General features: G+C 41.5%; 4 protein-coding genes across 6 annotated transcripts; all 4 read left to right on the top strand.

Moving 5' to 3' along the window:
- The first annotated feature begins 19,997 nt into the window (after window positions 1-19,997).
- irx6a (iroquois homeobox 6a) lies at window positions 19,998-25,198 on the top strand. Of its 2 annotated transcripts, XM_031848686.1 has the most exons (7): window positions 19,998-20,332; window positions 21,492-21,729; window positions 22,490-22,599; window positions 22,857-23,149; window positions 23,338-24,000; window positions 24,209-24,320; window positions 24,663-25,198. In XM_031848686.1, the coding sequence occupies exons 1-6, from the start codon at window positions 20,319-20,321 to the stop codon at window positions 24,313-24,315; spliced, it is 1,425 nt and encodes a 474-aa protein (XP_031704546.1). In that variant the 5' UTR covers window positions 19,998-20,318; the 3' UTR covers window positions 24,316-24,320; window positions 24,663-25,198. The 2 variants fall into 2 exon arrangements, with proteins under 2 accessions (XP_031704546.1, XP_031704545.1); XM_031848685.1 differs by lacking the exon at window positions 19,998-20,332 and having other exon boundaries at window positions 21,423-21,729.
- Window positions 25,199-71,095: 45,897 nt separating this feature from the next.
- On the top strand, window positions 71,096-85,825 carry mmp2 (matrix metallopeptidase 2). Its single transcript, XM_031848657.1, has 13 exons — window positions 71,096-71,425; window positions 71,621-71,847; window positions 72,877-73,025; window positions 73,897-74,025; window positions 74,778-74,951; window positions 75,688-75,861; window positions 77,424-77,597; window positions 77,895-78,050; window positions 78,211-78,337; window positions 81,914-82,050; window positions 82,622-82,781; window positions 83,107-83,216; window positions 85,077-85,825. The coding sequence occupies exons 1-13, from the start codon at window positions 71,270-71,272 to the stop codon at window positions 85,178-85,180; spliced, it is 1,977 nt and encodes a 658-aa protein (XP_031704517.1). The 5' UTR covers window positions 71,096-71,269; the 3' UTR covers window positions 85,181-85,825.
- A 1,367-nt stretch (window positions 85,826-87,192) lies between these two features.
- lpcat2 (lysophosphatidylcholine acyltransferase 2) lies at window positions 87,193-99,086 on the top strand. The gene is made up of 14 exons (XM_031848745.1): window positions 87,193-87,450; window positions 87,860-88,002; window positions 89,835-90,052; window positions 90,477-90,589; window positions 90,942-91,002; window positions 91,313-91,371; window positions 91,778-91,812; window positions 92,013-92,067; window positions 92,687-92,769; window positions 93,126-93,251; window positions 93,457-93,610; window positions 94,447-94,545; window positions 95,308-95,449; window positions 95,613-99,086. Exons 1-14 carry the CDS (start codon window positions 87,340-87,342, stop codon window positions 95,789-95,791), a joined length of 1,578 nt encoding a protein of 525 aa, XP_031704605.1. The 5' UTR covers window positions 87,193-87,339; the 3' UTR covers window positions 95,792-99,086.
- A 5,501-nt stretch (window positions 99,087-104,587) lies between these two features.
- Window positions 104,588-130,095, top strand: slc6a2 (solute carrier family 6 member 2). Of its 2 annotated transcripts, XR_004212796.1 has the most exons (16): window positions 104,588-104,679; window positions 105,055-105,508; window positions 107,769-107,900; window positions 111,941-112,178; window positions 118,733-118,871; window positions 119,164-119,298; window positions 120,509-120,612; window positions 122,080-122,204; window positions 122,372-122,484; window positions 123,719-123,847; window positions 124,676-124,775; window positions 124,894-124,994; window positions 125,569-125,736; window positions 127,813-127,884; window positions 128,151-128,907; window positions 128,950-130,095. XR_004212796.1 is itself a non-coding variant. In XM_031848667.1 (15 exons), exons 2-15 carry the CDS (start codon window positions 105,214-105,216, stop codon window positions 128,172-128,174), a joined length of 1,875 nt encoding a protein of 624 aa, XP_031704527.1. In that variant the 5' UTR covers window positions 104,588-104,679; window positions 105,055-105,213; the 3' UTR covers window positions 128,175-130,095. The 2 variants fall into 2 exon arrangements, 1 of the variants encoding a protein (XP_031704527.1); XM_031848667.1 differs by having other exon boundaries at window positions 128,151-130,095.
- Window positions 130,096-144,179: the final 14,084 nt, after the last annotated feature.

Below are 144,179 nucleotides of genomic sequence, written 5' to 3'. Positions count from 1 at the left end.
TTACACCATGGATTTAGATTCAGCTCCGGTTGGATTTGTATTAACAAATGTTATATTGTTTTTTTCTATAACCACATGTGTATGTAGGGATGCTCCCTCTTAGTGGATTTGTTGACTTATCGGTTGTTTTGGTCTTCGTCGACTAAGATTTCTTCAGTAGATTAGTCATTTATGTTTTCTTAATGCTGAATTACTTATTTCTAAGGAACTTAAGAGCACATCTTTGGTAAACACAAGTGGTGCTTTTGGATGATTCTCTGGGTAGAAACTCAGTTTTACAGATCTGTCGCCCTAATAGTGAGCACAGCAAAACTACTAACTGCATTTGTGTACAAAAGGGTCCAAAGCTGCAAGTTCAGGTGCAGCAGACAGCCTCCCGGCCCATATGTCGAGGTGGTGAGGCACAGTGGTCATTCCCAGAGGTAAACTCTCAACTGGCTACTTCGATCCTGTAATGGTGTCATTACTGGGGACAAGTGCTGCTGGCCCAACATGTTATGGGAGGGCCAACATCTAGAGATTACTTATTAATGCTGGGACTCCTTATTCCACACACACACACACACACACACACACACACACACACACACACATAGAGAAAACAAATATGCTATCCCCCTCTGTCTATTACTGTGATCAAACAGATGCACCTGGACACAGAAACATAGCTGGACACACACACACACACACACACACACATGCTTCAAGGTGAATCAGTGTTGCCGGTGACATTATGAATGCTAGAGGATATGAGTCTGCATATTCAGCCAAACAACGCAGGTTTAGTTGTAGTGGCATTATGTTGAACTGCCAATTGTTAACACTGTGTTAGACACTCACGCATATTATGCTTGTCTGACACACATGAGACATATTCTCGCTATCTCTCACACACACAGCGCAGGAAAAATTCACATTAAATACATCACAGTTGCTCCCATGTTGTGAGGTCTGTAATACCACCGTGTCGGCCAAGCACACTAGCACCATGAGTCTGTTATCATGTGATCAGACCTTGCATCTGAAAATGTAGGAAAGGCTTCATCTTTCTATGCTCCCTTGCCCCTCTCCCTGAAGGATTTAAATATATATATATATATATATATATAGAATAATTTCATCAACCAAGCCGTGTCCCGGTGGACCCCTTCCACTTTAAACACTTAACGGGTTAAATAAATAATGATGACTTCCACACAGTGTGTGTGTGTGTGTTAACGTTAACAGCACCAGCCACTAGCCCCAGGTCCCACAGCAGCAGGAGTCCTTAAAACGAATAATTTGCTTCCGCTCAGGCCGCCACACTGTAGCCATTCGGCAAGCAGATTATGGGCCTTTAAGTAGCAGTCAGGCCTGAAATGTGACTCTAGGGCTCACTGCTGTCTGGGAGGAGGCGAGCCTCCTATGAGAGAAACGGTGGGACGGGGACAGAGAGGGATGGGGACTGACGGGAGAAAGGCGTAATCTACATTAACGTAAAGAGAAAGAGGTAGCGGGTGCGCTTACATAAAGTCAGCTACATATAGTAGAGCAAGCTCCGTGTCTAGATCAATAGAACAAGTACAGGTAGTTGTATGCACAATGAAAATACCTTCTGAGAATTTAAGGGAAACAACTGCTAATTGTGAAAGGTGCTTAAAACAGTAGTGCGGCAATAGACACAGTTTTAAATAATGGGAGGCTATTTCCTCGGTAGCAAGGCAAATAACAGCTCTCTGTCACCTGTTGCTAGGTAAAATATAAAAAGACAATCAACACATATATCAAGCAGCAGGTTTGATAATGGACATCAGTCTTACATCCGTTCCATACTTGTAGATGTGTTAAGCAGCTCTCAAATGTCCATTAAATTGGGATTAGTGTGCAGTTTGTACCACAAGCAACCATGATCAGAATACGTGACGGGGGCCCAGCGTGATGACAGGAATGACACAGTGAGAGATGTTGCTTACCTGGATGCCATGTTGCAGGTTTGAGTTCACCCAAACTGAAGTAAGCACCGGACACCTTTTCATCCACCCGGCTCACTGTGGCTCCTTCCTCTTTTACCGTTCAATCCTTAACAAGACAACACAAACAGGAATTTCACAAACTTAATGAATTCAATTCAATGGGACAAAGTTGGTCTTCAAAATGATTCATATTAAAATGAATATGAAAAATGTGGTCTTCTTTATGGTGCATCTATGCAAATATAAATAAATAAAAGCCTATATGAAGAAGACAATACAACTTAATATTTATCCAGAATAGATATCTCTCTCTCTCTCTCTCTCTCTCTCTCTCTCTCTCTCTCTCTCTCTCCCATACCTTTATTGTTGACTACATGTAGCTATCTGCTGCTGGTTTATGCATAACCTCCCATGACCCTAACTCCATCCTATGCACTGTGGTTTAAACATAACTCCCTGTTCACCCACATTAACATTCTTACCTCTCCCTCACTCTGTGTATTTATAACCTCATAAAGCCAACTCCATCCAGAGCTACTGTAATACTACACCACTATTTTATTTCACTTATACAGTAGCGTCCCATCACTCCCATTACTTTTGAATAATGAATCAGTGTAAAAGATGGAAAACATATTGACAGCATTACAGTAGAATGAGACCAAATGAATCCTACAAGCTACTCGGAGCAGAACCAGTGTATTGAGACACACAAGACAGTGCTGATCAATTGATTGATAAAACGCGTAAGTATGTGTGCCATCATCTGCGTGTGATAATGTCTGTTCGGAGCCCTCGCCCTGGGTTTGGAGCTTACGATGGTAACCCCATTAAGATATCAGGCTTTAATTCAAACAGCTTTCCTGATAAAAAAAATAAATAAAAATCAATAGCAGCTTTCCCTAAACCTTTTCTTCTGTTTTTTTCTTTGTAAGCTCAGCACGTTCTGACTCAACTTTACATCTATGATTTTAGTCCAAACAACGCCAGGCTGCAGTAACACCCTGGAGAAGGCAAGCAGACACCATCAGTTGATCTATCCGGCCATCTACTCACGGAAGAGGGGACAGAAGCATCAAATCCCCCTGAAATGACATCTGAACATCAATACATGGTCCCCGCCCCTCCAATGTGACAGTAGAAGCCATATTGATTTCCACCCAGATCAAGGATACTACTGGGAGCAATTTAAACATACAAGCTGAAGTGTCCCGGCCCAATCGTGAGTGATGTCTTTCACCATGTATAATCACGCACTGTGCATTTAGGAGGAGCATGAGTCTGGATCATGGAAATTTAAAGGATTGGAAAGACCTCATACAGATAGATAGATATACAGGGACGGGGGGGGAGAGAGAGAGAGAGAGAGAGAGAGAGAGAGAGATACTTATCAAATGCAAAATGCAAAATTTGCATTAAAGCCTCTCAGATGCAACATTTTCTTTCTCAAAACATTGAGAATTGAATTTGACTTTTAATGCATTTAACAGGTAATAAGCTAAATTACAATGATACTCGTTTTTAAAAAGCATTAGTTGTGTAAATGGAGGTTTCAGGTCAACATTACAGATGATAATAGTTAGCATGAGTGTTTACTGTGTGCAAGTTAGCTTGCAAAACCTAGCAAGCCTGGCTAAAGTAATAAGCTATCAAAGCCTAGTTAGTAGTTAGCTTTGTTGGTTAGGTAGTGAGCTAGCCGAGTAAATAAAGTAACCCATGAAAATAACGTTTAGAGCGCAAAAGTTGAAAATTAATATTGTAAAAATTGTATCTTCCTGAAGTTAGTCACCACAGCCAGCAGTGCAGTTTCACATTCAAATTTGCAGCAACAAACTGCGTGCGTTCATCACGTCATGCATCCGTCCTTTGTGTGTGTCACGTGATCCACGTTTCCAATGGCAGGTTGATAAAAACATTACGGTTAAGACGCATTAGGGCCACTGCTACCTGCTGGAGCGGGGACAGCTCTTATTTTGTCAAGGAACTGAATAAACAGGCATGAGTTGGTAATACATGTAAAGAACCAAAATAATGTCAACCTGGTAGAAAAAACAAAAAAAAAGACTTACCGTTGTCATCTTTTAGAAGTTATTCCTAAAGACTATACGTTGCATCAATAGCCGGTATCAGCGCATACTAATTATGTGTGAAGATGTTCAACATACTCACACTTTCTGTTCTAGCCAGCTTGTGTCTCCTTCTGCCTTTGAGGTTATTGCTAGCAACATTTGAACCATCATTCATGACCCTCATATTTACACTACCGAAACAGATGCACCCAGGCACCTACAGATGTGCAACATACACACCTATTCAGTTCATCCAGATTTTCTTTCCCCCAGCTGCGCCGCAGCACTGAGGCCATGTATCCTGATGGCACTGATGATGCTTCATGCAGCCCTCGGGCCGCTGAAGGTTAACTTCCCGACCTCTGTGTTCTCCTGGCTGAGGGATGCTCTGATAGATAGGCCTGCTCGCAGATAGAGAGGCTGAGCAGCAGTATATAACTCAACAGAGAGAGTGCACAGCAATCCACCTATTGTTTCACTTTTCGCACACACACATTTTGCTTTATATTTCCAGCAGAGGAGCTCTCCAGTCTAGCTGCATTTAGCTCCATGCTGGCCGTGTCACTCACCCTCATTAGCGATTCAGCTGTCTCTTGAGATATGTCCACCCTCGGCTTGTAAAACCTGTCCGATATAATCCAAGGTGATGTTCAGTGCAGAGATATTGCATGGTTTTATTTTCTCTGGCACATATTACATGTGCAGTTCTGTGTATGTTTGATATTAATGATATACAGAATATATATATATTTTATAAAAGTTCCATTCACAGCTCCATAGTTGTACACAATGTGTACACAATATGTTTACCTTTAGTCATTGTACTGTACATGAAAGCATCTCTCTTCATGGGCATTCTACTGTATCTGGCCTTGACAGAAAGAAGTGTATAAATGCCTTTGTAACCTTTGTAACCTATCAGGTCATTTTGGTTTGTGCTTCCCTGCCCTTCAATCTGCAGTGTTTCCTTCTGTTCCCCTCAGTACACACTGCCTGCCAGGCATCTTTACACAATATCCCACCTGGGGAAACCAACTAGGTGAGTTAGTTAAGGTGGGGGGAGGGGGAGGCAGAGGAAAAACAGTGCGAGGGATAAAAAAAAAGGGGGCACAAAGCTAGAGAGAGGAATGAAAGTTAAGAGGCGCTTGAAAGACTGTGAGGAAAACAGAGACAAACAATGTTTTTGGTCGAAACTGGAAAACATCACTTCCAGTGTTGGAGAACAATCAAAGCCCTAGGTGAGACCTGAACGTGTGTGCACTTGAACCTGGCTAAATGTTGCACTTGAACATGCTAGGTGCTGCGAAAAACAAGCCATTAGAGTCGGCTCAGGTAAACAAAATAGGACTCCGGCAAGAACAAGCAACATTGAAGGGTTGTGGGGGTGGGTGGGCGTCTTTGAAGTGGCTCGGAGTATTCCCCTGACACTTCTGAGATATTTATTTGAATAATGTGCAGATTCACACCCGAGTGAGCAGAGATCTGTACGGTGGGTGGGGAGATGACAGGGTTTAATTTCCCAGCTATACTGAGAGGGGTAGTGAGAGCGAGGGAGGGAGAGAGGGGAAAGAGAGACAAGGGAATTATAAAGAGAGAGTAGATCTGAAAAAGAGCTAGTTATGAGATGAGGAAGGAAGATGGAGGTATATCGGCTTCCCTAAAAACATTTTGACATTTTAAACCTAAGGCAGTTTGTAGGCAGTAAATAAAGAGAAAGGAATCGATAGCAGTCAGTGATAAGGGGATAAAGCAGCTAAATATGAAATACAGCCTAACAAAATGGTATGGATTTCCAATGGGGCCACGTGACAGCTGCTTTGAAATGCAAATAGCAACTTATGCACATTGTCCTTCTCGGGCCCTGCCACCTATTGATCGGCTAAAACAAATTCTATTGATCATTGAATATTTAATGGCGATAATTAAATCTCTCATGGAGGTACTTACACCCCATTTCCAGTTTTCATCGTCTTTCTCAGGAGACCTGCCTTTGACTTACTGAAGCTTCAGAGCTGCACTGTGAAGAATAGCACCCAGCTAATTGCAATGAGTTTGTTTTGAGAATATTGAGCAGGCTGCTTCCTGTCGACCTGCGTGATCCTGGCACGGGAGGAGACATGTCTGCTGAAAATGAGAGGTGAAAATCACCTTGTACCATTCTAATTGAGGTAGCCAATTATCAGCAAATGTTACAAAATGTCTTAAGTAACCTTTCAGAACATGTATGGACAGAGAAGGACACAATTTTGATTCAATTATGTGTTGCTAGAATACCTTAAATGAGAAAGGGTTAGAGCACACATATAGTGACTAAAGAAGTGAAAGGAGTGCTTTGACTTGCACAGATAAGGTAAAATTAAATTACATTCAGTCATGCAAATTAGTTGTACCTTTTTTTAAGCATATGTGTGTAGCATTTGTCTTTTCAATTAATGGACTCAAAGTGACCAAAAAGTAATGGTGCAAAATCACATTTAACATTATGTCACTTGAGGCAATCCTGAAAAAAATCTCCTGAGGGTCCCTTATGTGCCTGTTATGGTTCATCTGAGCCAGTTTACTTACTTTAATACACTGCTCCTGTGTTTTCTTGTGTGTATTGTGATTTAGGAAGCAGCTAAAGGGGCTGCACTATTTCTTGAAGAACAAACTCTGGTCTTAAAATTCTTATTGAAGATATTAAACAGTGAGTTAAACAAACATGTGATGTGTTAAAAAATCCGGCTTTTATCGACATGTGTGTATTGATTTCAATCTTTTCATCTGACTGTGGGTTTTACAGCAAACAAGCCTAATACCCAGGATGCCAGGTTGTTGCTCTCAGGAGCCACTTGTCCTCTCTCTTTGGGAGCCGCAATCTAAAAATGTCCTTACACTGATGGGGCGAAAACGTGAGAGAAGAAATATCTCCTTAATCGACTGACATAATTTATGACATTAAGAGACTGGCAAACAGGAAAAGGTTGCTGTCAGGATGGTATTAGAGGGCAGCTCTCACTGCATGGGCCAGTGTTAAACAAAGTGCCAATCAATAGCCCTTTTATTAGTGACCGCAATCAATGTACCGGTGACTGAGTGAGCCAATTAACGCTATCGACCGCCTGGGCAGAAGAAAGAGAAGGGGACGGGGGCGTAGGAGAGAGATAGCAAAGACAATATATGGGAGACGATAGCACAGGATGAGCAAATGTCTTTCTCAGGTCTTGTTTTCCTTCTCATCTGTAGGGAGGGGGGCATCTGTGGAGTGGGAAGACCAGATTCCCACCAAGCGAGGGGCCCCAGGGGTCCGCGGCTGAGGACACCCTGACAGAAAGCAGAGGGCGCCTATCTCCCCGGAGGAAGTGAGTGTGTGTGTGTGTGTTGCAGTTTTGGTGGTCGGGCGGGGGTGGAATTCAAGGGAAGCTGCTACCTACCCACCCCACAACGCCCCCATCCGTGCACATCATCCATAGCGCTGGGGCTGAGCTGTACTGGGAACGTAGCGCCACCCGTCTTCTCACCGCTGGTTCTGAATAGTAATGAGGTCACAGGGCTGTAAGGTCTCTGTGCATCCCAAGAGGCTGACCAGGTTTGTGTGTGTGTCTGTGTATGCGAGATAACCTAGGCTTGGGGACAAACATTACATAATATCCTAGGGTGTCTGTATAATACAAAAACTGCATGTGACTTTAAACGTCAGGACTGCTGGATTTGTCTGAGCTTTCTCCAAAACATTAGCTTTTCAGGAGCTAAGAAAAACAGATCTGTTATCAGCAAGAGAACTTTGATCATTTATTATACTGGAAAAATGTGGAGATACATGGTGTCGATTTGTTTAGGTCACATTTCACTGTGAATAATTTTTTTCTCATTCCACTTTTGTTTTTTATGTATATAAATCATGCATATTTTATATGTATTTGCCATGGACAATGTACCAATTGAAAACAACTTTAAATGAGCTAGAGTCAGTACAAAAAAGTAATTTTCATCTGGTGACCTGCTTAAATAATATATATAGAATGATTGCTGTGCACTACCTAAGCTCAAATGTTATCAAAACAAATTCTGCAGCGCATAAGGTCTGAAGCATCACGCCACACCTTCTCAGTAGCAGAGGGGCTCTGCCGACATTCAAGCCCCGGAGTGTTTGGGTGTCCTGTTCCCAAAGAGAAAGGGGTCAGGAGGACATCTGCTTCATGTCAGCTGGCAGTGTAGCACTTGGCTCAGGGGTTATCAGGCTCCCTCTATCAGCCCGTGGTCGGAACATGGACCTCTCCTTCCTGAAGGATGCCCTCCGAACCAGCGTGCCGACAGCTTGAGGAGGTGCTACGGAGAGAGACGAGAGGGAGGACCGGCGGGAGGTGGAAGGAAGAGGACGGGGAGAGGGATGAACAGGGGAGAGGCTATAGGAAATGACAACGTGTGTGAAGCGATAAGCCTCTGGCTAGGCCCCCTACACCCTGGGGGAGGACTGGGGGCTACAAGACTTCAGCCTCAGTGCTCGGTCCTACCACTGTCCCTGATGACCCTGTCCAGCCGCCTCATGTGCTGAGACAACACTAACTTACAGTATCTCGATAAAGTGTCCTCTATATAGGTTTGCTTCCATTTTGAATAAAACTTGACAAGAAGAGGGGCAATTACTGATCTGAAAATGCACCAAAAAAAAGAATATTCTTAATACTGGTGCATTACTTAGAGATGTTCAGTAATTCAAACAAGTTTAATTATCTATGTGACTGTATTATGTTTAAATACAGTATATATATATATAACCAATATGCAATATTGATTTCTTTCTTGTGTTTTAAGCATTCTGTATCTATATGATGTTGGTGGAACATCTCGTCTGATAAATGTACCATATATATATATAGACTAATCCAAAACATATGTAAAAGTGAAAAATACTTGCTTCCAACAATTCTAAAAGATAAGGAAGAGTACACATCATCTTAATAACCTTATAAATATAGTAAATGTTATTTGTTATATCCACAAATGCTCCTGACTTTGAGGAGTTGTTGAAATGCAATGCTTTTTAATGCTGCTGTAATGAGAATGAAACCCATTATACCCCAGTACATAAGAATCATAAAAATATGTGAAATTGTGCTGGTCAATGTTGTGCCATTGAGTTGGAACAATACCCACATTTATTTTTATGTTGTATCCTCTTATCACTTGACACAGGCAAGTACATAAGACTTTGTGAGCACAGGTGAGCACACAAAGAGAGTCTCCTGTATGGGAGTCAGGAAGGGTGCCCATCTCAGGATATACACTTCACCTGGACTGCTGTAATGCTTCTACCGATTGTAAGTACGCAAAGGTCAAGACAGGCTAAGCACAGAGAGCTGAGCGAAAGAGGAAGAGAGAGAGAGAACTGGATGTAAATGCGGTCCGTCTTATCCCACAGATATGCACTTTACCTTGAGTGTAATAGTGGGATGCAACAGTGCTTACCAAGATTAAACTCACACAAGGTCGCTCAGGTGAAGCTGAGGGCCAAAAGAGCCGAACATAAAAGAAGAGTGACAGAGAGAAAGAGGGAGACTGAGAAATGGAGGGACAGACGTAGAGAAGTGTATGTGAAGGCAGCCGGGCTCCAGTCTGCAAGGATACTGCCAGCAGTTTGGGATGAGGGAGCTTCAGATGAAGTGAAGCGAAGTGAGCCCCAAAGCCTTGGCTAAGTGAGCAGATTAAAGGACTGCACAGTGGTATCACTCTTCCACTGTATTTGCTCTCCCACTGGCAAAGGTCAAGCGCGTGCAACATCCACACGGTCTGCAGCGTGTGCACACGCACACACAGATACAACAACACAGTCCCCATAGAGCCTTACAAGACACAGACAAAGTTAATGAAGTTAACAGCGACATCAATTTGGGCCTGGTGAAAAAGCTCACGGTTTGATGTGATGGAGCACAAAGGTGATGTGTAGACACCTTTCAAGCTTTTTGCCCCTGTAGCTGTAAAGAAGTGTAATTCCTTTGCTCATGTTTTTTTTTTTAGTAGGAATATTGTCAGGGTAGTATTATCTGACCTGTTTCAGGGTTTGGGTGTTTTATTGCGACACTGATCCCTTTAAAACATAACATGTTCCATCACCACAACCTCCCTGTCTCCATAAAATCATGAGCAGGATCAATGCTATTGATGCTTCCCATTTTCAGATTTTATAGGCTGTGTCAACATCTATTTGTTGTGTTGGCCACACTACTGAACAAAACTGTTATCTGGTAACCATGCATCGCAAGTTGGTGTCAGTCTGTACCCTCTATTTAAAGAGGGAGTGAAATGCCACTAGGTCTCGCATTACCGGGAGGGTCATTTTCCAGCCAGTACGTGTTTACTGCACATAGTAGTGGAGCGTCATTGTTTGACTTGCTGGGCTACCCAGTGCGTTCGAAAGTGACGCCAAGGGGTCTGACCAAGCGTCACCATGTGATGAGTTGGGATGAGAAACGTGTTGGATGTGTTCAGCAGGTCATTGATTATTGTTTCCCTTGGATGGAGCAGTTACCCCCTGGAAAAGTAGGCTACTAATGGCCCCTCTATCTACACCTATCTTCATTATATCGATATTTTTAGAAGATGTGAGCTTTGAGGATCATTTTTACTCTTTGCTGCAATGCAAATGCACTGAGGTGCAAGTGTTTCCTTTTGTTACATCTAATGTGTTCACTTTATTATTATTAAACAACTAGGAATCATAAATGTTATTACTTGTTCTCACTTTTGCTGCTCCTAGGTAACACACTCACTCTACTTTGTCACTGACACTCACTTCAATCTGTGTATGCTTTTCCCCCCTATTTAGCCTAAAGGTAACACCATATATTTACTCTCAACACCTTGGGGTGACACTGCTGTGCTTGCCGCTTGGAATTTAAGCCGTGCTAAAGAGCTGTTTTACAGCCCCCTCAGACGCCGCCTGTGTCAATTTGTTTTCCCACAAGCAATGTAAACACAACACTTGTTGAAGGACCCTCATTCACCATATATTTAAAAGGAATGCTGTTACACCCCCACCCTCTCCCACGCTCCCCCCGGGCACCACTTTTATGTCCATATTTCTCCCCTTATCGTTCTCAGGATAAATATCCTTGAGATAAATAGAAGGCACGTCTCTGTTCTAGTTATCTCAACCTCAAAATGAAAAAACATCTCGAACAGAGCAGAGAAAGAGGATACGGGAAAGAGCCAAGTTGTATTTCAAGGTTAATGCCCCCTTATTTAGAGGCGTCCATGTTGCCCCAGAGCTGGGGGCCTCGTGGAGACCTGATCCAGTCCTCTTGCTTACTCCAAAGTAAGCTTGACAATCTGCAAATCAGAAATTAGCCTTAACAAGGCAAAGTTGTAACAAAAGTGTGTGTTTTTTCTGTAATCTGATGATGTATTGGCCATGAGGCGAAGGTCAGGGTTCACTCAGCAACCATGTACTAAGCTCGTTTACATTAACCAGTGAAAAGGCTAATCAAAGGTATATCATTTCACCCTCTCTACAGTTAACAGGGACTTCTGATGTTGCAAACATGTAACATCTGCTTGTAAATTGGATGGATTGAGGGAGCCCCATTCTTTTTTCTTTTTTTTTCTCTTCACTTCTTTTCTTGTCCCGAGGTAGATGTACATGGGGCAACGGAATAAGATGAAAAAGCTTTGCTCGGGCCTGCTGATAGAGCTCGAGTAGGGAAAACGAAAGGGAAATAAAAAACGAAAGGGAAATAAAAAAAACATGTTCAAGTTGAAATTCAGCTGATGAAGCGAAGATTTAAGGATGCAAAAAGTACAATAATATGTTGATTGACACCAGATTCTATTAGTGTGAGTCTGTGCTTTCCGCTGAGAATAAAAAAGACATCTTCTTTCTGTTCTTCTCACAGCATAAGAGTGAAACACACAAGGATATTTTCAGATGATTTCAGATGCAATAAAAGTCATATGACATATACAGAATATAAGCAGAAACATATATATGTAGTCACTGTTAGATAACAGTCTTGAGATAAGGGAAGTGGGTCCAGTGATATTGTATCACTGTTTGCTGAACTTGTCAAACCTGCGTGTGTAGAGACCAAACCCATCAATGGTTAAGGACAGAGCAGAAGTGTCAGGTTTTTGTCCACGGACAAGAAAATATACCATCATTAGCTCTGCACCCTGACACAATGTGGCTGCAGAGGATCTGAAGACAAAGACAAATGTTGAAGCAAAAAAATATTTTTAGCCGCATCTGGATCCAGTTGGGAGTCGACCATGGACGGACCTCCACTGGCTAAGCAGCAAATGAGGAACAGAGGGCCCGAACGATTGAACTGTCATTGGTAGAATTGCGATTTCCATCCTATCGAGGGCTCTGCCTGTGACTCTGGGGTATGACAGCAAAACTAGAGCTAAGGTTTGATGACTACCAATTGGTTGCTGTCTTTTTTTTTCTTTTTTTTTTTACCAGGATGTACAATCAAAACAAAAACAAAAATGTCCCAACTTTAATGGAAAAGAGACTTTCGCTTACTTTTTTTCATCAGTGTAATACAAGCCTAATTCCCCTCACTACATAACTTTGCTTTTTCCTTCCTTTGCCTTGACATGTGGAGGAAAAATCAAAGTGGGTATGCGAGGGATTTAGGAAGAGAGACATTTCCCCCACATTGCATTGGGCCTCTGAACTTTCAACTGAACTTTTAGCATGTGTTTAACACAACATTGATGTGATCGAAATTGACACTGCTATGCTACGAGAGAAGAGAGAGCTGCTCGGCATTCTCCATCATCATACACCCGCATTCTATACACACACTTTACACACACTTTACACACACACACACTCGCACACACACACACAACACACTGAAAAGTTCACAGTCCAAGCTCACTGCCAGGAACCGAGAAGAAAAATCCAAAACAATCTTTTTTTTTATTCCTAAAGAAGAGCAAATCTAACTGTCAGCTCAGTGAGGATTATTCCACCACGTTTGGCTCCCCAACTTCCCCACCGTAATCCACCCAAAAAACTCTTGGTGAAGCCTTTCAAAACAATTTATGCAAACAAACATCAAGCACAGCTATTTGTATTGGCACCACTTTGCAGTAAACCAGACTGAACCAAGACCAGATGGGGCTGGGCCTTCTCTGTTGCCATGCGGTGCAACACTAGAGGCAGCTCAGCAGACACGCTCGACGCAGAGCACTGTCTTCTGTAATGGAGAGTGTTTCAATATTTAGACCACTTCTCATGACATTCCCCACTTCTGGGTGTATATGTGTATATGCGTGGTGGATTTCCACACGGGCACATAAAACCACAGGGGATGTATTGCAAACATTTCTGCATTGTTGTTGACTGTGTTGTCATTTTGGTCACAAATCTACAGTGTGTATCCCTAAAGCAGGCTATCCTCCGTGTAAACCCGGTTGTAGGGGTCCTTCACATCTCATAATGAACAAGCTCTTTGATGACTTCCTACTCTGCTCAACTCTTGACCTCATATAATGGCTAATTTATAAGAGTAGATGATGTTGATAACCAGTTGCTTGCAGCTCAAAGCTGCGCTGCATAACATAGAAGTTCTCCTGCCCAAATTTGGCCAAACATGAGAGAAAAGATGCCGATGCATACCATGACCCGTCTGGTGTTGACAGCAGTGGCTGTGCTGTGGCCGGTAATTGGACTGACAGTAATAGGAACTGTCTTTCGGCCTCTGCGGGCCCTAGAGATGGGCCACAATGCTGCTGTGAATTTAGCAGCTGCAGTCAGATGGAAACCATGTAACTGCAATTTTCCTCGTCTTCCTTTTTCTTCCTCCGTTTGAACGCTGACATGATCATTTATGAGTTGAGTGAATTTCATGACCCTCGGGCACTTGAAACCTGGTCAACCGCCAACATGCGATTTCAGAAATACATGGTTGTCAATGAGAAAATGAGCCCTCCATTCGTCATTCCAGAGGAACTTGTTTTTTTGCAGATACATGTATTTACCCGACAGCAGCGTTTTGCTGCTGCTGGCCCTCCGCCTTGAGGGAAAAGTTCGGTTTGAAGTCGGCATCCATCTCGGCGAAGACCACACAAACGCAAACACGGGCAAAGTAGCAATGAGGTAGCTTGCACCTCATTACTGCCGGTGACTGAAAATACATATTTGATCATATTCGAGTCCAAATGTGAATGTTAATTCACAGGGAGACGTGGATCCACGCAATTCCACCGCAGGAGCTTTGACACACCCAGAATAGACATGTACACACACCACTTGCCGGCAAGAACACACATAGACAAAGAGCCTAAGGCCCCGAGATGAAAGACGGCACATGGATCCACACATCATATGATAGACCCACAACCTACCCCTCCACACACACACACACACACACACACACACGTCTCCAGACACCCCGGGGAGAAAAGAGACACACATTCCTCCCACTCGTTCACCGTCTATCTCTCTTACACACACCTACACTCACACAAGCTGTGCGAGCCACGCTCTCTCTCGCTCTCTCTCTCTCTCTCTCTCTCTCTCTCTCTCTCTCCATAAGCAGTTATTTCCCAGAGTCACTGCCAGCACTCTCTCAGTGACAAGCTACAAATCCTTGACACCACCGCTGATGATAGCTTTACAGTAGAGCCTCAAGGGGACTCTGCCAGCCAGCACACACAAACAACACACACATGCCTCTCTCTCTCTCTCTCTCTCTCTCTCTCTCTCTGTCGCGCTCTCTCCCTCTCCCAGGAGCCCCAGGGGCCTCTGGGATATGCGGCTCCCAACACAAAATGCCTAGGGTTTGTTTCAGTTGAACATCTGAATACAAGCAACTAAAGTGGCAAGTGTACAAATGAAACGCCAATTATGGCTGTCCATTAGTGTTCAGATTCATGTTTGAATTGTGGAAAACAAAACCAAATGGATATATGTGTAATTACGTTCTTTCAGGATACACATTGTCTTGTAAAGTCAAGATACCAATCAAAGCATACCACAGCACAGTGGCACTAGATGAACAGCAATCAAACTTGTACCGTCATCAGTTATCGTCCTTTTCTTTTTTCACCACACCAGATTGATTTATTGAGACAGTCGTCATAATGTCACACTCGCCCTATCTCTTTTTTCTCTGTTTGATGAAGCTTTAATGACTCCTTCTGTGTGCTGTAATTATTCAGCAGCCCTGGGTATGTTTGTTTTGGTGTTAACCGGCCGGCCACTGCTGTGACCGTATCCGCCCATTGCTCTATTATTTCTCATTACAATATTCATTACTTTTCTTTCCATTTTGGATAATTTTGAAGTATAACTGCTCTTCACGGGGGAGGTTTGTGTGTATGCAGTGTATGTGTGCGTGAGTGTAATAATTCCAGATCGCAAGTGCCTTGGATTTATTGGCATATACCAATTTGGCTTTAATGAGATCACACACCTCCAGGTAGGTGCAGTTTCATCCTCCGCTCGGCTCGGGCTTCTCCCTCCATCTCTCCGTCTGCCTGCCCTTATTACCATTTCATACACCCCCCCTCCACCTCCACCACCACCGCCGCTACTACCCCCCATCTGATGAAAAACCAGAAAGGCTTTGTGTGGTTCATTAAGTCAGCATAGGAAATGTATTAAGTAGGAGAATAGGGCTGGGAGCTATTGAGTGTTGACTTAACCTTTCCTTTTTTTTTTTCTTCTTTCTTTTTCCACCCAGTGATGCTTCTAATGGAGGATGCATGCAATACTCAGTCTCATTAGTAACCGCATGGATCCGGTTAGAACAAGATATAATTGAGGTTTGGACTTGCTTACTCTTAAATATGTGCGTGAATGTACTGTAAGTGTGAATGCCTTTTGTCTGCGAGTAGTTAAATGTTCTGCATGACCTGTCTTGGTTCAGATAGTATGTCTTCGATTTCCAACTGCCGTAGTTTGTTGCAGCTTGTTTCAAATAAAGAAATGGAGACTTGTTTTGCATCATGAGAATGCAGGTCTGCAGGATGCTAAACATTGGAAATTAAACCAAAACTACTTTTACTTTCTTAACTTCATGGTGGGCTTTGTGTTGTCACTTGAGTGACTTTCCCCATAAATGTGGTCCTCCAAAGAAGATTCTTTGATTTCTTCCACCTTCTTTCCAAGTTTTATTTTACCATCAAATTTGAAACAAATGATGCACGATTTAAACAGGGTGGTGTGTGCGGCCTGAGACAGGGCGTAACAGTTTAAGGATGGCTGTTACACAATCCTGCTGTTAAAAAAAAAATGCACTTTGTGATATTGCTCTTATGGGAGAGTAGTACTCTATGTAGTACCCTAAACCAACCAGTTCGCTAAACGTCAAGTATGCCTTAAGGACATAAAAACCTGGATGAGCTGCAACTTTCTGATGTTAAACTATCAGATGTTAAACTGAATCTATTCTACTAGGCCCAGGACTCCTCCGAAATCAATTATCTAATTATATAGTTTCTCTAGATGGCATTGCCCTGGCATCCAGCAGCACCGTAAATAACCTTTGAGTTATCTCTGATCAGGATATGTCCTTTAACTTCCAGATAAAAGAATTTCAAGGACTGCCTTTTTTCACCTACGTAACATTCCAAAAATCAGGCACATCCTGTCTCAGAGCGATGCAGAAAAATTAGTTCACACATTTGTTACTTCTCGACTAGCTTACTGCAATTCCTTATCATCAGGCTGCTCTAATAGGTCTCTTAAATCTCTCCAGTTGATCCAGAATGCTGCAGCACGTGTACTAACAACAACTAAGAAAAGAGATCATATTACTCCTGTATTAGCTTCTCTGCACTGGCTCCATGTAAAATCACAAGTCACATTTTAAATCCTTCTCCTCACCTACAAAGCCCTAATTGGTCAGGCACCATCATATCTTAAGGAGCTTATCGTACACTATTACCCCACTGCTGCACTCTTAGAATGTGGGGTTACGTGTGGTTCCTAGAGTCTCACAAAGTAGGATGGGAACCAGAGCCTTCAGTTATCAAGCTCCTCTTCTGTGGAATCACAGTTTCAGTCTAGGGGGCAGACACACTCACTACATTTAAGAGTATATGCTTAAGACTTTACTTTGTGATAATGATTATGGTTAGGGCTGGCTCAGGCTTGCCTTGGACCAGCCCCGAGATATGCTGCAACAGGACTCGGCTGCCAGGGGACTTAGACCTAGGATACTCCTCTCTCCTCTCTCCTCTTCTCTCTCTCCGTCTGTATCAATTCATGTACCTTTAATGCACATTACTAACTTTGCCTCTTCCCCGGAGTCTTTGTGCTTTTCTTGCCTCACAGGTTTCCTTGGATCATGGTTATACCTGGACCATTTGTGTTTTGGGGCTATACAAAATAAATTGAATTGAAATAAAACCTCTAAAACAGACTTTGACAAAAGTTTTTTTCATTAAAAAAAAACCATCTGAGAAGGAGGAATCACTAATTATTGTAGTCAGCCATTTAGCTGCTGAAAAAACAAAACCTTGTAACAATGTGAGTACTAAGTAATCCAGACGAAACAATGTAAAAATGTCTCATTTTGGGGTTGTCACACATTTTAAAGGGTAGGGCACTGCGGCCAGTCTGCCATTACAATTAGTGTTAATTTTGGCCTGATTCAGTGAGATCTACGCTGACTGCTGGACATGCATTATGCATGAGTCTGTCCATATGCACTTGGGCCATCATGCACGCCCTTGTAGAAAAGCATCGACCACCGGCATGCAATTACATTTAGCTTGTTTCAACCTTCTCTGTGTGCACATTGTCCTATGGAATAATGGTTTAATGAAAATGTGCATTATCCTTTGATAAAAAAGTTCTGATATCCATCATTGATGGTAAATGGACAGTTAAGTGTTAAACACTGCCTATTGTTGACATCTGCCGCTCTTTCCACTGTCCACATGAAACAATGTGTCTCTAAATTTTGTGATTCTGAATTTTTATAGACAAACTGAAAGTTTAGTGTTCATTTCGGGTTTGAGAAAATTATACAACCTAATTCTTAAGCTCATTAAACAAGTCAAAGAGCCACTGAACTATCTGAAAACTGCATTGTCACAAAGCAGTAAACAGGGCTGTTTTTCATACCTCATGAAGTAGATGAGAAGTAGAGATACGTGGTTGCCACTATTTTATCCAGAACACTGCAAATAGCCGTATAGTGCAGTGGCTTTTCACTTTTTGTGCTCAGACTGTTTTCATTCATGACAAAAGAATAGTCTATAGTTGAAAATAGTTATACTATAATCAAGTTGGCCTGTCCCTTTCACTTGTAGATACTGGATTTTAAGTTGTTTGCACTGCGTTCATTTTTGTGTGAGTTTTTGCAACTCGAAATGTTTGGGTGCAGAATGAGCCTGGCTCTTATCTGGTGAAAGAATCAACAAGTTAGGGAACAGGGAGAAGATTATTCAAAGAGTAATTCTACCACGTGAAAGGTTTCATTCATTTCTGTAACATAGGGGACATTTTTTTAGTTTCGAGGACCAACAAGTTCTTAGTTGTAACTTAGTAACTTAGTTGTCTTAGCTGCAGTGAGCACTTGTCAGAACCAAAGTTGCAGTGTGTGTGTGAGAGTTGCTATTGCCTGTGGGTGTTTACTGCTCAGGCACTGTCCAGAGCCTGGACCATGACCACTCTGTCCACTTTATCTCTGTGGAAAATATCTTCACGGGAGATCTCCATCTTCTACACGCGGCTCTTTAGCGCCCCTCGGAGAGGAAGCCCATAATCGCAGATGCGTCTCCAAGGGAGGATATGCCATACATCAGTTATGGAACGGCAGGGCACCGGGGAATTTGGCACAAGGTATCAGTCGTGACAACGGAAACCTTACACAGCCCTAGATAATCAGAAACAGGCAGATCGTATGACTCAGTAGGACTGATCATCGCTGTCACTGTCAATACAAATGTAGTGTGTATAGGGGGAATAATAGAACCCCCTCCCTCTCTCCCCTCTCCCAGCTCAACATCACACGAGGAGGAGACACAGCTTGTTTACGTTTATGGGAGAGAGCGAGAGAACTGGTGATGGTTGAGCTGCTGATCTAATAAGGCTTAAAATTATTTCTCGTTTCATTCACTGTGAGGCAGCATCATTCCTTACCCATCTTTCAAGTGAGCATCATTCAATTAAAATGCAATTCTCGTCGCCCCCATCCACGGATATTTAATTAGACTGGAGAGCAGGGCTTCCACTGTCTTTTTTTTCTTCTAGCACAGCTCTTCGGATTTCACCTCTAAGGCATATTTTCACTCTGTTACTCGTTGGTTAAACAAGGGCATGTATCCATTTGTTAATTGATACAATTACGCATTACGCGTAATGGTCACGTAGGTCTCCAGGCGCGCATCAATCACTGGTCTATTGACCTGCCCAAAACCCCTCTAACCGTTCCTGCTGGGACTGCCCCTCTCTCTAATAGAGAAAGATAGAAACATCATCGTCATTAACTCCGGGATGGACCTCTGGCCAGAGAGCCAGAGGCGAACAGAGGTCGAGATTAAATAAAGAAAGAAAATGTGCTTATTCGACTTGCTTTAATTGTGATGGATTGTAAATAAAAGAAACTGTTTGAAACAGAAAATACCCAGCATACTTTGTTGTTAAATTGTTTGCTATTTGCCTGGGTGAAAAAAGAACAAGAATAAGTAATCTCTCTTGCTGAATGTGTAAGTGTCAAATGCATTAAACTTCACAAAGGGTTTCCATAGGTTGCCAAGTTACAATTCCATAATAATGAACAAAAAACAATTTTCGGAGATGTTATCTCAGCAAATCGGTGAAGAAGAATTATATTACAAAAGCGGAACAAGACTGTGTACAGTGCACCTTAAGAAACCCCTGCCTTGGACGTGATTGGCAAAGACATTATTCTATCCTTGGTACCCTGCCGTTCCGGGATTACAGTGACGTCACGCTGATACCCTTGCATGGATGAATGCTAAAGAACTATAGAGCCACAAATAATAGCACAAGCAGAGTCTATATCTTGCAAGTCTTACGTTATCCTTTAAGCCTCCTTCAGCTAACACAACAACAATTTTTTTTGCACTTAATGACGCTTAATTTCATTTCTTATCGGGTCCTTTGGGGGGGATTATTCATTCATATAAAACAATCTGCAGCTGGTGCCATCCTAAAGTCTCCCTCCTATGAGTGAAGTCATCTATTATTGAGCGAAAGGCCGTGCGTGGAAATGTGTGTAAGACGGTGGATTTGAAGTAGAATTGGTTGCAATCGATCAAGGGTGAAGAATATTGCTGATGGTAACAAAAGAAGCAGCTATGTCTTTCTCGCAATTTGGATACCCTTACAATGCAACTTCCCAGGTAAGCCTCTTTGCTTTTTATTTCTTCTAAGTATTGTACACACACACACCACACAGACACACACACCAAATGTTTTTGTGTGCATATTGTCTTGTATTTCACTATAGTCAGAGCATTTTTCTCCATAAGAAACATTAATGGCTGAGGGACTTCTTAGACAAAGACTACTATTTTCGTGTGGTGCTTTTGTTGTTGAACCAAATATCGATATACACGCACCCGTGTCCAATTACACTGAATTATGAATGAACTCACGTGTTTTTCTGATGACAATAGAGATGAATGTCACATATTGCTCACTACGAGGTGTAATTGGGCTGTAACGCATGCTGTACACATTCGCAAACTTTCTCTTTTAATGAGACGTGTGGGATGTCAGACACCTTGCATTCTAATGCCAGCTTTTAAAACTTAATTAAAGTCGTTTATTTACATTTAAAGACACTATTATTGCGCTGAATGACAAGTTTGAAGAAGTTCATGTCGATCAGGGGACAAAAGTTACTCTCATGGAAAAGTTGTCACCGAACTTTTATCTCGATAATATTTTTAACAATCAGTACATTTTGTACAGAATTTAAATATTACTAATTTGTGATACGGTGGCGAATTACTTGCACAGTGATATTACCTTAGATTTCTCTTATCTAATTTTGAAACCGATGATAAACTGGAGCAGGTCACTTTTACGCACGGATTGCGCACACATTTTTCCATCTTAATATCCACTAAAAAATAATAATAATTCCATTTTGTATGAATACATAGGGACAATGAGGTGCTATCGCTTATTACACGTTTTCACAAAGTAAGCTACTTTCTCTCATTCCAGGAGTCCTCTGAAAAGTGACTTACCTTGAATTAAGGCAGCTCACACGTTTCGATAATGACACATGATTCAGGAGAATTTAACTGAGGTGAACTTAAGGCAAGCTCACGTTTTCACACGTTTCAATTTAAAGGCTCAACACTACACTGCCTGAGCAACTTAACTTGGATATATATATTTTGCAGCGCATCACCCACAGTCACTTCAGAGTTGTCACAGGCATCCAGATAAGAGCTGAAACAGCCAATGACCATGTCTATCCACGATTCTCTTCATGCAGTTTTTCGTGTCGGCAAACCCCAGTACGACTTGCTGCGATTCGATTTCCAGGTCGGTCTCTGATGGGACAGGCGGCTCCCAGACCGCCGCTGCCGCCGCCGCCGCCGCCACCGCTGCCTCCTTCTGCTGCCCGTCCTACGAGAACCGGCTCCTGGCGAGCAGCCGGACGGAGCTGAACGCAGCGCTGGGGATGTACAGCTCTCCCTACGCCGCAGCGGCTGCCGCCAGCCAGAACTACGCCAACTACTTCCCCTACAGCACCGACCCATCCGCTATCTACTCCACTCTGGTGGGCTCACTTTAGCCTCATCTGATGCGTAAAGGGGAGGGGGGGGTTCAGGCTAATCGATGAACTGTGTTTTGTTCATCAATTTATCTCACACTGTAAACGTATCCGTCTCGACAAGCCGTTTAAATCCAGCATCCAGTCTCATCTTCTCCCCCTTTAAAAGCAAATCAAAAATCCCGTCACTTAGGTGAAGGTAATAGTGTAGAAGCAATGCAGAGGAGCTTGTCTCATTTGAATCAAATGTCATTTTATTATTATCATCATGTAATCCTCCTTATTCTGCCTTGTTTTAAAAACACTGGCTCTTGTGTCTGTTTATGAACCAGCATTTTCTTAAAGCAGTTGAATTATGTTACTCATCTCTCAGAAAAATTCACTTTGAGAAAGTAAGATTTTAGAATGGACTAAAAGACTTGTTAAATGGATATTTCACAGTGCAGCTGTGACTTTTCTTTCTTTATTCTTATTCATTTAAAAAACCCAAAGTCAGCTAAGATTTTCTGTCCATGGAAATGTTGAACATAGTGTCTTCAACTGCAAAAAAATAACAAAATAAATAAAGGATACAAACATTGCTCTTTAAACCTGTTAAGATACATAAACACATATTGATGGCATGTCCTTTTTTCACTTTTGGTTATTCTTGTTTAAGAGCATGAAAATAGCAAATGTCTTCATTAATATTTTCAAAAATCCTCAAAATGCTGAGAACTAATAAATGCTGCATACTTACAACAACCTTTTACTTTTTCTTTTACAGAATCCACAGTATGACATTAAGGACAGCACAGGCACTTTACACTCCGGCATCACTCAAACCGCTGCATACTATCCTTACGACCATTCACTGGGACAGTATCAATACGACAGGTAAATTATATCTTCTTTTTTTCCACTTTCTGTCATATGAGCGTCAGCAGACCTGGGACACTAACCTTTCACAGGGTGAATATGCTGCATTCAGATCAAGGGTCAGAGTGTAATTCCATACTGATACCTGCATGGAGGGAAGCTGCATGTATTTCTAACAGCAGGGAGTAGGGATAAAGGATGTCTGAGTGAGTGGTCTATACATCCTTCTCATAATGCACTAATGGACACTGTCTGTTTGTATGAACCTTCTCCAGATACGGGACAGTAGACTTTAATGGCACAGCCAGAAGAAAGAATGCAACTCGTGAAACCACCAGCACCCTGAAAACATGGTTGTATGAGCACCGGAAGAACCCATACCCCACCAAAGGAGAGAAGATCATGCTGGCCATCATCACAAAAATGACCCTCACCCAGGTTTCCACCTGGTTCGCCAACGCCAGGAGGAGGCTAAAGAAGGAGAACAAGATGACCTGGTCACCAAAGAATAAGGCCAATGACGACAGGAAGGATGACTTTAAGAGCGACCAAGACTGTGTCACCAAAGGTAATCATTCATTTTGGTGGCAAAAAGTTTACTTACACTAAATATAAGTGAATACAGTTACCAATCATACGGACCACAAAGGGTAACATGTATATTTACATTTCAAAGTTTTCTGAACAAACTTTGTCCCCATGAGTTCACAATATCAACAACTTTTCAAACTGTGCTAATCACTTTCTTCCATGCAGATTCTAGTGATTGCAAGGAGGAGAAGGATCTGCATCTCAGTGATCTGGAGGACATGGATGACGACGACTGTGACAAGTTGGACAGTGACTGTGAAAAGGTGGCTGCAGATGAGCAGGACCTCCAGAGGGTCATGGCAGTATCCGGAGCTCCTCATAAGAGAGACTGCAGCTCCGAGCTGCACCTGAGTTTAACCAACAGCTTTCACACGTTCCCCTGCGCCATCAAAAGTGTCAACACCCTTTCTCCTCTCCCGTCTGACTTCCTGGACCCGGCGTTGTCCAAGGCACCGTCTTCGACCGGCCCCGCAGGAACACTGTCCCTGTCTCACTTTGAAGCATCGGATAAGCCTCGGATTTGGTCTCTGGCTCGTACGGCAGCTTCGGGGTTCATACTGAGCCCTCAGCAGCATGGCTCGGAGCTGAGGACAGGCAACTCAACCGGGGACTGCCAGCTCCAGAGCACCAGGCTTACCGGACAGTGTGGGGGCATGAGAGGCCTCCACGACTCTAGCAGCATCACCAATACTGAGAGCCCATTCTCCGAGGGCTTATCCTTGCACTCAAAAGTCTACGGCACTGGCAGCTACAGTCACAAGGACCTCCAACTGCACTGTTCATCCTATGCTGCCCTCCCAGATACATGTCAGTACTCCACTATTGAAGGTATGTCATCATATACCTGCACTATATTACAAGGGATCAAATTAGAGAGGTAAACAGTAAGGAACACTAGCTTTGCCAAATATGTTTAAAAAAATGTTCCATATGTTGTTATAGAAAAGTCCATTTAGGGTTATGAAGTGAGGAGACACTTTCTGCCATCTTGCTCCTGAGGCAAGTTTCTTAGATATGCTTTTATTTGGTTGTGTAGGATTCTCTGGTGGCAAAGCAGAGACACAGTCATCTGACCTCAGTGAAGCCTGCGGGACCCTGCAGGATGACAAGGTCACTGCGTTCAGACCAGTGATGAAGAGGTGAAGCAGGTGAGAGTCTGCACTGAACTGAAAGAAACCAGCAAAGTCACGACACACATGGACCCTCACACACGTCCACACACAAACATGGGGTACAGAACAACAGCATTGACCACTCATGTGAAATATATGTTGCTAAATTCAATATTTTATTGTATATAAATATAATAACCTTCAGGTTGAAGTGATGGGTTACTAATATGCATGATGGCAAAAGTAATTCATAATAAACATCGAAGTGTATGAGACAAAATATTAACATTTCTAATGCAATCAACTTGAAACAATAATACCTTTTTATAAAGAGTGTTTATTCCTGATTTTAATTCCGTTTTCCCCCCCCTCTCTTAGATTGCTGGACACTGTACCACAATAAAGAATGGGACATGTATTATGCACTAAAGGACACACTGGCCGAGTAGCGGCCTCAGTGTGACACATGGGAGCTACCTGGCGCTGCTGCAGTGGGAGGCTGTCAAACTGTGGGCGTGGCTATCATTTTGCACAACTTTGTTTTTATGGTGTAAAAGACTTTATGCAAACAATTCAAGATGCAAAGGTGTGAGAAAGGCCAAGTTAAAACGGCCGGATTTGTGTATGGCAATCGTGTAGTGTAGCTAACCTATTTATTTCTCTGTGTATTTATTATTTTGTTATGTTGTCTGTTTGTTTTATTATCTGACGTGTTTATTGGTTGAATTCGTATCTTCTTTGAGTGTTTTGTTACCTGTTGCGTTTTAATGTGGCTTCGTTTCATTTTGCCTGAAGTAAATAAGGAAAAGCTTGTTGGACATAAAGTTGACCATAAAAGGACCGGATCCCCTGTGTTGCGCGTGGAGGATGTTTGTCATTGTGTTAAAATGTGAGCTTCTTCTGTGTTTGCCTGTCATGGCTTTTTTTTTTTCTAAGAATACAATTTTTTTCCAAGAGCTTTCGTTGTCTGTGTCATGGTTATTTATAGAGCCCAGCTTCCAATCGGCCAATTAAAACATTTGCGGATGCGCATTTGATCAAAGTTGATCATCTTGACTCGACGCATAAAGCCGCAGCGCTGATGGAAGGTCATAATTCAGAGGACTAAGGACGTGAGTGAAATCCACAAGTTGCGGAAGAAAGGGGACATCATCCCTCTATTGTTAGCATCTAATCAGAAGTGGCACCGAACACTTTGTTACTGTTCAGGCCAGGCAGCGAGGCAGGGACATAGGATGAATGCTGCTTTGTCCCCTGTGTAGTGAGCCGCTGTACTAACTTAACATTGTGTTAATTAAAAGGTCATTTGTAGGATCAAACCCGGCAGAGAAATTCACATGGTCCATCAAAGTCCCTTTGATTTGGCTGTTTTGCCTATAGTCCATCTCGTTATGGGCTGGCTTTGGTGACTCTCCTACAGACAGCTGGAATAAGATGATCACTTTAGTCTATGATGTGCACTGACGGGCTCAACAACTTGTTCATCCTCACATTTCAAACTTTTAAAATCAAACAGTTTCGTATCAAACGACAAAAGTCTGCTGAAACTACACTTGAGGTTGGGATATTGTTTTTTAACTATTCTACTGAAAAACATGCACATAAAAAATATACAAATCCAGTTTGACAAGCTTGTGAAACTTGTTATGTTACTTTATTAAACATTACATTAAACTCTGATGAGGGAAACGCTTTCTGACTTTATCTCCCGTCAGATTCCTGAAACCAGTGAATTACTATGACATCAGCTGGTGAATATTGAGATGTGATGACTAAATTTAATTCCAGGCCACCACTGAAACAATACCTGCAAAGAGCCGAGACGGCCTCGCAAAATGTAATTTGAGGTCGTAGGCTATTTGTGGGATTATGCTCGTAATAAAAGTATTTTCCGTATTAAGGCAATTCAGGCTAAATTCACAGGCGCTGTGGTCATCCTATGTGTCCTTGGCCAATGGCGGAGCCGTCAGTAATGCACCGAACCTGGTAAATCCGGGAATGAAGAGGATGAAGAAGGTCAGGAATAATAATTTAGGCCTATTTAGATTTATTTTTCCCAGTTGAGTTTTTCTTTCTGTGTTAATCTGAGAATTTACAAATGATCTGTGTGAGGTTGAAGGCAAAAACACGTATATTTTCTAACACAGCCTATAATTTCAAAGGTGTCATGCTTTCATACGCGATGAAGAGGACACGTGAACACGATTGGCATCCTTTACAGTTGATCATATATTTTCAATTGAAGGACAGCTGAATGAACGAGGGGAAAAAAATAATTTGGGAACAGAAATGTCCTGCAAAATAAGTGAAGGAAAACAGGAGGCAGTTCACTGTGTAGAATAATTACAGCTTTTAGCCGTCACGAGTCAGTCAGGGGCCGATACTGTAACAGTCCGTCTGCTAATGACAAGCTGCTAGCAGGGAGACTCTCTCCTCCTCCTCCCCCTCCTCCTCCTCAACACTAATCAGTCATGACGCCCGATGCGATGCTCTTTACGTTCAAATGTAGGGTAGGTGTGTATCAAATATTTACAGCCAAATTTAATTAAAGCGGAGGTTGTAAAGAAAAGCTGCCTTGTGCTATTGAAGGTAATGATGCATGCGCAATGGGATTACCACCACGGTGACGTACCTGGGGGAATGATGGGCTCATATAGCAGCGCGCGCATGAAGCAGCTAACAGGTCAATTAGTCTGCCGGTCCCATATTATACAGTGTTTTTAGTAAAAACACTGTATAAAAACTTTGTACATATGGTTTAAAGCAGCTGAGCAGATAATGAAGAGACACATGAGCCGGCTAAACTGGTCTGGATGCCATGGATCAGAAACCACATCTATAATATTGTGAGAAAACCAACATTTAAAAAAATGGAATAAAATAACCTTTAAGCGAATGTATGGATAAATTAATAGATGTTTAACATCAGTTCGGTGTTATGGTGCTGGTGGACACAGGGGGAGGAGGCAAACACAAGACATTCTGTTTGTCTGACATCTTTAATCTGAGGCGAGACATGAAATCTGTGGCAAACTACAACGTTTCAGAATAATAAATTCCTTAGGTAGCCTATATATGCACAGCTGAATCTCCCTAATACATGTTTCCCTCTTGGTAAATTTGATTTTTCATGAGGGAGGGGGAGATGGCGGGTGCCTATGAGAGCATGTTTGCATAATCCAAAACAGATTTTAGATAATCTGTGAATGAGACACAAATTTGCAAAAAAAAAAGAAGAAGAAGAAAAACAAGCTATGTGAACATGAGCACTTGAAAAGGTTTGACATTATTAATCTGTGACCATCGTTTGTGTGAAGTCAGAGGGTGTCTTTATACTCATACGTATGTCTGTTATTAAACACCTCCAGAAGTGTATGCTCCAGTCAACCCCCACCCCTCCTCTACTGTCATGGATCACTGATCTTTTCTGGGCCAACTTGCTGCTTGCATCCTATATGCTCCTTTCAAGTCAATAGGCCAGTTTACTGTCAGAAATGACAGGTGTTCTGTTAAAGTCAGTGCTTGGGACATTTAGCACTCACACTGAATTATTTGAGACAAGTTAAAGAAACTTTATATCCTTAACAGCCGGTAGAGTTATTTTTTGTTTACTTAAAATTTTTAAGGTCACCTTTCAACTTTTGTTTTTTGCTGTGAGTATCATAAAATACATAATAGAGTTGGAATAATAATAGGCGTCATTTTTTTCTCCATGATGGTCTGCTATTTTTTCAGTCTCTCTCTCAGACGAAGCAGTAGGAATCAGTGATGAGAATTTCTTGCGTTGAAGGTGTAGATATGTACATGTAACCGAAAACACCGATTTGTAAATTGTGTTTGAGCATGTGATCTTCACTTTGCTTAGAATGTCAGATTCAAATGTTTACTTTATAATAAAGCAAGCCTGTTGTAGCTCAACTGTTTTGGACTACAGACAACTTCATGTGCATTTGAGTAATTTTAAATTCAAGGGTTATCTCAACTGTCAAATCATCCACATGAATGCAACTGACAGCTGAATTGTCTCGCAGCTATAGATGCAGTGAAACACAGTTATTTAGAGATACATGCTAAATAGTTTAAAATGTCCTCATTGTATGTATTTATTATCTGTTCTATTTCTCTTAAACAAGATCTGAAAGGGGCTGGGACCAGTTTACTGTTGTATGTTGTGCGATATAATACTGTAGGTCAATGAGGGGTTAACCTCTGACAAAGCACTGTCAGGACCATCCATCACATGCTCTTTACATCCAGGCCCCCACTTAATGAGCATGTGCCTGCGGCTTAAAAAATAATATGAAGTATTCTGACATGATGGCGACGGCCTCTTCGTATAAATGGGAGCCATAATAACAACAACAACAACAACATCTCAAACAATAATTTGCCCTCTAGTCTGACAAAAGAGGCAGCATGGAGGTGCCATTTGATGTGTCCCACGCTGGGCCGCTAAGGCTCGTAAAACAAAGTCTTTGTACCAGTGGCTCAGAGTTCAGATGAGGAGGACAATATGCACACTTCATTACATTTTGTCAAAAGGCTCAATGAAATGTGTGTGGGACATTGTTCCTGTGCATGTCTCCCTCCATGGAATTTCTGATTGCCGATGTTGCTACAAGGTCTCTGCTAATGAGTTTTGTCAAAGACAATTATGGACTTGGTGGAATGGCCTGAGGGGGGGATGAAAAGCTGGCTTTGTGCGCTTTGGGTAGATGTTGCATTGCGACCCCTGCTTCTTTCTGTACCCCGTGTTTGACCTGCGCTGTCCGAAAGAATCCCGAACTCCCTTCCGTCAACAGTGCCGTTCTCGAGGCAGAGGGATCTGCCCCAGCACCTTTGCCCTTTTCAATGCATGTCCCAAACTGGACCCCAGTGCTACTGCTACCATTTCCCAGGGTCTTGCTTCTTTTTTAGACCTCATTTGACTTAAAAGTAAGTAGGGTCTTGGAGTCTTCTCTGGCTTGTTAAGTGTGGGAATAAAGGTTCGCAACCAAATTCAGAATTTCTTTTCGCCTCTCATCTCAGTTCAGCAACAGTCTGTCACTGCCTGATTTTGAATGGGGTGGCTGGCCCCTATGGCTCAAGTGGTACTACACTATGAAGGTAAGAGTCACACTGTAACACAGCTCTTTAAATCGTTGCTTTCATGGCTTCCGCTGCTCAGTGATTCTCTCCTGGTGTCGATTCCACTCCTAAACCAAAGGGTAAAGTCAATCTCCCTCTCACACCATCTGCAACTACTGGAAGGGGTGCAAATGGTACTCAGGGGATTATATGAGCAAAGATTGTTTACTTTGAACACATACAGACTTAAGCAGGTCAAGAAGCTCCAATCACACAATAAAAGGCACTTACATAAATTCTTACTGAACTGAACTGCCAACACGAGAGTAGCGTTCATGTGAATCCTCACATTGCACCCACGGAGCGCTAAACTCTGTGCGCTCTTGTTCCTGTTATCTTGTTTGTTCTTTTATGTTTGTCTGCTGGACTGTTTCTGTTGCTGACCTTAGATTGGCGTCACCACCATCAGAATAATCTCTTGTGTCTTTTTAATGCCCTTTAATAATCCCCCGAGCATCTCATTTTTAATCTCGCTCTCTCCTTCTGTTTTTCTTCCCCTTCATGTTGGGGCATCTGTTGGCCTTTCATGCCTGCTGTTGAGTCTCCATTTGACTTCTAAACAGGGTGGATCTTGTCATAAGATGACCACAAAATATAAATACAAATTCCACAGTCTCAGCAAGCTAAAGTCAAAACAAATTCTAGTTTTGAAAAACAACACATTGCATAATGCAATTCTAAGAATTACATGGAAGAAGAGGCTCAAGCGACTGACAGAGGCAGAGTATAAACACTAAAATAACATGAAAAAAACCCACTTTACAAAACCTTATAAATCCACTGCACATAACCTGCCCAGAACCAGATGGGAAATACAAATACAAATACAAATTAGCGACTTGCTGGTAGACACAGTGGAGCAATTAGTAGGGACCCGGATATTTTCTCATATGTTGGTGGAGACCAAAACAGAGCTTCAAGTAGAGTGATTGTGAACTTTGGAATAATAGTGTAATTATAGCTAATGCTGCTCAAGGCCTGCAGATTGGAATAGGGGATATGGGAGTGGCTGTGCTTTTGTCAGCTTGTTGTGATGTTTTTCTGCCCTTTGGTAGTCAAAATATTGATCAGTGCAGTGCAGCTTAAAGCTAACTGTAAGTTTTAGTTGCTTAACCTATCCCAACTAACTTGTATGTAACTTAAACATTTACTTGAGAGTGAGGTGTTTCTCAATATTATACTACACTGACATGGTGCAATTCAGGTTCCTTGTAACTATCACACATCATATATGAACATTGTATGAAAACATGATGGCCATGCACAATGGAGCTACGGCTGTGGAATGTGTATTCAGGGGTGTGTGTTGTATCACAGTAATGGGATGGAATGATGTTCCACAGTTCTTTCCTTGTTTGTTTGTAGGAACAGTCAAAACTACAGAACATAACTGGAGTATAGTGCCCCCTGTTGAAACAACTCTCACTGTCACTGGTGTTTGTATGATCTCAGTATGTTTTTTAGAAGGGAAGACAGTCTTTCTGGTTTAGAGAAGAGATGTGTGGCATTCAAGAACACGTGCAGACCCACAGACACAATTTAGTAACTTCACATTACATGACACAAATCACATTTAAGGTCGAACTTTTGGTTCAGGCTGATTTAGGATGAGAAGAATCTTGTCGCGACGGGTTTATTTTTGTGACGCTGTGTAGGTGACAGCCTCGGGAGCAGTTCATTTGGACTGCAGACAGCAACAATGTTCAGCAACAGTATTCTGCAAAGCAGCAGCAGCACTATCAATTCTCTTCAATTTATGTCTCCAATTGCCTGAGTTCAGCCTGTGCCAGCGCCACCGCAGATTTGACAGATGAAGTCCAGCATGTGAAGCCAGCAGCTCGACTCTCTTGGAGACTCTACGCCTGACTGTCCCCCCCCCTCCCCCTCTTCACAGATATGCAGCACAATGAGTTGCTGTGGCAGTAGCACCTATAATGAACAGCCTCCTCCACCTGAACACAGAGTATTTCCACGATATTAGTGTCATTGGCATCATGCGGGCAGGAGGAAAACTCGCAGCAGGGCTGTGTAACAGTATGGTGTCGACAGCACTCTTCTCCACCGGTCTCTGCTTGGGGGCCTGCCTCTCTGTGTGAAGCTCCTGTGTAGGATTAGACACTGGTGTGCAAGTCAAATGGTTGCTAGCTCTAATGGAGTCTCCACACTTGCCTGATGTCTACATCAGCCCTGCTTACTGTTAATCATGGCCCTCAAATATCAAGCAGACACACCAAGGAATGTCGAGGCTTTTCGAAGAACAGTATCTTCATGATTACAGAACGTATCATAACTGTGACAATGCTAACCTCAAAAACATATGCATGCAAAGTGACTAAACATTACAGAAGGGCACTTTGAAGCAATTATGTCATGTTGAATACCTACAAAAGGCGTTTGAAGTAATTTAAGACACTGGGGAGAACACCATGGCCTGTAAATCAAACGTCATCCTTTAAATACATTGTATGGGGGCCGTGAGATGTGAAAAACGGCTTTGTTTATCACAAACAAACCGAACAGGCTCTCATCAAGCGGCATCAATGCATGGCGCCCCACAACAAGCCGTTGTTGTTGCGTTGGCATGCCAGTCGTGACGCGGCTTTGACACAGTGGAGCAATAAGAGGCTTCAAAGAGGGGCAGTCGAAACACGTTCTACAGCAGCAAGGTAAACAGCTAAGGGGAGAGGGGGGGGAGGAGGGAGGTAGTGAAGAAAGACTAGGGAGGAGGGAGCAGCAGAGGGAGGTGACACGCAGACCACACATTTCCAAAGTTCACTCTTAAACACACTACGCTCATAAAAGTACAGGCCCCATTATTCACGGGTGGGATTTCTCTCCCTCCCTCTCTCTTAAAACATGCAGGCAAACAGCCCAAACCCCCGAGCTGTGTCAAATGATGGAGCATCATAATTACGCCCTTTTTATTGGCCATCTTATTCCAGCTATGACTGATGCTGCTCCCAACCCTAAGTGTTTCCATTTGCACTTTCATGTGGCAAACGAGCAGAGAAGCCGTGGCTCGCCTGCCTTTCAAGGGTGGGCTGACAAATATTTATGGCCTGACGTGGAGTCACTTTTAATCAGGGCTGGTGACCTGTTCCTGAGGATTCTGGCCGCTGCAACACGCTTATCTCCTCGGTAATAAATGAGCCTTCAGAGGGCCCACTGTGCTTGCATTATGCGCTTGTCTAAAAATAATAACTGACACATTTCTTTAGAATCAGTCATAATCAAGAACCCAGAGGAGGCAAATGTGGATCCCTGCTGTAACATGGCAGAAATAAATCAATGACCTCCCTCTACTGGTCAGAGGCCAAACTACAGTAGAGTGAATTACCAGCCTCTCTGACTGACTCTGGTTGCAGGTGAGCTTCGGTTTACCACACATATATTATTTTAACATAAAACAACTCCCTAATTTTCTGTTTTTGGATAACCACATACTTAACATATTACATCTGTTTTATGTGTCCTTTTAAATAAATGTAATGCATGACAAATTACACACACACACACACACACACACACTGAGAGAGCAAGGATGAAAACGGACATATTACATTTAGAGGACAAATTATCCACATCCCATGAACCCAAATCCCTTCAAAACTAATGGATAACTACTATTACCTCGCACCGGTCAAAAGTAAAGACAAGTCCTATCTATTATAAAGTTTAAATGCCTTGTAAATCCTTTGTATATTAGGGCAGCTTAGGATGTGATGGATGGCAAAGGAAGCCAAGAAGAGATCTGTTGATGATGCACTATTCATAGAAATTACCTCAAACTTCCAGACTTCATATCCAAGCCAGTCAAGATGTATACTGTAATCCTTAGCTTTGGTTTAACTTCTTCAATGTTGTCCCCGTCTGTGATCCTGCACTATGTTTTATGCTGTCTAGTTTGAAATCTAGATTTATGGCACCAATATGTTCTTTTCCATGCTTTAACAGCCTATAAGGCATTATGGGAGGGCTCCCTTAGTGAAAACAGATATTTTCCTCCATATTAGGAGTTATGGGGAGAGTGATCCTTAAAAATGAAAGCCATAAATCATTTCCTTCCACGATTATACCATTAACAGGAGCATGGTTTTGTCGTTTAGGTCATGCTAATAGTTTGGGCTTGAGGTTGTGGCCGTGGGGAAGGAGCATGGAGCGACGCATGTTCCCCTTTGCCAGCGAGAGGGAGGCGTTGCAAGAGCCGAGTTTGTCTTGGTGGTCCTGTGTTAGTGCTGCAGCTTTCTTAGCCTGATCACTGTAAACGTCATCCGCATCTGCTCCGCATCTGCCCCCCCTCAACCCCCCCTCCACAGCCCCCGTCTTCCAATTGGAGTTTCTATATTGGGCCTAGTTGTGGTCTTCTAGAGAGACCCCACGACAAACTATCGGAGCATTTTGCACTCTACAAAAGGCACCAGATGCCAGCAGAGTACATATTAAATTTGTTACTAATTTTGAACTTGGCATGGTGGACCACGTAGCTGCCACTAGCTCGCTGGAAGCAAGCGGGTTCAGCCCCACTGCAACCACAACCACAATACAAACAAAGCATATGGAACAGCAGCTCCCAGTGTACTACTGACAGTAAATGTTTAGAAAAGGAACTTTTAAAAATAACCCAGTGTAATAGAATTAGCGGGAAAGAGGCGCCTGGCGGCATGTTTTCCCCTTTTTCGACTCTTGCACCAGATTAAAATAATAGTTTGAGAGGCATAACCAGAACTAAGGAAAGAATGAGGCTGCTTTTGTGTTTTTAAGATCATTCTTGTGAGCTGCCCGTGGCTGGGAAATCCTGGGGCATCTATTTATTTTTACTTATTTTTGTATATCTAACCTTCACGAAAGAGTACTTTAAGATCTAGAAATCTAAATTTAATAACTTACTGACTTATGTGCATGCCATGGTACCGTAGTTAATGCTATTGATGTGTTAAATAATAACTGTGAAAATCAGAAGTACTCAGTTACAGAAAGTAAAAGTAGTAATACCATAGTGTAGAAATACGTTGTTACAAGTAAAAGTAAAAGTAATGCATTTAAAAATTAGACTTTTGTAAAAGTACAAAAGTATACTCATTATTTAGAATCATGACCCATTTCAGAACAATATGCCATTATGTCATTGGATTTTGATTATTGATACTTTCATGTACGTGTTATTTTAATGTTTAAGGTGTAAAACTACTTCTAGGTGAATATATCAAAATGTATTTATTGATTCATATTTTGTATCAATAATTTAGAAAAGTCATTAAAGCTTTGAAATAAATGCAGTGCAGTAACAAGTACCATATTTGCCTCTCAAATTAAGTGAGATAGAAGTATAAAGTAGTATAAAATGGAAATACAAGTACCGTAAAATATACCTAAATACAGTACTTGAGTTAAGGACTTGGATGCATTTCATTCTCTACCTCCTCCATCAGCAGACATGTGAGCTGCAGCCGTGGAGCGCTCAGTGTCGGTGTGAAATCACTGCTATTAGCACCTAACAAAGCTTCATGCGGATTTGGATCTGCAGCTTCTCGTGACAAGGTTGCAAGGTTTGTTTTATAGGTACATGTCTGTCTGTGAGTGGCTATTTGACAGTGTGAAACACACTGTGATATTCTCTGGTTTCTTTCAGCTTTTGCCTCTTCCCTTCAGTTCATGCCCATCACCTAAGTGGCTGTGTAAAACAGGATGTTGATGCTGGCCCCAGCTGCATCTGTCACCCATGGAACTGCAGTGACCTCTAGAGACAGCTCTCTCCACATACAGTGTGGAGGCAAACTGAGGTGTTGTGGCAGGAATCAGGTGAGGTGATAGTAGTTAGGTGTGTGCGTGTGTGTGTTATGTGTGTGAGATCACAGGTAAGTTGAGACTACAGGGCCAAGCCTGGATGCATTGTTAAATGCAAGGCATGGTAAATGACACAAACATTAGAACAGAATCGTGTGCGCACACACACACACACACACACACACACACACACACACACACACACACACACACGCATGCAAAACCAAACACACTCTAACATGCACAGACATCATTAAAAGGGCATACCAGCGCTCGCACATAGTTAAACAAACCTAAGCAGACGAGACCCTGGGCCACCCTGCAGATCACCCTGATCAGTGTGAGAGCTGTGTCTTCTCTGATCTAATATGTTTAGCAAACATTCATTTATTCTCCCCCAATCAATAACACAGAGCAGCGTGTGTTTATGACTCTGCCTCCACTCACTCAGTTCATCTGCAGTTCATCGAAGCTGAAACCTTGGTTTAGCCTGTGGTCTCTCTCTTTATCTCTTCCAGTCAATGACTATGTCTCTGTCATTCTCTCTTTATATCACCTTCTTTCTCTCATTCGCACACACACACACACACACACACACACACACACACTTCTTTAATTATCAGCACTGTTTTGAACTTGCATTGAAACAGTACTAAGATGCCTGGAGGCATATGGATCAAGGGAAATTTAGGAGAAAACACGAATTTATATTTTTTTCAGAACAAAAATATCTGTCTAGAGCTCCGAGTTTAAAATATTTGACACACCACTTCAATAGAAGGGAGGCCAAATAGTATGTTATGGTTCCTCTTAGCAAATAGAAAATGTTTTGATAAGGAGGCAGATTGAAATATACATATTTCCAGCTCATGGTGATGTGCGAAACCATCACAGACAGGGAGAGGGAGTATTACCTTCAGTTGAACTATGAAAGTAGAGGGGCTCTAGCTTAAAAAACGATTATACGGCATCTTCAAACATGCGGAATAATTCGCTATGGAGCCTTTACACCCCAAAATTCCCAAGGTAGGAAATTATCCTGAATAAAATGTTCCAAAAATGTAGCACTATCAGATGCAGGCGGAGTTTCATTCGAGGGAAACCGGTGCTTGCTTTAACTCTTCGCTGAGGAACATAGAGTATCTAGTAAAGAATAGAGCTCATTCATACTCCCAAGTGCAGTAAAGGTATTTTATATGGGTAGTTATTATTGTTATCATAATTATCATTCTGTGTGTGCTGTAAAAGTGGATGATGGAGGATATATGGATGGCTGAGGCTGTAAATAATGGACAATAAAGCTGTCCCCTCTTTTCTGTGGCAGAATAAATAACATGTGTGCACATGCTCAGTGCACATCTACACTCATATGAAATCTGCATTGTTATGTGAGGTCAGTAAGTACTGTGATAAGAAGTAAGATATCCATTGTTACTGTAGATTTATATTCAGATCTTTGCAAGTTGGGTAAACTTCTTTTTTAATGTGATGAGACAAGGTAGGTGAATGCAACTAACCCTACCTGAAAGCAGCATGGATAATACATATCCAAGGTGTCCCTGTACAGTGTGTGTGTGCTTTTACAGTGCAGTATGTGCTTTCCATTAGCCATGTACAGTACAGGGGCCGATGCACAGATGCCCTGAGTGGTGCCATACGGCCGATGGCTCATTAGAGCTCAGATGGAAGACATGAATCAAAGGAGGAGCGGAGAGGAAACAATCAATCTGCCTAATGGGAATCCCCTGTGAGGAGCGTGGGCCAGCCGTCCCAGTGCAGCTGTAGCTGTTTTAAATGTGACCTCCCAGTTTAAACGAACCCACCAAAAATGTCCCCACTGCTGCCGTGGCCACCGCCACCGGAGAGCCCAGTACACACACCAAAAGGCACCAAAGCCCCACAACAAGCTATTAACGCAGGGGCCTCCCACAGAGTGTGTGGGCGTAGCTTCGTCATGATGTGGTTTCTGAAGTGGAGACCGGGAGACCCGACGTTCCCATGCGTCTCCGGCAGTCCCCCGCACATGTGTCGTCCATATCCTTCATAACAGGGAATGACAAACAGCTTAATGTGGGGGGGATATCAACGAGGTGGCGGGGGTTGGATTTATAGCGCGGAGGGCGCCTGTGTTCTGGGAGGCCTGCTGGTATGGTGTGTTTACTGTCAGCGTGTGAGGTTGTGGCCAAGGTTAAGACATCGTCGTTGTGGTGTAGGGTGAATAGCACTCAACGAGGTCAAGGTTAGGTTTTCACCCATAGTTTACCTGAACTTTCTCCCCTCCCAGTTCAGTCTTCAGACGGCCCTCATGAGCTTTGATCTGGTACACCGCATGCGCTCTGCCCGCTGAAGACTACTTATCTATTCAGCGTGGGGTTTGCTAGCAGTGCTTTAAGAATCGAGTTATGCTAAACAGAGGTTGATTTAAACCAGAGGTTGACCTCTGACCTGGGCTTAGAGGATAATGTCCCAGGCAAGGAGAGCAAAGTCCTGTTACCGTCCATGAATCAGGCTCCCACCGACATTATTTCAAAATTGCTTAGTTGCATGGAACTCCCTTTAGTGCTGAACGGACTTTCATAAAATTGATTTTCTGAGTACACCCTTTTAGCAGCTATAAGCTTGAAATATGAACCCTTCATTGCTGAAAGCATTTCATTTTTTTGCCCCTGTGACTAATGATCCAGGGAAGAAGTGTGTTTGAAATTCTCCTCGGCAGCCATTTCCATAATTAAACACTGCTAATTATAGAGCTTTGGCTGACTTTAAACAAACAGGCACAGTTGCCGAGCATGCTTTCACGCCTTCCATTTGGAAATTTATGCAAATCGGACCCGTATCGTGTGTTTTCTTAGATGAAACTGACAACGTTTAGACACATTGCTCATGCTCTCGAAGATCAGACAGTAACGCCGAGAGTAATGCTGAGGAGAAATGAACAAGCCATTGGTGGTTTGGAGGAAACACCCTGAACAGGTATGATATTCCGTACAATGAGGATCAAAGCTCGCACTGCAAAAGTATCAGATGATTGAATGTGTTCACATTCATGTGTGTATGTTTGTTTGTGCATACATGAATATGCATTCATTCATTACCATGAGTGCCCTGTGGTAGAAAAAAGCCCCTGTCTTGGCCAACAAACATTTCCGCATTGTTGAGTCTAGTGTTATGATACTGCTTCTCAATTTATCAGCCTTTGACAGCAAGCCACTAGAAGCCATTATATCAGACAAATGAAAATTATATATGAAGATTAACATCAAGTAATTTGTTAGGGGGAAAATAATTCTGCAAGGAAATAAACAGGGCACAGGACTGAGAGCTATGCTGCCAGTAATTCACATATCAACAGCATTTAAATTATTAAAAAGATTGGAAATCATAATTGGCCATATATTTTTCCCATTCTTCTCCACACAAATGGCTCGCCTGGGGTACTTGACATTCACCAGTGGTTTGTAATGTAAATGACAGAACCTATTTTCTCCATATCTTAACAGCGGATGGAGTGATTGACTACTGAATATAAGCAAGCTACAGGTGGGGGTCAATTATCATTTGAATAATCGAGCATCAGCGGCTGCCTGGCTTGGCTGTGAAGTGTGACACATTTTTATCTCTATGCATTTCAATGAAGTCAGACTGGTACATAAAAGGTTATCACCTAGGAAACATATTTGCCTAGGCGCAAGTTAAACAGGCAAGTGAGATCAGCATAGATATTCAATTTAACCAGTCAACCCTGACCTATAAATATTTCAACAAAACCCAATGAGGACCCCTCCCTCCACCCCAACCCCCTTCTTTCCTTCTTTGATCCAATTCCATTTCAGCAGCGGGAGATACGAGGGAAGAGAGGCAGGAGGAAGGACGTGGGGGAAAAAGAGGGGAGGGTATGAGAAAAGAAAGTCAAGCATATTGTAGCTTATCTATTAAGTGAATTGTTTAATGCATCTGCCATCTTCTCGCCCAAGGGACGGGTGCCGAACGAGAGGGGAGAGAGGGGACAGATTCACACTACAGGGCACTGGTGGCTTCGAAGTTGAGGCGGAGACGTAGACTAATCTATAGTTGTGAGCTGACAAATCTGGCCTGACACGGTGCTCTGTAGCGGGTAGACTCAGGAGATGGGCATTAATCACAGCGTGTGCTCTGCTGAGAGCTCCGGCACACTGGGGACACCTCAAAGTGAGCTGGAGGTTATACAGGCGAGGGGATTAATCAATACGGCCCCATAATAACAGCCAACCGCCAGCACTTAAAGGCCCACCGGTACCGAGGCACAACACACACTTACCATGGGCCAACTCACACAGACACTCGCTCACAGATACGTGGAGGCAGACGCACTCACACAGACCTGCATGTCTCCCATTCAAGACTGTGTGAAAGAAGTTCTGTAGTCAAAGCTCTCTGTAGAGCACAATGCACATTCAGGAACACGTAGACACCTCAGGCAAAAAGGAGGAACACACACAAATACATTCATTTTCTAACTTTGTCATGAAGGGATCAGTACATGTTGATGGTTGTCAGAACTGGGAGTGAACCCTGGACAATACAAATAATACTTTGTCTCAGTGAGTCATTTCTTTCTCAAGGGTGTGGCAATTTCAAGCAAAGACATTTCCACTGTATCAATAATTATGGGGAAATAAAAGGATTGCTCCACATTGGCACACACAGACCCTTTCACATACAAACACCTCCATCCTATGACTACACCTCTCACACCTGAGAGCTGGGCGCACAGTCCATAATGCCACGCTGTGCTGTGATTACACAGTTGCTTGCCAACACCAAACTGACAAGCCCTCTCAGCTGGGAGTATTGGAGACGGGGTTGGGTGTGTGTGTATGTGTGTTGGGGGTGTGTGTGAGTTGGAGCGGGGCAGGGTGCGAGATAACTACATTCACCAGCATGCAAGGAGCCCAAAAACTGGCTCAAGTGTTCTGTCAATGGCCAGCGCCACCCCGCCCTTCCCTGTTCGTAGGAGTCTGCCACCCGCAGAGACCTCGATCAGCAGCCCCCCTGCCTGACAGCAGATCTGTCAGCCCCCCCGCCTCACTTCATACAGTCAGCGAGGGCTGGTTTAGCAGGAAGCAGACAGTGTAGCAGGAGGTGAAAACTCCAGCTATTTGTCAACGTGGCGCCCGTGTCAAAATGTCAGGCCCGGGGACATTCCCCGTGCAGCTGGGCTGTTAGCTAAGGAGACAGGCCGTATGGTCGGAGCAGGAGCATGCTGTCACCGACCAGTCAAACTGCCTGAGACCGGCAATCAAGAAGCTCTTTCCCTCACTCGCTCTCCCTCTTTATCTATCTATCACAACTCTCCTCCGTGCTCTCACTGACGCTTATCTATCTTCAGATTCCCCCCCCCCCCACCCCCCCTGACTCTCTCAATATCTTGGCCTATTCACTCTCACTCTGTCATCCTCAGTTTTTCCATTTTTTATCTGAATCTTTCAGCACCTGCACATTTCCCCTCCTGTTCATAATTCATCAACTGATCAATCTATCCTTCTTTATCACTTCCCTTCAACCAAAATGGAAATGGAAATAGTTTTTTTTTATTCTTTATATTTGATCAAAATGATGGAGCTCTATCTCCCACTTTTCCTCAACATTGTTTTTTTTTTTTTTTTACAATTTTGAAATACAATTGGAAATGGGGAAGAAAATTAGGGTGAGCAAAACAAGTGCAGAGGGACTTGCCAGATTCTGGATAAGCTAGAGGCTCGCATTAAGATTCGGCCAATCACTGACAGGGTGCTGTTATTTCAAAATATTATGCTTACGTTGTGAATTCTGTTCTTGAAATCTGCTCGTGGCAGATTGATAGATTGTCAAAAACACCTACTCCGGTTAAAATCTCATATAGCGAAATAGTAAACATCTTCATGTTTGCTTCAAGTGCCAAGTCTGGTGGTATCTTCAATGACTAAGATACACTCACCCTGGAGAGTTCCAATCCCAGAAGATTAAGAGCTGAAATAACAATAACAGAAAATCAAATCAAGTAACATATGAATCGTAAAAAAACAACATTAACTGTATTCACGAGCGGCAAATTCATTGCTCTATCTTTCCTTAAGCTTCTTTGACTTGGCATTTACTAGGAGAGGGTGGAGGATTTACTGAGGCAAAATGCAAACAGGGTATTTATGGGTCAAACACAGCCTAGCTGGCTTTATAGCAGATTATGCCCTTTTTTTCCAGAGGAGAACACAAATTCAGTTTGATAGTGGTTTGATAACATTTTACAGCATTTAATTTTGATTCTTATTAGGTCATATAGTCAGAATGCTACAGGATTGGTGTAGGCCGGGGTGGAGGGGTGGGGGTTATGGGGTTGGCTGATCTTCAGGACATTATACACAATGTTGTTTGTGTGTGGGTGTGTATGCATGATTTGTCTCTACTCCAGGCCTGTCTATCTCTCCCTCTTTCTGTCCATTTTGTTTTTCCGATCATACCACCCCTCCCAGAGTCCATCTGGTACCTTTGCTCCCCCTCAGAACGTGGGCCGGTGGAATTCCCTGGCCTAATTAATGAGCAGACACTCACAGACGGCCAAAGGCTCACATGTCTGCCTCTATGCGCCATGTTGCCTCAAGAGGCCCTTTATTGAAAAGGGAAATGAATTAGATCAACTGGACAGAATGTACCAGCCAACAACATGAAATGTCACAGACAGTTTTTGACCAATGTGTGGGTTTTGAAAGGTGATTAGACGCTTTTAGACGGAAGTTACTGATAGTCAATATTTTGTGATGATTGTCAAAAGCTGTGCTGCCATTTTAAGGTACAATGGGTCTGTGTTTACTCCAGAGTTATTTAATAGTATTCAATATCACTTAAGGTGCAACATATTCACAAGGTTTAATATAGCAGCAGCCATGGTGGTGGAACAGTGAAGCCTTCCTGTGTGAAGTTGCATGCATTCGTGTTTGCATGGTATTTCCTCCAAAGACAAATCTACATTACCTATAGACGTAAGTTTGACTCCATTTGTGTGATGGACTGGAGACTTGATGTTTTCTTGCCTCACTTTTTCTGAAGGCTTAGAGAGGCTGCAGTCCACCCACGGACCAGAATACAACAAGGGTATGTAAAAAAAAAAAAATTCATAAATTCAGTTTTATATATTTGATTCTACGACTGAAGAGTAACTCTCTGAGATTGGCAGAAAGGCAGCATGAGGCTACAGTAGCTGCCAGGCCACCAAAAGAGAGCCACTCCGGGATCCAAAAATCTTATCAATGAGTTTATCTTTCTCTCTCTTCCCAAGTGCCAAACAAGTCCTGGAGAGCTCACAAGACAAGAGCGGAAGGAGTTGCAAAAGAGAGTTAGCAAGAAAGAGTGTGGCAGGCGGTCTTTGGCAGAGTGAAAACGAACAAGAAATGATGTGTTTGAAAATATTTGCCTTTTTTCTCCTTTTGAGTTGTGACATTATTTGTCATGTGGGACATCAATCATGCAGTGAGTTAATGACACATCCAGCCCATGAATCTTTCAGCTCCTTTCCCCAACCTCAACAAGGCATGCTGGGGCTGTTCCTGCTCAGCAGCTGCTGGAGCAAGGCTGTGCCGGAGCCCGGGCAGATTTGCCAGCACCGGTGCTTTGATCTCAGCTTGTGGAACAGATAGCTGTGAGGCTGGGCCTGGATCTGGCTAGGTTGGAGTCTGGATGCTGCGCCGTACGAGGCACGCACACGGTAGCCCCATTCCCAGGCCTCCCTCCCCCTCTCCTCACACCTAGGACCCCTCTATATGAGCAAAAACATTTATTGCAATATACAGTATTTACTCAGTGCTGAGATTATAATATACATTTTGATATGTGTGCAGAAAACTTGCCTTTTGGCCTTTTGTTTTCCTGTTAGGCTTCAAAATACAAAATGCCCAGTTTAAATGAAATAAATTGCATCACATATAACACGACCATGTAGTTAAAATAGTTAAGAAACTGCAGCAGTCATTATTTCCATGCTTTTGCAATGAACCGTACAGCCCTACCTTCTATCTATTTCACTCCTGAGGAGCCAGAATTCAGGAACAGCCTGCTCCATTCACACTCCCTGGGCAGCTCCACTGACATACTTTCCCTGCTAATGGGGCCACCTGCAGGTCTGTGCAGGGCCCCGTCCGGACAGTGTCAGAGGGAAATGCAGACAGAGCAGGCGGTGACGTGGGCGGGTGGTGGTGCTGGGCATCTGTGACTGGCACCAGCATAAGAGCTCTTTCATTTCCCCCTGTTCTGCTGAGTGCCACGGGCACACACACAGAGCCGGGCACGGGTACAGGCCAGGGCACCAACACATGTCAGGAAATACTTTCTCTGTGATCTGAGCGAGCGGGGCCCGAGTCAATAATCCCCTGATATTTGGACTGCAATTTGGAAGCTAAACACTAGAAAACTGACATACATTATAAGCATGAAGATTCTGTGAGCTTAAAGTATTCAATGGAAATGGTTCCCTTGAACTTGATCTAAATGTACTTCTGGTAACATATAGTGGATGTTAAACTGCATTTTTTATTGTGTTCAAATTGTGTACTCTGACTTACTCTGACTTATGGAAAGTGAAACAAAACAACAGAATACAAAAAAACAGAATACAATCCGACACAATATCACACAACATAATAAAATACAACAGGATAAAACATGATACGATACAAAACAAGCAACAAGTCCTCCCAATCAAACAACAAATAAAGAATATGGTTTGGGTTGAAAATGCTACATGGTACGATACAATGCAATACAGTATACAATACAACATGACGCGACACAACACGATACTATTTGATACGATAGAATGCGATACAACACAAAATCAAAAGCACAGCTGGTCCGCCATAACTATACATGAAATTAATCAAAATTCCGTCATGAAAACATCCATGGCATGCATGTTTACTCATCTAAACACTCTTTCATGAGAGACACATTAATGATGGATAATTAAATGTTCACAATTTGCAGCAAAGACATATTGCACCACTTCTGTAGCACTGAGTCATTTAACTGCCAAATGTACAATGAAAACATCTAACAATTTAACTCCCACTGAAGAACTCTGTGTCTTCCACCTGAGGGTAAAAGCTGTATTTCAAAACAGAGGCTAGGACTAAGGGTTGGACACAATTTACTTCAGCCTGCCTGATTACAGACAGCTCACGCAGTAATTGTGTTTTAATTTGTGTATTCAAAGCTGTAATTCTGAAAATAAAGCTCACAGTAGGAATCAGTTGGACAACAGCGATGAAAAGGGCATTCAATTAACAAAGCCTGGGAGTGCCTGCTACCTGGGCTGTAATTTCCTTAAACACCATCCTCGGCAGTTAAAGAGAGGTGTTAAAGAGAAAACACCATGGAGTCCTCACACACTGAGCCCTGCCTTGGGGCAGCCGAGCAAATTTATGGGTGTACTTTGCTCATTACACCAGAGAATAATCAGCCTTTTAAAACAAACCTATAATTTCCTGGGTCTCTGAAGTCCACATGTCTATTCAAATCATCTTGGCAACCACCCTACTGTAAATTTCAAGCAAGCGTACATCGCAGTACGTATGTGTGCTGTGAGCGATTTCTTATTTATTGAGCCTTCTTGTGTGTTCTACACATACATGATATGTTAATGCTGCTTTGTGTTTGCAGGTAGCTCGTCTGGAATAATAATAATGATCCAAAAAGGTTTTTACTTTACTTACTATACTATTTTTGATACAACTGATCACACATTAGCATGCAAATGCAATGCAGAAAATTGATTGGCAGCCTACTCACATGAACAGGAATATTGTTGAATTTAAAATCTTAAAAGATGATATATTTACTGTATACAACCACGTGATATGCAAAACTGTTTGCTACAGTATCGGCATTAGATCGTATTAGCTGAATAATGATGTAATTCTTAATTTAAAATGCCAAATTAAGGTTTATTTTGGTACTGAACTGATTGGTGATGACCTAATATAGGTTACACAATGTTCTGTCAACTAAGTATATCAGTCATGTGATAGTCTCACAGCAATAACTTGCTTTAAATGATCTCATCAATGGGCCATAATTCTTGTCGACAGTTTGCTAAATACATACACACAGCTATACACAATTCACCAAACACTCCATCACTGAGAGCGGAAACCTGACCCTCCATTCAGGACAAAGTGGAAAAACGCAGGCCGAGTTAAGAGGGAATCAAAAGGAGAACGATTTAGAAATTCAAGGGGATCAAATGGTAGCTTTATTAGGAGCTGAAGCCGCAGGGCCGGATGGAATGAAAGCCTGGTCTGTGCTTGGCCTTACTGGCCAGGTCAGGCGAGACACCCAGTAAGAGAGAGCACTCAGGCCTGGAGGAGCCTTCACACCGTCAACCAAACCCTCAAGGGTCATCCCACCCTCCTGCCTCAGCATACTGCGGCACCAATGTCTTTCTCAACGGGTACAGTGAGTAGGGGGGCCGCCAGGTAATCCAACGCTGATGGGATCACTCAGCCCCTCTGCAGGCCGGGCGGACGTGTTTTGTGATCGTGTTAGCACGGTCGCTTATGAGATGGCGAGCTTTTAAGTGAATGGGCTAAATTAATAGGAAAAACATTGCTCCGAGCAGCGAATGCAGGTGACGACAATTCAGGTCAAAGATTGTCTTGCGTCTTGCAGGGGTGTGTGGAACAAACGCAATTTTTACAGCAGGGACAGAAAGTAAAGCAGGCCAAAGAGGATATCATTCATAATTACAAGGCTTAGCCAAAGCAAATGCCCCCCCACGGAGAACTACAACAATGGCCTTAATTACATCCCCCCCCCCCCCCCCCACCCCTCCAACCCCACCTCAAAGTAAGAACATGGATGACAAATTTGGCATTGGGATTCCAGCTCATGGCTACTCTCTGTGCCAATTTCACTTTTTTGCTTGTTGCCAAGACAAATCATATTAACATGTTACTAAAGAATATTAAAACCTTTTGGCGACTTACCAGCCTACCGGTGCCAGTAAACTTCATTAAAAGCAAAAAAATGCTTTTAGGAAACCTTTCCTCAGTTGCAATTATAAATAAGTTCCTTCATTCAGCCCCCCATCATGGGTGGGCTAGCAGCCCAGGGGCCGCTGGCGTGCAGACAACTGATCACTAGCCTGAATGGAAAGCAAGCCCAGGGAGCCAGCTCAAGTAACTGCTTTGTTGCTGAATAAATGTCGCCCGCAACAAAGTTTACAGAGGACCATTTGTCAACATGTTTATGTAATAAAGGTCTATAACTATGGTGACGACGGCCAAAAAAATAAAAAGTGTCTGAGCCCATCAGGGAGAGGAAAGTAGCCTGTTCTGACATAACACGGGCTAGCCTCGGTGGGGACTGGCTAATAGCGCTTGGATTGATGAGCACAAAAGACTCTGTGGTTGATCCAGTGTGAACATGTAAGGCGAGATGACTGGAGATTGTGAGTGCTACAATACAGGAGACTCTTACATTTTCCCGCCAAAGGCCTCTGTCTGCCGTCACGACTGATAAAAACACAACTCTCTCACTTGCTTTCCCGAATTACATCTAAGTTAAATACCCTGAATATGCAATTCATAAGAAGTGTTTCACAAATCTGGCAACACTCACAGTTTTTCAGCCTCCTTATAGACCCCAGAGGTATGGGCAGGCACGCAAGAATATATTCATTTCGTCTTAAATTGCATTATTTATTACTTCATTTATTTGATTAAGAAGCACTCCCAAATCTAGGAAACCTGCATCGTCTTCCTGCCTCCAAATAAGCAATCTATTGAGACTGATGTAGAGGAAAACATTTTCTAAGCTGCTAACAAATACATTTGAGCAGAATATCTTGTTTTTTCATCAAAGTAAAGATTTGCATTACATCACCCCTGAAGCACTCAAAAGTCAAACACAAAAAATAAAATTTCAGTTTTTGACAGGAAGTTAAAACCCCCTTTATTGTGCAACATTCACAACATGTTTTGGTGCCACGAGGCTGCGTAAATCCTGAAGTGTCACAGCAAAACACAAGCAAAAAGTCGTCCTAACTATTTCTCTCTTGGTCTCGATCTGCCCTAACATGGTGTGGTTCCTTAAAGACATTTAGAGGTAATTATAGGATGTATAAAATCAATTATTTTGAATTAAGAACACAAGCCTGTGCTGAATGTTGTGAAGACAAACGTGCTGTCATGTCTTGTGCGCCGTCATGTTTCTGCTTTGCACAAATTGTGCAGCAAGGCCCTTTTCAAGAACAAGAACGGGAGGTTTGGTTCTATTCAAACGGTTCTTTTCATATCCTCATTAGATAAGGAGAGCTGCTGAGTATTGAGATCCACTGACAACCTATTAGGACCTTTTCATCTGCAGCTTGCCTCCTGAGACTTACTAGAGACAGGGCTATGAATGAGAGAGCTGTTCGAAGAGGCCAACCAAAGGCAGTCCGCTGTCTTCTCGCCACTCCATCACTCAGTGACCCCTCTAAAGGACACGCCAAACCAATCAGCAGAGAGGCCTTTCAAAAAAATCACCCTACCTGTCCCAGGCGATCCCCGGTCACAGTTAGTGGACCCCTCCCTTGATAGGCAGGTTTGGGGGTAACTGTAGGAGGGCCTTCATTTCAGAGAGGTCATTAATCTTTCTTGCCTTCTCTTTCTGACACCTGAACCAGACCGAGCCAGCAGACAGCCGCTTCGCAACAGCCTCCTCTCTGGATCTGATCAGAGCCACGCGGCAGGCTGCCCGCAGAGAACCAGCACCACTATACTACCCCCAAACACATGTATGAACACACGTCCATACCAGGTAACAAAAAAACGAGGTATACTGAAGCTCTTCTGCTCACTAACAGGAAGCCATCAGAGACTGACACTGACAGCAAGCTGATCCCTTCCCCTCATCTCTCCCACACCCACACTCACTCACAAACACATCCCTACCTGACAATTTCTTTCATTGTAGTCAGACACCAAACAGAAGGGAGTTGAGGGGCTTTAGAGATGACTTCCGACACTCACTGCAAACGAGGCACCTTAAAGATGCTCTCGAGGATGGGGGGGGTTGCCTAAATGCACATTTGTTTGAACACGCACAGGTGCACTCGCACCCAGATGTTTTTTCTGTGGTACTGGCGCTAAAATGACGTTTCTCACTGAAACCCCTGATACTTGCGCTTCCTCATGAACTGGGGTGGATGATGCGATGACAGTAAGTTCAGAGGATGCAGATGATGCGCAGTGATACGATAGCTTACAGCTGAGATACCTGTTTAGACAAACCCTCTGACAACAAGATGTGTCACTAAGCAAGGCTTTAGCACAGCCAATTCCCTCATAACAAGATGCGGATTTGCTTGCCTCAGAAGTACGTAGACTAGTCTCGAAGCCTCTCTTATGACGGTTAGCGCTAAGCCACAATGTTTACACAACCCCTCGGGGCTATTTCACTTGCCAGCACCAAAATAGTAGTCATCTCCCAAATCTTCTTGTGAGGAGAGAAAGTCTCATTGATGAGGATAAGAGGAGAAAGGGACAAGACAAGCTTGGGGATTAGAGGCCCTAAACTCCTGCACAGCACACTCCACCGTCTGGTACTGTGCATTGAGCCGTCTTGACAGGAGGGGGGCCGTATGGCATTTGAGGAGGTTAGCTGGGGTCATGGAGCGTTGCTCAGCAGGGATTAGAAGGCGTGTGGCCCCCTTCGCTTTTAATCAAACCCTTCCAATCAGGTCAGATTACAATGGGATAAGCAGCATCAGCACATTGTGTGGTTAATACTCCTCTCTTGACGAGTCCCCCAAAGTCCCCTCTCGCTGCAACTAGAGGAGGGCTGCATTGTGTCGAGAGAATGCAAATTATTTTCATTATCGCTCTTTACAAAGTAGGTTAGCCAAAAGTGATGAAGCAATGTCTAGAAATATTGAGGACTTTTCTATGATCTTTGCACACAACTTTTTTTTTTTAACAGCTTATAGGAGCTTTCTCCAGTCTCTTTACAGCCTTGCTCTTTTTTTTTTACTAATGGGCCTCAGGGCAAATGCTCTGTCCTTTAATGCTGCCCTTGTGTTGCACATTTGATTCAAAATGATGTAACCTTATATCAGGCAGGTTAGTCATAACTAATTCTTATTTGCAGCTCACAAACAACAAAGATCTGGCTGTCAGGTAGAGAAAAGACAATTGGTTAATGTCTTAGATGAGTGCAGCTGCTGCTTTGATTCACAGGCACCTCTTCAGATCCACGTCAGGCAGATCACAGAGGGGTTTTGTCACAACTGACTGTTCTACCAGTTGTTTCAACTCTGCAGAGCTTTTCTGAAGAGTTTGGTAAACAGTGTTAACAAGGTAGAGGTTTTCATGGTCTGACTGAAGAAAAGAGAAGAGGCACTTTGCCTGCGCTACCATACACGATCACTATCCGTAATCTGGGAGTCAGGCTGCATACCTTTTGATTTCTCTGTTAGAACATGGAGAGAGGAGTGGTCCGTGGAACTTCAAAGGGGCAGGGAGACGCACATGGCTGCTAATTTTTCAGACTGGGCATATGTGGCGGAGAGCTTGGATTTGAGGCTCTCCTCATACTTCAAAGCCAGGCGCTTTAAAAGGTCTGGCTGTGTTTTGACATGGATCTGCAGAGGTGAATGAGAATCAAGCACCCGCTGCAGACCCTTCAGAAGTCAGGCTCACTCTGTTTAACCCCCCCCCCTCCCACCCAATTCTCCCTCTGCACACACTCTCTCCTCCCTGCCTTGACAAAGAGAAGAAGAAAACAAGAAAATTCAATAATGCCTTTGAGAGGCAGGATTACCTGAGGAGACGCCTGCGCTGCTTTGCCGCGAGTGAAATCTCATGTGCCCTCCTCTCCGTCTGCTCTCCTCACATCCCTCCCCCTTTTCACTCCTCTCTCCCTTCTACTCCCGAACTTGGCTAAAGACATCCCTCAAAAAGCACATCAAAACTCTCCTTTGATGCCATGGCAGGCAATTAACCCCTCGAGTCCAAAATTACAGATTGCTGGGGATGTGACACATTTTGGATGGGTTGGGTGGCAAGTGTGCATGTGCCTGCCTGGAGGGGGGGGGGGGGGTGGGGGGGGGGGGGGGGGGGGGGGGGTGTATTGTTTGTTTGTTTTAAAGCAGGCTACTTCTTTAATGAAGCGATGCCATGGCAGATTTGAGACAACCCATTTCTGTCAGTTTGAAAAGTAAAGTAGGGTAAACCTCTAGAGAAAGGGCTAGCTTCACCGGAGGAAGTGTTTGCACTCGATTATTTGTACTCCTGCTCACTTCTGATGAACAATGCTGCAATACAGAGGGAACAAAGGAGCCAGGCTCCTTGCGAATCTTAATTACGTCGTGGGCGCAGCCAAACAATGATGAGGTCTATCCCAATTTCAACTGTGTTTTTGTGTCACTCGCTCCTCTTGTGTTGCTTTGCATGAAAAATAATTAGGCTGGGTTGGAGCATCAGTGGTGTATGGAGATGGCAGATAAAGCCCGGTGTTCCCTCGACTGATGTCGGTGATGAAGTTCACTGTACGTCACTGGGTATTAACGCAGATTGAATGCCATGTGCCGTTTTGGCATTGCAAACGATTTACAAAATGACTCTATTTTGGAGACTCGTCCGTCGCAGGGCAGGTGCGTAACAAGCTTTGCCAAGTAATGCAATGACACTGCAGTGGAGGTGTGACGAGCGCTACACGATGTGACAAGACCGGCCTAGTGTGAGCCCAGCCATCCCGTGTGTCGTGACTGGTGACCCCTGGCAACGGGGGCTGTCTGTCTGATAAAGTGCTATGGCTGTCGCTGTACACGCCGCTGACATTAAACACATCAAAACACCGGAGACCTTCAGCGCGAGGCAGCCAGCCCCAGCAGTGTTTGCACACCAGATAAAACACAGCACAGGCCAAATAACACTGTTAAAACTAAAAAAAATGACATGATGGTGGTGTGTACGTGCACACTTACACACACACCTTTCTGTTTTTCAATTTTATTATTCATGCAAGCAAGGACCCACCACGGCTTTCCCTCATGGTGAGTCCCGTTTGTCGCACCCATGGGTCTGTCACCTGCCAGCTTGAGAGTTAGTGATGCTGTCAGTCATGGCAGTGGGCGTCCTCAACTCTGTTTCACGTGCGAGGCCTTGAGTGTCTCTCTGTGCACTGCCAGGCACTAACACGCACAATTACCCAAGTTCAAGCAAACATGCAGCTCTCTGATCTCGACAATTAGCGCATATCACAGCGTTTGGGTACACAGCATAAATCTGCAGTTTCTTCTCCGCTGACGACCAATGAGTCATTTTTCCTCCCTCGCTGCAGACTCCCTGTCTTTTCATCCTGCCAGATACAGGCAAAGGCTTCTGATCTCCTCAAAACATTGTTTTACGGGGGGCTTTCGCGCCGCCCTCCCCTGGCAGACAGTGAGATTACACAGTGATTATAAGCAACTCAATATTGTATGACAGCCTCTTCCACGTGAGGGACTTACAATCATGTTTCATTAATTCAGCTTGAGTGAAGCCTCATTTCAAGCATAGAGGAGCTTAAGATTTATGTGAAATTAATAACATAACAGATGTCTTCAGAATATCGTATCTCTGGTATAAATAAGGGAAATCAGATATTTGTCAAAAATGCATAAATAAATAAATAAACTTCAGACCTGCATTTCAATCAGGCTTACAGGGGTAGCACCTACGAGTTAAAGAGCCCTTCACTTACATCATGCATTGCAAGGTACCAGAGGGGGTGTCAAGTGACAGATTTGTACCAAATGGCCTTATTCAACACTGCCTCTCGGCTTTAATACAAGCAAGCAAGAGCAAGCTGGATATTTCAATAGGATGTAATCACCCGGGGATCTTGCTGAAACATGGTATGCATCAGAGCTTTCCTGTTTTTAATTTTCATGAGTTGCCATTACCTCTCATCTATTCTTTTCTTCTGTAACAAAATGCATCTGTGTTTCGAAAATGTCTCACGCACTTTGTTCAAGCTCAGAGAGCCCTACATAAGATAGCCTCAGGCCAGAACCGTTGTACTCCCTTTCCCTTTTGTATGCACTGTCTCTCTGCATAGACTAAATATGGGGACAAGCGCTTCACAGCCTACTGTCTTGCGTGGTGCTGCCCTCCCCAGGTACTCCACCAGCGCAGCTCAAACGGAGGCAATGGGGAGACGGCATTTCTCGGCTTCAAAGAGGGGAAAAGATAAATCATTCAGGTTGGGCTTTTGTTCCAATATGCCACGGAGCTGCGATCACAATCCCCTTTTCCACTCTCTTTGTTTCCAAACTAAAGCGTCTGAATGTGACAGTGAATCCGACTTCCTCTGCAGGTTGTTTATGCAGCTCAATCAATATAATTCTTCAAATTTGATATGACACCATCGACGTGCTCGCTTTGAGAAAAGTGGTGCTGTGAGATCATCTCGTGCAAAGATTCACCATTTGTCATTTGAAGAAATAAGTATATATTATACACACATATGCAGTGTATATTACCAAACACTTAAATATATATAGTTTGAACTAACAATATTTCAGACAAACAATACAACATTCAAATAGAGTGACAGATTAATAAGTGCGAGCTCTAAAATGAAGTGTGATTAAAATATGATAAGTGGAAGTTAAACTGACAAACTGAGTCAAATCAGTTATTTTTGAAGCTGTTTGAGTTGAGACAGATATTGATTTACTCTGTAATTAATTGAATCCCTTTTATTCTGCTCCACTAAGTCAGCTGAACCATGAATTCAACTTTTTGTCATCTTTTCTGAAGACGGCCTGTATTTATTCACGCTCTGAATCATTGATGTGAGCCCTGTGTAGGTCTTTGTCAGGAGGAACTGCAGAGGTCCTGTCAACGCAAGTCTGCCATCCCGCCTGGTTAAGTCGTTTAAAGGAATACAATGCAAACAGAAAAGACAATAAAGGAAAATCTGAGTTATTAAATTGGATATTGCGGTAATGCATAATCTAACTTCATCTCAATGGATCCGATGGAAATTCTTTGTTTAGCCAGAGAGAGCTGAGGCACTCTAATAATTGAAAAACCAATTCAAATTTATATGAGAGCCGGGTCTATGCAAAAGTGGGCGGATGGAAGAATGAGGTGTAGGGGTGCATTAATCTTTATAACACTATTATTTTTTCTTCATTTCTAGAATAACAATTGTCTGCTGTATAATAGGATCAAAGTGAGTTTGCTAATAATGTCAGTAGAAGAAGGGGCTTACAGTATGTCAGTCAAACACTTTCTAATGGTGTCTAATTCAGTCTGAACTCAGCCACCCTTCGCACCGCTCGCTCCGCTTTACACATCAATGGGCACAGTGGCCCTCCGGCTCCTGCCAAGAACACAGTGGTGCAGAATAAAACAGAGCATTGTGCTAAACTGTCTATTTAATCTATTCACTGTAAGGGCTCAGCTAATGTTCAGTGTTCCTGTTTTATAATTACATCCAGACAACAACTAGTACAACTCTTAACATTCATCGTACATCCGTTCTACATCGCAACATCACACCACGGAAGTCGTGAAAGAGAAGTCGCTTCAAGGAAGCACAGCATGCCTGCACAAATTAATTTTTTTTCTTTGATTGACATCCAGATACTTCAGGTCATGGAGGTGAGTTTGGAGATTCGGGGCAGGTGGTGGGGGGTTGAATGTGTACCAGTGTGACATGTTGTTAATTTACTAATAAATAGGGAAGGGAAGGGTGACAGGGGGTCCAGAAGAGGGAAAGTGCTCCTGCTTATGGCCCCTAGGGTGATGTGTGGTGATGTGTGGTGAGACATGATGCCCAGAAGCTCTGGCCACTTGCCAGCGCTAACTGTACTTCTCCCGCTCCTCCCTGCTGAGAGAACATCCATCTCACTCCCCGGCCTGACACTCCGTTTATTCCCACATTCATTTGTCATGTCCCCAATCAGCTGGATGAATGGAAATGTTGTGACCATGATGAATGGTGATTCTAATTAAGCCAAAAAAAAATAAAAAAATCTACACTCAACTTCAGATGCTATTTTCTTTTCTTTTCACTCTCTCTATTTATCTAATAAGAGGGTACCCCCCATTCTTTTCTTTTTTGTTTTTACTGCTGGCGGTGAGTGATGGCCTTTGCAGTCACTGTCAGTCAGCTGTAGGTCATCTGACAGCAGAGACAGAGGGATACGGAGAGAGGCTGGGTTGGTGTGTGTGTGTGTGTGTGTGTGTGTGTGTGTGTGTGTGGTGGGAGGGGGAGTAGAGTAACTCTGGACCCAGGATGCTTTTGTTTGTTTGTTTGCTGTGTTTAAAACAAAGAGCGCATGGCATTGAGAATTCCATCTGAAGGAACTCCCCTCAGAGATTAGTTATTCAAAGGCATGCAAATGACATCGCCATGTGCTGGTTTACAAGGGGGTTGTGTTCATTTTGGATCTGCTTAATTGCTTCATTTCTAAAATAACTTCTCTGTTGTTTACCAGCACAATACAGATAAAGCCTGTGTACAGCAGAGCTGTAGCGCATTTGATGAGTCCTCTTTTGTGCATTATTTCACTGGTTGGTCTACACATCGTGTTTATCAAAAATTCATAGGCTGCTTTCTAAAATACAGTATGATGTGGGTGAGAGGTCCTTTTGACAGCAATATTGCAAGCACACATGGAAGCGTATGTTGAAATAATTTTGGGCAACTGAAACAATTTGATACATTTGGATGTGTGATTTAAAGATAGCTTATATCACATGGGTTCCACTGAAGTTAAAAGCTGTGACAACAGACACTGCTACTCTATTAAGCTAGTTACTTTTAGCAGCGATTTACATTTTAGGTTTCTATTTATCTACTAGGTCATTTAGTTAATTATCAGTGAATTACCACAATATCAGTATGATTTGTGTATTTTTCAGCATTTTCAGAGGTTGCTATTCTTGCTGCTTTTAATGTATGAGTTTTAAGAATTAAGTAAATGTAGAAACTCAGTTTTAACAAAATGTGTTGTTACTGCATCTTGCCTTTGAACACCAGTATTTCTGTCAGTCAACCATAAAAAGAAAATGAACACAAATCATTACCATCCATATTTTCAAAGCCAAATCAGATAAAGAATGAGAGTATGTGAATGTGTGTCATTATGCATGAGATTACATGGAGATAGTCGGTCAATGGGCATAATCCAGGGGAGGAAGTCCAGCAGCACTTGTGTCCCAGCCAGTTAATCACCTTGGTTAGGTGCAGAGAGGCCGGATTGAATTACAAAAAAAGCAGCATATCTGCGGAAGTAAGCCATGCGTGACATGCCTGCGCTCTCTTCAAACATGCAATGCCAGCAGGGGCCTCTGCATTTTAAAATCATTGAAAAGAATCAATTACTGTAAATGCAACAGGGGCAGCCAAGCATGTAACCCATGACATATCTACACATTGCAGTTTGGGGAGCCTAAAGCTGCATTTGGACTATCTATTGTGAGATTCTGTAGGGTAGCCAACATTATTATAAACTAATACCCATAATACATGGCACATACATCCCCCTCAACGATGCTGGAAACATTTCTAATGCATCTTTTGTGAAAGGCTAATAATATCAGCCGAAAAAGACTGCCAGATTTGTTATATCAGATGAGCCACATAGTGATGTATTCAGCATGATGGTGTTCAATCATAGCAAGTCAAATCCAATTTTAATAAGAGAAAAAATATATATAATGCCACTGCAGTTTGTAACACTTACATAGCTTACTTTGAAGGCAGTGTTTATTTTTTACTTAATTGATGGCACTGTGTAGCATGTCTTTAAACAAAGTCTCCACCAGTGAAACCTTGTGGGAAAGCAATGTTTTTTGGATTGCTGTCCTCAACTAAGCCTTTCAAAATAACCCCAATATTGCCCAAATATTCTCATTATGTACACTACATAACCTGCTTTACTTCCAATCAGCCCAGAAGCCTTACTTCAGCTTTATATCAGCAAAAACACGCATAATCCCATGTTAAATGGAATAACACATAATATAAGGGAAAAAATAAACATCATCCCGTGGCCCAAGGCCTAAATCTTTTTTCCATGTCCGTCCTGAGTGGACAAGCAATGTTATTCATTGCGAAACAAGGCGGGGACAAGGATCAGAGCTCCTCTTTGGGCACCATCTGAGGACTGAACCACTGTTTTCACATCATATCCCAGTGTATACAAGCTGTAAACCTGCATTGGTATGGCCTAGGCCCTTTGTTAACACTTGTATATTGGTTGTCCTCTTGATCAGACATACTCACAAATATTGATCGCTACAAATTCGTTGACATCGTCCCCATTGCCAGAACAGCAACCTTGAAAAAATAAGGGGTAATGCAGAAGAGGATTGACTGTCTACTGTAGCTCTGTCTGTGCTGTGGAATGACACCCCTCCCTCCTCTACCTTAGTGCCGATGTATGCTTATGCTGCCTATTCTTGTTTGAGGGGCATTGCTTGATCATTCATTATTAGCTCACGTCTGTCAAACCAAACAATGAATAGACTGCTCAAAATTGATGACTATATAGAAGTGCATATGAGCAAAAAGGCTTTCATTTAGTGCCCTACTCTCCATGTAGGAGGTGACAGCCATGATGGATATGACACTATACACCAGATTTATCTTGGAAATGGAATAATTATGCACTTAATGCATGAATGGTGGTCTGCATTTATACTGATAACTAACAGGGTAGGCAGCAGGATAAGCAGAGGGGGTTGGAGAGTAAAATCCCTAAGGCTTCATAGCCTTGGGCCCCATTGGAAATCTTTAACTACAGGAAAACACATTTTATTTGGTCAAGGTTAAGATACAAGTCTACACATGCCAAGTGACACTCTGACAGTGTCACCTCCACAGGGACGGTCGGCTCATTGCAAGGTGACCTTAGAACAGCTAATGGTGACTAATACCCCTGTAGAGGGAAGCTAAGGGTCATAACACGCCACACCACTTACAGGAGTACGATACAGAGACACCAGCTAACACCGATCAATATGCTGCATTACAAATTCCACCATTTTTCTTTGTTCCTCTCCACAAGATCAGACATGGAGACACATAATGTAGAAATAATGTAGATTTCCGTCCAATCTCCTGTGAAGGCAGAACACAAACACCTGGCATGTAAATGCTCACCGTTTCAAGAGACCGGCTTTCCATTACAAGTTCTCAGTTTGGCTGTTGCTCAGGGAACTGAACAAACAGCTTTACATGCAGCGCTGCCTTTATAATTGAATGTGCATTTCCCAGACAGCAAAATGATCTGAATGTTGCAGCGGAGGCCTCTCTCTTCATCTTGCCTCAGCCCAACTTCAGACAGGGTTTCTTCTTATACCATGGGGGGGGAGGGTGGAATCCCTCAGTAGTGTCGCTGAGTGTTTTGTGTAACACCAGACAAAATATCCTTCTCAGAGGCGTGCATGTATTTTACAGGTATCCGTCATCCAAGTGTCAATCCTGCCGACAGATTTCACACGCCACTGGCACCACTGCACATCTGCGTGCTCGCTTTCTGATTGCATAAATACTCCCAGTGACACAGTGGACTGCATCCAATTCCACACCCGCTCAGACATCTCAGGCAAGTACATGCACAAGTCATGAGGGCGAGGGGGGGGGAAACATTAACTAATAAATACAGAGCGCCAGTTAAGGATTGGGCGAGGCTTTTATCTGCAAGACTGGCTTCTCAACTCCTGAACTCGAGAGGGTCTCGTGTGATGCTGTACATCCATCAGCATAAAAATGAGCAAAGCTGAGAAATTTGTCATTTGGGAAAAGGGTCATCAGAGTGCCTAATAGCTCATATTAGCTAAATACTTTGTGTCTCCACACCTCAAAGACAGCTACTCTATAATTAAAGTAATTCTGGTCATTAGCCCTGCATTATTTTAATAATAAATTTAGGCTTAGTATGATTACACTGTTGTACTTAGGCCCTTTGAAAAGCCACAAATCCACCCTGGCGCTAAGCTATGTACGACAAATGTTACAATGCCAAATTTCAGGTACAGGATGATGAACAGCAGCTGAAAGGGAAAAGGGTTCAAATCCATCTGGTGGGATCCTATTCATTTCTACGTCTTGGTTTTAGAAGTGTGCGGTGGAGGTGCGCTGCCGTGCCTTTGATCAGCAGATGCAGACAATGCTGCTCTCCTCAGCCCTATGGCACGGCAGTTTACCTGCTGCTAAGTCACGTATCACAGCCGGGGACCGAGCACCTTAAAGAGGCTTTAACCCTCTTCTGGATCAGGCTGACATGATTCATGTGGGCTGGGTGTGGATTTGAGTCCCTGCTGTGGCACAGCGTCTTTCATGTCAGGCTGTTTATGAGAATATGGAGATGGGTTTTGCGTGCTCGCGGGTGTTCCTTAAAGCAGCGATACGACCTCAGGCTGGGCTTGATCCCTGACGAGTCAGAATCTACCTCTCGATGAATCTCTTGTAGCACACTTAATACCCATAAGAACATGGTGCACGAGGCCCCTCATCTTGGTAACAGAAAGGAATTTGAGAGCAGATTAATATTATGAACAGTAATATTCCCCCGGCGGCATTTGCATGCGCCAGGGATTACAGGGCTCTGGGGTGATTACCGGCAGGGGAAGAGGGGTTACAAGTCCAAAAAACTTTTCATCTTCACCAAGGACACAAGAGCACACACATAGAAAGACATATAAACACATAATATCAGAGCATGTGTACGTGTATGCATGTGTGCTGAAATCTGTGCCTTGTTATATTCATCACACAACATCATGAAGCACGGATCACATTTTCTTATATACTGTATACATTCACCTTTTGACCCATATCTTTTATGTATCATTTCAAGATGAAAGACAAAATTCAGCATTCCTGCAAGTAGACACATACTAATTAACATATCAGATAAACAAATTACATTGGGCCTATTTACCTGTACACTACTGTAATATATTTTAACAGTATCGTACCGTATATTGAATTATAGTCTGTGATAGTAGAATAACGTTTTGTGGTATTTGTATAGTATATACCAGCTACCATGTTACCGTAAATTTACAAAGGGTAACGAAATCTGCTACTTTTGCATTTAATTCCCCACAACAACAAAAGAAGTAGAAAACACAAGAATTCATATACAATACAATATTGCGGAAGTTTATTACTTGTCCTCAATCATTTATACAGTTGACTTTGTAAGACAAATAATATTAGGGACCTTTGTATTCCAAAACTGAAGAGGTACTGCATATTTAGAAGAAAAATAAATAATTACGTATACATTTTACACATGTAAATGTGAACTGCATGACCTACATGACAGTGTCAAGTAGAAAGAGAAGAGAAGGAGAAAGAGAGAGCGAACAGTGAGAGAGGATTTGACTGGCTCAATTCTTCATTGTCTTCGAGACAGACATTGGCAACTCCAGGTCTCCACTCCCTTTTGAACATCTTCCCGTTTGTTCTGGTGTGCAGTTCTACAGCCGGCTCTATAATAGCACAAATAAACACAGTTGGGTGACCAATGTTAGATCGTCACACTGTAATTGGCGATGAACTTTACTAATGTTAACTTTGCTGGCTATGCTGTCAGCTAGCTAACGTTACTATAGCTACTTGAGCTCGAGCTAGCTAACATTACAGAGCTTGCTTCACCAATTTTAGCAACCTGATATAATGAAACAGACCAAACCAACTTTATCTGAGATATGAACAGGTCAATAATCATGAAGACAAAATAATACTGGTGATAAACGTAACTTTACCTCAGTTCCTCGGTTGATCTCCACATGGCTGTGCTCAGAAGGATGACTACTGAAGCTATGTCTTGTCACTCAAAAATGATTAGTGGGCTCTGAGCAGTTGGATTAATAAATGGATAGTGATAATCTGCCACTATGGTTAAATGACAGCATTAAGTGTTAATTTACATGTGAAGGATGAATATTTAACTGTATGTTAGTTATTTTAAAATACTGTAAGATACCGTTGTAAATCCACTTTATATTGCAGCAATTCATTACAGTGTATGCTTAATTCCATCAGCAGGCCTGTGATGTTTTTTTTGCTCACATTATCAATCAAATGAATAACCCCACTCCATCCAATTTGACAAGAAGCCACTTTCTTTGATTATTTAATCATTTTTTTCTCTCCTTGGTGTGTGTGAGCACACTATTAGTTTAGTGAATTAAGAAAGGAAGCATACAAGGGGAAGAGTAGCAAAGCTAATCTCCCATAGGACGGCATCAGAGATCCCTCAGGGCACCATGTCCGGCCCACTCTAGATATCAGTTTTCTGTGAGGCATGAGGAGCTGCCAGGTTTAAGGCCCTGCTAAGCCTCATTATTCCCCTTGCCACCGGGCTGACGCCAGGCCACGCGTGCAAAGCAAGCCAAGGAAATCGCCTTCAGAACTTGTCTTATGACAGAAGACTCAGCAATTTCCTCAGCACCTTTCGCGTGAGGATAACACACAGTGCACTTTGGCCATGTGCAACCAATAAGTCGGCCTAATTAAGGCCAGGCCGTGCGGGCAAAAGGGGGGCTAGAGAAGGCTGAAATGGGCCTCTCATGTCTGAAATTATCCAGAGGAAAGTGGTCTGACACGCTGTTCTGCTGCTAGGTGGTGGCGTGAAAGAAAAGAAACAACACTGTTTCCATTTAGAGTTAAGTCGGAATCACAGTGCGCCAAAGATTGCACACGTTTGTGAGGGAAAAACAGCAGGATATTTCCCTTCTTTAGACTCCAATGTTGACTTTGTAAATTCCACAAGGTCTCAGGGATTGAGTAGAGGAAGGAAGGCAAGGGGCACTGCAGTGCGCCGCCATGCAGAGTCTGAGTTTGTCAGCAGCTCATAAGCTTGAAGTTCAAAGAGCAATCTGATAGATAAGCTGTCTTGGCAGTGGTTTCCTCCTGTGTGTTTGCCAGCAGACTGCTTCCGTCGGACAGCACCCAGTAGTCATCAATTAGAAAACTGAAGGGTGCCATCCACACACAAGCACAGCCACTATTTGGGTGTGAGTGGAGCAGACAACATTGCTGGAAAGGCCTACAATCATACGGGACCAATAAACAGCAATGTAACATATGTGCTTTTAGTCAGCAACATTCTTTGCTGTTTTTGTTTGAATCATCAATCTGCAGATAAAATAAATAAAAAAATGTTTTGATTGTTTGTAAATATAATACAATAAATAATATATTCTGCATTATTTTTCCCCAAATGTATTCATTCTCATAACAAAGCACATTATTGTATTTCACAAATATTAGAATAGAAAGGAAGATTGCTAGTATAAAAGGGGATTGTATTCCAGGCATATTGTATATAAAGACAGGGAATGGAGCATGTGTTAGAAAACGATTTTATGTTTGCATTCATGTATTTTTTGGAGATAATGCATCATCAAAGTGATTATAGTTGTAAAAACTTGACAAATGTTTAGAGTGCATACCTCTATTTAAGCATGATGAAAAGGGTGGAACACTGGATCAATGTTTGCTGCATTAACTTTCTTAAATTACTTTGCTGCATAAAAAATGAATCCAGTGATTAGCTTATTCTGTATCAGTAAGAATGTGCTAAAGGCAAGATTGAGTCTGACAAATTTTCTATGATAATATTTTTAAAGGTTATATAGTAATGCTTTTAAAGCATTAGCTTATATGTTGCTATAGTGCATTGTCATGGGTTTACAAGTAACATATCACTTTTGACTTTATTTAAAGCCTTGGATGATGTCAAATTAAAGCAGCTATAATCAATACTTTTGGAGGAGCCCCTCAAAGTGACGAAACCACAGTAATCATTACTCAACTCTGCATAATATTCAGCTGCATGGCAGTTTTTTTTAAGCAATAAACCTCTAAAAGCGTACTATACGCTATACTTGTCCAGCACAGCAGACAGACACATTTAGCCACTAGCTGGTGAACATAGTGGAGCATTCATTTAGCAGCTAAAGAGCCATATATTTCCCTCAGGAATTGGTTGAAACCAAACAAAAGCTAAAAGGAGTGAACCTTTTAATAACTTTGGCCAACTTGACAAAAACACGAGTCCAAAAGAATCCCAGTGTTGCTCCATATCTGCTCGATGTGTAAATAAGCAACTCTTTGCTAACAAGTTTGCTATATCAATTTAAAAGCTGGTATTAATATGTCAAGGTGTTCACAGTTAGATTCTGCCGCCCCCGAGTGGCAAGAAAACCCAAACTGTTATAGCAGGCTGAAGGGGTTCAGCATGAATATACATTTTTAATGTAATTTAAACTATTAAAACATAAAGAAAGAAATTAAAATTGGTAAAACAAATAAATAAATAGGAGGTGAAATTAGTATGTCAGGGTTAGATTCTGCCGCCCCGAGTGGTAAAAAAATAAAAAACTGTTATAGCAGGCTGAAGGAGTTCAGCATGAATATACATTTTTTTTTTACATCATTTAAACTATTTAAAAAGAAAGAAAGAAAGAAAAAATAAATAGGATAACTGTTTCAATTATGCATAATTTATAAGAAAAAGGTCTTCCAATATTTCACTCAGTCTATGTCACAAATTGCTTTTGGAGATTAAATAGAATCTCAAGTCTGCAACAGCAGCATGTGAGGAATATAACAAAAGGCTAATGATCCGTAGACCTTTTTCCTAAATATCATTTAAAGTCTTGTGTGAGGAAACATCCCAATTGATAATGCTTGAAATTTATCATTATTGGGATAATGCATTGGATGAATTACTTTGCAAGAGCCAGACGCCTGAAGGGTGACCTGTGACAATTCCATACAACACCTCTTCAGAGCTGAGGGAATTCATTTTCATCTCCCACTGGCTGTCTTAATCACCATGTTTCATTGTGACAGAGAGTTCACTGTGGCTGCTCACATTTCAAGAATGGGACGTTAAATTGGTTTCACCGCTGTCCAGTCACATTCCTCATGAGTAGCAACAAGAGTTTTAACCAAATTCGGACAGACTTCTTGATCAAAACAGCATCAATTACTGTTCACTCTCTATAATGTCCTGTTTTTTGGGGACAGCCTATCATTTGTGAGGATATGGTTTCAGAGAGTACAGAGGTGACAATCAACATCACGCAGACTATACCTTTCACAATATGTCAGAGTGTAAAAGGTTGACAGGATTAGCATTTAGGACACATCATAGCAAACCATCTGTTTCAGCTCTGCATCCTCTTTAATCCCCTGATCTTCAATTTCATATCTGCAATGGGATATACAGATTTAAATACTTGATTTTGCAAAGCATACTACAGACATTTTTAGCTGCACGTATTAACAGAATAACATCAAATAAGATATCATCACTTGCATTTTGCTAAACACCATGCAAAAACATCTTTTAACATTAACTAAAACATAGGAAAGACCAGCTCTGTTGTTCCAGGCTGTTCGAATGACAGTAGTTCTGGGGTACGATAGGTGGATGGAAAATGTGGGTAGCTGTAATTTAAGTGCAAGAGCGGAGATGCTGTAGAAATCAATACCCCACAGCATTTGCATTGCTTTGATCATGTACAGCAGGACCGGGAGATTAAGTAATACAGATTCAGCCTGACAGGTCGATCATTAACACTAGTTTGCAATCTGCCTGTGCATCCACATGTCCTGTCTAACGCCTTGGGAAACACAAGTGTTCTACATAAGTGAATTTAGGGGGGCACATGTAAGACAGTGGTTGTAACAGGCCGAACAGCGTGCTAGGCGAGTGTTGTCTCTGTAAATCATCGTCTGACTTCAATTACACCTAACTCAGGGACACTTAAGTAAAGAAAGAGGTGTAGGTGAGATCAAATGCTGCAATTTCCTGGGAAAATAATAACGGATCTTTGTAGCTGAGGATAGATGGAATATGGGTCAACAGCGACCATGTTGGAGGGCAACCTTTGCCCTGTGTCTCTCCCCCTCGGTTCACCCTCCTCTTTCAAATCCAGTCAAGGGTCATTCTGCTTAAATGATTTGGCACACTGATCCAAGGACACAAAGTCATATTTCATATGTCAACGATATTCACAGCGCTCCACATACGTATGACTTCTCTGGCTGCGGTCTGCCCCCAATTTGCGTAGCCCTAACACACACAAACACACACACACACACACACGAAATAATAATACAGAATAAATCAGGTCTCAATATGGCCCGGTTGAGGAAATCACTGTCCCTGATACATTTCAAAAATCTAATATATAATGTGGTGGATTATGCTTTGATATCAGCTCTTACTTACTACTGTGTGTCAGGGGAAATACCTGCCCTCTTTCCCAATAGGATCAGCGGATTAATCTTGGTAAGACGTAACACACACAGATGGTCGGACAGGAAAAATTAGAAAAATATGCAATATGAATACATTTGTCTTGCATAATATCAAATATGATTCATCTATCGCAGAGATAATGGCTTGATGCATTGGTGTACTTAGCAATGAGACAAAGTTAATTTCTTTATAGGCCAAATATTCCTACCCAGATCCCCCGTAATAAAAATGATTCTACGGGGAATATTATATAAATTAAATGTAAGCCATCTATCTTGCTTGCATAGCAATAGCAACAGCGCAACCTTGTGCATTGATTCATTTCTAGTCACATTTCAATGCTGCACACACAATGCACTCAGGAAGATATGTTACCCGCTGCCATAATATTTTATACTACAATAAATACACTCTGGTGGAAAATCTTTTAACGTGCTAAAGCAAAAGAGCCCGTTGCATGAGTGTCACCCATCAGACATCTGACTTTATTGTTTACTAGGATGAATAGAGAAAGGTGATATAGTAATTTGGAGCAGCACGATCACTGCTCCCCAATGGCCAGTGGGCCTCAGCTTCCTGACAAAGGTCTTTTTCAATATCCTACAAACATGGACGGCGGAGACGTGCATGCTATCCGGTACTTAAAACACAGGGGGCCTATGGGCTGCAGACACGGCCCTACAAGACTCAGATCACAGGTAGCGGCAATAGGAGGAGGCACGGCTTCCAGGGCCAGAACACTGGCTCATACATCGGCTCACCTCTGCTGCTACATCACGCAACAAAGCTGTTTTCATGCGTATAGTCTAGACACTGGAGTCATGGTTAAATAAGCCATATAGAAGCGTAAAATTGTATGGAATCAACCACAGTGAATTTGTTGCGGTTATTGTTTGCTATATGGAAGTAAGATCTGTATTTATTGTCCCTTTAAGAGGAGCATGGACCTAAAATATATCTTTCAACAGTGGAAAAAGCTACATCCTGGTTGAGCTGTGTTATCAGAGGTGTGTTCTAGAAAGGCCTGTAGGGTAATTCAACTCTCTCTTACTAACAAGGTGACTAGGGGTCAAAGGGAAAAAAAAGAGAAAGCTTTATTGAATCATGCTCCCTCACCTTCAGAGGTGACATCGAGCTTGTTATTGACAGGGAATAGGAAATTCACTTTTGTCTGGAATTTGTGACGGTGGGCCCAAACCATAATAATGAATGGCCTATTGAGCTTTCAAGGCATTACTGTATTATCTTCCAGGAAGCAGGTTCGGTAAGGTGACTGTGGGGATTTGTTTGAGCCACTTCAAAAGTGACTGATGTTTGAATTTAGAAGGAAAAAAGTAAAAGCAAAATTTTATTGAATCCAGCTGTTGAAATTTGCTGTTGTTATATAGGAATGCAGAAAGATACACATCAAAAGTTAGTCTGTTTGCATGCTGAAATCAGATTAAAGCTGTTTACCTGGGTGTATTTCAGTTTCCCTGAACGAAAGCCTGCGCACCCCGAGGGACAAGTTGCTCTAGACCTCGCTAGACTGTGCAGCATCTTCCCAAAACGGATGTATAAAACTAGGCTAGGCAGTTCTCAAACTGAAGGAGATGGAAAGGAGTTGCCAGGCCTGGTCGTCTTCTTCTTTTAATAAGTGGAATGAAATGATAGTGAATCTGATTTCCCGAAGGGTCTCAACACTATTCTCATTCTCTTTTAATAGACGATTATTTATCTTCTGATTGTTTTCTCACTCCTAATTACACTCCAAGGGAGAAAAATCAGCATTAGCATAAAAAGCTGGTGTTAATATATGAACTCTGGCTGAGGTGGGACCCTCAGATTATAAGACAAATTATTTTCAGATACATTTTTCCCAGTGAAGGGTGAACCTTGGGGTGAAGTAATAATTATTGTAGGGTTTTCTCATTCATATGCTAAACGTTACTAGTAGACAGACAGAGGCTTCGGAAGCCGACATGTGCAAACAACATAATAGCTCATCGGCGGCACAGCTCTCTGAACTGTCAAGAGCTTCAGACAAACGGCAGCATTTCAACACTCCTTTCACTCACTTGCATCATGCAGTATTTCATTTTCATCCAACAATCCAGGTACCAATGTTCCTGACTTATCAAAGCTATCCATTTACTGTGACGGCCAAATCAAATCACTGCTGAAAAATTCATCACCAAGTGTCAGCATGCGAACACCGAGCAAGAGCCACTGCACTCCAAAATTACCACTGTGAATATTTCAGAAATACTAAAAGCAATCCATGGTAGACGTTCATATTTCATCAGTGTGTCCGCGTACCTCAAGATATCTTTGAGAGTAATTTGTTGTTGACGTGAGAAAGGCATCAATATTTTAATTTCTTAAAAGATCACACTAACAGGCTGATAATGTCTCCATCGGGAAACATAGCAAACAAGCTGTTTAGTTGTCCTGAGTTGTGACGTCTGAAAGCTGTGAGGACATTTGAGAAATATGATTATGTTCTGCAGAAGTCGTGAAACTAACACAATAGCATGTTTCATGGGTGAAGGATCTCCGATAGTGTTACAGATACCTTCTTCAAACTCCCTGAGATACTTAAATAGAAGTGGACTTGTCAACAACAAACAAGGCAGGGAAATTAAGAAATAAACATCATTAAAAAAAAAGAAGAATCAAACAAGTCTTAAAATGAAACGGAGACAGACTGGGAGAGGAAAAAGAAAGAGAGTACAAACTGTGAAGAGCTGTAAGCGGGGTCAGCCCTCCCCTCTCTTGCTTATTTCCATCTGCTGTTGCCAGCCTCTGCCACAGAGTGGTGCAGACACCGCTGTCTTGGAGTGAGGCAGGGCCAGCCCCGTGTCCTATAAACACACACAAATCATTTACATGCTGTACTCATCAAAGGCAACTCTTCCTCATCTCTGCCGAGATTTGCTGCTGATCTGAGCCTCCAATATTGCATCTCAGAGCGGTGCGGCTAACCTTTGCAACTGCCAAGAATGTGATTAATTTTTTAAATACAGCTGTTGACCTATTATTGAGATGGAGAGGAGCCACGAGAGACACTCAGCTCCTCTCCCCTGTATAATGGAATGCATTATTGCATCAGTGTTTACAAGGCGCGCTAAAAGAGAAACAGAATGTGGGAGAAAGCATTAAATAAAGCAATTGGGCTAATGTCGCTTTGGGCCTTGTGCACACACAAAATGTCAATCAAAACTTGCAATTCTTTGATTCATTGCAGTTTGCTCTGGCAGTTGCATCTGAGAGAAGAGTGGTGACACAATGTGGAACAATAATTACCCTGCAGTGTTAAAGTCCTCCAGTGTCTTGGTGCATTCATAAATAAAATATGTTCAAGATAATGGATTTATGTTCAATAATTCATCATCAGAATGTTTCCAGCCGAGTGATATAATATGTGTCACAGTATTCTGTAACACAGTGCTTAGCCAAATTAAGTTATCTTGAAACAGATTTATTGACAGGGCTGTTGCTGCATTCATTTACTCAGCAACCATTGCTTAATTACTCCTGCAAAGCACATAAAACAAGCAATGCCAATATACTGATTCTAAACCACTCAGTGTCAGTATTAACTACACACCCAGGCTAACTATGTATTCAAGCCAGGCCTGAACAGCACTGAACATTACACACTTTCTAAGTTGGAGAGGAGCGGGGGCGGAGTAGCAGTGGGACCCTGATTTTTGTCATTCATGACCTTGGCGCTAGCCAACCGTACAGGCAGTTTGGTTTGATGACCCATCAGAGAATCTGTCTGGGTCCTTGCAGGAGCCAGTGGACCGGGGTGAGGGAAGAGGGTGACATCCAGGGCTACGGTCTGTTCAGCTGGACTGGGGTCAATCAGTGGGCCTGAAGATCCACAGCCAGCTGGAGAGCCATGATACGCCTGGCCTTCATGTCCAGAATGTCCCAATCCCAGTCGCAAGAGAAGGCCATGCTGGCACGCCGGAGGAAGCCACTCATCCTCATAATTAATGACATGAGTTTGTGTGTTGTGGGACCAGAGCTAGCAATTTGCAGCATTGCATTAAGTTGCATGTGCATCACATGTAGAAATCCCTGAAAGTCATTCAAATTAAAATGTATTGTCCGTAAGGAAGGTGACATGTGTGATTTATATGTTGTGGTGTAAGCGTTGAAGTACGAATCAGCTCTACTGGTGTGAAGCGTCGCATACAACCATGATTCTGTTTCAATCAGCCATCTCAGCAACAAACACATACAAAATGGGAGAGATGCACTTGCAATCAACAGCAACAAGAGACTATCTTTAAAAGCCAACCGTATTTCATAAAAACACACAAACACACACATTATGTGGTGCTTCAATCTAGAAGGAGCTTTAGCATTCAACGGGGGCAAAAAAAAAAGAAAACAATTTACATGCAAATCAAACCTAATCATCTCAATCTCTTTATGCCACTTTCGTATGCAGAATTGCATTCATATGCACAAAGGCATTCAATTGCTGTAGCTGTGGCTCAACTTTTCACATCTCAGCATTTTCTATCCGGAGAGGCAGGCCCATGTACATTTAATAGGTAGCCAGTATGTTCCCCGGCTCTGCCAGAGATCACTGTGAGTGTGTCAGTTAGAGGAGATGGCAGCATGTATCAGTGCATGAAATAAAGCTCCTGCTCCAAAGTGACAGGCCCTGGATATTGTTGGAAAATGGATGTTAAATTCACTCTGCAACCACCAACAGCAGCCCCGGCTATGAAAAATTAACTGTACTCTGGCTAAAGGGAAGGGAAATTGCTTTGCTAGATATACCACAAAATCCTGTTTGTGAGCTTTCCATCTGTCAGATCTCTTTGCAAAAAAAAGAAAAAGTCTTTCAGCTTTCTGTAGCCTATTAAAGAGTCCGCTCTCTTATGATGTTCAGAGTAATCCAGTATGAGAACGGAAACAAAGGGATGTCAAAGAGAGTTAGAGTAAATCCTTAATCTATGCCGAAGTCTACAAGTCAGTAAAGAAGACTGGCTCCAAGGGCTTCAGAGCTGAAAGAGATGCTAGATGTATGTCAGCCACCAGAGGGCAGTGATACTGACGGCTCTTTGCTGCAACCTAAACAGACCTTCCCTGCAGGGATTGTGTGAGTCACTGCATTTTCGTCTGAATTTCTGGCAGTGATTGAGATCTTATTTCACGGAACATTCAGACTGTGATGAGTCAGTGATCTGCAGCATGGTTTCATGGAGCACATGATAATGACCCCCTCAGAGTCAGGTAAGTTACAGTGGAAAAAAGACATAAACAATGGATAAAAATACACAAAAAATAAATTATTATGAGTTGGTGTAACAGAACTTATATTGATTTAGATCATCTTCAAACATGTCACAGCATAGAAAACATACTAACATACTACAGCTAATGAAATAAATGTCAGAAAATATGTAAAACACAAGGTAAGTATAAGTTCTAGGTAAGCTAATGAGCAAAGATGCCAACTGCATTCTGGAAATGATGCTGGAGGTCACACACCCTCTGTGTGTGTGTTGTAATCTGAGTTGCTCCTTGCTTTGTTGACAGCCTTGATTGGCCCCGCCACCTGGGCCTGCCGCCATGTTGGGACCCGTTGTTATGCAACAGAAATGCTCCCCTTTAAATAGCACCTTTAAGTGACAGAAATCTCTCTTTAATTTAATAAATTAGGTTGGAAATCACTCTAACATATAAGTATATGCTGCAAAAATAAAACAAATAGAAAAGGATAACTCAGCACGACCAGGTTTGTGGTTTTAGCTACATAATGGTTCACTGGATCTCTTTTAAACTGATGCCGAGGTGAGTTTTCACATCCCGCCACCAGATGTCAATATAACACTTTAAATGAGGTCTGGCCTGTCTACAGCTTTGTGTGTCTGTTTCCCTACTGACCAAGTACTATGACTAGTGGTCCAGTATGAACAATAATTCATTACTTACTTCACGTACATGTCTCTCAGTAAAGAAATGTCAGGATTTTAAGAAAATATTGTAACTACTGAGGCAAAAAAAAGAAAAAAGCAGAACTAGAGAGTAAAGCAGACTCATTAAAATACATAGATGTGCACGACACAGGCCACACCCACTTCTTAATTTTCAGGATCTATTAGTTTACAGAAGACAACATTTTTTGAAACCATGCATATTATTATTATAATTAATGTGAAGTTAATCACTTTTCGACAAACAGTGCCATCCTCTCCACCCGCACATAATCCCATTATTTACCACACTTGTAATGTAACCAGCGGGAGGTTGAAATTGAATGACTTTGACTAACTAATCTACTGAAATGACATTTTAACCTAAATGCTAGTTTAAGCGGTGTGTATGTTGATATTGATACATGTGGGATGATGATTGGAGCGGATCAGAATTCAGCATGAAAAGGGTCCGATATGGCAATAGATAATTGCCATTAAATTGACCGAATCCGTCGTCATTTCTGGACGTTATAGACCATTTTCAATCCCGAGCTATCCTCTTAGACATTACGGGTTTGTAAAATCAAGGCCGATGGAGACGTCAATATGAGTAATCACGAAACCATCCCTTGTGTTAGACTCCCCCGCTCCGATTTCTCAACCTGGAGACTGCGCAGAAAGCTGTCGGGGGGGAAAAGTGCGTGTGCAAGCAGAACTGAGAAAGTTCATAGAGCCGAGGTGCAGGATGTCCCGTTGAGGAGAAAAAAAAATCCTGTAGAGGCGCAGAAGCAACACAAGCTGACGGGGAAAGAAGTGCAGCTCAGAGCGAACGGCATTTATCATACATAGATATTGCCAAACTGGGGAAAATGGCCTTTCCGACGATATTTAGCTGTCGTCGGATTGTTCTCAAAGTGTTTGTGGTTCAGTTCATCGCCTTGCAAGCAACATATGCTGCCCCTTCGCCTATTATCAGGTTTCCTGGAGACGACACTACTCCAAAAACAGACAAAGAAGTTGCTCTGGTAAGTTTATTGATGTTTTTCTTAAAACTGTGTCTAAGTGGGTCAGTCAGCTGTGAAGTAACAGTGTTTACTGTATAAGTATAAGAACTAAACTGTTGGGTAATAGTTTGTACGTTGTTCCCTTATTTATTTATTTATTGTAATCACTTCAGAAGTACTTAATCAACCATTTGTATGTCTATTTTTCTCCTTAAGCACTATCTGAATAAGTTTTATGGATGCCCACAAGACAGATGTAACCTTATGGTGCTCAAGGACACCCTGAAGAAAATGCAAAAGTTCTTCTCTCTGCAAGAAACTGGAGAGATTGATGCCAAAACTGTGGATATTATGAAAAAGCCCCGCTGTGGCGTCCCAGATGTGGCCAATTACAACTTCTTCCACAGGAAACCCATGTGGCAGAAGAAAGACATCACTTACAGGTCAGGGAATTAACTTTACCTACACATTTACTGAACAAGCATTGGATTATCCTGCACTTTAAGTGCTAAATTGCATCCTGCACGGGGTATTTTATAATGGCAGTAGGTACCGATTCATTTTGAACCTGAATTAGTAATACTCAAGTAATGCCATCATGGAAGTTTTAATCGGTATGGTCTGTAAGAAAAGGTAAACACATTACAGCAGAACTTAATGCTAAAGTTGAGATGCTTTGCATGCATTACATCAGGACATCATATATGATGTTTGCCAAGCACAGAAAGGTAAGATGACTTGACCCCACCCACCCGCTGCCTGTAAATACAACGAGAAACACTTATACTGTATATCGGAGTCCCTACATAACACTAAGGTTTACATGTGACTCACAAAGCAGTTTTTGATGAGTGCACAAAAGTATAAACACAAAGCCAGAGTGTGTTTGCTTTGCGAGATGGACCACAGCTTGGCCCCGCCTGAACCCCCTCCCACCACACCCTCCCCTCAACCTCCAGTGCACCCCACCCCCATCCACACAGTCATTGTGCGCTTGCATCTTGCGTCTCGCTTACACCAGCATTCCTACACAGTATGTGTCAGGTCTTTTGTTTTTGTTCTGTTTGAGGTTTACAACAATATGGAATCGGTTTATTTATATCAGCAGTTTTTGTGGGCCCTGATCATTCCAGCCCGTCTGCCTGTGTGTTTGCAAGGAAGACTGCGAGCCAAAGACAACAGCAACTAAGAGATCTTAGACTGTTTTTAAGAAAGGACTGTGTAGACAGGCACGTGAGAGGGTTTGTAGTTGAACACTGTTTCAGGAACCATTATCATCAGATTAGTCATAGACTGTTTAGCCGTTAGTCCATGATCTGAAGTTGAGAAAATAGATCTTATGATATTTCTGCACGCTTTTCCAAACATGACTCACAAAGCCACATACATCTTTTCTTTTCATGATATTTTGTTGTCTTAATTTTCCTTCTTTGTCTTGTTTTAGAATGAAACTGACTCTGTTAACTCCGTAGAATCCTTGGATACAGTCCCGACCTGGATGAGGAAGTCATAAATGATGCTTTCTTCAGAGCCTTCAAAGTATGGAGTGACGTCACCCCACTCACAATCACCCGCATCATGGACGGAGAGGCTGACATCATGATTAATTTTGGCCGCAATGGTATGGCATTTATTTAGGCAACAGACAGTATATATACACTGTATTTATAAAATCAGTTGAACTATAATCAGGTTATCTTCCCATTGTAGGGCAGTACAGTCAGTGACACCACTCAGTGGCATTCTTATTTAATGTGTCTGCAACTGAAATTCATTCAATTCAAATCAATTCAATGATTTATTTTATAGTACATGTCCCCATGTGACCTAAAAAAAACCTGCTGACTGCAACTGTCCCATTTGTCATCTTTGTCTTAATCTCTTGTCTTGGGATATGGAAAACATTAGTGCATGCTTACAAACAGAGGAATGGTATTGCAGGTTAAAATTCAAAGATTGAAGCACTCTAATAACTAAGTTATGATTACCTTCCACCTCCAAGAGGAAAAATACAGCCCATGTGATGTCATAACCCAAGTTAGGAAACAGTTGAACACAAGTTCACTGCCTTGTTGACATGTTATTACAGTAACTCTGCGCACCGCCAACCTATATTTTAGGAACACTTCTTCACACAGGTCATTCCAACTAAAACAGCCATTTGCTATTTACTCACAGTGTCACGATATCTTCTGTCTAGCCATAGCTGACCCTATCAAGAAGGAATCTAATGATAATAGTGGAAGAAAAACAAAAAGCATGGCCACTTCAGAGGACGTGTAACTAAGGAATATTTTGAGCTTTTAAAAAAATCACACTTATGTCACAAATATTTTCCTGACTGTTACTTTTAGTATTTCCTCTTCAAACTAATTTATCTTTCCACTTACTGGCTAGCTAATAGCTGCACCTATGGACCAGTTGTTTAAAAAGAAGAAAATTGCTTCTGATATTTGTCTTGAAGTGTTAATGTTGAATGATGCCATCGACAGAGCACGGAGACGGTTACCCTTTCGACGGCAAAGATGGCCTCTTGGCTCATGCCTTTGCTCCAGGAGCAGGAATTGGGGGAGACTCCCACTTTGATGATGATGAGCAGTGGACACTGGGAGATGGCCAAGGTAATGGGGAAACACTGTTTATACAAAAAAACAAACTGAAGCGTGTTGCAATAGCTCCACGACAACCATTTGTGATTTGTGCTGTAATCTTATTACATTGTTATCAATTTGTCAAAATAGCTGCATTTTGCGTACCCATATCCAGTCTCTTATTCAAAACAAAGTATAGGTACCATATTGGTGAGATGACAGGGCAGACCGATACAGAAAATGACTTTCAACTACTTTGTTTGGATTTTTGTTTTAACTTTGTCTGAACTTCCTGGCACTGGATATGACAAATCTCAGCCATCTGGAAGCTCAATAGAAGAAAAATAAATCTCTGTTGCAGGCATTTGCATTTGCATGCAGTGACCCAGATAGTTTAATGTATTTTCCATTATTCAGAATTGTCTTGTCTGAATTCATCATTTGCGCAGAAGTAATCTATAAACCTATTTTCCCTGTCTCATGACGCTTAGAATGAGCTGTTTTTTATTATTATTATATCAGTGCCTTTGCAAGTTTGATCCCATTTACTACAATGCATGTGTAATACTTTTCTGAGCTCCTTGCCGTTTTTGAGAGCCTACTTTTAAATGGTATCCCATAGTCTAAGTAGCCTCTTGTTTCTGTAAACAATATTGCAGTTTACTTGCTTGAGATACGCACACTCTATCCTATTGAACATCCTGTCACCTTTAACTTGGTTTGGGAAAATGGATGACAAAGCGTTACAACGTGGACACGTGTCTCCTTAATATTTTCAACAGTGGTGAAGGTGAAGTATGGCAATGCTGATGGGGAGTTCTGTAAATTCCCCTTCCTGTTCATGGGCACCGAGTACAACACCTGTACATCTCAGGGCCGCGACGACGGCTTCCTGTGGTGCTCGACCAGCTACAACTTCGATGAAGAAGGCAAATATGGCTTCTGCCCCCATGAATGTAAGTTCGTCCTGTGGTTCTCTTTTCTTTTTTTAATGTAACAGCACAATGTAACAATCTCAGAACACATTTCGGTGAAGTCTCTGTATAGATTTGTCATTTTGTGGGCCCACATGACCTCAGCTGCATTGGTGTCATGCTCTACTTGCATCTGGAATTGAAGCAGTGTCTCCTAAACTGGCAAAGTAATACTCCATACCAGATTTTTGCTATATTCAAAGCTGTTCTGCTGATTCTTGACAGAAAGAAAGTAGGTTAAACAGTCTGCCAGGAAAGTGTTGTTTTCTGTTTGGAGTGGATTGTGGAATATTTCTTTTCCAAGTCACTGCCCCATTTTAGAACACTGGGCTTTGTTAAACATTTTGTTTATCTGTGTTATATTGCTGTCCATGGTACTAACATGATCACATGCCCATTACATCTACGTGCCAAAGTACACATGTACCAAGTTGTTTATATAAGAACATGAGAGAGGCCTGTTTGTACTGGAGCCGTCTTTGTTGTTAAGCATTTGTATTAACGTAAAAAAAGCTCCATTGCACATTTTTTCTTGATTCAGATTTCTCCTCTCTGAACACCTTTGTCTTACATCGTCACTCATCGGTCAAAGGATCGTAGTTGCTTGCAGTGATCATGTAGGAATTGTAGATTACTTTTTACAAGCATTGGAAAAATGGAAAAATGCACTGTGCGCAATATTATGTTGTTATAAGTTTCCCTATAATTTTTTTTACAGTACTATTCACCATTGGTGGAAACGCAGAGGGCGCTGCATGTAAATTCCCCTTCAACTTTCTGGGAGAGAAGTATGACGAATGCACCACTCAAGGCAGGGATGATGGTTACCGCTGGTGTGCCACCACTGAGAACTATGACCAGGACAAAACCTTCGGGTTCTGCCCTGAAACTGGTAGGTGGTGTCATCTACTGCCTGTTGTGCTGATCACATATTAGAGTCGTGCTTAAGTAATCCCCTTTCTGTTGCGCAAACATCCTGAAACGTGTGCATAAGTGTGCATACATTATTTTGTGCGTCCTGTTTAGGGTTGCAAAGAAGTTCCGCTTTTGACTACTGGGAATTTTGCACAATTTCAATATAAAAATCGTACCCTCTAATAGAGAAATTATTTACCATACCAGGTCTTATGGCATGTTTTGTTATGCCCATTTAATTAAATTGCAACATGCACTACATTCAGCAACAACAACTCTTCTGTCATAATTTGCAGTGTCCCATTAAATAGGCATCAACCATCTGCATGCACCGTGCATTCTCCCATCATATGTGTAGCCAACACTACTGCCAACGATACTACACTGTCTGAGCCAAAGGACTAATGTTACATGCTTTCATGTAAGTTCTGATTATATTATATTTCATGATATTTCAGATAGTAGCCTAACGCTAAAGCAAAGTACAGCGATCGTAGCTTGTTAACAACTTCTGCTAGTTTATGTTAGCCAGCTGCTACCATGTAGCTCGATTGAACCCTAATTGAGGAGTTTCAATTAATCTATTTCCATTCCTTCTTTATTGTAAAACATAAGCAGTTGTTCACGTCAAAACATAAGTTTGCACACAGCCAACATTTCGGCTTAAGTAGGCTACCTTTCCCCATTAGTTAACTCACCACATGACACATTTCACATCGTTTGCATATGATAAATTAATGAATTAATTATTATTATGTCTGCCTATGATATATTGAAATGTTTTGTTTCTATCTGCATGGTAAATACAGCCTAAGCAGATAAGCCCTATATTTCCATTTTATTCCTGTTATTTCCCATAAATTCCAGGTAATTCCCTTGGAAAGTTACCACCTTATATATTTCCAGAACTGTTGCAACATTTGTCATGTTTTAGGGTTATGAGCTTGCTTAGATGCCTACAGTGCATTTTACTGGCTGTGTTTATTTTGATGTGCAGTGTTGGGTGCCCTGCCGTGTATTGGTCTACAGGAATGCTCCAGCTGGGGTTTTTCGGTCTTGCTCGTGGTCTGCTGAATGGCTGTGAAAGTATTTTAATGTGCAGTGGCAAGGCTTATTTTCCATTCTGTCAGTGGGACTGGTTTTAGGGTTGAGGTAGTGTGGCAGGGAGGGAGATAGACCACTGGAGCTTCCATCTGGTTCTAATTGATTAGGAAAGTAGCTTTGTTGTAAAGCCTTGTGCGATAGCTTGTGCTCAATAAGAAATTATATATTTTTAAAAAATAAAACAGTGCTAAACAAGTCTGCCAGATAGAAAATAATCTCTCTTTGAAAGAAAATCAATTTGGGCGGGTGCTTTTTGGTTTTGTGCCCCGTGGATTAGTTATTGATGTCATGTGTGTTGTGCCAGTGCTTTCATGATGCTGTTTTCAACATCATCTGTGCTTACTTCACAATACAATACAATCTGTTCTGAAGAAACATTCTGGGACATGAATGAACAAAGTTCATTACACATTTCACTTTTGTTGCTCCCTCTAGCCATGTCGACAGTGGGGGGAAACGCAGAGGGAAGCCCCTGTGTCTTCCCTTTCACCTTCTTGAGCGACACCTACGAGTCCTGTACCTCATCTGGACGCAGCGACGGCAAGATGTGGTGCGCTAGCACCAAGAGCTATGATGACGACCGCAAATGGGGTTTCTGTCCAGACCAAGGTATGAATACTATTTGTGGACAGTTACTGACAGCATTCGTCATTTTGTTACTGGCACACTCACAATAAACAGGAAAATAAAGGTAAAGGTCAGGTCGGTCGTTATTCAATCATTATGTCTTATTCATGTGTCCCACCATCATATTCCGTGAAGGACCACAACTGGTATACAGTAGCTACCGATTGAAAGACCTATTGATATTATCCAATTCCTATTTTCACTGTACAGCATCAGTATTTGTTGAAGGAGTATTCAGAGTTTACAGTGAAGTTTCTACATTGTGCTGCGTGTTTCCAGGTTACAGTTTGTTCTTGGTGGCAGCCCATGAGTTTGGTCATGCCCTTGGCTTGGAGCACTCTCAGGACCCCGGAGCATTGATGGCCCCCATTTACACTTACACCAAAGACTTCAGACTTCCTGATGATGACATCAAAGGCATCCAGGAGCTCTACGGTGAGATGAATTGTCATGTGTGGCTAGTTTCCTAACAGGGATCAAGCCTAATACTAGAACAAGCATCTCTTCTTATTGGAAGCCAGGAATGATTAATGTACTGTGAGTGTGTAATCACTTTCTCAAAGATTAAATATTCTGGTAAATCTTTTCTAAACAGGTGTGCCAACAGACAAACCTTTGCCTCCAACCCAGGGTCCAGTTACTCCAATGGACATCTGTAAAGAGCCAGTTGTGTTTGATGCTATAGCCCAGATCAGAGGAGAGACCTTCTTCTTTAAGGACAGGTAATTAAATCAAAACAAACAAGAAGTCACAATATTGTTTGACCTGAACATGTCTTCAACGAGTGTGTGTATGCCACATCAACACCAAATAAGGTAAGAGCACTGATAATTAACCCTTCGCCAAGTCCCGCCCTCGAACGCAGATTAGCCAATTATCGCTTTGCTCTGACCTGCTCTGCTCCGTAGAGTCTCATGCAATGGTTTTCTTCATTTCCAGGCCGGTTTTGTGGATTTCAAGTTAGTCATGGGTAAACGCAGGGTCAACTAACCATCCACAATCCATCCAAATCAAGTTCCTGACCACGTTGTTTAAATAGGTTAGCCGATATGTTTTCATGAGCTCTCTGAGTCATACATGCAATATGAAGTATGTGTTTGACTCTCTTCAAACTGGCAACCACTACCAAAGTCTGATTAAATGTCCTGTCCGTGATCTATGGGAAGAACGACAAACCAAACCCAAAAGCCTACTTCTGGCTTCATGAGCAATTTCACATGAGGTTTCTTGTTAAATATTGTTCCTCTTATTGCAATCTTGTGACACGTAAACAGTGTGGTTAAGATGCTTGTTTCATGATGGGACAATTAGTGAGCGGGAAAAATACACTATTCCCCTCCTCATACAGTGACAACCAAAGTACTCATCAGTCATAAACACAGTCTACAGTCCTCCCTCTCCACCGGCACCAGTGGATGCAAAGTCTTATAAGCTTGCTGCGTCTACTGGTGTAGAAGGGAGTTTCATAAAGTGCTTTGGTTTCGTCCACAGTCTTTATGAGTCAGTGTGTATTTCCATGGGAAGGTGAACATTTTCATTACAACAGCTGAAGTTTGTTACAGACAAATTCTCCTGGGAGTCACTTCGAACAAAAGCAATAATGTGGTAGAAAAGGACCCGATGGAAAACACAAACAGCGTCCTTGTTAGTTATGATATCTTCATGCCTCTAGGTGTGCTATGACATTGACTACTTGCAATTTTATGGGTAACAGAGCTGTATACCTATCATGGCCATGACTATGTCCAAAGCAAACAGGCCAGCATACCTCTGTACCAAAGTCAGTTAGCCTGGTTTTCCTCTCTGAGAACCTTGAGCTGGAAACTGGGAGAAACAAGCCATAATCCAGCTCACAAGTCCTGCTTTAATGCAGAATGACTTTTCACCTTGCCATGCCTCCCTTCCATACATATGCAGAGATTATCAGAGCAGAACAGACACACTTAACTATATATATAAACATAATTTAATTTTACCTGACCCTCTGGCCGTTTTCATCCATTCTCTCTGAACCATGATTCTTGGCACAGTAGGGTGAATCCACTGCAGTCTGGTCTCTGGAGGGGAATAAGGAAAATAAATGTATTTCCCCTGATCATTAATTGTAAAACTGTCAAAATGCCATTTGGGTGCACGAAGGGTATTGAAAGCTATGATATTACTGTTATCTAATTGAGTCCAATGTTTTTCAGACAGTGACAAAAGGCCCATTGGTCTGTCAGTAGCTGAAATATGTTTAGAATTACAATGTTGCATTCAGATATGTTGCATTTACTTCAATTTAGTTGACTTATTTAAGACCATCTTGACATTGAAAGGCTATTTAGCTTCATGGTTGGCCATGTTCAGCAGCTCACCGTATTTGGTCGCTCTCTTGTGTAACCATACAAGGCTTTGTGTGATTGTTTCAAGCAATTCTTGATTTGATATTTGAATTTCAGTTGCCAGCCCCCAAAGACTGAGAACTGACAGGAAGGGGAGAATTTCCGTGCCTTGATCTCAAGGCACGGAAGGGAACGTCGTTACAATATATCTTTCTGAAGTCTGAGATAAGTGAAGTTTCAGTAAGGCCTGTTGTTCTGACCTTCACAGAGACTTAATTAGTTGCCTGAAGGCCGTGTCAGGTTTGTGAGCTGTAGAGCTCTGGTACAAGCCACATTTTATAGCTTCAGAGAAAAAGCATTGCCCTCTGGCTTCCGGGGCTAATGCTCATTAGATTCTCCCATTGTAAAAGTATGATCCCCCTTTTTCTCCTGGCTCAGCATATTTATGATGTAGGACACATCTTGACATGATGCAGTGAGTAATACTTGAGCTCAGCATAGTGTCTGTCTGGAGGCTTAAGGAGAAGGCAATTATAAAGTCTGTCTCATAGAAACAGTTTTGCCAGCATACTGACTCTGTTGCAAGTAATTCATGCTCATGTGCCTGTATGCTAGCATGTTGCCTACAGAAGCTATTTGCAACATACAGTACGTACGGTTGGTTACCTTGCTGAGGAGTTGATGGTGTACAGCCTACAGCTCTTGATTTAACAGCTCACTGTGACTGCTGCTTCTGACGTAAAAATGCAGAAAAAGACTGTCGCATTTTTGATGAATGATCGTCAGTACTAATCACTGTGACAAACTCTTAAAGATACTTTCTAACTTTAAAGCATAGTGAACTGAGAACACTCCATTAAGTGCCAGTTGGCCTTTTCACTGATTACCCAAACAGGTTTCCTCTTGAAAGCAGCAAGAGTGACATACAGTGACATACAGGATTTGTCACTGGGACTTTTAGTCGACAGTGTGTTTGCATGTTTTGGACCATTTACGGGAAATCACATACTTAAGGTTACTTAAACTCTATGAACTTAAAACTAGTGTGAGAAACAAAATCCATTAAATGGAACATCATGGCTGCTGATATTTCCGTCAGTTACTTCATGGTTGCATCGTAATGCAAATAATCAACTTCATTACCACACAGTTATAACAGTGCTTTGATAACTTCAAATGCAAGATAGATGGATGAACCACTTAAAGTATTGAAGTCTGAGCAATGGTTTGGAAATATCTTTTGCAGTGTTGTGAAGCACAGCACTATATATGCTATATGACTATGTCCTGTTCATCTGTCCCCTCAAACAGCCACCAGGCAGATCTTTCTTTTTTCTTTTTTCTTTTTAATTAAATAGAGACAGGAAGAAAAGACAGAAAAGCCCTCTGGATATTGCTGGTACACTGCATGAACTTGACAAATTGATCCACAAGAACATTGCTAAAATAATGCAATTAGATGGTTAGTTCAGATTGAATAGGTCTCCTCTTTCCTCCTGACAAATGTATACAAACCTTGTGTGTCTGTATGTTAGTTAAGTTGTATTCTATCCATATTTTATCATTATTGCAACTCATTTTTGAAATTGGCAGATCTTTTTCTTTTAAAAAAATAGGTCAGTGGAAAAGAGTTTGGGAAGCTGCCGTTGTTGTGCAGCAGTGTATTGGAAATCCGGGCAAGATAGGTCTTGTTCCGCTGGCGTCTGCAGCCTTAGTTCTAACGAGAACCAGATGCTCATGAATCAGGCCATTGTGGCTGGCTCGGCCAGTGAGGCACTTGCACTAAAACCTCCTCTTAAGCGAGCGCACGCAAACACACACAGACACACGCACAAACACACACACGCACACAAGCGCACACACACACACTTCCCCCACCTCCTCATCATTCCCGTCTGCCCTTCGTTCACTCTCATTTCGTTCGTCAGCTCATCTACCTTGCAGCCGCTCACCCACTCATTCTCTTTCTGCCAGGTTCCTGTTCAGGTCAGTCAATTTCAGAAGCAAGCCCAGTGGCCCTATGCTGGTGGCCACCTACTGGCCCGACCTACCTACCAAGATAGACGCTGCCTATGAAAACCCAGTGGAGGAAAAATCTGTCTTCTTCTCAGGTATGCTGCAGAAAACAACTGTGGAGAAACGGTGGATTCAGACCTTTCTGAATATGAATGTAGTATTGCATGAACCGGTCACCCTGTCCTTATCCTCACTGTCCCTCTACGGTGATCAGAGAAACAGACGGTTCCACTTCCATGAGTAATGAAGTAATGAGTAAAGAATTTGGATTCACTTAAGGGTGGCGTTTCTACGAACTGAAACATTAGGAAAAGCAGGGATGTTGGCTGGGCACTCTTGTGTGCGGTGTGCACTCTGTGGACACTTCAGATATTCCACCATAGTTATTAGTGGTTTATTTTACATTCTTTGCATTTTATTAATATGACAACCTATCTGAATACTGATGAAAGTTACATAATGTATCTGTCAGCTTCGAAGACATTTGAAGCAGGGCTGGTTTGGCTATGGTAATATATTTGGTTAATAGATATGTAGGAATGTGAGATAATACCTTGATCAGACAGTTCTGTGTAAAGATAATTACCTTCCATCAATAAAACATATGACTTCAGTGCAATTTCATCCCTGGTTCTATTGTGTTACTTACTAACTCTTCCCTTCCAGGCAACGAGCTGTGGGTCTACAAGGCAGATGTGTTGGAGAAAGGCTATCCCAAGAGGCTCTCCAGCCTTGAACTCCCCACTGACCTGGAGCGGATCGACGCTGCCTTCAACTTTAGGAAGAACAAGAAGACTTACTTCTTTGCTGGGGATAAATTCTGGAGGTGAGGGGGGAGCAAAGCGTATGCAACCATTTGTGAGCCTAAAGCCCTTGTCTGACACAGCGTAGCTTGTGCTGTTGGTGTCATCACGTCTTGTTTGCAATACTGTGCTACATCTGGATCTACTTAGTGTTTGGTGTGACCTAAGCTGCACTGTAAACCACAACGGCTCTGTTAGCCCTTGCACAACATGGAAGTTCACAGTGTTGACGACTAACTGTTTTATGGAAAACTATGAGGGGTTTGTGTTTATGTGTGTATGTGATGGAATTGTGAAGCACTCGTTAAAGGATTATACTGTTTAAATGCACTTTCATTGTGTGTACAGATACGATGAAGATACGAAGAAAATGGACCCTGGCTTCCCCAAACTTATTGCAGATGCCTGGAATGGCATCCCAGATGGCATAGACTCTTCTTTCAGTCTTCATGGCATTGGTAAAAAAAAAAATCTTTATTTTCACATAATTTGTCAATTTAGAGGCTCTGTATAATTTCAAGAAGGGACATTTGACCAAGCTCTACAATGGTGCTTTAAGCTACATACTAACATACTCACAATTACAATGCTAACATGCTGATATTTCAAGGCAATCCACCCAATACTGTTGAGATATTTCACTCAAAACCACAAATGTCAACCTCATGGTGACACTAGATGAAAAGTCAGAGGATAACTTAAGTCAGTAGGATTCATCCCATGGGGACAATGAATGTCTGTACCGAGTTTCATGGTAACCCATCCAATAGTTGATGAGGCATTCCACTAAAAAACTAAAATGTCAACCCCACAATGATGAAAGTCATTGTGGAGGTAAGTCAAAGTCATTAGTCTTAGTCCTCTGGGGACCATGAATGTTTGTACAACATATCATGGAAATCCATCCAATAGTTAGTAATAGTGAGATATTTCAGTCAGGACCAAATGGTGGACCAACAGATAGAAAGACATCCCTAGACCCATTGTGAATTCCCCACTGCGGGACTAATAAAGGATTATCTTATCTTATCGCTAGCGTGACTAAAAACTAACCAGTGATTCCTATATGAATACTCCAAACATAAGCACATTTTTTACAACATTAAATAAATGCCACACTAACATACCAATCACTCTTGAAAGGACTATGAAAAAATTGTAAAGAAGTAAACCAGCAATGCTCACTGTCCTCAGCTGTGCCTGTTGTTCAGTGGGTAGAGCAGGCCGCCTCTAACCACAGGTTGCTTTACAGCAGCCCACTGCTCCCAAAATGCTTACGACGAGTGAAATGCAGAAGTCAAATTTTATGTGTACCTGAATGTATATGCAAATTCAAATAACGTTTATGAATTAGTTGGAAATGAAAGAGTAGAAACAATATGGCCAAAGGTGTCCTTTCTTTGACTTTTTAAAAAGACCGAAGGAAAAGAGGGATTTTGTGATGTTGTGGTGCTTCGATTAGAGCTGGATTAGAGCTGCTGCTTTGTGTGCATGTTTACAGTGTTCGGGCTACATTCCTTGTGGTTAAATTGCAGGCATGTCCAGTCAGCTCTATCAGCAAGTCTTGCGCTGTGCCTCTGTCAATAAAACCCGTCATACTGTATACCACAACCCAGCAAGCAATGACGCCATCTAGCCAGAAATGAACAGTTTCGAGGAACTGACTGAAAATGGGGAAGTGCAACAGGCCAAAGGGAGTAGCTCTGAAGTTAGGGAGTCATCTGTAGCCTAAGGAGGAGCAGTTGCTTTATGTTTCTCGTGCTTTTATTTGCTGCCAGTAAATACCTCATGATGAGTTCTGTTAGCTTTAGGTCACTGCAACTAGAGTGCAAGAAATGTATGGAGGTGAATTTTTGTCATGACACCGTCGGTAAACTTCCCCTGAGACCGTCGCTGTCAGCCATGTATCCTTGAGGTTAGAGGTGGTATGCAGATTTTTGTCTATGGCAAGCAACCAGGGATTTTTCCATCACTGCTCTCCTAACATACACACATTACTGTAAGCATCAAGCCCCTGCCTCACACAGTGGACAGACATGTTTATATAAAGAAAGCCTGTGCCCCTCTACAGAGGTGCCTGTATGCTTCCTGATTAGCATGATTCAGACAGGCTTAACATTGGCTTTAGCAGAGCCTGATTTCATGTTCTAATACCTTTCACTTTGATTGAAGCTGATTAGTCTGTTTGCTTTTATTAAAGCTTGATTATTGTACTCTTATTACATGGTAGTTTTCCCTTATTTTACACAAGAAATTTAAAATGGAAATTATACCTTCAGTATGATTAACTAAGTGTGCATTGTTCCCGTCTTTAACAGATTACAGCTACTTCTTCAAAGGACACCACTATTTCAAACTGGAAGACAGCAGCTTGAAGATTGTCAAGTTGGGGGAAATCACAAAGGACTGGCTCGGTTGTTGAGCATTTTTCAAATGATGATATCTGACCTCACGAGGACGTTGCCATAATACCGCACACAACTTGAGGTCGCCGCAGTACACACTGTTGTAAGTTTTTGTCCTGGCAACTCTGCACGCTTCTGTGGGAGACATGTCCCTTCCAGCCTGTATAACCAGCCTCCAGCTTTGTAGCGAGGCACCTCGTGGACCTCATACCCAGGCTGAACATAGGCAACTGGACATTTGCTATATTACTATGTGATGTTGACATTTTATTTGTTGTGCTGATGCAGATTTATTTCAAGATGTACCCCCTGGTTTACTTTTTTTATTTTTTTGGTTTATTTCCTTTTTTAACTCAGACATCAGGTATGTCAACACTGCATTGAACGCAGTGCTATACTGTGCTGTGAGATATTGCCGTTTTATGCAAATTGAATTCTGAAAAGCTGTCTCACACCATGTGAGGTATTCATGTTGGCTTGGAATTACTTCTATGTCCAGTGTATAAGTGCAGTTTTATAAATGTATCACTTTTAATTTCTCATTGTTGTGCAATACATTTGACAACATTCATTTGCAGTGTTTGACCGAAAATTGGTGCTTTAGAGATTGCTTTTTGCTTATAGTCCTATCTACATAAAGTATATATATATATATATATATATATATATATATATATATATATATATACACACACACACACATTTTATATTCTGTGTATCTATGTCTGACTACTTAGTATCCTCTGAATGTTAGAAAGTAGTTTTCGCAGGCACACATTATTCTTCATTTGATTAGCACTTTGTATAGGACTATATAAGGGGACCAAATTATTGTCATGCAACTTCGTGTTGCATTCTCTTCACTAATGGTACAGTGAGATTAAAGGCACAGGTTGCCTCCAGAGGCTTTATTGATTTGCTGCATGATGGAATCATGTCAAGAGTACCGCAGTAGTATTGTTTAATTATCGTTTTTTTTTTATATATTCTCTTTTCTCTCTTGGGTTTTTAACAATACAGTCATTGTGTTTTGTGTTGTTTTTAATGCTTGTGCACTTTGTTACTGTCATCAATAAAGATGGTCAATATAATGTGGATCAGTGAAAAACAACGGAATGACTCCATGTACTTGCAAAAATAATTGAAGTGGGTGATTGATGCAATTATGGGCTTTCACCATTAAGCTTGTGAATTCAGAAACAAATTATCAATTAATTCAGGTAATTTATTTGAGCAGAAGTACCAGTATCAACAAAACATAGAATATAGTTAAAATATATGTATAATATAAGACTACCAATGCATATGTGAGGATATCATTATTCTATCATGTGTTTATATGGAACATTTTAATCTAAAGTGACTAGTATAGCTGTAAAATGAATGTCACGGTGGAGTAAAATTTAGGCTAAAATATTCCTATAGGTAAAATATAGTGAAGTACAAGTATGACACAGTAGTGTTGAATTAAAGTACTATGCAAAGTAAAGTAAAAGTAAAGTACTGTAAAATGGCACTCAGTACAGCAGGACTACTTGCCTCCACCACTGCATAATAATACAGAAGTTATGACTTTCGTTTTAGGGCAGCACCAAATGAGAATTGTTTATGAAACTGCGCCATCATGTGGACATTTATGAAAGCTTGTGAACAAATACACGAACACGTCCCAATTCTCCCTTGAAATGGCTGCTTCTCCGCCTCTTGCTTAATATTTCTGGTGTCGTTGGACACATATGCACAGACTGATAAAATATCAATATATATTATAGTTTCCTATAATCAGTATTTGGACAAAGCAAATGCATGCATGGCCACGGACAGCACCACTTTGGCTTCTTGCTTACATATACATTCCAATATATATTAGAAATACGTTGAAGGAATAATATCATCCTGCAAACACTTATAATGAGTTTTCACAGATTGTAGAAATGGATGAAAATCCGTCTGCAGGCTTAAAAAAAAGAAATACCCCCGCTGCGACCACGTTGGAGGTGGAGCTTGAACGCGTTTGTGTGGTTCCGCACTCGCCTCTCTGTGGTCGCGATAGCGCCGGATCACCGTCCGACACGGGAGAAATGAGAGAGCAGGGTCACCGTTGAGGAAGTGAAATGATAACATAACGGCGTCTCGACTTAAACGTTTGCCCGTTGTCTTCGTTCACTGGACTGCAATGCCGCCACAGCGAGTATTCGCCCTGCCGAGGCAACAATCTCTGCTGCTGCCTGCGGTCATCAACCCGTTTATTCAAGACACCAAACTGACCAAAGCTGCTATAATAAAAGTGAGTATGGCGTTCCGGATCTATGGTCATGTAAAGGCTTCGCTTTTGCAGAATATTGTCATCGCTATACAGCTCACACACACACACACACACACACACACACACACACACACACACTTGATATGTGAGATTACACACATACACACAGGCTGCAGTGTAACCAGGGCCGATAATCTTCTCCAACGAGGATTTAACAATCTGCTTGTAAAGCACAAACAATGAGAGCCGTTGTGTGCTTTCTAGAAAAGCTGTCCAGTGATGAGGATTTCCAGACTCCTACATATGTTTGCTCTGAAAAATGTCAACATCCAGCCTGCAGTTAACCCTGACAGCAGTCTTCCCTTACATGGTATAGGCCTGCAATTTATGATGTGTGTGTGTGTGTCTGTGTGCGCCCCTCTCCATGCAGTGTGTCCTCCTGGGAATCTTCCTGGTCCCTATTCGCGCCATCCTTCTGTCCCTGGTTCTGATGGTGACATGGCCAGTGGCCGTCATAATAACCATCAACCACCCACTGAAAGGAGCTGTGGAACCAATGACAGGCTGGAGACGGTAACCATGATGCAAACAGCCATCCCACGGAGCTACCATACACACCACACACACCCACCAGATCCTTCAGACTCACATCATGTTTCATGTCCTGAATACCAGACTCACTTAATCACAACACAGCTTAAAACTGTTTGCACAGTACAGCTGCCTTACTTAAATCACTTTTGTTTACAGAGATAATATTATTTATTTTCCACTTGGTTGCTAAAGTAAAATAAGCTTGGCCGAATGCATGCAAAGTTACCCAGGCTATGGTGTTAGAAACACACTTGCACATTGTTTTTCACTTCCTTCTACCAGTGCAGCGGCATGCAAACGTTTTATGTATGCAAAGCAGCTGCATTTACAAACATTCTGACAATATGTATTTTGACTACTACGCCTACAAAGAGGGAGTTGGCCTCTAATAATATTCTTTATTTTGGAGGTGAGCCAAACTATTCAGTGCGTGTAAACATAGCAGAAAAAACTGCACTAACATAATACATGTTACTTAAAGCAAAGACGAAGAAGTAAGCAGAAGCAATGTATTTCCTGCGTTCATAAACTGGACCGGAAACCACAGCGGCAGCAGCATCTTCTCCAAATAATACTTCCTGACGTGGCTTGAAGAATGTGCAGCAGCTGGCATTACTACCGAATAATGTTGCTCTATCATATCTGCACCACAAAGCATTACTTAAGCTCAGCGCCCCTCAGTTATCAGAGAGGAAAGAGTCAGTGATATTTGAGGGCTAACTGAACGAGTGTTTTATCTCTTCATAAATAGAAACCAGCATATAATGGACAGTGTACATCCACACAGTATGAGAATATGTTTTAAGGTACTTTAGCATGTCATAATTCATAGATTGACAAAATGAAATGTCTAGTAGTGATTGAATCGTTGTGTTTTACCTCCGTGTACAAAACAGGGTGCAGCCTTTTAAGCTGTTCAACTGTGCAGATAGCAGACGTTGTATACACAGGGAGAAGCGCTACAGCTAACAGGAACATTCCTGTGACCTTAGGCCCCAGCTTTTTAAACGATTATGACCAAATATGGTGAAGGCGACAGAAATGAGAGAGAAGCTTATCTTTCTCCCCTACTTATTGCTTTGCTGTGAACAGGCTCAGATATTCTCAAGGGGGTTACATAACTGAAGTTTTGGTTTTACAATGAAAAGGACAAGATTGTTAACTCGTCAAATTTCACAATCTGAAGTAGTATTTATTAAATTGACAACATGGTGTTTCAAGTAATGGTGTTTGTGATGTTACCATTGAATCTGAACAAAACTCCAAATGGCAGCCAGCGTTGCTCTTTTTTGCTCTGGGCCTTCTGCTTATTTAAGTAGTCGATATGAGAGCCATCATAACGTGATCAGCTGACAGTATATCAAGGTGTTGTTGATGCTTTGTGTTTTCGGGGGAAGCTGTTGCGTCGCATTAAGCTTCCGGCTCCGTTGAGCAGAAAGATGAATGCAGCTTAAAATAGTCAGATACTTCTTGATAAATGTTTCAAAAGTTCCACATCATTATTCATAATGTCTCAAATCTATACGATGACCTCCTACCCATTCCTCTAGTTTATGAGGAAGTGACTGGTGATTGTAAAATTCAAGAAAAGTACAAAATGGTGTAATCCTTCCTGTTACTGAAACACTTCTGCTCAGTCCATTTGTTAAAAAAAAAAAAACACTGCCGCATGACCCTGAAGGTGATGATGATTTACCAAGAGACATTTTTAACATGGCTGATAACAGTGTGAAACAAAGTAATGCATTTTGAGCTACACATTAACATTTTTTCTCAAACTCAGTAATCTAAAACATGGTGGTCTTTTCCAGGTTCATGTGTCGGAGAGTGATGGCGGCTTTGGGCAGGACTTACTACTTCTGCTTGGGCTTCAGAGTGGTGGTCAAGGGCAAGCAAGTCAACAGCAGTGAGGCCCCCATCCTGGCTGTGGCCCCGCACTCCACCTTTTTTGATGGGATTGTGTGCCTTGTTGCAGGCCTGCCCTCCACCGTCTCGCGTGTTGAGAATCTGGCTACACCCATCTTTGGCAGTGAGATACTTTGCTGTGCTATCAGAACAGAACAGGAAGGGAATGTGTGTTTGTGGGGGCTTTCTGGTTCTCTCAACCTCCAGTATTTGTGTGTGTGTGTGTGTGTGTGTGTGTGTGTGGGTGTACTTTTGACAATATACAAAAGTGTGAAACATGTTGCTCATGTTTTGTATTGACTGCAAACACCTTTTATGTACATTGATCTTAATTACAGGAAGCTTGTTACGTAGACCTACGAAATGCAAAGTTCTCATCTTATACAGCCGATTGGATATCATTCAATTTTTAAATCCCAATATGACAATAAAGACGTGCAATTAACCAAGGCCTGCCCATTAAAGTGACAGTAAACAATAAGACAAAACATTAGTATTTTCCTCGTCTAAGAGTATATGTTAATGCTGGTGTTTTGCCCCCTCTGCAGGGTTTGTGCGCTGTCTTCAGCCAGTGCTGGTGTCCAGAAAGGACCCAGACTCCAGGAAGAATACAATCCAGGAGATTGAAAGCAGAGCCAAGTCAGGAGGCCGCTGGCCACAGGTCTGTCCCAACACACAAAACAACCCCCCCCCCCCCTCCAGCAAAAGTGCCCCTAATATTTACCTTGTATTCACACTTAGTATAGCTGTAGAGAACATTTTCAAACTTGCCAATTTAGAAAACCTAAGATCCTTAACTTTGGATGCTGGTTTGGTTTCACGGTTTCCTTTGTCAGTGAACCATGTTTTATGATTATATTTGTTTTTTAACACCATCACCCAACTAGCCAAAGCGCATACAATGTTTACTCAAATACAAGAACCATTATTTCAAAAGCAGACTTTGCAGGTTGCAAGTCTTCTTGATACTACTTGTAATATTAACATTTAGTAATGAAGCTTTGTCTCCTCAGGTTCTGATATTTCCAGAGGGAACATGCACAAATCGCTCATGTCTCATCACTTTCAAACAAGGTAAGAAATGAAATGTAAAATGAATGTAATGTACAGTAAATGTACATGTGCAACAAGGAAAATTATTACAGAAAAATATAATTCCTTCTGCTGCTTATACCACATGAAGTATTTCAGTTAAAACACTAAAGGGAAAAAAAGTGAATAGTTCATAATATGTCCCCTTTAACTTAAATCGAATCAACTGAGTGGAATGGTTTAACAATAGGAAGAACACTCGATACTACACTGTTCCATTCATTTATTCCATGATGTGGTTTGTGCATTGTCCTGTTGTTTATGTATTTCACGCTGTGTTCCGCTCCTCTAGGTGCTTTTATTCCCGGGGTCCCTGTGCAGCCTGTGATTATGAGATATCCCAACAAACTGGTGAGCGATTGTAATACAGCGTTAATCTGTTTCTCCTCACATATTGAGAGACACATTCATAAAGAGGCCACATTGTACTAGTTTGCACAGAAGATAATTATATTGAGGCAGAGTCAGAGATGACATTCATCCTGTTGGGTTACTGAACACACAGTGTATTACAGTATTGATAGTTTATCCATCCAAGCAGAAGCATGTGCATTTCTCAGATAGCTGAATCTGCACATCTTTTCGGTGACATCGTTGGCAACCTCTCAAGTTGTTCGGTTTTTATGGATTTGGCTGGTTGAACGGCAAGGTCAAAGTCCCAATGAGAGACTGATAGCAACAGGCTGTATCACACAACGTGTATATACCATTGTATCTCAGTGTTAATGTCTTATGAAGCTTTATGCATGTCTTCTAGGATACCGTGTCTTGGACTTGGCAGGGTTTCAGCTCGTAAGGATGTTTTCTACATGTTCTTATGTTTCACTTATAGTATGCACGTTTTCTGAAGGTGGTGTTTGCTGTTATTTTTTTCTTAGACAATAAACGTGATTATAACACGATAACAGCAACATTACTGCCTTGTACCGCAACAACTATTGTACTGTGGAATCGATATATGTGGCCGACTGTCGTTCTTGTTTTATGTGCAGGAGGACGCTGCTGCTTCTAACTATGTGCCAGCTGTACACCACAGTAGAGATAGAGGTAACAGGTATTCCCAATATGTTCATCTTACTATTATGGCAAAGATACTACAAACTGTTTTTGTTCTTTGGATATAAATGATAAATCATTTTTGTAGATTAAAAAGCAAAAAGAGGGACCTTCTTCACTTTCTTCACTTTGTCTCAAGGAGGAACTGATTAGATTTTGTCATTGTCTCCGTGACCTCACGTCTGTCCCATTCTTGTGAATGTAATATCTCCGGAACGACTGAAAGGAATTTTATTACATTTCGTACAAACATCACTTGAACTCGAAGGGTGACCTGATTATTATGTTAGTTATAATAATTTTAACACTTTATGTCTAATACGATGAAGTGTTGACATTTTGGAAAGACATGGATGTAAACTGCATTTTGACAGGTTGGTGGAGGCATTGAACCGCGTTCAGCTTTACTGGTAGTATCAGTGACATCCTCTGCCAGTGTGTGGACTGTGTAGCCTTAATTTGCAGCGCATTCTCCAAGATACTATATCAAACCTAGCACGAGATGCATCTTCTGCATTCAGGGATTTGGTTTCCATGCAAAGGTTTTGGAGTTTGCTTTCTGCTTGACCTTCCATGTGACATTCTTTGCCCGTTTCCTCTGTTTTTGTAGTTTCTGCCAACGCATATCCCCACAGAGGAGGAGAAGAAAAGCCCTCCTCTGTTTGCTAGCAGAGTGCGAGAAACTATGGCCCAGTAAGTGTTAATTGGTCTGAAATGGAGATTCCACTGTGTATTGCTCAAGCACACAAAAGTTTAAATGCTTATACAGTTAATGAATACAATGTTAAACACAGATGGAGTACATGTAAGTTGATGAGAAAATTAAATAAGTGGTTAGTGGTGGAGAGTATGCTGTTTAATACAATGGCCATGGTTTATATTCAACCAATAATTGTGCTTTCTTACTGACGTTAGAACTACTATAGTGTACAATGAGTTTGCTTATTGCATTCTTCTGATCTGTCTGACTGTTGCATGTCTTCCTGGCTCTTTAAGAGCATCACAGGCCTGTGAGCTGACCCCTGCATGTGCAATCTGTCTGCTTTCAGGACTTTGGGAGTTCCAGTGACAGACCACACATACGAAGACTGCCGCCTGATGATCTCAGCTGGTGAGCTAACGCTGCCCATGGAGGCCGGCCTGGTTGAGTTCACCAAAATTAGCCGTAAACTCAAGTAAGAACATCTCACTTAAGTACACTGTAGGCATCGCCAGGCAGGGACATCAACAATTACAAGATATGGCTTGAGAGTTGCTGTTTTTGTCATTGTAAGTGTTGTCTATCACACACCTGACAACCTATGTAGCTCAAAAGAAATGATGTAAAATGCAAAGAATGACAGTACACCACAACCTCCTCATTGTGCACTGCTCTCTCAGTCTGAAGTGGGACAATGTGAAGAAGGAGCTGGACAGCTTCGCAGCCATTGCCAGCTCTTGTAAAGGGGGACGGATCACCATCGAGGAGTTTGCCAGATTCCTGAAGCTGCCCGTCAACCCAGCCCTCGAGGAGCTGTTTGCATTGTTTGACAGGGTGAGAGACAAGCATATCAAATAGTTCCATTAGCTGTTAGCCAAAACGCACCGTCCAAAACAATAACAGTCTGCAAACTGTTTTCGCCCCGCTGTGTCTCTGGATGCAGCGTAGCAGGACAAACACAGAGGTTCACAGTCACTCAGTCGAGGACGCAGGGACTCACACACACACACACACACACACACACACAACCGAACACATAACCTCTCCCCAGGTTTACGCCTGGCTGAGATAATGACACTTAAATACTGAATTTCCTTTGATTGACACACAGCCAGTGTGTGTTAGAATACATCTTAGTACAGTCAAACTGGCCCTAACGCATACTGCACGAAGCTATCGTGCCCTGTAAATATAATGGTTGACAACATAATGTGCAACAATCTTAATATTAAATTTACAGAATCAATCACTGCATATCATGTGTACTGATTAAAGTAAACATGGTGTGGGTTCAGGATTTATACGGCCTGAGAGGAAACTATGATCAAAGTAGTTTGGCCTCCGTCAGTGGTATGTCAACCAGAGGTGGTGTAAAGCATAAAAACAGCCCTTTTACATCCATTTCAATGAGTTTCCTTTTCCCTCCAATATACTATGACTCATCGTTTTCCAGTAACAGAGAATAGCGATTTATAGAAATCACTTATGCTATTAAACATATATTACTCTTGAAATTCCCCATCCTCCCTTTAACATTCAAAACTGTTGATGCCAGACTAAACTCTTTTTCTAGACCATAAAGGATTAAGTACCATCCATCCATCATAATAATAATCCGCACATTAACAGACTCAAGTATTTTTATGGCTGTCTCTTTTGTCCCCGTCTAGAACGGAGATGGCACCATAGACTTCAGAGAGTATGTTATCGGCGTGACCATCTTGTGTCGACCAGCTAACACAGAAGATGTGCTTCGAATGGCTTTCCAGGTACACGGAAATATTCTGACATTGCTCCTACTTGGGACTCAAGAATATGCACTGTTGTATTTGAATGCACAGTGCATACAAATATACAGAAATGTGTATGGTAGTATCCATCTTTAATCAGGTCACCCAAGCGAGTGCTCCTTAAGACTGCTTTGTGCGTGCGAATAATCGCCACTGTATCAGAAATGTTCCATATTAATCATGTTGATTGGATTTCTTGGACACTATCCTTGGTAAATTTAAGTTGTAATGCTTTTTTGTCAAGCAGACATTTCTGCGATGCTGTAACTAGAAACTGTGACAAATGATGTGTGTTTACTATATCTAAAGTATATATGATGTTTACATTTTATACTAACTATAAAAAGAAAATATTAAGATGACAATAAAATAACAGAATGCAAAAGTACTAAGTCTAAGCTGAAACAGCCAGCCCTGCCTGACAGCTGACATTCGAGCACAGCAGACAGTACTGTAGGAAGCACAGAAGCAGCATTCAGAGAGGCTTGGATAATGTCAAGTTAACAATGTCTGTCTTTTGTGGAGAGGATGGAGTCATTGTGCTGGCAATAAGGTCAAATGTGGTTTTGGACAAACCACTGGTGTTTATGTAATGTGAAGTGAAATGTTGAAATTTAGTAATTTCGTTTTTTCTTACCCGCCTACCTATTTGCACACCCTCAACAACCAGTATTTTTCTTGAACATGCCACAATTTGAAAGTGAACTATATTGTTCTCCGTTCCTGTCCTCTCTCATGCAGCTGTTTGATATAGATGAGGATGAGAAAATCACCCGAGAGGAGTTTACTGCTCTGCTGCGCTCAGCTCTGGGTGTGTCCAATCTTAACATGGCCAAACTCTTTAAGGAGATTGATGCTGACGGCTCTGGTTTCATCACCTTCAGTGAGTACACTCGGACGCTACATTTTGTTCTTCCAAGGGCATACTATGGATTGGGAATATGTACAATAAATATAAACGGCAGTATTGTTCGTACTTCCCTTATCCTGAGCTACACTGTATCCTGAGGGTTTTTTTCTCTGTGCCTGTGTGTGTGTTTCTTCAGCTGAATTTCAAGACTTTGCCATGAACCACCCGGAGTACGCTAAGCTCTTCTCCACCTACCTGGAGCTTCAGAGATACCAAGCTATCCAGGAGGCGAGTCCAGGTGATCTGGAATTAGCCGGTCAAACCAGTTCAGCTGAAAAACAGGAAAACAGCACCTCTGACAAAAAAGATGACTGAACACTCCTTGACTGCTCTGAGAGACGGAACACTGTAGCCACTGCACTGAAAAGGAAAAAGTGTCATCTGCCTTCTGACTTTAAGCAGATTCAAGTCATTTGCCACAGCAGATCCACATCATAGTTTGTGTGCTTGCCTTTTTATATATAGTTTTTAGAGTGCTTCTATTTTCAATTTTAGTGCCTTATAGAGATTTCCAAGGACCACTCCCCGTATTGCAGACTTTTAAAAGTCTAAAAGCCTAAAGTTTTGTGTGTGGGTGTGTCATGGTTATGTGTTCATCTTTAAAAAATACAATAAATTAAAATGTAGGATATAGGATGGAAATATGTCAGAAAAGTCACATGGGCCCCTCACTGTTTTAAAGGTGCTAAATTCAAAATTCAGAGCATTAACATAGCAGCAAACAACCGTTGGCTATGTAAAGATATAGTGGAGTAATGGCGTCCTGAAGAATGAAGACACACTTCTTCTGTAGATGTTGTAATCCAACGCTTCTCTGTGCTTTGTTTACGTAGCCGGTCCGGTGGCGGACATGCGCCTGCATGTTAGTCCCAGTGCGCTCATACAGCGGTTACAGCTGATAACAGCGTCCTGACCCGCAGCGTTGTCGCGGAAGCAAAACGCCTACCCTCCGGTTCCCCTCCCGGTTAACACCCCTAGCTCTGTAAGGACTGTTGCCGCCGTTTGCACCGTTAGCATTGTTAGCAACAGACGTTGCCATTGTGAGAGCCCTGTGGAGGCAATCCATCACAGATATGCTCTGGATTTTGAATTAAGTGCATTTTAACTTTAGAAACCCTGCAATCTTTAGAGGTGTAACGTTAGTGACAACGTTTCATGATATACTTAAACTGACTCGCCATGTTTTTGACTTCGATACATCATTCTGTGTATCCTGAGCTTACCCTAGCTTGGACTTAGATGAAAGTAGCTTTGTGTACCTTCTCCTTTGTCTCTGTAGTCTTCTGTAAATGAGTAAAGAAAAATTGCCAAACCAACACCTTTTTAAGTATAAGCAAAGAGTCCACGTGCTTCTGTGTTGCAGTATAATTAGTGTACAGTAAGCTTTATTAAGATCACTCCAATCTGGCAAACCCACAGATGTTCTGTATTAAAGCTACGTCTACGAAGAGCATACATGCTGTGCATTACACTTTTTTTCAGTGCTCAGGGACGCATTGTAAGACGGCTGTATAATTAGCCAGAGGTTTGCTTTGCATGTGTATCTATTTGCATTTCTACTGAAGACTGTTGTTGCTGAGACAGCAGCACGTCTATGTAGCTTTAAGTTTACTAAAGCAAATCAACCACTGAAAAATAGGGCAATTTGTGAGCAAAAAGGCAACAGTGCTTCTTCACAACATCATATCCCAGCGGGTTATGCTTTCAGATTAACTAGCGGCACTGTTATTTATCTAGCAAGGCGCATGGCAATTATGTAATTTTTCTTTTTTGTTAACACTGCAAAGTTTGCTTTTTACAATAAAACAAAGAGTACAATTTTAATATTGCCTTCATTTTTATATTCACCACTGAGGGAACTAATGACTTCCGTAGATTTCGTCTTTGATGAAGCAAGGTGCAATAAAGGGGCTGTGGAAGTACTTCTGATTCTCTAAACCACCACCAGGTGCCAGTAGTTACCTAAAATAATTCCATTACGTGTGTGTTTGCTGTTCTTATACTTTCAAGTATCAGTTTGAATTTTACCCCTTGTATCATTTGAGTCTGTATTTTAAATTGATGATAGAGCTAGAGTATGGCACTGAAAGGCACTGAAACTGAAGATAAGGCACGATATGAATGACTTCTATCATCACCTTTATACTCTAATACCAGCACACAATTTAAGTTGATATTTGATCTTGAATATACACACAAATGCACAGAAAACAGAGCAATTTCTTAATTGTGTTTGTACGACTTATGTGCTATAATTGCTCAATTTATCTGCATTGCATTTCTTCATTTGACTTTTTTGTGACCCAAACAGTTTTCATTGTGAGGGTGGAAGAAGACTAGAAACACTATAAAATGTGAATGTGAGACTTGGAGAGCAATGTAATGTACGTGTTGATTCTTCACCATAAAAGTTTCCATATACCATATGTGATTTGTTTCAATTTGAAAGTCATTTTTCCCCCCATTAGTGTTCTAGTTATTTCTATAACATGTGTTCGATGGATTCTGATATCTGAGCCGGGGTTCCAAACGTTGTGAACAACTTCCTTCTTTGGTCTACATTTCACCCTGGAAACTGATCTCATCAATACCAATGCCTGGAGTTTTACTTATTTATTATTAAATATTAAATTTGTGCATTTGCAAGACCAAGTGTATATAACTAAATAATAATTAAAATAAATCTGTTTCCATGGGGTTGCATCAATATTAATCCATAAATCTTTGTCCCAGTCGGAGGTGGGGACGGTGATGGTGGAGGCTTTGGTTAATTAGATAAGATGGTCTAATTTTATAGATGTTATACTAAAAAGTAAAAATGTATTTTGCAACGTTTTGTGTGTTGATTATGCAAAGATGTAATTATATTTGTTTCACTTTACTTAAAGCAAAGAACTAAGAGTAACTTAGTAAAGTGATAATGCATTGTAAAAAGATTATAATGTATTACAACAATGGGAGTTTAAATAGATATAAGTCAATATCAGATGCTTTATAATGTGTTATGATTATTGTTATTGAGCATTATGAATATTTATGAATGTTTATAACTAAAATCATAAAGTGATATGAGCAGATTTATATCATTTATATTTAAAATATGGATAACTTTTTCTAATCTCACATACAGTATTTACTTAATAATTCTGATGTATGTGTTGAGTGATGGAGGGCGGTAGCTTGAGCACAGAGTAGGATCATTTTCAGGTTTGGATGTGGTGGGATGTTGGGCGTTGTAACTTTCTGTTCTTGTCCTAATGAATAATAATGGCGTGGCCCAAAAGTGCTTTTAAAATTCAGGGGGGAAACCATCTGATGCAGGTGCTTTGTTATTCGATATGGCTTGAAGTGCTTTCTCTCAGTCTTCTAGCCTAATGGGTCAGTCCAAGATATCTTCATGAAGTTCTGTTATCTTGGGGAGATCTATATTGTCAAAGAATGTGTTTATTGTAAGTGTTTGGCAATTTGGTTGCGATAGAGAGTTTTAATTGTTGATTTGCCAGATATTCTCCTGATTGTGTTGTCATTGTGTTCAAAGTAGTTATGTTTTAGCCTTTGTCTGAAAAACTGTGTCGTCCTATTTAGGATGTAATAAAGTTTGTCCCTGGAAGTTCTTTTTTTTATACATTAGATTTACAAGATGCCATTCTGTTCTCCTACTCTCTGCTTAAGTTCTTTTTTATCGTTTTTGGTCTTCCCTTCTTTTCTTTTTTTAATTTTTTATTGGTGGAGCACAGGATTATATTTCCTCTCATCACTACCTTGGCTGTTTCCCAGAGGTGAGGTTGTTGGGGAATCATTTAGTTTGAGGATGTCTTGAAGTCAGAATCTACAAGTGATGATGTGTTGTAACTCCATCTTGTGCATGGTTTATGGGTGGCTTCATTAATAAAAGTAAAGCTTACTGGAACGTGGTCGAAAATAATAATGGGATGGATTTTTACTTTCTTGATATAATCGAGTTGCTAGTGAGGAAGTAATCGGCGAATGTCAAACATATATTGTACCCATTTAAATGATTGCCACGGTCTGGGAAAGTTAGTGATGTTTGATCGCAGTTTTAGATAAATGTGCTTGTCTATTCTAACAAAGAATTTCTTTAAATAACATGTACAAAATAAACATTTTCATCAGATAGGCCCTTTCTTTTATAACAAATGAGTTATCCATTTGCTTATTGGTCCAGCATTGGCTCCATTTTGGCACAACTGCATATTCCAGCTCAACTGCTGTCAAAAGTTCATCTGTGAGGAGGCCAGGATGCTAATACAAACCCAACACATGGCGTTCTGCGAATGTGAATGTGCTCACACGCACACAGAAAAAAGAAAAAGCCGTCTTGCTCCATATGCACAGAGGAGGCTGAAATTAATGAATGATGGAGAGCGTGTCGCTTCATTAAAAGCTCGCTGTTAGACAAACTGTGATTACCAGCTGTGATTTCCAACTTCAATTTGTTTTAACCTTTTCAAACGTACAGAGGCTCATTTCATTTTAATCAGAATTGATGAGATGGCATGGAATCAATTAAGTGACATTGTTGCCGCGCTTACAACAGTGCGACTCCTTCCCTACCCACAGCTCCCCATCCCTCCCTCCCTCCCCCAGCCTTTCCTCTGCATGGCTATTGTATATTGCTGTATCTACTTCAGCCCTGCCTGGGGGGTGATCCTGTCGCAGTAGATTGTGAGAGATATGTGTTGGTAATGCAATTTGGTCTCCTCAGGACCTGAGTGAGTGAGCAGCCTCTGTTTGTTGCTGGACACGGGCCTCTTACGGATGGGGAGGAGGGGGGGGGGGAGGGGCTCACTGGTCCAGGCTGGAAGGAAAGGTCAGAACAGACAGGCCTCGCAGTTTAACAGATGTGACAGTACTGTGTCTCTCAATTGAACCAGGTAGCCGTGCTTCCTCAGGCCACATGAGTGTGAGTCTCAGTGGCTACTGCACAAGTTCAGACCAAGTCAGCTATTTATTTCTAATTTCTTTTTAGGGTATTTCACCTAATGTAAGGCGTTAATAGCTTCATATCAAAGAGGGTAAATTCTGTAATGTAATGTAACAAGGTAATGCATTAACTTAAACTAATGCTCCCATTCACTGAGAGTATGAACACATTTTTTACATCTCTAACTATACAGAATATACAGACTTTGCTTCAGATGCAAGTTTTACCTGCATGACTATGACACAATAGACAGAGTCATTGACAGTGTAATAGTTCAAGAGACAATTTTATTTATTTTTTTATTAAGTGAAAAGCAATTGGGCCTTGCTAACGCAAATACATTTTAGGAGCGTTACATAAAAGGAATACGTTATTTTAGCTTTATGTTCCTATAGAATAGACCTTCCTGCTTATAACAACAGGATACCTGGCTGTGTATATACAATCCTGTGAGCCCTCCTTTGTCCTGCATGATGAACAAGGATGTATGGCTTCAAACATTTAGCACAGTGTGCATCAACATTACAGGATACAGATTAGTTGCTGGACTACTGAGTGAAAAAAATACTGTAAAGATAAGGAGAGAAAATGTCAAGTATAGTCAAAAGGTATTCTCTCCCATTCCTCACACGACTGAAACAATGCCTTTGATAGGTAATATATTCAATGCTTAGTTGAAAGAAATATTTAAACCTAAGAGGCCTGGTTTGTCATGGCAGTATCAATCCTCCAACGGAAATATTCTAGAAGTCTAGTACATCATTTTATAGACCATTTTCTTTAATCCAGCATGACACACTGGGTATTTTGGCAAACTTTCAAACTTTGGGATGTCCAGTATCATAGATTTCTCTGAATTTGAACAATGCTTGGCAACATGAGATACCTTTGTAAATATGGTCCCACTGCTCTGTCCTCTCATGCACGGCTTCTGTCCAGCTACTCAGTGCAAAGAGTTCATTAAACTCTGATGAGTGTTTGCTTCTATAGACGCTGCTTTGGTGTGGATACCTACACATTTATTGATGTCAGTCATGGGCTTACAAACACACGCCCACACAACACACACACACACATCATGCAATATTGACTCCTGCACTTTTGAGCCTGGCAAGCTGTCTCCTTCAGCCCTTCGGCGAGTTCCTCCAAACCTCATTGTTACGTTTCCTTTTCACACCATATGACAGCTTGTTGACTTTCTCTCTCCTATTATTCTCTCAGGAAAGGGATTGTTCCTCATTTCCTGTGTGATGGTTTATAGAAATAGTGAAGGTCCTGGTGAGGGCAAGGTCTGGGAAACAGTATAAAACATCAGCTGTCCAATGCAGGTATCTGCAGTGTTTGGGGGTTTTCACATCTCTGCGTTTGATTCTTTTCCAGATTTTTGGATGATGGGCAACAACTTTTCCTGTGTATTATTTGAAGATGGGTCAGAGCAAGGTGGTGGAAAAGGCATTTGTCTTTTACTTATCAGTGAGACTTGCCAAATAATGTGTGTAAGTGTTTATAAGTTCCAAACAAACTCAAACTCATCCCTCAACACTCGTAACAGTGATCGAATGTGTTTTTTCCTCGTCTCACAATGTTTCTTTTTATTTCTAGGAGCCAAATGACAGTAAGTATAATGTGTTTCTGGCAACAATATGTCTTACGCAACAATTCCATAAGAGAACATTAGAAATGTCTGTATAGAATATTAATATGCCTCTCCTATGGGAGATGTAAGTTGAATCTGAATCGTGAGACTCGCCAATCAATCACACACACTTCTTTTCTCTCACAGTTCAAACAGCAATAATGCCAACCCTCCTGCTGTCAAGCCTCCCTTTTTGTGCCCCCTAATTATTACCCGCTATTCAAACTCAACTTGTGTGTGCCGCCTATTGTGTTCTTCATTCACCAGTTGCTTGGAGATTGAAGGGGTGGGACTTCGTGAAAGATAAAACTCTTTGATATATAGATGAAGGAGACTGGTTATTATGATAAGCTTTTTGAGGACAATGGCACCACATTCTCATAGACTTATTTTGGAGTGTATGTTGGCTGAAGCACAAGATGGGGCTGCTGCTGAGGAACACTCTTTACTGGCCTGCACCATGTATACACCATATTTCCCAGATGTGTGCTTTGTGCTGCTCAGAGATGTTTCTCTCCGTGACTGGACATCTGACTCACACTGCTATTTCTTCCAACTGAATGTATACAGCATGTAGGGAATGAGACTTAACATTGCTGAGGTGCTTAAAACTTTGCAGACACTAGCAAAGCCCAGAGAGAGAGAAGCTTAAAGACACTCCTCCTTTTGTGGAGCCAGGAGAGATTTAAACCAGAGAGTTTTGGGGTGCAAAACAAACCCCACTCATTGTGAATACTATGACCTCATTACCATGTGGTAATGACCTGCTACTTTAATCTATGGAATGAAAAAAACAAAAAATTCAATAATTTTAGAATCCTGGCTCACACAGCACAATGGGCCTTGTTCCCAGCAGACATTTTCGACTTGTCATCACAGGAACAGCACAGTTGTTTCTAATAACCCTAACGATGGCTCTGTTCTATTCAAGAGTCCCAGTGAGAGTGACACTGAGCAAGCATGCGAGATACCAGGAGCCTGACATTAAAGCAGCTAAATGGAATCCAGCCATCAACAGTTTAATTATTTACACCTGTGCTTTCCCTACTGTGGCAAGTCAAAATGTCTTGAAGGCCTATCTGGAGAGTGAAACATCTTTGGTCACTCTTATTTGTACCATGGAGTTAATGCAAGTTTTTATGACGTAGAGCTGACTCTTTAATGCGCAGATAGGCAGGCAACTGAGGAGGTGGATGAAAGGTTGTAATGACGCGCGCGTGTGTGAGAACAGAAGTAGAGGTCTTTGCGGTGACCCATATCCAAATGTACAGGTTAAATCCAGACAGTCATACTGTGACTGCAGAGAGGCTGCGTCTTGTTTCATTAGCTTCCCATCCTCAGGTCAACATGGGAGAGCCCGAACCTTAAGAAAGCGAAGGAAGGTCTCAAGAATTGTACATAGACAGAAGGTGGAATCCAGGATGATCGAGGTGAAGGATGACATCATTTTCCCTTCAGCAGTCTACACCTCTACGGGTGCAGCTTGTTTTTGTCTGTTCTCAATATGCACCTGCTTTACATCTTTAAGTCACCTCTGAGGGACATTGTCCATCAAATACTGCACATTATGTGTGCCTTGACATTTCAAGAAAGCCAGTGTTTGAATGTGCAGCATCACACTAGTTCATATTCAGAAATACACTCCCCATCAAACCCGGTCATGATAACACAAAACATTTGGTAATTCTTTGCTTGAGTTACCTGACAATACAAAACCAAGTGCAAAAGAATAGAACTAATTCAGGAGAAAACAACAGTAATAACACATTATCCTTCCATGTTACCTGGTCCTTTGCTTTACCATCCTTGCAGTTATTCAATCTTCACAAACAAAACGTCCAAAACCAGCCCTATTAGGGTTTTATAAAACAAGCACTGGGGAGCAAAGAGGACATTAATTGACTCTAATGGGATGAACTGATCAACCATATCTAATAAAAAGCATTGCCCCTGGCTAAAGCTGCTGTAGAATTGAATTACACATGGAACACAATGCTTTCATGGCTTCTTAGAAAACTGTAATTCAATCTGTTTAGTACAGAGAAAAAACAGATAAAGTCCAAATTAAAACATTCAGAAAAGTTTTTCTGCATGTGAAATGTAAAGGACTAATGTGAAGCTGAAGGTATCGTGGTCTTATGTCTCTTGAACAATGTTAAATTAAAGTGCCAATCCGAAAAGCAAAGACATGATCTGACTTTATATTCTGCTCTTGACATGGAACAAGTCTCCATCGAATAAATACACAAACCCATTGCTTATAAAGTTCAAACCAAGGTTTATAAACGGAATATTTGATTTATCTAAAAAGTAAGAGGTCATCGAACTATTATGTTCTCATCCCAACTGATTGTTGCACTGACAAGTCAGAAGTTTATGGGAACTTGAGCTTAAACGAAAAAAGCGATCATGCCAAGTCCACATCAAAAATGGAGAGAAAGTGTTCAATTATAAAATATCACGTGGAAGAGAGAGAGCAAATCGATTTAAAAGCTCGCATTTTATATCGTCCCTGCAGGAGAAGGCGAGTCTTATAGTTCCTTCAGAATGGGCAGTCTTCCCTCAGATGCGTCTGGACAGCAGCAGCATCGGGTCATGGAGATGCGTACCTAGCTGCACAAAGTACGGAGGGAAAACTTTGAGCCGCACACCTTTGAACTGCTTTAGTAACGGGGAGATATTCAAATAACCATTTATTTTTCTCGTTATCCTCATGAGGGATGTTTTTAGGTGATTGTTTGATTGGGTTGACTGTTTAGCGCACAATGGGCTCATGCGCGCGCCGTTACGTGGAGAGGAATTCGCTCTTTAGGGTCTTTCACCTGCTGTTGCTGGGCATCAGCCTACAGATAGAATGTTTTTATCCTAATACTGTACAGATAGTATTGTCAGGTCTTGCTATTATATGAAGAATACTGTCACCTATCCCAACCTGTCTTAACTTTACGCACAAACACCAAACCTCTCCAAACTCTGTTTTTCTTCCCTCCTCTCCAGCTCATGTATGCGGGGGTAGAAGCTGCAGTTTCGGCGGAGAACACTCGCTTGGAACTGCCGTCCTCGGGAGCACCGACCCGGACCATCAGCTCCGCCAGAACCCGCAGGGGGCCGTGAGAGCACCGGGTCAGCGTGGGCTTCGCGAGCACCGCAGATAAAATGAATATCCAGGTTCTGCCAGAACACAAGCTCTCGTCGGTGGCCCCGCTGAAACAGTGCAATGTGGAGAAAAAGGAGGTAGAACTGATACTGTTGAAGGACCAGAATGGCGTCCAGTACACCAGCTCCTCCATCATTCCCACCCCTGGCCACCCCGCAGGTCCTCCCGGATGCATCAAGGACGATCGAGAAACTTGGGGAAAGAAAATGGACTTTCTCCTGTCGGTTATTGGCTTCGCAGTAGACCTGGCCAATGTTTGGAGATTCCCTTACTTGTGCTACAAAAATGGAGGAGGTGAGTTGACTTCAGATACAGATGCCTACACATTTTGAAGAGGTCACAAATGTACCATGGTCTCAGGTTCGGGTACTAAATCCCTGTATAGTAACATAATAATATAGAATACCAGGCGTGACTGGGTCGGCTAGTAGGCTACACTGTAAATTACAATGATAGTAGTTTGTTCTTCATTGATGTTCTTTCATTTATGGGTCAGGTACCAAAGCCTGCCTATTTCTATTTCCAAGTCAACAATACGAATGTGTTGTCAAATAAAATACTACAGACAGATTCGATTACAGTAATTTTTGCGATGTTGTTCTAATAGTTCCTTTAATCTCCTTAATGAACGTTTTAATGGTCCCACGTGTATTAACGGGAGAGTGCATTTAATGTAGCTGACATGATGAAGGAAATACCGAATTTTCTAAAACAAATGCACATGGATAAAGACACTGCACGGACTGTCCGGGTTCTTGGTTACTCAGCAAGTCTGGATAGATAACCACACTTAAAACTATTGAAAACTGAAGGTGCACTGTAGTGAGCAGAGAGGGTGGGAAGAAGAGTAGTTGAATCACCAACAGGTGGTTTTAGAGATCTTTAGCTTCAATGTTTGGTTTTACTTTTTCTTTTCTTAAAAAGGTACAAACTCTGTCTTAATAAACTAATTACATTGTTATTTTAAAATCGCCCAATGTAAGCTCAGCTCCAGCCCCGCAGTGACTTAGCGGTTACAGATAAAAGATGCATGGATTTTAAAATGGCTTTAATATTTTGCCACTTTCAGTTCTTTAAATCCATTAATTGATCATGAGAGACCGTTTTAGCTTACATAATAAAGAAAATGTACCCTTTCATAAAGACATGTACATGTAGGGTGATGATAACCGTCATTCAAAAATGAAATATTGATATAATGTTCATAATACACAGATGATATTGTCTAAATTATCCAGCGCCTCTTAAATTATTTTGTATATAGTTATGGTTTTAGATTCTCCCTCCACTTCTATCCACTGGTATTTTGAGTGTAATTCATTTGCCAAAAATGGGACAAAACGCACAATAAACAATGTCAAAGATCAATTTGGCGATAATATTGCTATCGTGAATTCTTTTGGCCATGATAATCATGTAGTGAAAATGTGATATCGGGACAGCCCAGTGTACACGTGTAAAGCCACTGTAGCTCTAAAATCAACCTGTATTGTCAAATGAGTCATGAAGTGATGTTTTAGCATCTACTTGCAAATTATATAAATATAGGATTCATCTTGTTTAAAATATACTGTCAGGTTTATTTGCCTGGTCTAATTGAACTTTCAAAAACAAGTTTCTGAGCTCAGGGTACTCAGTATGTCTGAACACAAGAGGAACCGATTCCACCGCTGAAGCTGCCCTGTATGAGAGAAAAGAAAGTACAGTGTGTGTGTTTTGATAAACAAAGGATTGTTTTAAACAGTGTTGTTCCTCCCCCAACACTCATCAGAGGGCTTGTTTGCCTGCGTGTCCATTCACGTGGTGAAAATCAACATGTTGTGCTCAGTGCCCCAAAGGGTCAACTCCACCGCTGGCCTGTCAATCATATTGGCCCTCAGCAAAATGTATTCATTACTGTAGATAATGTGTCATTTGTGATGGACAATGTCAAGAACAATTCAATTATGGGAGGTCATTTCCTTGTTGGTGGATGTGCTACTGAGGCCCAGCATGAAAATAGCTGTGAGCCTTCCTGCTTGCATGTTATGGTGTGTTGTTTTTTCCAACAATGTCAAGACCCCTAATCAACCCCCCCCCCCCACATTTTTTTTCTTCTTTTGGTATTTTGTTTTGTCTAGCACTTTTGTCCACATTGAGCATGTTGAACCTGTTTTTACTAACAGCTAAAATATAAGTCACGCTAGTGTTACGTATGGTTCTATGTCCTGCTGTGAATGTTTCTGCTTGGGTGTGCATGTGTGTGTATTCTGTGTCTTTTGACTTCTAGGTGCAGCTCCCTAACGAGTGATTGAGTGCACCTGGATGAGGATGTGGTTTACCTATATAAGCACCTCCTTGCTCCGCCCTCGCTCTCTCTCATCTGCCTGGCACCAGACCCTGGTCTGCAGTGGGATTTGTACACTACAGTTGTGTCCTGTAAATAAACTGGCAGCTGTGGTTGTTGTTAACCTAACTTGGTGTTGTGTCCCTCCTATATATTGCGACTCCCGAGCCGGTCGTAACACTAGCAAGGAATATGTGAAGCATGATATGTAATTATTTCTCTTTCCAGGTGCCTTTTTGATCCCGTACATTCTTTTCTTGGTCATTGCGGGGATGCCATTGTTCTACATGGAGCTTGCCTTGGGCCAGTACAACAGGCAAGGGGCAGCTACAGTTTGGAAAATTTGCCCCATCTTTAAAGGTGAGCTTTAACACGCGCACAAGTACAAACACACACGAGAACTGGCATGTCTTTTTACTTCAGCCTTTCTCTAACCTCTTAAACTGGGCTACATACAGCTCAGTCATGCTCTTCTTTGATCCTTTTCAATCTCTTGCCCTTTAATTTCATCCCTTAGTTCTTGTCCTTTAACCCTTATAGGTTCAGAAGTGTCACTTGGAACTATTTCTCCGTTTCACCTTTCTGTATTTCATTCTCCGCTTGGGCTTCCAACCTTATACCCCTGTCTGTTTCTTCAAATGCCAATTTTAAATGAGTGAAGCCAAAGCAAACCAGGCTACTGTCCTTGGCCTGTTGAGGAACACAGTTGGGGTCAATGTAATTACAAGTCAATCAATTAAACTAATCAGAGACACAACCAACAATCTTAAATCAAAAGGGCTCTATCATGTACTGTTATAGAGAAGCACATTAAATAAAACGGAGGAACATATATTTATATTGTGTAAACTTTAAACTGAAACTTGTACACAACTGCTATGTATAGGTAGGTACTGATGCGACATATCTTTGGAAAGCCAAGATTCTTGTGATTCGATTTATGCAAACCCTTTCAAGATACAATCACAACAGCAGCTACAATCAACGCCTCTGTCAGACCACCAACAAACAAACAAGCAGTTACAAAATCGAGGCAACTCACTGATGAAGCTTCATAGCAATCCACCCATCGATAATATTCCCAAAAAAGTGTTGCATTGCCAAAGGTCTGGGCGATCCAATCCAGTAAAATATTTAGTCCAAAACACATTATTACGTCCATAAATACCCACGGACTGCTGTTGCATCATTTCAAATTAGCCGGCAGATATGCCGAATTATTTATATATTTTCGAAGGTAACTTCAGTTTGCATGTAAATTTTGCCGGTCTCTGTCTCAAAATGGTGGCTTCACTCTGACCTTTAGATTGACACCTCATTTGACCCAATAGGAGTTTCCATGTACTGTCTACAGCCTAGAATAACCGACAAGAGTCTGCGTTGAAGGAAAGTGCCTGCCCCTCTTCTTTCGTGTAAAGCTTGACGCTTCGTATAGCCAATGAAATTTTGAAAATAACGATACACAGCTTCAAGGGTTAGATTTAAAGCCAGAACGCGGAAGTAACCTGCGTCCGTGCGTTAAATGGAAAGTGTGGTTTTTGAGAGTTTGAGACGTTAAGAAAGTGAATAATGGCGAAATGACTTATAGATTACTGTATATCGACGTAAATAAGCTTTAGTTTGAATTATGAATACACGTTTTTACACAGCCTAGGTATGTTACCATGGGTCTCCAAATGGCCTTTTTTGGAAAGGGCCTAGACCAGGGGTCGGCAACCTGCGGCTCGCGAACTGCATGCGGCTCTTTAGCCTCTCTGTTGCGGCTCCCTGAGGTCCCCAACTGGCGCACCGGATCTGGACCCAGGAACTAAAAACCGATAGATAATTCGGAATTATACATATTGGGCACCGAGTTTAAACTTTAACCGGCGCCTCTTTTTCAGCCGTTACGGCACTTGTTCGGCGGTGCAGGAAACACACCGACCAATGCATTGCAAATCACATCACGTGATGCAGCTCAGCCAATCAAATATGGGTATTCTGACAAGTTTCCTGACTCGAGCGAGGTTTACACACGTGACACACGGGGCTGAGATGAGGAAATAAAAAGAAGAGCAGGGAAATTGCGCTAATTGAAGAAGTTCTCACATGACTCTCTCCAAAAAGAGAAACGTGTTCAGAGAGAATATAATTTATAAGCAAGAATGAACAGAATCTTTTATGTTAATTATTCCCACAGGCAGTTAAATGCTCTACGCCTGTCAAGCGCTTTTCCCTGCAGGTGGCTCATGATTTTCAGACCCCCGCCCTCTGTAAACTATCAATGGATAAATCCAAAAAAAGAAAAGTCACGGAGGAAAATAGAGTTTAACTCTGCGTGGACGTCTTCATTTGCTTTCTGCCAACGATGCTGACTTACTGTATGCTTCCATAACAAGCACACAGCATTTGCTGAAAAGTGTCATGCTGGAGATGAGCGAAAAAGAGCGATTTCTCAGCTGCTGCAGCAAACTCTCCTCTTCATAAGAGTTTGATATTGTTATATAACAGGTAAAATTGCAAAAAAATGTCAAGAATTGTCTTTATTCTTGTTCTATATTTTCATAAATAAAACAAACTATAGTTTTTGTATATATAATATAACTATATATACAACTTTATAAGCTGTGATATCAAATAGCTTTTGCGCCTCCAGACAAATTTTATTTGGTGGAAAATAGGGCAAAATTGCTCTTTGGATAGAAAAGGTTGCCGACCCCTGGCCTAGACATACCCTAAAATATTGATTTTCTGTGGTATTGTTATCAAATTTGAACTTGGACTAGGTAAGGCTTCATGCTGTGGTCCCATTGTGTTTTCCAGCTAATAAGTCCCAGCTATAGTCATCTGCAGGCATCTGTTTGCAAAAAAATATTCAGGCGGAAATAAAAACCTTCTACTTCAGTGTGTTCAAACTTCTATTACTCAATCCCAGTAGCACGTACAGTGATTCTTACTGTTGGGGAAAAGACTTCAGAGTGTTACCTTTCAAAAGAGACCTAAACCATGCATGTACTCCAAATGGTTCAAGAACAGCTTTCAATTTACTTTGGTTATGCCTTGGATAGGCGTTTTAGGCTAATTTTACTGGAGCGGTAACATGCCTCCTGGCATTTAGGGCAGCAACAAAAGTCTTCCACTCATCTGTCCTGGGCGAGTCACTGGATGGTGCTCCACGAGTGGTTTAGGCTCTGCATTTCCTTCTCCACAGTTCTTCTCCATGTGCTTCTTTGCGGCCTCTTTTTCTTTTCCCTTCTGGTGTCCAATGTAAGGCTGTTCTTGTAATATCAGCAGGGTCTTTTCCCAACACATGTCCTATCCATCTCCATCTTCTTCATTAGGATGGTCTCCATGCATTCTTGTTGGCATTTGTCATACAGTTCTTCATTTAAAATGGTGTTTGGCCAGAAAATGTAAAGTATTCGCCTTAATCTCTTGGTGTGGAAGGTTGATAGTCTGTTGAGATATTCTTGTGTCATTCTCCAGCATTCAGAACCGTACAATTGGGTGGATAAAACACAGCTCTGATACAATTTGAGTTTGGTCTTGATGGTGTACTGCTGTGACCTCCATATGTTATTCAGTACTTTGAAAGCGTTCCTTGCCTTATTAAGACTATTCTTGATGTCTTTATCTGTGTGTCTGACAGTGCTGCCCAAATATGTGAACTCGTCAGTTTTGAGGAGATCTTCCCCGTAAACCTGAATTGGTGCCAAATCATCAAAGTACCAAAGAAAGGTTCTCTAAGAAATTGTAACAACTGGTGTGGAATTAGACATCTGTCAATACCAAGTAAGATCATGGCAAAGATCATCATTAACTAATAACAGATGCTGTAGACCAACATCTCCGAAAAGAACAGGCAGGTTTCAGAAAGGGTAGAGGTTGCAACGATCACATATTCACGTTACGTAACATCATAGAGCAGTGCACAGAGTGGCAGAGGGAACTGTATATTGACTTTGTTGACTTTGAAAAAATATTTGACTCCATTCATCGTGAAAGCCTTTGGCGTATATTGTCCCTGAAGATATGGTTCTTGTGATACAAAGTATTTATACCAACTTCACATGAAGGGTTGGAAACAGTCTCCAAAAATTCCAAGTGAAGACAGGTGTGACACAAGGATGTGTGATGTCAGCTTTGCTCTTCAATATTTCTATTGACTGGGTAATGAGACAAACAACTGAAGACCAAAATAGAGGCATTCGATGGACACTCTTTTCATCAATATTGTGATGCAGCATGTATCTATAAGTATTATTTGGAACCAGTTCACATTATGAAACCTATGTTAACAGCAGAAAATGTATCAAATATGGTCGTCTCTACAGAGAACATGCATTACGTGAATTTGCACTGGGCTGCACAGTGTGAACGTAAACCATCATTTAGTTACTAATAATAACTCTGTTCCTCAGGTGTGGGCTACAGTGTGATCATCATAGCCCTGTATGTCGGCTTCTACTACAACGTCATCATTGCCTGGTCCCTCTACTACCTGTTCTCTTCCATGACCAATGAGCTGCCGTGGCTCAAATGTGACAATGTTTGGAACAGTCAGAACTGTACCTACCCTAAAGCCCTCAACGGATCCATCATCGGCAATGGAACGTCTTACGCCAAGTACAAGATCACCCCGGCAGCAGAGTACTATGAGTGAGTGATTTCTGAAATTCAGAGTAATTCATTTATCCGATCGTGTCCTATGTAGGCCGTGGCATGATTTTACATTTTGTGCAACTTAAGAAAAAACATGTTAATAGGTAATCAAGTTTTAACATCACACCTATTCAAGCATCAGACCCAATTAACTATTTGGTAAATGTCAAAATGCAGGTATCTTAATCTCTGTTAAATGGACAGACATCACTATTTGGACAACAGGACATTCACGGTTGCTGAAAGCTTCGACCTGCATGTAAATACAGCCACTGTCTTCATAAGGCGATCAGTTTGTGTGCAGGTTGTTTTTTCCATGTTTTTCATTCTCTATTCGTGAAGGTTGTTTCATTTGGACACTTGGTACAGTTTTGCTGAGATGGAAGTGATGCTTTCATGTTTATTTTGAGTGCTTTCTGAATAACACTCTGACAGTATGTACATTTCCATGAAACAAGCGCACCGGTATCCGCATGGAGTGACAGGCACTTAAACTTAAAATCAACCAGCCATAAATGTTTGGGTAACACTTTCTATGATGATCATTTATATAATGCATTATGAACATACTTATATAGCAGTATATATTATATAATCTACTTATGGGCACTGCATTGTGATACTCATAAATATCATTTTCCAATCATAATTAAATAACCACAATGTATTATAAAGCATAATAAATAGACATAAGGTCAGGTATCGTGATACTTGATAACTGTACTGATCGCGCATAGATTTAATGATATTTGTTTCACTTTACTTAAAGCAAATTATAATACTTTTTTGTTCTTGTACAAAACAAATGAGTGACCAGCCATTATCAAGTATTATGATACTTGACCTTATAAGTCATTATAAGGTGCTTTATAAGGTGTTATGATTACTGCTATTAAGCATTATGAATATTAATGAGTGCTTATAACTATAATTGTACAGTGTTATAAGCAGATTGTAATGCAGTATAGACATGGGCGTCATAGCAAGTGTTACCAATGTTTGCACTATAAAAGGAGTATACATAAAGAGTTCAAATGCACTCTTTGAAGAGCATGAAAAAAGCTCCATCTGTTTATACTTCAAAGACAGACGGTTCTTCCCCAGCTTCTATAAAGACCGACTGTGCAGCCCCAGATGAAGTCTGTGAAGTGACTTGGACAGTACACGGTACACGTGCCAAGCGTGACGCACAGAATACACCAAGCATGCAACCCGGCAAATAATTGAGCTTGTTAAAGATCCACTCCCATTCTCCTGGGCAGAACTGTCTTGTACGGTTTATTTAATCAGGATCCCTGGATTATCTTATAAGAACTTCCAGGAACTCTCCCGCATATTTTCAAAATAAGTAAATACTTTTACTCAACATGAAGAGGTCAGCATTTGCATCAAAGCTCCAGACTTGTGAATTTTGGCATACTTTCCAAAAAGTGATCCGATATTGCTCAAAGAGCAGACATGGTGCATAAAACCAGAAGGCAGACTATACGCTCCAGGTGGACGATTACACTTCACTCATGGGGGAAAATAAAAAAAAGAAGTAGATGTGTATCGACAAACAATAGGATACTTCAAAACAGATCTTACATGGGCTTAGGATCTGTCGCAGACAATAAATCCTCCTGCGTCCGGCTAGCTTTGACCGCAGGAGCAATGCCAAGGCACAGCATGAGTGCGAGGCCAACTGAGTAAACAGTCCCTTGCTTCACCTCGTAGACGCTTGTACATCCACAAATCATCTTGAGCCTACTGTTCTCAGCTGTCATGAGCGTACAGTTTGCATTAAAATTCTAAAGCAAAACTAATTTAAAATAGAAAACTCTTCAGTTCTTAGTTTGCACCACAGCTGTTTAGGCTCACTGCTACTAAGGTCATATATTAGCTGATGTTTGCCTAACATTTACAGTACAGTCGGTTATTCATAAGATAATCCTTTATTAGTCCCGCAGTGGGGAAATTCATTATCGCACACCCGTACTGTGCACGATCACAAGGTTCATTTCAAACGACTTGTGATTTTACTGAGACTACAGATAATAGCATTGTGCAGGAAAATTGCATTAGAGAAAGATGAGACTACTTGGTGACTCGGATATCATTTAACTGGTGTTAATAAATTGTTTGGCCACCTGGAGGCTGAAGGGAGTCGGCCAATAATTCTCTGTGGATTTGTCACTACATTGACACCTTTCACATTCATGTTTTTATTTCATCCAAAAATAATATTGATCATAGCGGCCTTGTTTTAGGAAAGAATGAACCCAACCATGCATTATTAAACATAAATGTTTTTATATTTTTTCTTGTATTTAGTTAACACAGGATCCTACAAATGTTTGCATATTTCATTCTTTATTTGTTTTATATCTTTAAGATGTACATATCTTAAACCTGAAAACACCCAAACACATGATCGTTCAAACCCAAGTTTTTTGTAACTACCATCAACAGTAATATGTTATACTGTAACTCGCGATCATCATATTCCATCATAGGCTGTCCTCCTAAGTGACTCTTGTGTGGTCCGTCCACTAGAACATGAGCTAACAGCTAACTGGTAATCCAAAATGTATCCCCACTACCTTTCACAAAATCTTAAGGTATTCACTAGTATTTAAAAGTATTTAATGTTTAAAAAGATGCTACTTCATCAACAAATATATGAGGAACAACTAACCCTCCAGTTTATTCCCCTAAGTTATCCAATACAAGTTTATGTTCACAACATGCTGCTTTATGACGCACTAAAAAATTAAGTCAAATCAAAATCACTGCAGAACAAGCTGGTGTGACATCATGTGACTTGGCTTGTTTTGGAGGATGTGGAGTGGAAGGGGCTATGTGAAGACAGCCAAAAACATGGCTTCTGCCAAAAAGACTGACCTGAAAACAAGAGTTCTGGGCATTTGTCTGTGATTAATTTCATTGTGCAGCCTCCAGAGTTCAAAGAAACCTGCAGAAATGTAATTTCCAAATCACAGCATCATGTCTATGACCTCTACAGAATTAAGCAATGCTGTCTCATCGCTTAAAGGCATACAAATCATGAAGCAGCAGGGATGGGCTCTCTTAAGCGGCCAGGGTGCTTCTTCAGAAGTGCTTGTCGGATGGTTGAACAGCTTTGGAAACCCCCCTCCCCCTTTCCGAAACCATCAATTTGTCACTCACGTCCACTCCAAGCAGTAATTGTCTAGATGATTATTAGAAAATTAGCAGGGTTTACATTGTTTACACAATCGTTTCTGCAACTTTTGATGCATGCAACCTAACATCTTCAAAGTAGAGACTGTCGGATATCCCATATTTAAACGACGATCGCATCTCACTCATCTCTATGACACCCGGCTTTCTATCCAGCCTTCAAAAGCGTCAGCTCAGCTATTTACACTTTTGCCTTCTGACATGTACATGTTTTATGTACTTCATAAATGAGAACAGACAAACATTTAGACAAACATTTAGACAGAGTTAACAGGCTCTTGTTTTTTTCTATCTCATCAGTAAATACAAACAGAATGTTCACTAGCCTTTCATATTAGATTCAATGTTGTAAGTAGGCTGCAAGTATCAGAAGAATACAAAGATTCAGACTCATGTGGCCCAAATGTGTACTGCAGACAGACTATGAAAGAAATTCTCTAAATTGAATTGGCTCCCGTAATTAAATCTCCTGTGACCCGTCTGAGTCTCGACCCAGTCTTTGAGGAAGACTGAGCTTGCAAATCTCAATTCCATGGTACATACTAACTGGGTTTTAAGTGGGTGCAATTGTCCCGCAATGCAAAATAAAGTATTGCATATAGATGGATAAACACTGGGATTGTTGTGAAAGTCTCCCTGCTGGCAGGCATACTCAGTCAAGTTTTCAGGAATAGGAAAAAATAAATAAAAATAATTGTTAAAATGACAACAATGCCAACACCAACTCATTACAACTCATTAGGATGCACCCTTATCCTTTCTATTTGGATTGAGCCTGAAGCAACCACATCTGATTTCATGTCAAGGATAACTAGACTTGATAGATGGCCCTCATTTAAACAAAAAAAGATCTAATTACATAGACACTTGGGAAGATTGCTTTCACTTCAATCTCGCATGTAATTTGACACATTTGTTGGTAGAATTACTTTTAAAAATAACAAGTAGAATACATTTGTTATTAATTAAATAAATGAGATTGAACTGCTGAATTGGTAGTCTGTAGTCCTTTTTATTTATATACTTTTTGAATGCCCTATTTCTCATTCTGTAACCAACATTAAGACCGGGCTACATGCCAGCGTGGCAGCCTAAAGTATACAGAGACCAACTAATGGCAACATTGAGTGTTAGGATAGCAGCATAACCAGCTCGCTGAGTGACGATAAGAGTCAATCTGTTTAGAGTAACTGGGCCAAAGGGAGCTGGATTGATGTTATAGCGAGCATTTACTGGCAGTGCACTCAATGCTATCGGATGAACAAGGTGGCCTTGAGGCATTACAACAGAACACCAACACGAGGCCTCTAGGTCAGAGCATGGACTCTAAATTTTCCTCCCCAAATAACTGATGTCTTCACGTCGCTATCTGCGTCCCCGAAGACCTTGTAGCTTTATCAGCCAAAGATGAATAAATGCTGAAGAGGAGTTTCACAGATCCCTTGGTCCCTTCGGATTGTACATCTGAACATACTTCAGTTTGCGTGTTCCTGAGGGTGTTTTTGTCTCGGGCCGTTCAAACAAAATCCAGTTCTGCCGTTTATCAACCCATAACAACACATGCCGACTTAATTGAATCTTCTTTTGAGGAAAGTTTCAGGACAAATGTCAGGGGAACAAAGGTGCTTTTCAATAGTTTACAGATACAAATAAAATACAAGTCGTTGTAAGGAACACTGTATGCTGCAGCTTGTTTTTCATGTTCTCTGTTGGAATTGACAGATGACCAACTATGATGAAGAAATTACCTTCAGACAGTCCGAAGAACACATTTTCCAAACTGCAGCTGCACCCTCCCTGTTTTCTCAAGTTCTCAATCTCAACTTTGTCATCTCCCCTCAGGCTCTCTGGCTGGACAGCAGCCCAGATTATAAAATCGCATTTTGATACAAGTTTAGGAGATTGGTCAACTAAATAGTCATTCTGTGAACTCTTCTCCAGCATAGTATAACAGAAATAGGTTTTAAGATTAATAATGCTGTTTACATTAATCCCTTACCTATGTAGTTCAACTTAAAAATATTAGCAGCAGCCAATGTTTGCTTCTTTTTAGGTGGCAGGAGTGAAAATTAGCCATCCTGAACATTTGTAGTGTTGTGGTTTCAGAATGATGAAGATAAAAAAATATATATTTTTTTCCCCTTGGCAACTATCATGTTTTCCCCAAATGATATACAGATTTTAGGCATTTTAATATCGGATGGCTTGAAAATAGTTCATAAAGTTTCGGTAAATTGGAAAAAAATCATCTCCCCCGGATCCCCCCAGGTTTGGGCTGAGCTCTGAAAAGGGAACCATAAGCTACTGACCACAACCAATAATGGCTGGTCATATGGTAGCACACCCGGCAGCTTCAAGCAGACAGTAAGCCTGCCAATAGTTAAGGCACGGATATGCCAGAAAAGAAGCAGTTTGTATGCCGTATAATTCGGCCGTATTGAACGGAAAGATTTATATCGGTCTTATCTCGGTGAATAAGCAAAGTTCCTACTCTTTTGAACATTTCTCCTGTATTATGACCATTTTCTATCATAGTCCTCCTTCAGTAGGCTGAACAATATTTTGAGAAGACAAGTAATGCAAGTGAGCCCATACTGTCACCAGATGAAAGGTAAGCAAAAGCAGCTTGTGACCAACGTGGCCCCAACAACTGTTTGTGAATGTATCGCATGAATCTGGCCCCTCCCCCACTATTGGAATCTTAAATTGTGGGCTTCCTTCAACTACTCTGAGCAGACATTCATAGACTGAGCTTGAAGCTGGAAACAATATTTGGATAGGGATGGAAAAGACAACATTTTTCAGGAATAATATTTACTTACATTTTTTGGAAAAATGTATTTAATCTACATTAGTGTTGAAATAGAATTAATTAGTTGTAAGTCATTTAACTGAATACCTTGGCCAATGATGACCTGGGGTGACGTGGCATTGTCAGATTGGAAATGTTGGTTTAAGGTAGAGTGCTGTAATACATCTGATTACAGCCTCTGTCCAATACGTCATCCCCCATCTTCAGACACCTATGTGGCCTGTTTTGTTAAGACTCCAGCTGCTAAGAACCTGGGTGGGCCCGTTTGACAAAAACAACTAACTTTTAAGATGTAACATGTAACATAACATGCCATACCGTAGAACAATGATATGTTATTTGTGCAGAGTAGTGTTAAAAGCTGTTTTGCTTGAAAATGCATCGCTGACATAGTCATGTTCATCAGTGCTCATCATAGTCCTGTGAATCATGACACTATTTTGTCATCTATTAATACAAAGCAATTATTGATTTATCACCAATGACAGTATTTCAGAATTACAGGAATGTCTTTTAGATATCATATCTCTTTCTGCAGACGGGGTGTGCTGCATCTCCATCAGAGTACGGGTATCAATGACCTGGGCCTGCCTCGCTGGGAGCTGACCTTGTGTCTCCTCGTGGTGGTCTTCATCCTCTACTTCAGCCTGTGGAAAGGTGTCAAGTCCTCAGGGAAGGTACAGGCCTAGACCACTCGACAAGAAAAAACCTTGTCGCTTTCTCGTTGTCTACTTCTTTTGATTTCAAAAAAATAAATACATTTGAACATTTATAAACTGTTGGTACTGTATTAGTGTAGCACATAGCCTTACAACATACTACTTAACCCTCTAACTATTTGTCACAGTAAGAGGAGGTAGGATTTTTTCACTTTTTATAAGGTATACTGCCATTCACATTCTGTTCAATGAAATGGGGGACTACTTAATATATTTGTCCCCCTTTATCTGTGTGTGTGTGTGTATTCAGGTGGTGTACATCACAGCTACCATGCCCTATGTAGTCCTTTTTGTTTTGCTGATCCGAGGCATAACTCTACCAGGATCCATGGACGGCATCAGGGCCTACCTCCACGTTGACTTCAAGCGGCTCAACAATCTGGAGGTTAGAGACAGCACTTGTTGTTCACAAACCATCCATGGGTGTTTGTAACCTTGTATCCTTGAAAAATCTCAAGGTTATTTTATTGTCATAGTACAACAGGATTGCTCAGCGAAATGCAAATTGCAGTCTCATTTTGCTACATAAAACACAGAACACTCAAAGATTGAATTTAATGGGTTTTCATGGGACTACTGATGAAAAACAAGGAACAATTCTTGCTTACAGTATGAAATTTGGGGGACACATCAGGCAGCAACCTCCGGCTCAGAAAAGTAAAGACTATGCCGAATTGTCCGAAATTTGCATTCTTTCTAACAGCCAGCAGGGGGCGACTTGACTGGTTGCAAAAAGAAGTTGGATTGTATAAAAGTCTGAGAAAATGACCCTACTTCTCACTTGATTTATTACCTCAGTAAACTTTCAAGTCTTCTTCAATTCAGCATGATGTTCATTGAGTAAATGATGGTCCCATTTAGAGTAAAAAAATGACAAAGTCCTTTGTGTTTTCATCATACCATTTCAGTGTGTTTTCAGTTGATGAAAGTTAATTAGAACATTTGTGTCACCTAAAAATATCATACCGCATGTTCAGTTTAAATTAGCTCCACTCTCTCGTGTCACTTCTGGTTGCAAAAAGCCAAGATGGCAATGGCCCAAAACTACGATGGTGATGGCCAAAATGCTGAACTCAAGGCTTCAAAACAGTCCACAAACCAATGGGAGACATCACAACGACTAAGTCTACTTCTTATATACAGAATATGTAACAGACCTTCACATTTTCGTTTTAGCTGTTGACCTCCGGTTTTATGTTAACCCGTGGGACTTTCAGCTCTGTCTATTTAGGGCAGAATGTACAAGCAACTCTTGCGACAGAGTCTGTGGATTTAGAGAGCCTTCTTTCTGGGTCACTGCAATTGGGTGGAGAATCTCAAACTCTGAGATTCCAGCTGGTGTTACCCATACTTAATGTATGTATATTAATATGAGTGTATATATTTAAGATGTAATTTTCAACTTGCCGAACATTTATGGTCACTTATGTGTAGACTTAATTTGCATGTTTTGCAAACCAGAGCCACGTTTTTTTCCAATGAAATCCACACAGCTAAAGTCAGACTAATGGAAAACAATGGGCCTCAAAAAACATTAGCATTTACATTCAACTATTTTTTAGGAATTCACAAGCTCTCTTTTATTTTTGCCACAGGTGTGGATTGACGCTGCCACCCAGATATTCTACTCCCTGGGAGCAGGATTTGGGGTGCTCATTGCTTTTGCCAGTTATAACAAATTTGACAACAATTGCTACAGGTAAGAGCTGGCACTTTATTTGTGTTTTATGATAGTCCAAAACAAGCCCCCAGCAACATAACATCCTGCTGTCTTTTAAGCAGCCAGCCTTTTCCAGCATGTAACTGGATCACGAAGCAACAGCAGAGGTGATGCTGATCTGTTCAGCTGACCCCAATGGCCAGGTGTTAACAGGGAAGATAAAATACAGGCCAGGAAGGGTTGTCGGATAATAGCCAAAGGCTGTATGTTAGTTTGTCATATGCTGCTCTTCTTCAGAAAAAGCAGGCATGAGGTTGTGAGCTTGCCTTATCTTTTTCCACATTAATAGGGTGCAGTGGTGCCGTTTGAGGAACACACTGTTGGCAGAACAGCAGTTTCAATTTTGTCAATTTACAACACCCACTAGACAAAACATATCTTGCTGAAACTACACAAAAACTGCAAATGCTGACATCATCTTGCTGCTGCAGAACAGCTCTCTAAAAAATTAAAAGGTTCTTATCAAAAACATTATCTCCCAGCGGGTGAAATGTGTCATCACAGAGGCTTCCAAACTAAATCAGTGCTTTACTGGAAGTTATAAGCATTATGGACCCCTACTCTCCCGTCCTCATTTCCTCCACCTTCTTCATCCCCAAACAGGGCCTCCCGCCATCCTCCCCTTTCATGTCCTATTTAGAGGTAGGTGTGGACTGCCGGCAGGTGTGATTCACATTATGCAGCAAATGAAAAAATCTGAACTAGGTGAAAGGCAGCAGCCAGGAAGAACTGGTGCTGTTACAAAAATGAGCACTGAACAGACTTTTGTTTGATTACCCAGACAGATGGAGGAAGTCTGCATAAGGGGTATAGTGCAGTGAGTGTGCCGCAGTGTGTCCATCACACCTACCTGTAAAATAAGACAACCCAATGCACCAAGGCAAAACAGGTCTTGTGTTGCCCGACGGACTCAATACGCCCCGTCTGTATTTTCGTAATAGAGCGCAATATTTTTTACTAAAATCTGTTATCTAAAGTTAAAACTAATTGAAATAAGTCATAGTAAAGGTTACGATAAATCATTGAAATAAAATAAATCTTTGTCAGACAACAGCACGTTAGTGGCCACAGAACAGCACAATAATTACTGATCAAATCACCAACAGAAGCAGAGGACAAATGCTTCACTTTAACCTGCATATTCCCTCTAAAACAGTGTTTGGCCAACGATAGACCCATGGAAAACTTGAAAGGTAACACGTGGCTCCAGGTCAAAAACAGGACAAATGAATGGATACTGTCTTAATGTCTCCCAACAAGAGACAGTTAGAAAAATAAAGTTGGCGACTCCTTATCCAAACTACGCCTGAAAACACAAATGTAGAAGATTGGTAACGTGGACTTTCAAGGTTGGACTGTTGTGGACTTGAGAAATTGAAGATGTACAAATAAAGAAACCCAGCTTTCTTTTGAACATGTTTTTGCGGTTATGTTTTCTTTCTCTAGGGATGCTCTCTTGACAAGCACTGTGAACTGCATCACCAGTTTCTTCTCAGGGTTTGCCATCTTCTCTGTGCTTGGATACATGGCTCACAAACATGGGGTAAAAATAGAAGATGTGGCAACAGAGGGTAAGTCCTGGTGTCTGAGACACCTCACCATCACTACCAGTTTGAATCTTTTTTTCTCACTTGATATGCAATTTAGTTATACACTGTTTGATCCTGCAAACATTTGCACTTTGTAAATCGTGTTTATGAAAGCCATAACGTTTGTGTTTCTGTGTGTGTATGGACAGGGGCAGGATTGGTGTTCATCATCTACCCCGAGGCAATTTCTACACTGCCTGGCTCAACGTTTTGGGCTATCGTGTTCTTCATCATGTTGCTGACTCTGGGCATTGACAGCGCGGTGAGTCCCAAACAACCACTCCATAGAACTCAAATCATTTTCTTATGACGAGAAGTAAAATCATTTTTTTGCAGTTTCAAAACTTAGCAGGTAGAACATTTATAAAAACATAATGCAACAATAAGACTTAATTTAAGTGGTGAAATATTCGTGATGAAATACATTCATACAGTACCTTTTTGTACAGGTTGGAGTATGTAAACTTAAATCCAGCAATTTACAAGATGAAATTGAAAAACGTTCTTTATTAACCAAGGCGTGGTTTTCCCTGTGCTAAGAAACACAGTGAAGGGAGTTTACTGTGCATGTACAGAGCAGACACAGTGCACATTAAAACCCCTATAGTATATAGGATAGTAATGATATCCACATATCATATTGGAAGACTCTCTTCACTGAGTCGCCCATTAAACCCGACATTTATTGCAACATAATAGTCATTGCATACTCACTGTGCAAGTTCATCTCTGAGAAACAACAAAGCACAAATTTGATTTTAAGGACATATCAAGGAAACTATTAGTTAACTATGACATGTAAATAACACTTTAGCATGTCTTCTAACTGAAGTGCACTAAATAAATGTCAAGTGTGATATGTTGTTTTTTTTGTACTTTCCCTGGTAGCAACCTTTATAATTACAGAGTATTAAAATATGCTTAACAAATGAGTACCGTTGAATGACCATCCAGGCTGACTATTATGTAATAAGTGTTGTTAAATATGCTAATATCAATGGCATTGGTGTTTTGGATGTCTACTACCATCTGTTCAGTGAGCTGGGTGTCCAGCCCCTCCGTAGTGTGTTAAACCAATATGACTCTTGACTGATGGTGTGGGCATGTTGTAGAATTTAAGAAATAGGAGAAGTAGTAAACTATGTTTTAGTGTGGTCAGCGTTAAAGTGACGAAATGTTCTGCCGCAACTAAAACTTCTTTCTTTGACGTTTTAAAAGCCAGCAGTAATTTAACAAATATCTGTCCAATGAGTCACTCTGGCACTAAAACAGAGGACAGTTTAATACCCTCTTATCTCTCAGCAAATGTCCCCACATACTTAAGTTATCCTCTAAATCATTTAGCAAGTAGATCAAATTAAGAACATGTTAGTATTACATACCGTAATGTACTAGGTATGTTTATTTTATTGTGTTCTATTCAATGTTTATGCCTGTACTTTATTGCAATGTAGACATCTCTGAGCCTCGTGTCTCTCTCTGTTTGTGTCCACCAGATGGGTGGCATGGAGGCAGTCATCACAGGCCTGTCGGATGATTTTAAGTTCCTCAAGAGAAACAGGAAGGTCTTTACCTTCGCCACAGCCTTTGGAACCTTCCTGATTGCCCTCTTCTGCGTTACCAATGTCAGTATCAAGTTTCAAAGTGCCATACACTTAAACCTAATACTTGAATAAAGTACTTTCTTTTTATATCTGCCTATATAAGTTTTCATGTTTTCTCTCAAAATCAAGCTTTGTATTATTTTGCACAAATAAGTTATTATAAAATTGTCTTGGACACAGCATATATTGTATTTGGTATAATGACCATGTAGGGATGGCATAGTGTCAAAATATGGTAAATGGGTGCTTTGAACTGCATGTGGCTGCTGCCTGAAAGGAAGTATTCAAGTCTCAGTATATACTGTCATCACAGGAAAGTTTCAGAAAAACATCACGTCTTTCAAAGAAATGATCAAAAAATGCTATTGTATGACACACGACAGATTAGAATTGAATTAAAGTAACATACAGGAAGCAAATGTTACTCTATAGTCTCTTTTCATTCACATGGCATCAGCACCAAGGGGAAATGCTTACTGATTACAGATAGAAGGGTTAGTGATTCACATGGTTTCTTTCCTTTATCAAATCAACAGAATTATTGTGGAGTGAATGATGCCTTGCCCATGCTAGTTATGTGGCACAAATACAGATTGTACCACTCTGGATACAAATCAAAGATCTATTGTATAAAATCTCTAATGTCCACAAAGTCAGCTCTTCGTCCGCGTGAGGCTTGTTTACTCTTAACTCTTCAAAGTGCACTTAAGTTACCTCAAACGGCAAACAAGCATACAGTAGTATTAAGTCCGAGAGGCCATTGCTTTTTGACTGCACACAAGGGTCCACTTCTCTTCAAAAGGTGAAGATTTATATACCACACTCAAACTAATCTCTTCCTCTCTGCAGGGAGGGATCTATGTGCTGACCCTGTTGGATAAGTATGCCGCAGGGACTTCTATTCTATTTGCTGTGTTGATCGAGGCCATTGGAGTCTCATGGTTTTATGGTATGAAATTCTACAGCACTTTGGCATTACATTCATTTCCCTTTCCCCCCCAAATACTCCATTTATATTGTGTAGTCCAATTTCATTTCACAATCGTAACTTTTCATGCTCATTCCAGGTGTGGACCGTTTCAGCGAAGATATCGAGCGAATGATGGGCTTCAAGCCAGGACTCTACTGGAGGCTGTGCTGGAAATTTGTCAGCCCAGCTTTTCTGCTGGTAAGAGGAATGAAAAAAAAACATTGAAGTATATGCATTTGGCTGGTTTTCCTCAACAGGGATTATGTCTGATCCTAGACAGTAAAAATTGTTTAACGGTTGACATATTCCATTAAATGTCATTCACAAAAGCCTACTGGCTGTATGGAGGTATCACTCATTCTAGCAACAGTAAATATGTCAGTGATGCATATATTTATAATATAATCAGAATTATATCCCTATAAGAATCAATAGCTAAAGTGAATTAAAGTAACGTAATAAATTGGGTGGCTCACAGGAGAAAGCATTCACCCACCACCACAGGGTGCAGCAGTGGTGCTCCTTGTTTGTACCCAGAGGAAAGGTGGGATCAGGGAGGACAGTTTGAATCTCAGTGTGCCTTGTGGCAAGTTCTTTGAGGGGAACTTCTTTTCCGACGCTAGATGCCCTAGATCTAATCCTTTTCCTTTGGCATCTGTGGATGTGCACTGCAATTATATTAATGAAGTGACTTAAACAAGTTGCGCTAATACAAATAGATGTAACATTCCTTGTGTCTCCGTTTTCCCTTCCCCTCTCTTCTCGCCATCAGTTTGTTGTAATAGCCAGTGCAGTGACATCGTCAGGCCTGAAGTATGATGACTACGTCTTCCCTAACTGGGCTAACATAGTTGGCTGGGGTGTGGCCATGTCCTCCATGATGTTTGTCCCCTGCTATGCCATATATAAATTCTGCAGCGTACAAGGAACATTCAAACAGGTCAGTATGTATGCATGTGTGTATGTATTGACAATTCTTACTCGTCTTCATAAACTTCAATTGGTCCAGAATTCACCTGCCAGAACTACCTCTCGAGATCACATGACTTACCCCTGTTCTTCAGCAACTTCATTGGCTCCCCTGTTAATAAATGCGTATCAATTTTAAGATTCTGCTTCTCACTTTTAATTAAGGCCTTTCACAATTCTGCTCCTTTGAATTTCTGTACACACCTTCCTGTACTTTCAGGCTACATCCACTCAAATACATTTTCGTTTAAAACCGGTGTTTTAAAACAAAAACAATCTTCGTCCACACAGGCGTTTCAGCATAGTCTGCGAAATGATTTCCGTCCATACTAGCAAGCCTGAAAAGGAATATCACATGACTATTCACATACACTGGGCAAAAGGGTGCCAGTGTAAACAGGAAGTAGATTGGTTGCTTTGTTACAGAAAATACGACAGAATATTATAGTAGTCTTTAATAATGAAAGGTAGTGCTTGATACTAAAGATCTTCCTCTGTAAACTCAGACACATTTCGTGGAAAGTTGTTTTTTTTTTCCCCCCCCAAACTTGGAGAGATCGAGCAAGACCTGCAGCCTTGTAACTCTCTCTTACACATCACATTTACTTCAAAATGAACACTTACAAAACAAAGTTTACTAGATTACGGGTCAATAAATGTCATTGCACGTCTCTCACCCATTTCCTCCTGGTTTCATTGTTCGTCACACTCGTAGCTCTGCCGGGTGGCTGAAGTCTCTGTCGTACTGGAGAGCATTTATGCTTTTGTTTCTTTGCAGTTTACGTGTGCAGAATAAAAGTCCTCCGTTTTGTGTCCATCCTCCTCAAAGGCAAAAACCGTAACTTCAAACTTCCACTCCATAGGTCTGATAACGTCGCTGAACACGTCGCTAATTGCTCCGATAACAGCTGCTTCAGCAACGCCTGTAATCAGTTATCCATGTTTGGTAGTCAATCAATAATCAAGGCTGTTGCTTGTTGTGTTTTGAAAGGTGCCTATAAATTAAATGTGATATTATTCAAATGTGTTTTACACAGGAGGAAAAAAAGACATTGTAAGATAGATATGGTTTAGTAAATATTAAATTGTCATACGCCAACTTAAATTACTGCCTGAAGAATAGAGAATATGGTAACAAATACTTAAATATATGGTACAAATACGATCTCGGTGTACTGGTAAACAGCTAAATTGTTAAAAGAACATCTAGTATGTTCTTTCAAGCAAAACAACAATCTTGATTTAAGAGAACCGTCTTCTCTCAACTTGATGACACTGGCACAGTGAAAACACTTTAAGATGAAAGGATCACAATCATCAAAGCACCAAAGAGCTATTTCCATCCCTCAGCGGTCAACCAGTGTCAGCTTCATTCTACTGTAACAATTATCCCATCCCAATGGCATTTCCCGTAGGTACTCGGGGTTTAAGATTATTCTCAAGACACACATTCTTTCCTATAACTCATTTGAACGCCTATGAAGTTGTCTGTCTCCTCCTCATAGCAACCACAATGCTTTGGCTCCGTTAGAATGTGCAGATGTGAAAAGTAATTTGGTCACCTATGTTGGCTGGAGGCTACACCGCCACATGGGGCCCAAAGGCTCTTTGCTGATGCCCTGCGTTAATAGTAGTGAGCAAGGAGTCAGCAGGCAGTGTAAAATGGGCCATAAAAGTTTTTGGACACAGTGCGAGTCTCCAATAACCACAAGAGGACCTTGAACTTGAGTTTGCTGCAGCAGAATGTGAAATTAGGCGTGGACAGACACAGAAGCGCACACTGATGCATGCGCAAATGTGACCATTGCAGGATTCTTCTGGCAGAGATAATAAAGATTGAAGGGCAAGTGTATTTTTTATATATATATATATATCTATATCTATATATCTATATCTATATATATATCTATATATCTATATCTATATCTATATCTATCTATATATCTATATCTATATATATATATCTATATATATATATCTATATATATCTCTCATTTGCTTTGTGAGAAATGTTGTAACTGTTTTTTTGCCGTTTTATCTTTTACAGAGGATAGCCTATTGCATCACTCCAGAACATGAACATCATTTGGTGGCAGAGGGGAATATAAGGCAGTTCACAGTAAGGCCAATTTTTTTGTGCTTTTTGTTGACGGTGTTAATTCGAACTAGCTAAATGGCTACAATAAATATGGAATTGAACACATTTAATTGTTTGTGAGTCGACTTGTGCTCTGAGCATTGCACATGCAAGAAAATTAACCATTTCAAAAGAGTGGCCTTTTAAATTAGGATATAACTACTGTAAAATAACATAATTGCAACCAGTTGAAGTGGTTAAAATAGAATAAAATACATTAAGCTACAAAACAGACTCTTGTTTTACAGCTCAAGCATTGGTTGGCCATTTGATGACATCACCCACAATTCCCTCATCCATCCTCACGTCTGGTGTTTGGAGTTCCTGCAGTGTGCCACCAGTGGTCAAAACAGACAAGTAGAACAACAGACTCAAACCTCGATCAGCAGTCTCTCCCTGTCCATTTACTTCCCAAGGCCTTTGTTAACAGTAGCTTTAAGCACTTTGGTTTCAAAATAATAGCGGGCATAACTCCGAATCATTCAACAGCTTCAGCTCATAAGGGAGGGACACCTCATGGGGGACAATGTGCGTACTGTTATTTGCCCACGGGCAGTGTTTTTTTTTTTTATATACTATTTGAATTAATCATAACTGTAGTTGTGATTTTGTTTGAGGTGTGATTATTACCTCCTGGAAGGAACAGAAACTGAAATGAACACCAAAACAATCCCATTACACTGTGTACCATTATACAGGGAACCCAAATATTTCCATTTTTAACCTTTTTTTTAAGCTTATTATTTATCATTACATTAATATTGGAAGAGTCTCTGTTCTCGCCGTTCTGTTGTCAGTGCCTTATCAAGCGAGACACTCCATGTTTATTATACTCCGTACAGGAAGAAATTAAACTGTGTTGACTCAGGAACCCACCAAATCAAGCCACAGTTTGTTGATGGCAATCTCTCAATTTCACTTAGTCCTTTGATACTTAAGTCAAACAGCTGGAGGTCAACAGTGCGTCAAGGTCAAGCTCCTTAGCGAGGGTTATATTACATGTAGGTCTTATATAATGCGTTCATGTCACATTCCGTTACAAAAAAGGGAATAATGCATGCGTCACTCCAAAGCTTTAAAAGAACGGAGGCAGACTTCATTCACCTCTTATGCTTTGAAAGGCCGGACTCCCAACAATGCCTTAATCCTAAAGAAAGACTGAGGCTGAACCTGGTCAGTGCCTGGCTGCTTACTGAAGGTGAAAAAAACACAAATGGCGTAACTGTTACTTTTTTATTATTGTTGTTGCGTGGCTTTTACTTTACAGATGTGTCTGTTCAGTGCTTCTGAGGAGTATAAGACTCCAAAGAGACCGAAAGAGAGAGTTAGTGTGTCTGTATGTGTATTGGGATTTTGTTGCCAATCATACAGTATGCCGTTGGTGCACAGTACATGGAGGGGTGACCACCGTCAAATGCCTCCTTCACTGCACATTATCTTAAGTGCATGATAACTGGTCTTATATATTTATTTGAAACATATCTTGTGATGTTTTCATCACCTTAGAAGTGCCAATATGTTACTTTAGGAATGTTTTTGATTACCTTATTCAGTTTCTCTTTATACCTTAGCTGAGGAGGTTATGTTTTCAGTTGGGTTTGTTGATTTGTCAGCAGGATTACGGAAAACTACTGGCACAATTTTCATGAAACTAGTGGAAAAGGTGAAACATGGGCCATGGAAGAACTCATTCAATTTTGACGCAGATTGCCCTTGGCCGAGATCTGTGCTCTCCAAGTGCACTTCTAGTTTATTTATTGGAATTCAGTTGAAATTTAAACGTAAATTATAACAGACCCCTTTCTGCAAGGAATAAAGCTACAAAGAAAAAAACTATGTGGAATATATAAGACAATATAAAAATATAAAAAATATATTCTTTTGTTATGTATAATCTTGTATTCATCAAATTGTTTATAACAAAACGTGAATGTAAAGTATTTTAAGCGTAACTGTCCACTGTAATAAAATGATGTTTGATGTATAGCTAAGATGAACTATATAGAAAAACTATTCTTCAGTGTGACCCTGGGCTACTTTGTTACATGAATGGGAACAAATACACCCTGGCTTTCCTGAACTATGTTTACAAAAATAATGTGTCCAATACCAATGTCATGTTGAACGTGAGTGACAACCATCTATGAAGAAGTCTGAAGTATTCACAATATGATAATAAAGAATTTCATCTACACACACCATGGACTCAGATTTATTGTTATTTTTCAGAAACTTTCAGGTATTGGTCCCTCTTGTCTAATTCTGGTTTTACTGCTGACCGTGGGCTTCTCATAGTGGCTGACTGTGCCTTTCCACTCTCCCTTTGTTAGCCTGCTGTACCACTGGCATAGGGGCCTTCAATGTCTATTCTTTGCACCTTTGCTGGCTAAGCTACTATTGTTCATAATCCTTTGCTGTGCAAACGAATCATCAGTTCCAGTACTGTTGAAGAAACTACTTCCTAAAAGCTATACTGCAGATACTATACATTATTCTAGTCATAATCTGAAACACATTTCTGATTTGACATAATACTGTGTTTTAAACACTTGTTCTGGGTAGATCTGAACTGTTAAGAATCTAGTGTAGCCTTCTGAAATAAGTTTTCCAATTCCAACTGTGTCCTAAATCTAAACTGTATACCAACAACATATAGTATGAACTAAATTAAAAATCATACTGGTAGTCACTTAATATTTTGTCACTTTTCCACTGTGAACACACTATGCTTAAAAAAAAAAAGTTCTGACAGAGCCAACAGTGTTGGAGTTTGAGGGGTAACTGGAGGTTGGGCGCTATGTTTCAGCAACAACGCTGTCAGTTGGGACGCCATGTATGACAGCAGTGCAGAGTTGCAGCTGGGGCACGCTTACTGACATGCACAAAAAGCACACGCAGCCGGCCTGGCTATGTAAACAAAGAAGCTCGGATAACAAAAACGGAGGGATAGCGACTACATTCTCTGCTCATGTAAAAATAATTATTTATATAGCACCTTTCAAAACAAAGTGCTCCACATTAATACCATGAAAGCAAATAACATGCAGGATCAAAGAGGTAAAACAAGATGGAGCACGAGTTTACATTGGTTTATTTTTACATCTTACAGATTTTACAAACGGTAAAAGTGAGTCTTCAGAGAAGGATACTGAATTTGCCTGCCTGAGATCTCTAGGAAGGGAGTTCGACAGCAGAGGCCGGGTCACCTTTAGTAACCAGTCGTAATTTTGACTTTCAAAAAGAGCAGTAAAATCTTAAAACCATTTCTAACACTAACGGGTAACCAGTGAAGGAATGTGTGGACCAACCATCTGAAATACAGCAATAACAAAAACAAGTGGGAATTCAGTCCGACCGGCAAGTGGATGATTTTTAAAGAAAAGGCACTGAGGATTTATGAAAATATGACAGTTTTAATTACACTTATCCAGAAAGAAAACTAAAGAATGAGAAAGTACACTTACGATCATAAGGAAGGGCAACTGGGACACTCAAACTATCTTTATGCGATACTCAAAAAGGATTTCAACAAATGGATATTGTTGGCACAACAGCATATTGACGAGAAAGCTTTTAAGCAGTCTGAAGTCAGAGCATTTATATAAAGTTATTGGTGATATGACCAGGCTTTGGCCTCTGTGTCGAGTTGAGACACTAAGGGCAGTAAAATAACCTGGATCCTAGGGAAAAGCCGGCGATAACCCAAAACTATGTTAAGCTAGTGGAATTCTTTGTTGATGCCACTCAAACCATTTCACCACCCAACAAGCACTCCATCACTTGTACATAAGGCAGTGCTGAGAAGTCTAAAGGCCTTTTCTCACCAGAGGAGTTTCTCTGTGCGATGAATGCGCATGTCAATATATTAACTGTTGTTTTTTCCTGAATACTGTTACATATGGTTCTATGTCCTGCTGTGAATGTTTGTGCTTGGGTATGTGTGTGTACATTCTGTGTCTTTTGACTTCTAGGTGCAGCTCCCTAACAAGTGATTGAGGGCACCTGGATGAGGATGTGGTTTACCTATATAAGCACCTCCTTGCTCCGCCCTCGCTCTCTCTCATCTGCCTGGCACCAGACCCTGGTCTGCAGTGGGATTTGCACACTACAGTTTACTTGTGTCCTGTAAATAAACTGGCAGCTGTGGTTGTTTTTAACCTAACTTGGTGTTGTGTCCCTCCTATATGTTGCGACTCCCGAGCCGGTCGAAACAATACTTTTACAACGAAGGCAAATAGTCCATCCATCCATCCATTTTCCTCCGCTTATCCGGGGTCGGGTCGCGGTGGCAACGGGCCAAGCAGGCTGACCCAGACCTCCCTCTCACCGGCAACATGTTCCAGCTCATTCTGGGGGATCCCGAGGTGTTCCCAGGCCAGCTGGGAGATGTAATCCCTCCAGCGTGTTCTGGGTCTTCCCCGGGGTCTCTTCCCAGTTGGACGTGCCTGGAAAATCTCCAGTGGGAGGCGTCCAGGAGGCATCCTAATTAGATGCCCGAACCACCTCAGCTGACTCCTTTCGACGCGAAGGAGTAGCGGCTCGACTCCAAGCTCCCTCTTGATGACCGAGCTCCTTACCCATCTCTAAGGCTGAGCCCGGCCATCCTATGGAGGAAGCCCATTTCGGCCTCTTGTAACCGTGACCTTGTCCTTTCGGTCACGACCCAGAGTTCATGACCATAGGTGAGGGTAGGAACGTAGACCGAGTGGTAAATTGAGAGCTTTGCCTTCCGGCTCAGCTCCCTCTTCACCAAGACGGTCCGGTGCAGCGCCTGCTTTACTGCTGCAGCCGCACCGATCCGTCTGTCGATCTCCCGCTCCATCTTACCCTCACTCGTGAACAAGACCCCAAGATACTTGAACTCCTTCGCTTGAGGTAGGCACTCCGTCCCCACCTGGAGGGAGCAATCCACCGGTTTCCAGCAGAGCACCATGGCCTCAGATTTGGAGGTGCTAACTCTCATCCCCGCCGCTTCACACTCGGCTGCAAACCGCCCCAGTGAATGCTGGAGGTCACGATCCGAGGAGGCTAACAGGACCACATCATCTGCAAACAGCAGAGAGGCGATCCCGAGACCCCGAACCTGACGTTCTCCACCCCCAGGCTGCGCCTAGATATCCTGTCCATGAAAGTCACGAACAGGACCGGAGACAAAGGGCAGCCCTGGCGGAGGCCAACACCCACCGGGAACGTGTCTGACTTATTGCAGAGAATGCGGACACAGCTCCTACTGCAGTCGTACAGAGACCGGATCGCCCGTTGTAACGGGTCCGGCACCCCATACTCCCGCAGCACCCCCCACAAGACCCCCCGAGGGACCCGGTCGAAAGCCTTCTCCAAGTCCACAAAGCACATGTAGACTGGTTGGGCAAACTCCCAGAACCCCTCCAGTAGTCTTGCGAGGGTAAAGAGCTGGTCCACTGTTCCATGGCCGGGACAGAATCCGCATTGCTCCTCTTGTATCTGAGGTTCGACAAACGGTCGGAGCCTCCTTTCCAGCACCCTGGCATAAGCCTTCCCCGGGAGGCTGAGTAGTGTGATACCCCGGTAATTCGAGCACACTCTCCGGTCCCCCTTTTTGAAAATGGGAACCACCACCCCGGTCTGCCAGTCCATGGGCACTGATCCCGACCCCCATGCGACATTGAAGAGGCGTGTCAGCCAGGACAGCCCAACTATGTCCAGCGCTTTCAGCATCTCAGGGCGGATCTCATCCACCCCCGGCGCCTTGCCACCAAGGAGCTTTTTGACTACCTCAGCGGCCTCTGCCAAGGATATGGGTGAGCCTCCCCCTAGATCTTCAGGCGCTGCCTCCTCTGCAGAGGACATGTTGGTCGGGTTTAGGAGTTCCTCAAAGTGCTCTTTCCACCGCCCGACGTTGTCCCCTGTCCGGGTCAGCAGTCCCCCTGCTGAGAACAGCCTGGGGTAAGCCCTGCTTTCCCTTCCTGAGCCGTCGGATGGTTTGCCAGAACCTCCTTGAGGCCAACCGAAAGTCCTTCTCCATGGCCTCCCCGAACTCCTCCCATGCCCGAGTTTTAGCATTCGCGACCACCGCAACTGCAGCCCTTCTGGCCTGCCGGTACCTGTCGGCTGCTTCAGGAGACCCCTGGGCCAACCAAGCCTTGAAGGTCTCCTTCTTCAGCTTGACGGCTTCCCTCACCTCCGGTGTCCACCACCGGGTTCTCGGGTTGCCGCCACGACAGACACCGATGACCTTCCGGCCACAGCTCCTAGCGGCCGCGTCCACAATAGAGGCTTTGAACATGGTCCATTCGGATTCCATGTCCCCAACCTCCCTCGGGATGTGAGAGAAGTTCTTCCGGAGGTAGGAGTTAAAGACCTCCCGGACAGGGTCCTCCGCAAATAGTACACAGCTAAAAAGCTGCATACTTTTTTTCGGAACAAGGTACGAAAGGGGTTTTTGCATCACAAAAAAGGCATCACCCAATCACCTTGTGTGGAACAAACATGTTCAATTGAACAATATAGTTCAACAACATGGAGGCTTTGTAGTCCGGACCAACATACCAAACTTTATAATTCTCTTAAACCTTGACAAAAAGGAAGCGCATACCAGATCCACTTATTCCATTCCTTTCACAATAATATCCCTTGACATACAGTGGGTACGGAAAGTATTCAGACCCCTTTGAATTTTTCACTCTGTTTCATTGCAGCCATTTGCTAAAATCAAAAAAGTTCATTTTATTTCTCATTAATGTACACTCAGCACCCGATCTTGACAGAAAAAAAACAAATGTAGAAATTTTTGCAAATTTATTAAAAAAGAAAAACTGAAATATCACATAGTCATAAGTATTCAGACCCTTTGCTGTGACACTCATATTTAACTCACATGCTGTCCATTTCTTCTGATCCTCCTTGAGATGGTGCTACTCCTTCATTGGAGTCCAGCTGTGTTTAATTAAACTGATTGGACTTGATTAGGAAAGGCACACACCTGTCTATATAAGACCTTACAGCTCACAGTGCATGTCAGAGCAAATGAGAATCATGAGGTCGAAGGAACTGCCCAAGGAGCTCAGAGACAGAATTGTGGCAAGGCACAGATCTGGCCAAGGTTACAAAAGAATTTCTGCAGCACTCAAGGTTCCTAAGAGCACAGCGGCCTCCATAATCCTTAAATGGAAGAAGTTTGGGATGACCAGAACTCTTCCTAGACCTGGCCGTCCAGCCAAACTGAGCAATCGTGGAAGAAGAGCCTTGGTGAGAGAGGTAAAGAAGAAACCAAAGATCACTGTGGCTGAGCTCCAGAGATGCAGTAGGGAGATGGGAGAAAGTTCCACAAAGTCAACTATCACTGCAGCCCTCCACCAGTCGGGCAGAGTGGCCCGACAGAAGCCTCTCCTCAGTGCAAGACATATGAAAGCCCGCATAGAATTTGCCAAAAAACACATGAAGGACTCCCAGACTATGAGAAATAAGATTCTCTGGTCTGATGAGACCAAGATTGAACTTTTTGGCGTTAATTCTAAGCGGTATGTGTGGAGAAAACCAGGCACTGCTCATCACCTGCCCAATACAATCCCAACAGTGAAACATGGTGGTGGCAGCATCATGCTATGGGTGTGTTTTTCAGCTGCGGGGACAGGACGACTGGTTGCAATTGAAGGAAAGATGAATGCAGCCAAGTACAGAGATATCCTGGAAGAAAACCTCTTCCAGAGTGCTCTGGACCTCAGACTGGGCCGAAGGTTCACCTTCCAACAAGACAATGACCCTAAGCACACAGCTAAAATAACAAAGGAGTGTCTTCGGAACAACTCTGTGACCATTCTTGACTGGCCCAGCCAGAGCCCTGACCTAAACCCAATTGAGCATCTCTGGAGAGACCTGAAAATGGCTGTCCACCAACGTTCACCATCGAACCTGACGGAACTGGAGAGGATCTGCAAGGAAGAATGGCAGAGGATCCCCAAATCCAGGTGTGAAAAACTTGTTGCATCATTCCCAAGAAGACTCATGGCTGTACTAGCTCAAAAGGGTGCTTCTACTCAATACTGAGCAAAGGGTCTGAATACTTATGACCATGTGATATTTCAGTTTTTCTTTTTTAATAAATTTGCAAAAATTTCTACATTTCTGTTTTTTTCTGTCAAGATGGGTGCTGAGTGTACATTAATGAGAAATAAAATGAACTTTTTTGATTTTAGCAAATGGCTGCAATGAAACAGAGTGAAAAATTTAAAGGGGTCTGAATACTTTCCGTACCCACTGTATACACTGTTTAAAACTTCACAGGCATTTTGTCATCTATTCGCAGCACCCCAGGTGTGTAAAGGCTTTAAGACCCCATCTCATACTGTCAAGTTCAATTCTCTATAACTTCACCCAAATAGTAGATTGCTGGCAGGGTCGTGGAGTGGTTAGTATAGTCATCTTACAGCAAGAAAGTCCGGGTTTGAACCAGGGATTCTGTCTCTGGTTAACTCTAAATTACCAATAGATGCCAATAATGGTTGCCTATTACAGTTGCTCTGTGAATGGTGACTTATCCAGATTGTACCCCACCTCTATAGGCTCCATGCAAAGATCTCTGCAAATGCACAGGTCTTGAATTGTATTGGCATGTCACATTGTAAGTCACTATGCATTAGCTGCCTTCAAAGCACACACATACATACAGGAGCAAAGGGCAGGCTGGGCCAAAAAACAAAATACTTGGCGAAACGATTGGCCAAGACAGAGAAAGAATGACATATGTTGAAAAAGGAAAAGAAAACAGCGAACTGACCCAAGTACAACAGCAGATGGGCTGTCTCCGTTTACGGTAACAAATGGTAATGGATTAAAGAGTAGCAAAAGCCAACAGCTGGAGAGGTTCCACAAAACATTTGTTTTTTTTCAGTTATGTTATCAGAAAAAGCAAGCCCAGAGGAGACCTAGAATGGGCGTAACACCACAACAAACTACAAAAGCAAGAAAGAAAGAAATACTACAAGAGAGTTGTTAGAGAGTCAGAAAAAAGCAAAAAAACTGAAACTAAATTGGGACAGTGACAGACTCAAATATGTTAAGAATAAATTAACACCAAGCTGAAAATCAGTGTTTCACTGGTCTCCCTGTTTGAAAGTGTAAGTCTGTTTCACCAAGCTCAAAGGTTTAGTCACAGAGTAGTGACGCACCCTGGAGTATACTGTTGCAATTCAAGCCGTTTAGTAAAACTGACAATATACTGAGGCATCTTGGATTTACCTAATGTTGAAACAGCATACTTCTGGAACACAATTTCACCAACAGCTATTGGTGTGATTATTAGGTTTTTGTTACATGACGCACTGGGCTCACGTTGGCATTCACATTGTCTCTGCTGCAGCATTTTTTGCAAGGTGTGTAAAAAATAGACAGTGCTACATGTGGTTGATGACTTTGACACTGAACACCAAATTTCACAGGACCACAAAAAGCACAATACAGCACATCAGGTTTAATAAAATGTAAAACCTAAAGTAAAAACTGCATCATTTCTGGTGTGATAAATATAAAGTGACCAGGAGAGATTATTGGGACAATATATTTTCTATCTGGAAATAACACCATCTTATTATGTCGTCTCACTTAAATCCACCTAGTTCAATAATGAACACTTCCATAGCCGATAACAGATCTGATGTTTGGAGGTTGAACTTTAATCATCTGCTTTTTCTATCTTGTCTCAGCCCTGCTTCTCAAGGCCTCCAGTTCTACTTCAATGCAGCAAAAAGGTCAAAATCACAAACTTTTATCAAATTTGTTTAGCCAATAAAAGTCAATCCTGGCCACCACAACCTGGTTCTTAATTGGCAGCTCTGTGCAGCCCTAATGTGATTGGGGCAAAGGAGAGACATTTTTAATGTGCCTCTTTAGACTGAGGACTTGCTCTATACTCATAATCCAATTTCCAGAGAATAATCCATGTGACTGAGAAGTAAAACCCCTCTGTGGTTGGCAGGAGCACTGCATGGAGACAATCCTGACACAAAGAGATCTGTGAAGATTATGTTATGGAAAGGTTAATTGTAAGATCCTCTGTGGCAAGGTGAAGATTATAGCCTACAGAAGTTTTGCTTCCTGCAACTATAGAGAAAACTTATTTATTGTACGCTTTCACTTATGAAATGAAATTGTTATGAGCAGCAGCATCAGATTTAATATCTACTGTTATTTATATGGATCAGATGTTAATGTCAACTATCTGATTGTGCCCCATGAGATCAGTCTACTGTCAATACAGTACTGTGCACTCTGCTTGTTTACATATCCTTGTTGAATCGTTGCTGTAAATATAAAGCCGGTTGAGTTTAACAGAGAATGTCAGACATCAGTGCCTTAAACATTTCCTTGTTTTTCTTGGAAATGTGAAGAAAACTCAGTGAGCGATGATCTTTTCCACAATGATGTCGATCTGTGACAATAATAATATTTGAATGCTTGAGCTTTCAAAAACATTTGCTGGTCCTTGAGCACGTGTCTGATTTGATGAACGTTATGCCACAATAGGCGTTTTCCATTTCTGAATGCCAAATTGAGTCATTCAATGATTTTGATTCAGCTACTTGTTTTGTTCTATGTCACACTTCTAACGTGCCCTACAGTTAAAGGTGAGGGATTTATCAATAAGTCACATTCCTTCTATAACCACATGACACTTTCCTCCACAGTTGTAGTTTCATTCCATTATTTGTCTAGTGGCAAAGGAAAGAATCTAATAAAACATCTAATTTTAATTCCCACATAAAATATGGTTAGATGTGGTCAGAGCTTCTACCCTTTTAAGATAAAACCATATTATTTTAGAGAGGCGAATGCTGCACGAGTTGTTAACAATAATCTGTGCCTCCTCCACAAAAGTTAAACACATTCAAAATGTTGTCTTTTGTTTAAGATTTGGGTCTATCCACCAATATACAATAGTCTTTTCTATAGCCACACCTGTCACTTCATATTAAAGTCTTACTCTTAAAGCTGGCAATTTTCTGTGTGGAAAGCCCATAGCGTGAGTGAGAACACACATTCTTACATGTATGTGAGCATTTGCATACTTTTACAAAAACACAAGTGCATTGCAAATACTGGCATTGCAGACCACACAAATCTGTTCTGAAGGGAGTTACTGTGAGGTTGACGTTTAAAAATAGATACAAATTCTCTATTAGTCACATGTCGAAATTCTCTCTCTCTCTCTCTCTCGATGTTCCACTGACAGTTTCCCCGATTTCAGCCAGTTTAGCATATTTGCATGAACGTCTGGCGGCAGGAGCTGAAGTGCATTTATTTATTAAATTGTAAGTTTTAAAATTTAAATGTTACAAAGGGAATTTTTATAATTCATGTTTTTGTGAAAAATCCCACTTACATTTTTTTAAATTATATTTAATATCAATTATTACACCATTAGACCACCATTACATTTTTCCTCTCGCGCACCCCCTGGAGGCAGCTCGCGGGGTGCGCGCACCACACTTTGGGAATCCCTGCTCTAAGGGAATGCAGTTTTTTGTTTATCCAATGAACATTTAGTTTGCCTTGTGGGTAATACACATTCCTGTGGTAATGCACCAAGAAATGCAGAAATACACTGGCAGAGGCAGGAAAGAAGAATACTGGTTGCTAGTAATCACAACTGTAAACAATGCTGGGTTCAAAGAGAAAATTTTTTTTTTTTAAAAATCAGCTTTGAGGAAGGATTTGCAATAATTTTGTTTGTTAGACCTCAAGGAAACACATACACTGTGTTTTGATAAGTATGACTGAATGGAAATATAACTTTGGTTTGTTTATATAAAACTCCAAACTAACTTCCAACTTTTTTTTTTGAACATTGATTTGACTGTCTTGCCCTCACAGAGCCCTTATAAACTCCTGTATACAATTGTTGGCCACCTTCCACTTAGACAAGCTGAATCTATGTTACCTGCCCAGAACCAAATAGCAGTGGTTGGCAGACAAAGGCAAGCATCTAGCAAACTAACGAACAGGGTTAGAAACCAGAGTACAAAGACAATGTAATAGTATAATTATGTATGTCAGGTGCATGGCCAAAAGCACCTTGGGGGATCCTCTCGTGAAGTGGGGAACTCTTAACCAGAAAGGTGCATTACAGTTTGTTCCTTCATAGAGCAGAGGATGTGGTGGGAAGAAAGGGAAGTGAATGAAAGAGATAAGCAGATGACGGAAGCACTGTAGAAGTCCCAAGCCACTGTATGCTTGCAGCTTAAATTTGTGTTACACTTTACATCCCTTCCCACAGGGAGAGTTCCAAAAAGTGAAGTCAGACTTCCCTTTTACAGTACAGATAGCAATTTGGTGAGAACTTTACTGATGAATTTCTGTCCATTAATGGTAGTAAACTCTTCACATAGGGGTTCCACAAAAGTATCCCTGCCTTCTTGAAGCTGATTAGACATACCATAACATCTGAATCTGCATATGCAGTACAATCCATATATTGTGGTGTACATGAAAACACCTATACTTTATATGCTACCTGTTCCTCTATCATATAATGAATGACTACCCAAGTCATTGGTCAGCTAACGTTTTCAATGAATTCAGGCAGCTTATTAACATACATTTTCACTTTGCAGTCAAACAGAACAGAGATCAAGACCAGTTAGTTGCTATAATTTCAAAGAAAAATGTCGAACCTACTCGCTTTGTATTTCTAACTACATATTGTTGGCAAAAGTTTTTGTTTACAGTTACGCAATGCTAAAAAGTACAGAGGTTAGATGATGTGCAATGGCCATCTACAAAGATTAAGCAGAACAGGATAGGGAAAACAAACATCTCCTGTGGTGAGTGAAGGGGGAATGTTTGTTTTCACCTAACCCTGGATTAATATCTCTACCCCTTCTGATGTTTCCTCTCAGCTTTCTTCATCGCTCTTCCGCACTCTCATATTCTCTGTTTTTAACTTCCTCCTCTCTCTTTTACTCTCCCATTTGTAATCCAGTTTGAGCTGGTTCCTCGTCTGAAATCTGTCACAGATGGAGTATGGTCCTGATGTTATCAAGTCCATCAGCAGTAGATTTCCTGAGATGATTGCACGTGTTTGTTTGTCCTTCAGGGAGAAACAAAAATAGCTATGCGATACTGAGCAAAGCTTTTGTGTGACGCACAGAAGATAGGAAGTTAGTTTAGCAGATATTGAATGGCACCACTTTAATAAAGCATGCAATCCATCATGCGAACTCCAAAAAAAATACACTGTATACTGTAGAAATACTGTAGTAAAATAAGTAGAATAATAAACTCTTCCAAAAATGGTAATTTCAGAACAGATTATGATTAAACATGCTGCACCACATAAGAGAGAGTTATCCTCCATAAGAAAGAGACTGGGTAAAAATGGCCTGCATGGCAGAGTTCCAAGACGAAAACCACTGCTGAGCAAAAAGAACATAAAGGCTCATCTCACTTTTGCCAGAAAACATCTTGATGATCCCCAAGACTTTTGGGAAAATACTCTGTGGACTGACGAGACAAAAGTTGAACTTTTTGGAAGGTGTATGTCCCATTACATCTGGCGTAAAAGTAACACGGCATTTCAGAAAAGGAACATCATACCAACAGTAAAATATGGTGGTGGTGGTGTGATGGTCTGGGGCTGTTTTGCTGCTTCAGGACCTGGAAGACTTGCTGTGGTAAATGGAACCATGAATTCTGCTGTCTACCAAAAAATCCTGAAGGAGAATGTCCGGCCATCTGTTCGTGACCTCAAGCTGAAGCGCACTTGGGTTCTGCAGCAGGACAATGATCCAAAACACACCAGCAAGTCCACCTCTGAATGGCTTAAGAAAAACAAAATGAAGACTTTGGAGTGGCCTAGTCAAAGTCCCAACCTGAATCCGATTGAGATGCTGTGGCATGACCTTAAAAAGGCGGTTCATGCTCGAAAACCCTCCAATGTGGCTGAATTACAACAATTCTGCAAAGATGAGTGGGCCAAAATTCCTCTACAGCTCTGTAAAAGACTCATTGCCAGTTATCACAAACGCTTGATTGCAGTTGTTGCTGCTAAGGGTGGCCCAACCAGTTATTAGGTTTAGGGGGCAATCACTTTTTCACACAGGGCCATGTAGGTTTGGATTTTTTTTCCCCTTTAATAATAAAAACCTTCATTTAAAAACTGCGTTTTGTGTTTACTTGTGTTATCTTTGTCTAATATTTAAATTTGTTTGATGATCTGAAACATTTAAGTGTGACAAACATGCAAAAAAATAAGAAATCAGGAAGGGGGCAAACACTTTTTCACACAACTGTATATACACACACACACACACACACACACACACACACATATATATACAGTATATTTATAAAAATCGATGTATATGCAAGTGTGTAAATATGGCAGTATATACTATTATTTTGAATGTCAGATGTCTAAAATGTAATTGTAAGACTTTGTTCAAGGATGGACTGTTAACCTGATTGCCACCTAAAGCATGACAGAATGGCAATAAAAAGGATTGCATGGAGGTAAAAATTCATATGGCCAATAATTTTCTATAAAAATTAGAGTCGGAATCACTTGAGTACAACATTCTTATGTGGAGATATATGCGTTTGAAAAGGGTATAATGTGCACTTTGTGGCAAGGATCCCAAACTGTTGCTGTGGTCAGCTTGTCAGGTATCTATAGGGGAAGCGTTGAGAATATTTTTGAAAGAGTGGCGATAAGGTGTTCCCTTGTATGTCAGATGTTGCATTTATCCAACGCTCATAGTAAATCTATTCACATGGCTTTTTTGCTCCCTGGGAAACTAATGATATTCCAAATGTCAGTTGAATCAACTCTGTTATTTGGCATTTAATGACACACCTCCTCAATGATATAACAATGGAGAATGATCCAACATTAATATTCAGAGGGGACATTTTCATTGATGGAAGGGCGGTAAGGGACCTGGATAATGGATTAGGGGGTGTTACCCAAAAAAGGTTCACAGTTTTGGTGCCTCTTCATCCCGATGCAGGGTCTTTCCCAGTCCTGTCCTACACCCAAACCCCATTTTCAACCAAAACAGACCAAATATTTATATTTTCATCAACATATCTTTCAGATTGTTTGCAAATAGATATGCTTGATTATAAAGTACACAATAGTGGTGGAATATAAGACTGAAATGTGCTACTTTCTGCTATGTGACTTGTGCCGATTATAATGAATCACACTGAAACGTATAAATGCATGTATCAAATACATGACTTACACACCCCTCCAATCTAGTGATAGAAAATTAAGACGCAGTATTCGTTGGCAATTTACTTATCAAATCTCAATAAATGTGCCGCAGCTTAATTAAAACCAAAACTACCACGAATCCTACCAAAAAGCAACCAAGACCTCTGCACAACACACAGCCCTCACAGCTTCATCCAGGCAAAGACAATGCATTGCATTTTGCCAGTTGAAAGTGATATAACCACCCCATCAACAATGGGTCTTTTTCACTGCAAACATTTTGAGCCATCATTACAGGAATGTCACACAGGTTCCGAAAACTAGCTATGGCTCTGTGCTACTCAAGAGTCTCAGTAAGCAAGGACAAAATGTCTTCCATGACAAAGTCTATATCACAGACAAAAATTCTGCTCACAGACAGGCACAGCGGCCATTTTATTTCAGTAAAGAGAAAGAGTGGACAGAGAAAAGGAGGGTGTCACTTACTGGGAGAAGACCTTCATGGTCGAAAAATCTTCAATAACCACAGAATTTCCCATTGGACTTGAGTTCTCCCACAACGCTTAGTCCATTGATGTTTTGGCCACCTGTCTCCTGTCCACAGGTTTTCCAACTAGGCCTATGTCCTTTGTTTTCACTGTGGTGCACATCCAGTTTAAGAAAAGTAGCCAACAAATCAGAATATGACACTGTGACTAATATTAGTAGCAATACTGAAAAAAAGATTTTTGTTTTCTTTTGAATAATGTTGCTAACATTTCATAGTTTAATTCGTGCAAAATAAATTATTTGAAGCCACAGTCGGCTGGTTTTCTTCAGAATATGTAAATGTACCTTCTCACATAAATGAAAAAAATCAGAGTTTTTGCGTTTTTGCAAAAAAATCCCCTCATTTGCATCCTTATTTATTTATTTATTTATATTGGACAGGCGGATCGCGTCAAACAGGCACATTTGTGTTTGTGTCATGCTTGCTCTGACATAGCCAAGCGGTTATAAAGTAGAGCATGGATTTGATTTATGGAGGTATATTGCCAGCTGTAACTTTAAATTAGTATGGCAAAAACGTACACAATTTAGCAGAGTG

The sequence above is a fragment of the Anarrhichthys ocellatus genome, unplaced genomic scaffold (genome assembly GCF_004355925.1).
Source record: "Anarrhichthys ocellatus isolate YVR2014 unplaced genomic scaffold, GSC_Weel_1.0 scaffold8, whole genome shotgun sequence".
Taxonomy (NCBI): domain Eukaryota; kingdom Metazoa; phylum Chordata; class Actinopteri; order Perciformes; family Anarhichadidae; genus Anarrhichthys; species Anarrhichthys ocellatus.
The sequence above is the reverse complement of the archived record's forward strand: the minus strand, read 5'-3'. Positions and strand labels throughout refer to the sequence as shown.

Coding starts and splice junctions, on each gene's coding strand:
- irx6a (XM_031848685.1), top strand. CDS start 21,436: ATGCAGTTTTTCGTGTCGGCAAACCCCAGTACGACTTGCTGCGATTCG. Junction 22,600..22,856: donor GGACAGTATCAATACGACAG/GTAAATTATATC, acceptor AACCTTCTCCAG/ATACGGGACAGTAGACTTTA. Junction 24,001..24,208: donor TCAGTACTCCACTATTGAAG/GTATGTCATCAT, acceptor TTGGTTGTGTAG/GATTCTCTGGTGGCAAAGCA.
- mmp2 (XM_031848657.1), top strand. CDS start 71,270: ATGGCCTTTCCGACGATATTTAGCTGTCGTCGGATTGTTCTCAAAGTG. Junction 71,848..72,876: donor AAGAAAGACATCACTTACAG/GTCAGGGAATTA, acceptor TTAACTCCGTAG/AATCCTTGGATACAGTCCCG. Junction 74,952..75,687: donor TGGCTTCTGCCCCCATGAAT/GTAAGTTCGTCC, acceptor TTTTTTTTACAG/TACTATTCACCATTGGTGGA.
- lpcat2 (XM_031848745.1), top strand. CDS start 87,340: ATGCCGCCACAGCGAGTATTCGCCCTGCCGAGGCAACAATCTCTGCTG. Junction 91,372..91,777: donor TGAGATATCCCAACAAACTG/GTGAGCGATTGT, acceptor CATGTCTTCTAG/GATACCGTGTCTTGGACTTG. Junction 92,770..93,125: donor GTGCGAGAAACTATGGCCCA/GTAAGTGTTAAT, acceptor GTCTGCTTTCAG/GACTTTGGGAGTTCCAGTGA.
- slc6a2 (XM_031848667.1), top strand. CDS start 105,214: ATGAATATCCAGGTTCTGCCAGAACACAAGCTCTCGTCGGTGGCCCCG. Junction 120,613..122,079: donor TTTGACAACAATTGCTACAG/GTAAGAGCTGGC, acceptor TTCTTTCTCTAG/GGATGCTCTCTTGACAAGCA. Junction 122,485..123,718: donor CTCTGGGCATTGACAGCGCG/GTGAGTCCCAAA, acceptor TGTGTCCACCAG/ATGGGTGGCATGGAGGCAGT.